The sequence below is a fragment of the Ahaetulla prasina genome, chromosome 6, assembly GCF_028640845.1.
Source record: "Ahaetulla prasina isolate Xishuangbanna chromosome 6, ASM2864084v1, whole genome shotgun sequence".
NCBI classification, from domain to species: Eukaryota; Metazoa; Chordata; class Lepidosauria; order Squamata; family Colubridae; genus Ahaetulla; species Ahaetulla prasina.
Genome location: NC_080544.1, coordinates 13,609,038 through 13,744,567, shown reverse-complemented (window position 1 = coordinate 13,744,567; position 135,530 = coordinate 13,609,038). Strand labels below are relative to the sequence as shown.

Below are 135,530 nucleotides of genomic sequence, written 5' to 3'. Positions count from 1 at the left end.
TTTTTAGGAATGCAGGGCTCCAAATCAAACTTGAAAAATGCCAGATTGGGGTCCCCTCAGTCGAATTCCTGGGTTACCAGATAGACCAAGCGGGCATCCACTCCACTGAATCCAAGATCAAGCTATTAGGGAGGCACCCATCCCACGGGATAAAACCGAACTCCAAGCTTTCCTGGGTCTCCTGAACTTTTACGTGATTTTTCTAAAGCAAAAAGCCACGATAGCGGAACCACTACACAGACTGTTAGCAAAGAAGGCTCCCTGGGTTTGGGGGAAAGCTGAAGCTACAGTGTTCGCAGGGGTCAAGAAACTACTAACAGAAGGCAGTCTCTTGATCCAATATAATCACACCCTCCCACTAGTCCTCATATGTGATGCGTCCCCCTTCAGAGTGGGCGCAGTCCTGAGCCACCGGCTGCCCAATGGATCTGAAGTACCCATTGCCTACTTCTTCGAACCCTGTCCAGTGAAAAAAGGAACTACAGCCAGCTGGACAGGAAAGCCCTAGCTGCCGTGGCTGGGATCAAAAAGTTCCATGAATACCTGTTCGGGAGGCTATTTGAGCGTGTCACCGACCACCGCCCCCTATAAGGACTGTTGGCAGGGGACCAACCCACTCCCATCGCCATGTCACCGAGATTGACACGATGGGCAATTTTCCTGGCAGCCTACAACTATACACTAATCCACCTCACCGGCAAAGACTTGAACCATGCCGATGCTCTTAGCAAGTGCCCATTTCCGAAGTTGGTGGAAGAACCAACCCCGGGGAGACTGGCCCTGCTCATAGACTCATTGAACTCAGGTTGTTTATTGTGGGGGGATCGAATTGTTGTACCGGCATGTTTGCATGAGAAGGTATTGGAAATGCTACATGAGGGCCACCCAGGGATTGTTAAGGATGAAGGGTCTGGCCAGAAACTACATGTGGACAACGATATCGCCAACTGGGTAGAAAAATGCCCCCCTTGTCAGGAATCCAGACCCAACCCCTCCCCCACAACCCCGGTAAGGGACTGGGAATGACCCTGAAGGCCCTAGTCCCACATACATATAGACTTTGTGGGGCCATTCCACGGCCAAATATTCCTGATCATAGTTGACGCCTTCTCAAAATGGTTGGAAATAGAAATCATGAAGTCAACCACCGCAAAAGCAATAATCAAGGTGCTCCGGAGGCTATTTTCAACCCACGGGTTGCCGGACACCCTGGTTTCAGATAATAGGACCCAATTCACAGCAACCCAATTCAAGGGCTATTTGGCGGACTTAGGGATCTGCCATGCCCTCTTGGCCCCGTATCACCCGGCCACGAATGGTTTGGCAGAGATATTTGTGAGGTCAATAAAGAGGCATTGGCACGCCTCGGGCCCGGGGACTGGCAGGATAGAATTGACATTTTCCTGACAGCTCAACATGGGACACGATGCCCAACCACGGGCCTAAGCCCGGCTGAGCTGCTGATGGGGTGGAAACTACGGTGCACACTTGATAGGCTGAACCCCAATTATTCCCCCGACAGGTACCAGTGGGGAGGGGAAGGCACAAGAAGTTTCCCAATAGGGGCACCGGTGTTTGCTAAAAATTACGCCGAAGGCCCCACATGGGTGGCCAGCAGGGTGACAGGAATCACAGGTCCAAAATCTTACACTGTGGACATGGGCAACGGCAAAATAGAATGAAAGCACATCGACCCTAACTACAAACCAATCCTTCCAACAGCTTACTCAAGCCCGAGGGAACCGGAGGACTTACCTGAAGACTTCGGTGTCCAGCGCTGCCCAGGTCCACCAACTATCCCCGCCAATGACCAAACAGCAATTAATCCAAGGGGGAATGAAGAAACAACTGCCAATAGTTCACACAAAAAGGCCCGAACAGAAGAGCTGGGAGGAACAGAAAGCACCTCCAACCAGCATGTCTCCCCCGCCAAAACTGAATTGCGCAGGTCCAGTAGACGCCGGGAACGCCCTGTCTATCTGTGTGATTACGAATGTAAATAAATGCAAATGTGGGGGGCAAAGTGCCTTCTGGGAGGGGAGGAGTGCTGTGTATGAACCTATTGGTGGGAATTTTGGAGGGAAAAATACTCGATGCTGATTGGCTGGTGCCTCAGCCAGATGTGTACATAAAGGGCACCTTGCCCCGAGTCCCGTTTCTGGATTCTCAGCAAATGGGAGAATTTGCAATTATCATTGCTTGGAAGAATATCAACGATTAAGATGAATATACTACCTAGAATTTTGTATCTGTTCCAGACAATTCCAATTAGACTGGGGAAAGGATATTTTGAGGAATTGAATAAAATAATGTTGAAATATATTTGGCAAGGTACAAAAGCGAGGATAAAACTAAAATTATTGCAAGATGTGAGAACAGGAGGGGGTTTTGGGCTAGCCAATTGGGAATTATACTACCAAGCAGCAAATTTAATGTGGATCAAGGACTGGATAACCTTAAGAAATAATAGAATATTGACCTTGGAAGGCCATGACTTGTTATTGGGATGGCATGCTTTCTTATGGTATGGGCAAGCTAAAACACAGGGGTATTTTAGAAGACACTTTGTAAGAGAGGCTCTGTTATTAAACTGGGAGAGGATTAAGAAAAGCCATTTTTAAAAAATTCCAATCTGGGTATCATCTATTGAGGCATTCTCATCATGCTCAATAACATTTAGAAAGAAACAAATTGTTAGATACAATGAATTGTTGAATGAAAAGGGTGAGTTAAAAACTATGCAAGAACTAGAAACAGAAGGCATAAAAATGAACTGGTTTTCTTACTTGCAAATACACTCCATATATGATAAAGATTCCAAAACAGAAGGCTTCTATAATAATTTAACTAGTTTTGATAAGATTTTAACAGATATTGATGACAACTTAATTAGGAAAGTATATGGATATTTATTAGAGGTTAAATTAGAAGAAGAACAAGTAAAAGAGACAATGATTGCCTGATGGAAGAATTTTGGACACAGGATAGATCTAGAGGCATGGAAGAAATTATGGACGTATAATTATAAAATGACAATGTCTACAGCATACAAGGGGAATTAGTATAAGATGTTGTACAGGTGGCATCTACCCCCGACAAGAATTGCCAGAAGGCTCAAGGATAAATCTGAAAAATGTTGTAAGTGCCACCTGGATCATACTACCATATGTGGTGGACATGTGTTGAAGCTAAAAGATATTGGACTAAAATACACACATGGTTGGAAAAAATGATCAAAAAACATATAGACTTTAAGCCAGAAGTTTTTCTGTTGGGGATTATACCTGAAACATATAGTAGAGAATTAAAATATTTGATGGTGAATATTATAACAGCAGCTAGGATTGTGTTTGCTAAAAATTGGAAAAAATGAGAAACTATCTTTGCAAGATGAAATGATTAGGAAGATAATGGAATGTGCAGAAATGAGTAAATTGCCATTTGAAATCAGAGAACAAGAAGATAAGCAATATTATAAAATATGGGATTTATTTTATCAATGGTTAGAAGGAAGGATTTGAAGGAAAAGATTTAAGAAAGGTTTTTTATCAAGAGAGCTAACTGAATGAAATGGACCTTGGAGAGTGTAATGAATTACTATCAGGTAAAATACTAATTTGGGGAAATTAACATGAAATGAGAGCATGACATTTTATAGCCATTGTTTAATTAAAAATTGATTAAGAGATTTAGATAATGTAAGACTAGATGAATGAAAGAGATGTTTATCTTGAAATTGTACAAGAGATATATAACCACCCCACCGACACACTGTAACTGGATTGAAGAGGCTTTTATGTTTGTTTGATGTAAAAAATAAAAAAAAATGCACACACACATAAAAAAAGAACTATGAGATTGATGGGGAGGGGTAGTTTTCTACTCTCCTTCCCTACGCCTCATTTTGTTCTGTTTTAGTGGCCAAAGCATCATCATATGAGGAGTCAGTGAGAAGATCATAATCAGGAAAGGGACACCCCCTGGACGTGTTTGCATAAAACGGTGACCTGATCCTGGGGCAGTGTGAAAGAAGCTTTGGGGCAAAAGGTATCGGTACACATTTTGCAAAAAGAGGGAATACATTGAATAAAGCGCGGCTATTAGCAATCAAGCACAAACCAATGATGGCTAAGGAATTCGCAGCTAAAATCGCAAAAATGGCAGCACACAAATTCTCGGGGGTCTGCTCCACCTGCTGCCGCTGCAGCATTGTCTGCGCTTTGGTGGTCAGGTTCTTCACATCTTCCCATGTCACCGGTCGACTGGCTCGACGGAGCTGGAATGGTCGCTGCGCCATCTGCAGAGTCAGTTTTGCCATCTCTGGGATCGGATTCAGGGGCTGGTGCCACATCCTTGGCTGGGCAAATACAACACGCTGGAATCTACAAAGGTCCTGTAGAGGCAAGCACAGCAGCATATCCCCATCCCCAAGTAATCGAGGGACCGGCCCTAACCATGTTTACTAGAAAGCCCTCCTTTTATTATTATTATTATTTGTGAAGGCAGTCCTTAAAGGACTGATTAGCCAGGGAACCAAAGAGGGAACATGGATAACATCCATTTGCCATGGTTGATTAGAAGTGAAACCACGGGGATTAATCCCCGTGTCTCCTGAGGGAGATGCCCCAGAACATTGGGGATGGGATGAAACAATTTGCTTGGCTTGATCGAGTTGAATATGGCAAGCTTGTGCCAGCCCCTTGCATTTTGATGGGGGAAAAAAGTGGCTAAAACAAAAATGGATCTGTGAACAAAGTAGGTAAAACATAAACAACTTCAAAAATAAAACAAACAATCTAAATGAGGTATTTTGAGCCAATACTCTGAAATATAATTAAGCATTTGAAACCTCAAAAATTTCCAGAAAGAAAATCAAAAATGTATTCAGAGCCAAAAACAGTGCAACTGCAAAGGCAGTTCTGGCAATAAAGCCAAAATACCCGAGGTAAAAATTAAATGGACCAAGAAAAATGCAAAGGAAGTTACTAAATGGATGTTAGTTCCAGAAACCATAAAATTACATACATCTCTACTAAGATATAAGTTTGAAGGACGATACTTAGAGGAGTTTGAAACTTTAATTTCAAATTTCAAATCCATTCTCACTAACAGAATACTAGCTCACGCCAAAAAGCCGGTTTTAAAGAACAAAAAAAAATGGTTTGATAGAGATTGCATGCAATTAAAAAGGATATATAAATAAGGAGTACAGAAAAAGTAAAAATGACCCTTCTGAGGATCACACTCACTTCTTAAAACAGTTGAAGGCACATATAAGATCCTCCTAAAAGAAAAGAAAAGTGCGGCTTTGAAGGAGTCTTGGCAGAGATTAATTATATCAGTTGGGACAAAAAATACATCCCTTTTTTGGTACATCACCAGAAGATTGGGGAAATCCCCCCTACCCCCAACTAATCAGGTACCGATTCAGGCCTGGGAAGAATATTTTAGAGAGAGATATAGAGACTATATATAGAGAGAGATATAGAGACTATGTAATTAAGGAGAGCCAAATTAGTTTGAACCAACCCGCTTACTGGCCCCCTGAGAAGAGATATCACCCCGTTACACCAGAAGAGATATTAAGGCTAATAAGGCACCTGGTGCTGATAATGTCCTCCCAGAAATAATCAAAAAGACCACCACTTGGTGGTCCTCACTTTTAGCATCTCTGTTTACATTTATAGATAAAACGGGCTGTATGCCAAGAGATTGGGAATTAGCAATTATTATTACAATCTATAAAAAGGGTAATAGAAATGATTCAGGCAATTACAGACCCATTAGATTTCCGAGTGTTATTAGTAAATTGCATGCCAAACACCTAAACTATAAACTTCAGGACTGGCTAATTTCAGGGGAGATAATCAAGACCCCAGGGGCTCGGGTCATGCCTCTTTTTGTTCTGTTCAGAAGTGTCACAAACTTAATACTACACATATTAACAGCAGCACGTATAGCTTATGCACAAAATTGAAAGAAGGAGAACCCACCAACAGAAGAAGATTTAATTAAGAAAATCCTAGAATGTGCAGAGATGGATAAACTCACAAAAGAAATCAAAGAAAAAGAGGATACAGAATATTATAAGGTCTAATGTAGATGGTATGAATATGTTGTGGCTCCAGCCCCCGGGCCTGGCCTCCTGGAGCCAGATGACTCGGAGAGTGGAGGAGGAGGAGCTGACAAGGCCTCCTTCCCCTCCTGGACCTTCCTCCTCCCTGGCACCGTCCCAGGTTCCAGTTGCAGGCCAGGAGGAGGAGGAGGAGGAGCTGACAAGGCCTCTTTCCCCCGACCCCTCCTCCTACCTGGCAACACCCCAAGAACCAGCTGCTGAGGATCAATCTTGGCTAGATGCAAAACAGCGACGCCTAGATAAGCGTGCGGAGCAGAGGAAAAGGTGGGGCAGGCCCAGGGAATGCTGAGTCATGGAGCCACACCCCACAGGGGATAAAAGCAGGGAGAGTGCTCCGTAGGCCCTTGTGTCGGACAAAGTTATGCACCACTGGCTCTTTGACTGCTTTGGACTGAAGGCTGGGATTTCTTGTGAGTACTTTAGATCATCTTGCAGACTCCTGGTTGCCCTGGCAACGGTCTGTCGGCACGCTGCTCCTTGATAAGGGTTGGCACGTGAAGGAACGTTGCCAGACTTTTCGTTGCCAGAAGGAATCTGGCCAAGTGTAAATAAATTGCTGGCAGATGGCCTCGGCTGGCGTATTATTTTGGGGAGGAAGGAGGGGACAGAACAGAATACTTGGAAAATAGGAAAGATAATAAAAATTGAATAACAGGGTAAAATCTGTATGTAGATGAAATAAAGAAAATGTAGATGAATGTAGACGAAATGTAGATGAAATAAAAGAAGATAGATAATATAAAAGTAGAATAAGATAGAATTAAGATATGTATGAATAGTAAGAAAGGACCACTTTGAATAGCTCATAAGAAACAGTGATATGTATATGAATGTTGTATGTTTGTCTTGTGTTTTAATGTGTTCAAAATAAAAAACTTTTTATAAAAAAAGGGTAAAAACTGTATTTGTTCAAGACCTCTGTTTATGTGTGCCGTGTCGTCTTTATGTTCACATCTTTATATTAGACTTCATGTCTGATGCTGTACGGACATTAAAAACATTTTCATCACACAGAAAAATAGAATAGATCAGCAGGAAATGAAAATAGAATTGATGAAACTTTTAGAATACATACAAACTATGCAAGAAGACATACGCTTCCATGAGAAGGACACGTAAGGTTTATGAAAAAATCGATAAGAGATGAGATACCCAACAAGGCAACAGATGAACCATTGCAATACAAGGGGAAACAATTGGTAGTCTTGAAACAGATTCCTAGGAGAGTAAGGGACCTTTGAAAACAATATCATTTCTTGACTACAGTGTTGATCAAATACAGTGTAAATTTCAGATGGTTGATACCTGGAGGAATATTAGTTACCTGGCAGGAAAAAAGAAACAGACTAGACTCATTCGATAAAGCAATGGAATTTTATGACAACCACCTTAATACGGAAGAGGAACGGGAAGTAAGAGGAGAAATAGTGCATGAAGAGGTGCGCATGCTTCATGCGGGAACCAAAGTCCTCTCCAGAGTTTTTTTTTTCTTCTGAAAACTGGCAGCAGTAGAATAGAAGCCCCAGCTTAACCAAAGTGAGCCCCACATTGGAAAGAGGAACATGGGAAATTTTAGCTCGATGGCAGTAATTGATAGGAAACTTGCTTAGGAAACTTGCTTAAGGCATGGGACAAGAGGCAGATGCCTGTCCTGGCCAGTATGAATAAGAGGAAAGCAAAAAGAATGTGTAGAATAAGGGATGATACTGGGAGACAAATTTGGCCTGACAGCAGTACTTTTGATTTTAAAACCCAGAAAACACTTAGATCCCAAATTGAGCCCAGCCAAATACCTTACTGGTACTGCTGGGACGAGTTAGCCAGAACCAAGGACCTAACTATAGGGAAAGATCAGACTAAAGTAGGAACCCATTCTCCAGAAGCTAAAACTGAGGCAAAGGTTATTGCTCCCCTATTGAGCAAACCTGTACTGGGTAGAAATAGGGGACAACTGGAATATTTTCTAACACATATGCCCTTCTCTGCCTCGGATCTCATTATTTCGAAAAAAGACACTCCAACCTTCAGGGCAAGCCCTCAAATGGTAATGCAAACCCTAAAATCAATAACTGACAGCCACAATCCATCATGGGGAGATATGACTTAGTTGCTGTAGGTTTTCCTGACCAAGGACGAACTGCTAAAACTCTTTGAAAAAAACAGACCAAATAGCCAAGCAACCAATCATCCCAGGCCACTGGCCTTAAATTTGTACCTGAAAGAATATTAGTTACCCGGCAGGAAAAAAGACATAGACTAGACTCATTCGATAAAGCAATGGAATTTTATGAGAGCCACCTTAATACAGAAGAGGAATGGGAAATAAGAGGGTGAACCAATTTGCACCTACATCGCCACCCTGCAAAAGGCAGCCACCCATTGCGAGTACTGGGATCTGGATGGGCACTCCTCAACCAACTCATCTGTGGAGTGCGAGACCTGCGATTACAGAGGTGACTCCTATCCAGGTCTAACCTCACGATCGACAAGGCCAAGGGACACGAACTGTCCAGCAAGTCTGCCGAGACCCTACAGCGACCGGGCATGACTGGCGCCTCGACAAACACAGTGTCCATACACCAAGCGGACGCAAGGGTCGAGAGCGAGGATTAGGAGGTCGAGGAACAAGCGGTGTTCAGAACTGACCGAGTCACTCGCGACGACGAGGACAAGTGTGCCGGTTGCAGCAGCAACCACCACCAGAACAACTGCCATTTCAAGGACGCAGTATGCCCGCAGTGCGAGAAAAAGGACATCTGGCTCGAGTCTGCAAAGCAAGCCAGCCTTCCCGCCAAAAGAACTGTCCGGAATGGAAGCCAACCAGCCAGCAGCCACCTTCACGCAGGTGCAACCAAAATGGCTACCAAAGAAAAGGCACAAAATCGAACCATTTTCGAATCGGCCAAGCCAATGCCAACCTGGAAGACAAGGTATTCATGATGGTTGGCATTGATGGCCAGCAGATAGAGATGGAGTTTGATACAAGATCGTCCATCACGATCATGTCTTGGGACAACGTCAAGGCATCCCTACTGCACGTCCGAAAAGAACAACTGGAACACCAACAACTCCGAGTGCATGACTAGCAGGGGAACCGAATCCCCATGGAAGGCATCACAACGGTCAATGTCACCTATGGCCTGTACAAGAAGCAGCTGCCAGTCACCATCGTCCGCCGAGACCTGCCGAGCCTCCTAGGCTGGGACTGGATCAGAGCCCTGGGTATGGAACTTTACGGGGTCATCGGGATCCACACCACCTGCCAGAGCCTAAAGGACGACCTCCTACACGAGTTCCAGGATGTCTTCTCAGGAACCCTCGGCAAGTACGTGGGGACCCCTATTTCTTTTAACCTTGACCCCGGGATCACCCCCATACAACTGAAAGCCAGGCGGGTGCCATTTGCCTTAAAACCCAAAATAGACCAGGAACTAGATAAGCTAATCCAACAAGGAATCCTCGTTCCCACCGACCACGCCAGATAGGAGACCCCCATAGTGACTCCTATCAAGTCCGACGGGTCAATCCGCATCTGCATGGACTATAAGGTGACTTTAAACAAGGCCCTACAGAAGAGTGCCTACCCAGTGCCGATTGTGCAGCATCTACTGCACTCCCTAGGGCCTGGCAAGACATTCACAAAGCTAGACTTGGCACAGTCATACCAGCAATTGCCTGTAGATGGCACCATGGCAGAGGTGCAGACCATTGTAACCCCCCGGGGTGCTTTCAAGTGCACCTGGTTACAATTCAGGGTCAGTGTTGCCCCTGGTCAATTTCAAAATCTGATGGAGAGACTGTTGCAAGGAATACCAGGGGTGGTGCCATACTTTGATGATGTCCTGGTATCAGCGGACAATCATCAGCAACTGTGGGTCAGGCTTCAGAGCATCCTGACCATTTTTAGGAATGCAGGGCTCCAAATCAAACTTGAAAAATGCCAGATTGGGGTCCCCTCAGTCGAATTCCTGGGTTACCAGATAGACCAAGCGGGCATCCACTCCACCGAATCCAAGATCAAGCTATTAGGGAGGCACCCATCCCACGGGATAAAACCGAACTCCAAGCTTTCCTGGGTCTCCTGAACTTTTACGTGATTTTTCTAAAGCAAAAAGCCACGATAGCGGAACCACTACACAGACTGTTAGCAAAGAAGGCTCCCTGGGTCTGGGGGAAAGCTGAAGCTACAGTGTTCGCAGGGGTCAAGAAACTACTAACAGAAGGCAGTCTCTTGATCCAATATAATCACACCCTCCCACTAGTCCTCATATGTGATGCGTCCCCCTTCAGAGTGGGCGCAATCCTGAGCCACCGGCTGCCCAATGGATCTGAAGTACCCATTGCCTACTTCTTCGAACCCTGTCCAGTGACAAAAGGAATTACAGTCAGCTGGACAGGGAAGCCCTCGCCACCGTGGCTGGGATCAAAAAGTTCCATGAATACCTGTTCGGGAGGCTATTTGAGCGTGTCACCGACCACCGCCCCCTATAAGGACTGTTGGCAGGGGACCAACCCACTCCCATCGCCATGTCACCGAGATTGACACGATGGGCAATTTTCCTGGCAGCCTACAACTATACACTAATCCACCTCACCGGCAAAGACTTGAACCATGCCGATGCTCTTAGCAAGTGCCCATTTCCGAAGTTGGTGGAAGAACCAACCCCGGGGAGACTGGCCCTGCTCATAGACTCATTGAACTCAGGTTGTTTATTGTGGGGGGATCGAATTGTTGTACCGGCATGTTTGCATGAGAAGGTATTGGAAATGCTACATGAGGGGCACCCAGGGATTGTTAAGGATGAAGGGTCTGGCCAGAAACTACATGTGGACAACGATATCGCCAATTGGGTAGAAAAATGCCCCCCTTGTCAGGAATCCAGACCCAACCCCTCCCCCACAACCCCGGTAAGGGACTGGGAATGACCCTGAAGGCCCTAGTCCCACATACATATAGACTTTGTGGGGCCATTCCACGGCCAAATATTCCTGATCATAGTTGACGCCTTCTCAAAATGGTTGGAAATAGAAATCATGAAGTCAACCACCGCAAAAGCAGTAATCAAGGTGCTCCGGAGGCTATTTTCAACCCACGGGTTGCCGGACACCCTGGTTTCAGATAATAGGACCCAATTCACAGCAACCCAATTCAAGGGCTATTTGGCGGACTTAGGGATCTGCCATGCCCTCTTGGCCCCGTACCACCCGGCCACGAATGGTTTGGCAGAGATATTTGTGAGGTTAATAAAGAGGCATTGGCACGCCTCGGGCCCGGGGACTGGCAGGAGAGAATTGACATTTTCCTGACAGCTCAACATGGGACACCATGCCCAACCACGGGCCTAAGCCCGGCTGAGCTGCTGATGGGGTGGAAACTACAGTGCACACTTGATAGGCTGAACCCCAATTATTCCCCCGACAGGTACCAGTGGGGAGGGGAAGGCACAAGAGGTTTCCCAATAGGGGCACCGGTGTTTGCTAAAAATTACGCCGAAGGCCCCATATGGGCGGCCAGCAGGGTGACAGGAATCACAGGCCCAAAATCTTACACTGTGGACTAGGGCAACGGCAAAATAGAATGAAAGCACATCGACCCTAACTACAAACCAATCCTTCCAACAGCTTACTCAAGCCCAAGGGAACCGGAGGACTTACCTGAAGACTTCGGTGTCCAGCGCTGCCCAGGTCCACCAACTATCCCCGCCAATGACCAAACAGCAATTAATCCAAGGGGGAATGAAGAAACAACTGCCAATAGTTCACACAAAAAGGCCCGAACAGAAGAGCTGGGAGGAACAGAAAGCACCTCCAACCAGCATGTCTCCCCGGCCAAAACTGAATTGCGCAGGTCCAGTAGACGCCAGGAATGCCCTGTCTATCTGTGTGATTACGAATGTAAATAAATGCAAATGTGGGGGGCAAAGTGCCTTCTGGGAGGGGAGGAGTGCTGTGTATGAACCTATTGGTGGGAATTTTGGAGGGAAAAATACTCGATGCTGATTGGCTGGTGCCTCAGCCAGATGTGTACATAAAGGGCACCTTGCCCCGGTGCCAGTTTCTGGATTCTCAGCAAATGGGAGAATTTGCAGTTATCATTGCTTGGAAGAATATCAACGATTAAGATGAATATACTACCTAGAATTTTGTATCTGTTCCAGACAATTCCAATTAGACTGGGGAAAGGATATTTTGAGGAATTGAATAAAATAATGTTGAAATATATTTGGCAAGGTACAAAAGCGAGGATAAAACTAAAATTATTGCAATATGTGAGAACAGGAGGGGGTTTTGGGCTAGCCAATTGGGAATTATACTACCAAGCAGCAAATTTAATGTGGATCAAGGACTGGATAACCTTAAGAAATAATAGAATATTGACCTTGGAAGGCCATGAGAACAAGAAGATAAGCAATATTATAAAATATGGCATTTATTTTATCAATGGTTAGAAGAAAGGATTTGCTAGAAAAGATTTAAGAAAGGTTTTTTATCAAGAGAGCTAACTGAATGAAATGGACCTTGGAGAGTGTAATGAACTACTATCAGGTAAAATACTAATTTGGGGAAATTAACATGAAATGAGAGCATGACATTTTATAGCCATTGTTTAATTAAAAATTGATTAAGAGATTTAGATAATGTAAGACTAGATGAATGAAAGAGATGTTTATCTTGAAATTGTACAAGAGATATATAACCACCCCACCGACACACTGTAACTGGATTGAAGAGGCTTTTATGTTTGTTTGATGTAAAAAATAAAAAAAAATGCACACACACATAAAAAAGAACTATGAGATTGATGGGGAGGGGTAGTTTTCTACTCTCCTTCCCTACACCTCCTTTTGTTCTGTTTTAGTAGCCAAAGCATCATCATATAAGGAGTCAGTGAGAGGATCATAATCAGGAGAGGGACACTCCGGGATGTGTTTGTATAAAACGGTGACCTGATCCTGGGGCAATGTGAAAGAAGCTTTTGGGCAAAAGGTATTGGTATACATTTTGCAGAAAGAGGGAATACATTGAAAAAAGTGCAGCTATTAGCAATCAAGCACAAACAAATTATGGCTAAGGAATTCACAGCTAAAACCGCAAAAATGGCAGCATACAAATTCTCGGGGGTCTGCTCCTCTTGCTGCCACTGCAGCATTGTCTGCACTTTATGGTCAGGTTCTTCACATCTCCCCATGTCACTGGTTGACTGGCTCGATGGAGCTGGAATGGTCACTGCACTGTCTGCAGAGTCAGTTTGTCATCTCTGGGACCGGATTCAAGGGCTGGTGCCACATCCTTGGCTGAGAGAATACAACACGCTGGAATCTACAAAGGTCCTGTAGAGGCAAGCACAGCAGCATATCCCCATCCCCAAGTAATCGAGGGACCGGCCCTAACCATGTTTACTAGAAAGCCCTCCTTTTATTATTATTATTATTTGTGAAGGCAGTCCTTAAAGGACTGATTAGCCAGGGAACCAAAGAGGGAACATGGATAACATCCATTTGCCATGGTTGATTAGAAGTGAAACCACGGGGATTAATCCTGAGGGAGATGCCCCAGAACATTGGGGACGGGATGAAACAATTTGCTTGGCTTGATCGAGTTGAATATGGCAAGCTTGTGCCAGCCCCTGGCATTTTGATGGGGAAAAAAAGTGGCTAAAACAAAAATGGATCTGTGAACAAAGTAGGTAAAACATAAACAACTTCAAAAATAAAACAAACAATCTGAATTTTGAGCCAATACTCTGAAATATAATTAAGCATTTGAAACCTCAAAAATTTCCAGAAAGAAAATCAAAATTGTATTCAGAGCCAAAAACAGTGCAACTGCAAAGGCAGTTTTGGCAATAAAGCCAAAATACCCGAGGTAAAAATTAAATGGACCAAGAAAAATGCAAAGGAAGTTACTAAATAAGATGTTAGTTCCAGAAACCATAAAATTACATACATTTCTACTAAGATATAAGTTTGAAGGACGATACTTAGAGGAGTTTGAAACTTTAATTTCAAATTTCAAATCCGTTCTCACTAACAGAATACTAGCTCACGCCAAAAAGCCGGTTTTAAAGAACAACAAAAAAAATGGTTTGATAGAGATTGCATGCAATTAAAAAGGATATATAAATAAGGAGTACAGAAAAAGTAAAAATGACCCTTCTGAGGATCACACTCACTTCTTAAAACAGTTGAAGGCACATATAAGATCCTCCTAAAAGAAAAGAAAAGAAAAGTGCGGCTTTGAAGGAGTCTTGGCAGAGATTAATTATATCAGTTGGGACAAAAAATACATCCCTTTTTTGGTACATCACCAGAAGATTGAGGAAATCCCCCCTACCCCCAACTAATCAGGTACCGATTCAGGCCTGGGAAGAATATTTTAGAGAGAGATATAGAGACTATATATAGAGAGAGATATAGAGACTATGTAATTAAGGAGAGCCAAATTAGTTTGGACCAACCTGCTTACTGGCCCTCTGAGAAGAGATATCACCCCATTACACCAGAAGAGATATTAAGGCTAATAAGGCACCTGGTGCTGATAATGTTCTCCCAGAAATAATCAAAAGGACCACCACTTGGTGGTTCTCACTTTTAGCATCTCTGTTTACATTTATAGATAAAATGGACCGTATGCCAAGAGATTGGGGATTAGCAATTATTATACCAATTATAAAAAGGGTAATAGAAATGATTCAGGCAATTACAGACCCATTAGTTTTCAGAGTGTTATTAGTAAATTGCATGCCAAACACCTAAACTATAAACTTCAGGATTGGCTAATTTCAGGGGAGATAATCAAAGATGAACAAGCCGGTTTTAGAGAAGGAAGATCTACGGTGGATCATATCCTGATACTTCACCATCTGGTGCAAAAATATACGTACAAAAAAATTCCTCTCTCTATGTGGCTTTCCTTGATTTTAAGCAGGCCTTTGATTCAATATCCAGGAACATCCTATGGGAGAAATTAAAATGCACTACATTCAATAAATACCTCCTTTTCCTCATACAGAAATTGTATGCCAATTCCACCTTGAAAGTGAGATGTAATCCTCAAGGGGCTTTAACCGGCCCAGTAAGAGTTCAAAAAGGGGTACGGCAGGGCTGCATCCTGTCCCCCTCCTTTTTTAACTTCTATATTACCCCCCTGATCGATCTCTTATAGAACCCTGATCTACAACCTCCTAACATAGCACAATGCAAAATCCTGATTCTCCTATATGCCGACAATGCTGCTATTATAGGATTGAAGAGAGCAATTAGGGCAACACTTGGCTTTTGTAGACAGAACAAGTTGGTCCTTAACTTTGACAATTAAAAAAAATAGTTTTTTGCTAAAAGACAATACTCCTGGAAAGTTGAAGGACACAGATTGGAACAGGTTAGGACATTTAGATACCTTGGGTTGGTCTTCCACTCACAAGGGACATGGAAGGCACACCTGGAGCAGACATTGCAAGCAGCCAATAGGTCCTCAAATGCAATTAAACATTTTTTTATACAGGCAGAGGACAATTAGTACCTGCTGCCTTAAAACTTTTTGAGGCCAAAACATTGGCGCAAATTCTTTATGGCGCACAAACAGGAATCCATGCCAAGAAAAACTTGCTAGAAACCAAACTGGACTACAGAACACAAAAAGCAACGATGCAAACAGAAGGATCCTTCTGAGATCCTTTTTTAAAATGGTAGAGAAAATAAACTTAAAAGATGCATGGAAAGAAAGAAATAAAAAAAACAGACAATATACTTTTTATTCAAATAGACATTTGAATAATTCAAATAGCAAGGCTCTGCGCATGCGCAAGATGGCGGCTCGCTAGGTGATCGGAGCCGCCGACGGGATGTTCGGCGTGGGATGGCATCGTCCAGGCGGCTAGCCGAGCTGCGTATACCCCCCAGCCCGCTTTGTCATCTTCTCGGCAGCCGTGGGAGAGGTCTGCAGGCCTTCTCGGTGTCACGGTTGCCGAGAACGAGGCCGGGTGAGGGCGAGTGGCGAACGGCGGCCATTTCCTGGGCGCGCGGTGCGAGGTGAGGCCGCAGCCGCGGCTCATAGGCCTGTCGGCTCATCATGGCCTGTTTATCGCGACTGCTGAGCATTGGACTACCTTTGGTATGTTTACCTCCCCCCAGCCTGGTTTTCTCGGGATGAAGGGGGTTGAGAATTCCTACCGGCTTTTCCACTACCTTCCCTGTTTGGAGGCTCCCTGAGGACGTTTTACCCCGCTTCTGCCGCGTTTGGGACCTGCGGCCTATTACATCTTACCGGCCTTCCTCAGAGGTGCCTGGCCCGGTTTTTGGGAAAGGCCCTGGATCTGAGGAGTGGTCAGGCCTCTGGCCTACGGCCAGCTTTTAGACTAACTTGAATGTGGGGCTTGCCTGGAGCGATCTTCACCTTTGGACCATCTTAGTGGAGGGAATTGGCATGGTGGTTATTGGAGGTGTCCCGGCCTTTGTGGGCCCGCTTCTTCCATTATTACCCATGTGCACTGTCATCGGCACTTATATGGCCTTTTGGGACCTTTTGGCCAGGACTGTTCCTAGGAACTGTGATGGAAGAGGCTTGGAGACCGATTTGAGATCTGCCGGAGGACGTACCCAAAAACAGCTGTAGACATTGCTGATGGTGGTAGAAGACCCACCCACCTCGTTTCCCCATGGACTTTAGGACTGGGCTATTTTTTTTCCCACCTTCTCCATCTTTAGCCTATTCGTCATCATGTGTCAGCCACCATCAGACGATGGGTATCCATGTGAAGAACTATTGACTAATATCCTGCCACCCCGGACAATTATCATCTCTCGTCGACTTCTATCCCCTAGCGAAGTGTTATTTCTACGATTCGTTTACGCTATTCGGTACAGGAACTCTTGTGCCTGCGAGGTGCCCCCGCCTCGCAGGAATGGCCCGTTTTATTACCAAGGGCCGGCCTCAATGACGGGTCTTGGGACCCACAGAGGTGGCATGCGAAGAGGAAGAGCCTTTGGGGTTTTTTAGATAGGGCATTTTTAAGGGGTGGGAGGGGAAGGGCGGGTGTTGGGGGAAATCCGCCGGGTGGGGTATCAGTTCCTGCGCATGCTCGTGGCGGTGAGTTAATAGGTCCGAGGGTTACGGGGGGAGTTCGTGTTCCACTGGTTGAGGGTGATGCTATTTGCACGGTATGGGGGAGGGGCAGATTTGGCGGAAGTGGGGGCTCGGATCGTGTTAAGGGGGTGCGCGCTCGATGCTTGCAGGCGATCGCGCGCCCCGAGCCCTCAGACTTTTCCCGTTCCACGGATGGTCAAGACCCTCAGAGCCCGGGCCTTCGGCTGATGTTGTGTAATGCACGGTCCGTGGCCAATAAGGCCCCCCTAATCTACGATCTTATTCAGGGGGGTGCCGCGGATTTTATAGGCATTACGGAGACCTGGTTGGGCGCAGAAGGGGGCGTGCCCCTGGTACAGATGTGCCCGCCAGGTTTCCATGCATTCCATCAGCCGAGAGCCCAGGGTAGGGGTGGGGGGGTGGCGGTTGTGATTAGAGAGAGTCTGGAGCCGAGGGAGACCACTGTGCCTCAGATTGCCGGGTGTGAATCCCTCTGTGTGAAGTGGGGCCATAGATGTCAGATGGCTTGCTGGTCGCGTACCTGGCTCCTTGCTGCGTGACAGCTGCCCTGCCCGAGCTCCTGGAGGTGCTTGCTGGGGTGGCAGTTGAGACCCCCAGACTTTTAGTCATGGGGGATTTTAACTTGCCATCTTCCGGCTCGTCATCGACAGCAGCTCGGGAGTTCACGGCTTCCATGACGGCCTTGGACCTGACTCAAGTAGTTGATGGCCCCACTCACACGGGGGGGTGGTACACTGGATCTGATTTTTGTCTCTGGTCAGTGGTTGAGAGATCTGGACTTAAAGGAAATAGTCATTGAACCTTTGTCATGGTCAGATCACTCTCTCCTTCGCCTGGACTTTCTGACCGCCATCCAACACCGCAGGGAGACGGAGCCGATGCGTTGGTTCCGTCCCAGGCGCCTGATGGACCCGGAGAGGTTCCGGACGGAGCTTGGGCCACTTCCTGAGGGTCTGGCTCACTGCACATCTGAGGAACTTGTTGTGGCCTGGGAACGGGCCGTGGCGGGGGCCTTAGACCGTGTCGTGCCTCTGCGGCCTCTGACCCGGCGCAGGTCCCAACTGGCTCCTTGGTTCTCCGAGGAGCTGAGGGGGATGAAGCGCCGGAGAAGACGCCTAGAGAGCTCTTGGAGGTCTAGTCGTTCAGAGGCTGATCGGACACTAGTGAAGTCCTATACTAGGGCTTACCTAGTGGCATTGAGGGAAGCGAGGCGTTCCTACGCCTCCTCCCTCATTGCGTCGGCAGATAACCGCCCAGCCGCCCTGTTTCGGGTGACCCGTTCCCTCCTTCACCAGGGGGAGCGGGATGACCCGCTGCAGGGACGTGCTGAGGAGTTTAACGGTTATCTATACGATAAAATCGTTCAGCTTCGGGACGGGTTGGACCAAAATTGCGATGACTCAGGTGAGATGTCCGAGGGTGGTCTTGGTGACGTTGTTTGGGATGAGTTTGACCCTGTGGCTCCCGAGGACATGGACAGGTTGTTGGGTAGGTTGAATGCCACCACGTGTTTACTGGACCCGTGCCCCTCCTGGCTGGTGCTGGCCACTCAGGAGGTGACACGAGGCTGGCTCCAGGCGATTACGACTGCTTCTCTGGTGGAGGGTGTCTTTCCGGCCGCCTTGAAAGAGGCGGTGGTGAGGCCCCTCCTCAAGAAGCCTTCCCTGGACCCGGCTGTTTTAGCTAATTATCATCCGGTCTCCAACCTTCGCTTTGCGGCGAAGGTTGTAGAGAGTATGGTGGCATATCAGTTTCCCTTACCCTTGATGAAACTGTCTATCTAGACCCGTTCCAGTCCGGTTTCCGGCCCGGTTACAGCACGGAGACGGCTTTGGTCGTGTTGGTGGATGATCTCTGGAGGGCCAGGGATAGGGGTTGTTCCTCTGCCCTGGTCCTATTAGACCTCTCAGCGGCTTTCGATACCATCGACCATGGTATCCTGCTGCGCCGGTTAGAGGGATTGGGAGTGGGAGGCACCGTTTATCGGTGGTTCTCCTCCTATCTCTCTGACCGGTCGCAGACGGTGTTGACAGGAGGGCAGAGGTCGGCCCCGAGGCGCCTCACTTGTGGGGTGCCGCAGGGGTCGATCCTCTCGCCCCTTCTGTTCAACATCTACATGAAGCCGCTGGGTGAGATCATCAGTGGTTTCGGTGTGAGGTACCAGCTGTACGCTGATGACACCCAGCTGTACTTTTCCACATCGGACCACCCCAACGAAGCTATCGAAGTGCTGTCCCGGTGTCTGGAAGCCGTACGGGTTTGGATGGGGAGAAACAGGCTCAAGCTCAATCCCTCCAAGACAGAGTGGCTGTGGATGCCAGCATCCCGGTACAGTCAGCTGAGTCCGCGGCTGGCTGTCGGTGGCGAGTCATTGGCCCCGATGGAGAGGGTGCGCAACTTAGGCGTCCTCCTGGATGAACGGCTGTCTCTAGAAGATCATTTGACGGCCGTCTCCAGGAGAGCGTTCTACCAGGTTCGCCTGGTGCGCCAGTTGCGCCTCTTTCTAGACCGGGATGCCCTATGCACGGTCACTCACGCACTCGTGACGTCTCGCCCGGATTACTGCAATGCTCTCTACATGGGGCTCCCCTTGAAGGGCATCCGGAGGCTGCAGTTAGTCCAGAATGCGGCTGCGCGGGTGATAGAGGGAGCCCCCCGTGGCTCCCGCATGACACCTATCCTACGCAGACTGCACTGGCTACCTGTGGCCTTCCGGGTGCGCTTCAAGGTTTTGGTTACCATCTTTAAAGCGCTCCATGGCATAGGGCCGGGCTACTTACGGGACCGCCTGCTGCTACCGAATACCTCTCTCCGACCCGTGCGCTCTCATAGAGAGGGACTCCTCAGGGTGCCGTCAGCGAGGCAATGTCGTCTGGCGGCGCCCAGGGGAAGGGCCTTCTCTGTGGGGGCTCCCACCCTTTGGAACGAACTACCCCCAGGACTTCGTCAGCTTCCGGACCTTCGGACCTTCCGCCGCGAGCTTAAACACCCTTATTTATTTGCGCAGGATTTAGTTAGATTTTAAATTTACGGGTTTTAAACTGGGTTTTATTTTTTATATTTTTAAATATTTGGCGTTTAGAATAAGTTTTTTTAATTGTTTTTTACTCTGTATTTATGTGTTTTTAAGTGCCTGTTAACCGCCCTGAGTCCCTCGGGAGATAGGGCGGTATATAAATATGATTAAATAAATAAAATAAATAAATAAATAAATCTTGGTCCAGAATAGATATGATATGGAAATGACCTCTAATATAGAAAAAATTGACATAGAAGCCAATACCTGGGCGGATCATTACTGTATGACAATGACATGGAGAGGACAAAGGAGAAGATCTAGGAAAAAGGATTAGGTCAGGCTTCGAGCGGATGGAAAGGTCCAAGAAATCCCCTTAGAAAAAATGGGCAAGAATAAGGTACCCTGTTCAGAACGAATAACCCTGTAAGAAGTGTAGAGCCGTGTTCCCCTCTGGACTGCCTGCTAGCCCACTGGGACACATTAAAACCTAGCGTAGCAATAAAAGTTGTTTTTAAAAAGGAAAAGCTGAAAACCCTCTGTACATCCATCTGGCCAACCTACTTCATTGGTCCTAACGTAGGAACATGGCCACTAGAAGGCAACCTTGATTTAGATTTTGTCAACAAATTTACTGATTTTCTGGCTACCATCGGGCGAACTGAAGAGGAACTTTATGTTGGTTTCTTCTCCAATCTCCTTTGTTGGCCAGACATTCAGAAAGCATGTGGGCTCACTCCCATTTCAAAATTGTGCTCCCTCATCATTTTCAAAAAACCCCCCAAAAAAGCTAGCCAAAGTGACAAGAGGAGTTTTCCCCACCATACCATACGATTCCCCACCGGGTTACTTACGGGACCACCTACTGCTACCGATTGCCTCCCACCGACCCGTGCGCTCTCACAGAGAGGGACTCCTCAGGGTGCCGTCCGCCAAGCAATGTCGGCTGGCAGCCCCCAGGGGAAGGGCCTTCTCTGTGGGGGCTCCCACCCTCTGGAATGAACTTCCCCCAGGACTCCGTCAACTGCCTGACCTTCGGACCTTCTGCCGCGAGTTGAAGACATACCTATCTATTCGCGCAGGACTGGCATAGAAATTTTTAGTAGTTTTTAATATTTGGATTTAAATTTTATTGGGTTTTATGGTTTTAAATGGATTTTAATTTGGCCTTACATTTAATAAGTTTTTTAATTACTGTTTTATTGTGCACTTTTTACTGTTTTATCTGGCTGTGAACCGCCCTGAGTCCTTCGGGAGAAGGGCGGTATAAAAATTTAATAATTAAATAAAATAAATAAATAAATATAAATACTATGTCGTTCTCCCTTCCCCTAATGCAAACGATGTGCCTTTACCAGCTCAAGTGCCTCCAGCAGCATGCTTTTCAGGATCAAGTGCTTCCAACAGCACCTCAGACCATTTTGCAGGATCAAGTGCTTCCAACTAAAATGGATATATAAGAAGTAAACTTACTAAGTTTGGAGAAACTGCTCCTACACCCCACTACCAACAATATGACATGATAGATCACTTTATTGCTTCACTAGGCAAGGGAACAGAACGACAAAAGTTAACAAGGTGACATGAGATAAATGATTCTCTGCCTCCTCAGGCATAAATAAAGGAACAAGAAAATTGTTATGTTACATCCTTAAATGGTGATTGTGCATAGAAAGATGTATCCTGCTCTATAGGCTATATAAGCTGAGATGTAACAGCTTTTCGGGGTTCACGCTTTGCGAGAGTTAACTCTCCTGAACCTTGCACAATAAATCTTTCCCTTCGACAAAACAGCTGGTGTGGCCTTTTTTCTATAACACAACAACATCTCAGCTGCCCCAGCCTGCTCCGAAAGATTCAGCACCCCAAGCAGCTCAACCTCTGTATCCTGATCTGTCTGCTTTAAGTCCTCCTCACACCAAAACCAGACAAACTTACATGACTGCTGACCAACCGGGTCCCTTAGTCCTAGCCCCCATTCAACAGGTTCCTATGAAAGAAAAACCAGCGTATATTCATACACCCTTTACTACCAATGATCTTTTTAATTGGAAAACAGGACTTCCCCCTGACAGGGAATCCCCCCGAAGTTATGTGGAACTTGTTCAACGTGTAATGGTTACCCATAAAACTAATGTGGCATGGGACCGGGATACTTACGGGACCGCCTGCTGCCGCCAGTTACCTCCCATCATCCGGTGCATCCAGTCCGCTCTCACAGGGAGGGCCTCCTTAGGGTGCTGTCGGCCAACCAATGTCGGCTGGGGGCCCCCAGGGGAAGAGCGTTCTCTGTGGGGGCTCCGGCCTTGTGGAACGATCTGCCGGTGGGACTCCGTCTTCTCCCTGATCTTCGGACCTTTAAGCGCGAGCTCAAGACTTTCTTTTTTCACCAAGTGGGGCTGGCCTGATTGATTTTAATACTGTGGGTTTTTAGTGGGCTTTTAAATAGGGGTTTTATTCTATTTTTGTAATTTTCTTACTTAATATTTTTAACATACAGCGATTGAATTAGATTTTTAAACCAGATATTGTATTTTAAAATTTTTGGATTATTGTGTTTTATTTGCTGTACACTGCCCTGAGTCTTCGGAGAAGGGCGGTACAAAAATTTGAAAAATAAATAAATAAATAAATAATGTGCCTGACATTTTTACTCTCTGTTGGCACTTTAGTCTATAGAGGAAAAAGAACAAGTTCTTAAAGCCACCACGGCATACTATAAAGTAACCCAGCATTCTATCTAATCAGCATGCCCTGGCCTTATGGCCTGGCTCTTTTTAACCCCAACATTGGGGTCGATCCCAACTCAGATCAAGGTGCCGTCATCCTCCAGAAAGCCCGGGATTCCATCCTTCAAGGATTGAAACTGAGATCCCACTATATAGAAAAGGAGAAGGGAGAGGACCTATCAGAGATAACGGAAGAGTTGCTGGCGAAGAGGCCGAGAGCAATATGAACGACCTGGTCTCAGAATACCAGCAGAGAAAGAAACCACATAACCAGCGGCTGGGGTCATGCCTCTTTTTGTTCTGTTCAGAAGTGTCACAAACTTAATACTACACATATTAACAGCAGCACGTATAGCTTATGCGCAAAATTGAAAGAAGGAGAACCCACCAACAGAAGAAGATTTTATTAAGAAAATCCTAGAATGTGCAGAGATGGATAAACTCACAAAAGAAATCAAAGAAAAAGAGGATACAAAATATTATAAGGTCTAATGTAGATGGTATGAATATGTTGTGGCTCCAGCCCCCGGGCCTGGCCTCCTGGAGCCAGATGACTTGGAGAGTGAGGAGGAGGAGCTGACAAGGCCTCCTTCCCCTCCTGGACCTTCCTCCTCCCTGGCACCGTCCCAGGTTCCAGTTGCAGGCCAGGAGGAGGAGGAGGAGGAGCTGACAAGGCCTCTTTCCCCCGACCCCTCCTCCACCCTGGCAACACTCCAAGAACCAGCTGCTGAGGATCAATCTTGGCTAGATGCGAAACAGCGATGCCTAGATAAGCGTGCGCAGCAGAGGAAAAGGTGGGGCAGGCCCAGGGAGTGCTGAGTCATGGAGACACTCCCCACAGGGGATAAAAGCAGGGAGAGTGCTCCGTAGGCCCTTGTGTCGGACAAAGTTATGCACCACTGGCTCTTTGACTGCTTTGGACTGAAGGCTGGGATTTCTTGTGAGTACTTTAGATCATCTTGCAGACTCCTGGTTGCCCTGGCAATGGTCTGTTGGCACGCTGCTACTTGATAAGGACTTGGCTGGCACGTGAAGGAACGTTGCCAGAACTTTTCATTGCCAGAAGGAATCTGGCCAAGTGTAAATAAATTGCTGGCAGACAGCCTCGGCTGGCATATTGTTTTGGGGAGGAAGGAGGGGACAGAACAGAATACTTGGAAAATAGGAAAGATAATAAAAATTGAATAACAGGGTAAAATCTGTATGTAGATGAAATAAAGAAAATGTAGATGAATATAGATGAAATGTAGATGAAATAAAAGAAGATAGATAATATAAAAGTAGAATAAGATAGAATTAAAATATGTATGAATAGTAAGAAAGGACCGCTTTGAATAGCTGATAAGAAACAGTGATATGTATATGAATGTTGTATGTTTGTCTTGTGTTTTAATGTGTTCAAAATAAAAAACTTTTTATAAAAAAAGTGTAAAAACTGTATTTGTTCAAGACCTCTGTTTATGTGTGCCGTGTCGTCTTTATGTCACATCTTTATATTAGACTTCATGTCTGATGCTGTACGGACATTAAAAACATTTTCATCACACAGAAAAATGGAATAGATCAGCAGGAAATGAAAATAGAATTGATGAAACTTTTAGAATACATACAAACTATGCAAGAAGACATACGCTTCCATGAGAAGGGCACGTAAGGTTTATGAAAAAATCGATAAGAGATGAGATACCCAACAAGGCAACAGATGAACCATTGCGATACAAGGGGAAACAATTGGTAGTTTTGAAACAGATTCCTAGGAGAGTAAGGGACCTTTGAAAACAATATCATTTCTTGACTACAGTGTTGATCAAATACAGTGTAAATTTCAGATGGTTGATACCTGGAGGAATATTAGTTACCTGGCAGGAAAAAAGACACAGACTAGACTCATTCGATAAAGCAATGGAATTTTATGACAACCACCTTAATACGGAAGAGGAACGGGAAGTAAGAGGAGAAATAGTGCATGAAGAGGTGCGCATGCTTCATGCGGGAACCAAAGTCCTCTCCAGAGTTTTTTTTTTCTTCTGAAAACTGGCAGCAATAGAATAGAAGCCCCAGCTTAACCAAAGTGAGCCCCACATTGGAAAGAGGAACATGGGAAATTTTAGCTCGAGGGCAGTAATTGATAGGAAACTTGCTTAGGAAACTTGCTTAAGGCATGGGACGAGAGGCAGATGCCTGTCCTGGCCAGTATGAATAAGAGGAAAGCAAAAAGAATATGTAGAATAAGGGATGATACTGGGAGACAAATTTGGCCTGACAGCAGTACTTTTGATTTTAAAACCCAGAAAGCACTTAGATCCCAAATTAAGCCCAGCCAAATACCTTACTGGTACTGCTGGGACGAGTTAGCCAGAACCAAGGACCTAACTATAGGGAAAGATCAGACTAAAGTAGGAACCCATTCTCCAGAAGCTAAAACTGAGGCAAAGGTTATTGCTCCCCTATTGAGCAAACCAGTACTGGGTAGAAATAGGGGACAACTGGAATTTTTTCTAACACACATGCCCTTCTCTGCCTCGGATCTCATTATTTCGAAAAAAGACACTCCAACCTTCAGGGCAAGCCCTCAAATGGTAACGCGAACCCTAAAATCAATAACTGACAGCCACAATCCATCATGGGGAGATATGACTTAGTTGCTGTAGGTTTTCCTGACCAAGGACGAACTGCTAAAACTCTTTGAAAAAAACAGACCAAATAGCCAAGCAACCAATCATCCCGGGCCACCGGCCTTAAATTTGTACCTGAAAGAATATTAGTTACCCGGCAGGAAAAAAGACACAGACTAGACTCATTCGATAAAGCAATGGAATTTTATGAGAACCACCTTAATACAGAAGAGGAACGGGAAATAAGAAGGTGAACCAATTTGCACCTACATCGCCAACCTGCAAAAGGCAGCCACCCATTGCGAGTACTGGGATCTGGATGAGCACTCCTCAACCAACTCATCTGTGGAGTGCGAGACCTGTGATTACAGAGGTGACTCCTATCCAGGTCTAACCTCACAATCGACAAGGCCAAGGGACACGAACTGTCCAGCAAGTCTGCCGAGACCCTACAGCGACCGGGCATGACTGGCGCCTCGACAAACACAGTGCCCATACACCAAGGGGACGCAAGGGTCGAGAGTGAGGATGAGGAGGTCAAGGAACAAGCGGTGTTCAGAACTGACCAAGTCACTCACGACGACGAGGACAAGTGTGCCGGTTGCGGCAGCAACCACCACCGGAACAACTGCCATTTCAAGGACGCAGTATGCCGGCGGTGCGAGAAAAAGGACATCTGGCTCGAGTGTGCAAAGCAAGCCAGCCTTCCCGCCAAAAGAACTGTGCAGAATGGAAGCCAACCAGCCAGCAGCCACCTTCGCGCAGGTGCAACCAAAATGGCTACCAAAGAAAAGGCGCAAAATCCAACCAATTTCGAATTGGCCAAGCCAACGCCAACCCGGAAGACAAGGTATTCACGATGGTTGGCATTGATGGCCAGCAGATAGAGATGGAGTTTGATACAAGATCGTCCATCATGATCATGTCTTGGGACAAAGTCAAGGCATCCCTACTGCACGTCCGAAAAGAACAACTGGAACACCAACAACTCCGAGTGGATGACTAGCAGGGGAACCGAATCCCCATGGAAGGCATCACAACGGTCAATGTCACCTATGGCCCCTACAAGAAGCAGCTGCCGGTCACCATCATCTGCAGAGACCTGCCGAGCCTCCTAGGCTGGGACTGGATCAGAGCCCTGGGAATAGGACTTTACGGAGTCATCGGGATCCACACCACCTGCCAGAGCCTAAAGGACGACCTCCTACACGAGTTCTAGGATGTCTTCTCAGGAACCCTCGGCAAGTACGTGGGGACCCCTATCTCCTTTAACCTTGACCCTGGGATCACTCCCATACAACTGAAAGCCAGGCGGGTGCCATTTGCCTTAAAACCCAAAATAGACCAGGAACTAGATAAGCTAGTCCAACCAGGAATCCTCGTTCCCACCGACCACGCCAGATAGGAGACCCCCATAGTGACTCCTATCAAGTCCGACGGGTCAATCCGCATCTGCATGGACTATAAGGTGACTTTAAACAAGGCCCTACAGAAGAGTGCCTACCCAGTGCCGATTGTGCAGCATCTACTGCACTCCCTAGGGCCTGGCAAGACATTCACAAAGCTAGACTTGGCACAGTCATACCAGCAATTGCCTTTAGATGGCACCATGGCAAAGGTGCAGACCATTGTAACCCCCCGGGGTGCTTTCAAGTGCACCTGGTTACAATTCAGGGTCAGTGTTGCCCCTGTTCAATTTCAAAATCTGATGGAGAGACTGTTGCAAGGAATACCAGGGGTGGTGCCATACTTTGATGATGTTCTGGTATCAGCGGACAATCATCAGCAACTGTGGGTCAGGCTTCGGAGCGTCCTGACCATTTTTAGGAATGCAGGGCTCCAAATCAAACTTGAAAAATGCCAGATTGGGGTCCCCTCAGTCGAATTCCTGGGTTACCAGATAGACCAAGCGGGCATCCACTCCACCGAATCCAAGATCAAGCTATTAGGGAGGCACCCATCCCACGGGATAAAACCGAACTCCAAGCTTTCCTGGGTCTCCTGAACTTTTACGTGATTTTCCTAAAGCAAAAAGCCACGATAGTGGAACCACTACGCAGACTGTTAGCAAAGAAGGCTCCCTGGGTCTGGGGGAAAGCTGAAGCTACAGTGTTCGCAGGGGTCAAGAAACTACTAACAGAAGACAGTCTCTTGTTCCAATACAATCACACCCTCCCACTAGTCCTCATATGCAATGCGTCCCCCTTCAGAGTGGGCGCAGTCCTGAGCCACCGGCTGCCCAATGGATCCAAAGCACCCATCGCCTACTTCTCCCAAACCCTGTCCAGCACCAAAAGGAACTACAGCCAGCTGGACAGGGAAGCCCTAGCTGCTGTGGCTGGGGTCAAAAAGTTCCATGAATACCTGTTCGGGAGGGTATTTGAATGTGTCACTGACCACCGCCCCCTATAAGGACTGTTGGCAGGGGACCAACCCACTCCCATCGCTATGTCACCGAGATTGACACGATGGGCACTCTTCCTGGCAGCATACAACTACACACTAGTCCACTGCCCCAGCAAAGACTTGAGCCATGCTGATGCTCTAAGCAGGTGCCCACTTCTGAAGTTGGTGGAGGACCCAACCTCGGGGAGACTGGCCCTGCTCATAGACTTGGCAGAGGTGGTTAGGGCATCGAGAAAGGACTTTGTTGTGAAAACTGTTATTGGCTGGGTGCAGAGAGGTTGGCCTAATGAGCAGGTGGTGGGAGAATTCAAAAAGTTTGAAGTGAGAGAAGACAAACTGTCCACTCAAGGAGGCTGTTTATTGTAGGGTGATCAAATTGTTGTACCGGCATGATTGTATGAGAGGATATTGGAAATGCTACATGAGGGTCACCCAGGGATTGTAAGGATGAAGGGTCTGGCCAAAAGCTACATGTGGTGCCTACAGATGGACAACGATATCGCCAACTGGGCAGCAAAATTCCCCCATGTCAGGAATCCAGACCCAACCCCCCCGACAGCCCCTGTAAGGGATTGGGAAGGACCCTGAGGCCCCTGGTCCCACATACATATGGACTTTGTGGGGCCCTTCCATGGCCAAATATTCCTGATCATAGTCGACACCTTCTCGAAGTGGTTGGAAGTAGTAATAATGCAGTCCACCACCGCAGAGGCGGTAATCAAGGTGCTCCAGAGACTATTCTCAACCCACGGGTTGCCTGACAACCTGGTCTCAGATAATGGGCCCAATTCACCGGAACCCAATTCGAGGGCTACCTGGCAGAGTTAGGGATCCACCATGCCCTCTTGGCCCCGTATCACCCAGCTACGAATGGCTTGGCAGAGGGATTTGTGCGGTCAACCAAAGAGGCATTGGCACGCCTCGGGCCCGGGGACTGGCAGGGGAGGATTGATGCAATAGGGGCACCGGTGTTTGCTAAAAATTACGCCGAAGGCCCCACTTGGGTAGCCGGCAGGGTGACAGGAATCACAGGCCCAAAGTCCTACACCGTGGACATGGGCAACGGCAAAATAGAACAAAAGCACATCAACCATCTCAGAAAGCGTTTAGAGCAAACACCACCACAAACAGTCCCTAACTACAAACCAATCCTTCCGACGGCTAACTCAAGCCCGAGGGAACCGGAGGACTTACCTGAAGACTTCGGTGTCCAGCGCTGCCCGGGTCCACCAACTATCCCCACCGATGACCAAACAGCAATTAATCCAAGGGGGAATGAAGAAACAACTGCCAATAGTCCACACAAAAAGGCCCAAACAGAAGAGCTGGGAGGAACAGAAAGCACCTCCAACCAGCATATCTCCCCCACCAAAACTGAATTACGCAGGTCCAGTAGACGCCGGGAATGCCCTGTCTATCTGTGTGATTACGAATGTAAATAAATGCAAATGTGGGGGGCAAAGTGCCTTCTGGGAGGGGAGGAGTGCTGTGTATGAACCTATTGATGGGAATTTTGGAGGGAAAAATACTCGATGCCTATTGGCTGGTGCCTCCCCCAGCTGTGTATATAAATATACATGCTTGTCACAAACAGCACAGTACTTCATGCTGATTTAAAAATCCTGCCACCTTCCCTATGGGGCTGGGATGCAACAGAGGTGGGATTATTAAAAGGAGCGACTCCAGTCACAATTTAAGTTAAAAAACAGGTCGCCATTTTGTATTCCCCATTATAAGATTCCCGCCAAAGCAGTTCAATCCATAAGGAAACCGATAAAGGCTTACTTAGAACAGGCAGTCCTCAGGAAATGTACATCTCCCTGCAACATTCCCATTTTTCCGGTAAAGAAAGCAAAAGTAGATGATAAAAGGTACCCCATCTTCAGATTCATGCACAATTTAAGACTTGTGAATAACTCGCGCCCCTGTAGTGCCAACTCCTGCAACTATAATAACCGAAGTTCCAGCGTCGGTTATGTATTTTTCAGTCATAGACCTATGCTCAGCTTTTTTCAGCATACCAGTAGATCAGGTATCCCAATACCTTTTTGCTTTTATTTTGGAAGACCAACAGTATACATGACCTCGTTCGCCACAAGGCTATACGGAGTCCCCTACTTTATTCTCTCAAATCTAAAAAGCAGATTTCTCTTCTATTTCCCTACCATACCGGTCAACTATAATCCAATATGTTGATGATTTATTGCTGGCATCCGGCACTGAGCTAGCATGTAAATTAGCAGATAGGGACCATAAAGCCTCTCCATCAAACTACAATATCTAAGACAGGAAGTAACCTCTTTATCATTGCACCAGGAATTAGGAAATTGGCTCCCTGCCAGGTACAGACTATCTGTACCTCTATCTTAGGCATGAAGCCACCAAAAACGAAATAACAAGTGAGAACCTATTAGGTTTCTGCCACCCATGTATTCCCTCATTTGGAGAACAATCCAGATTACTAATACAACTGACAGGAAAGGACATGTCTGACCCCAGTGAGTAGTCAAAATCACTAATTAAAACCCTTCAAGGAATTAAACAAGCCCTAGCATCCCCCCCTGGCACTTGGCCTCCCTGACTATTGGAAGCCTTTTATCTTGTTTATTCACGAAAAATCAGGTGTTGCTTCAGGCATCTTAACACAACCATTTGGACATACATACCGACCAGTAGCATATTACTCAATAACATTAGTTCCAGTGGCTAAGGAAGCAGTCCCCTGCTTAAGAGCCATAGCAGCCACTTAAAGAAAGTTAAATATTTAGGCATCTATTTAACAGCAAGATGTGCAACAATTATAGATGATAACTATATAAAACTGATGCAACAAATTAAGTTGGACCTGGAGAAATGGAAGAACTCACAATTATCTTTGATAGGGAAAATAGCCACTAAAAAAATGAATATACTACCAAAATTACTTTTTATTCCAAACGATACCAATAAAAATAGAGGAAAAAATACTTTGAAGAGCTAAATAGAACACTCTTGAAGTATACTTGGCAAGGGAAAAAAGTAAGAACAAAAGTGAAAATGCTACAGGAATCTAAAAGCAACGGGGGCTTTGGACTACCAGATTGGGAGCTATAGTATCAGGCATCGGTAGTTACATGGGTAAAAGAATGGATAAACATGAAACAGAAGATTACTACTATTAGAGGGACATGATCTTCAACTATTTGGTCTCAACTCTGGACCGATGGCTCCTCTTTTGTAAAACATGGAAAGAGATACACAGAACTAGCCATAGTTTCCAAGGATGAGCCACTCCTCCTATGACAACTTCCCTCTCATTGGTCCACTCAAGCAGCTGAGCTTCTAGCTCTGATTGAAGCATGCCACCTGTTGGCTGGACTGGACATTTATACCAATAGTCATTATGCATTTTTGGCTGCACAATCCATGTGGCTTTGTGGAAGGCCCATGGCTTTACAGGGAAAAGCTTAAAGATGAAGCCTTTGCTAGAAGTAGTTGTCAAGGCTGTCAGAAAGCCCTCTGAGCTGTGGCAAGTCCAACAACTGGAAAGACTCAAGCTAAAACTTTGCGGCTCCCCAGTATCACCTGCAACTATTCTTTCCTAATTGAACTGGATAGACTGGACACCCGCTGTAAACGTTTGTTTTGCTGTTTTTGTTGCATTTGCTATGTTTCTGCTCTGCTATTGTTGGTTTCCCCACATATTCTTTGGAAAAGGGAGAGACGGCTCTGACCTCTGTTTTGGCTCTACTACTTGTCTCAATGTTTTTGATCCTTGGGACTTCTACACCCACAGCCAGACTCTCCCGGCCCCAGTGTCAGCAGTGTTTGGTTACCGCCCGCCACGGCAACAAAGTTACCAAAACCCTTGTCTATTACATCCATTATGATTGTCAGGACAACAATACCACATCCTGTGTCGGCAACATCGCTACTATGAGATCTGTCCTAATAACGGAAGACCCATAAGTTTCAACCCTCAGGGATCCCGGTTCATCCTGGACATTGAGATCACCAGATATCAAGGTAGTGCAAAACTATCTTGGTAGATACCAAAACTGGTATCTATCTTGGGAAAAACCAGAGTACTTCTCAGACACCTCAGGTTCAAATCTGTTTTGATGCTTGCTATGCCATCACACAAGGACAGGGTGGGAGTGGGGTTTTGTGTGGGTCTATAGACAGGCAACAGTCATATCGCACCTTGGAAAAATACCTCTTTGACTTCTGTTACAACTTCCCTACTCTCTTCTATGGTACTTCTTCTCAGGCTTATATGTACTGGTACATTAGAAATTCTAAACCATGACCAGGATCACCCCTAAGATGTTATGGTTCCAGCTTCTTTAATATTTCCCGGGGGGAGGCCACATCGGATTGTCAGCCTTACAGATGTAACCCTGTGTGCTTCCTTTTTAATGCTCCCCCTCCAGGCACACTGAACGTGGGTCTTGGAATAAATATACGGGCTACCAAAATCTATGACCAGACTGAAATTAAAGTCACCAGAACAGTGTACCAGCTTCAGCACTTCACGATTTTCTCTTCATTTTATGAGGAAATGGACAAGAAGGTAGAAATTCCTTCAATAACAAAAAAACCTCTTCATAGATTTAGCTGAGCGGATTGCATCGTCCCTCAATGTAACAAATTGCTATGGCTGTGGAGGAACAAATATGGAGGAATGATGGCCATGGGACTCTAGGGAAATAAACCTGACTGCTCTTCCCCAAATGAACCTCACATGAAACAGAAGATTACTACTATTAGAGGGACATGATCTTCAACTATTTGGTCTCAACTCTGGACCGATGGCTCCTCTTTTGTAAAACATGGAAAGAGATACATAGGACTGGTCATAGTTTCCAAGGATGGGCCACTCCTCCTATGACAACTTCCCTCTCATTGGTCCACTCAAGCGGCTGAGCTTCTAGCTCTGATTGAAGCATGCCACCTGTCGGCTGGACTGTGCACTAACATTTATACCAATAGTCGTTATGCATTTTTGGCTGTCCACATCAAAATGCATAATGACTATTGTGGCTCTGTGGAAGGCCCGTGGCTTTACAGGGGCTGATGGGAAAAGCTTAAAGATGAAGCCTTTGCTAGAAGTAGTTGTCAAGGCTGTCAGAAAGCCATCTCAGTTAGCTATCACTCACTGCTGAGGACCACAGAGAGATCTCCTGCAGAAACCTAGTGTCAGTTTTGGAAGGCAATTTTCTTTTACCTTGAAAAAATACCTCTTTGACTTCTGTTACAACTCCCCTGTTCTCTCCTGTGGTACTTCTCAGGCTTATATGTACTGGTACACTAGAAATTCCAAACCATGACCCAAGATGTTATGGTTCCAACTTCCCGGGGGAAGATGTAACCCTGTGTGCCTCCTTTTTAATGCTCCCCCTCCAGGCACACTGAACGTGGGTCTTGGAATAAATGTACGGGCTACTGATCTTGTGACCAGATTGAAATTAAAGTCACCAGAACAGTGTACCAGCCTCAGCACTTCACGATTTTCTCTTCATTTTATGAGGAAATGGACAGATCTCCTTGGATTGGATCATTGTATCTCGTGCTTTATGAAGAGCAGGAATCAGATTAAAGTGTAATTAAAGGAAGTAGCATCGTTTTGGCCCACAGAAGGTTTTCAATGATACTGAAGCCATTTTATTGTCATTCGTTAGGACACAAATCCTCATGAAGGATTTACTTGACATCTTGTTTTCGTTTTCCACTTTTCTGAGTGGAATGATGGTGGATTTATTTTTCTGATAAGGCTTAACTCTGATTGAAAGCAGAAGAGCAAGAAAGCCTAAATCTGTTATTTGTGGGGAAGGAAGCAAGTGGCAGTCAGGAGAGGACGCATGCTGGCTTCCTGAGGTAAAATCAGGCAACAGGGAGTGTTAATTTTCCACACCATCCAGCACAACCATTTTTGGATGATCTGAGCCATCAGGGTGAGGACAGAGTCTCCATGAAGTGGTTTCCAATTACTTCAGCCTTTGAGGAAGAACCAAGAAACCCTCCTCAAAACAAATGTATGGTGATTGGACCATGGATCTTCCAAGTTGCTTAGATTGAGGCTCTATATCTACTATTTATGAAGACCATGAATCAGACTAAAATGTAATTAAAGGAAGTAGCATTGTTTTGGCCCACAGAAGGTTTTCAATGATACTGAAGACATTTTATTGTCATTCGTTAGGACACAAATGCTCATGAAGGATTTACTTGACATCTTGTTTTAGTTTTCCACTTTTCTGACTGGGATAATGATGGATTTTATTGTCTAATAAGGCTTAACTCTGGTTTGAAAGCAGAAGAGCAAGACAACCTAAATGTGTTATTTTTGGGGAGGAGGGCAGGACAGGAATCATGCTGACTTCCTGTGGTAAAAAATTGGGTTTTTTAAAACTGTCTGACTTGTGTGCGATGACAAAAGTAAGACCTGGAAAACCTCTTGGTCTATTGCAGACCATGGCTGATCCTGTCCGTCCATGGGAGGAGATCGCCATGGTGGTGGCAATATCCTGAGAGTAATGGACACACAGTCATATGAACTGTAATAGTTCTATTCTCGATGTGGGGGTCTCCCTTCAGCATGGAGATTAGCTAAATTAGTCATAGAGCATATATACCACCTCCACGGGGTACCTCAATGTATCATCTCAGAGAGGGGGTTCAATTCACAGCCATGTTTTGGTGTGATTTTATCCGATTAATCAGCTCCACCCAGGGTTTAAGCTCCGCATTTCATCCTAGCACCAATGGAGCCAATGAATGAGCTAATGCCATGATCAAACGCAATCTGAGATGCTACGTCGACTACCAGCAGAAAACCTGGGCTAGCCTCCTCCCCTTTCCAGACGTGGCATATAATAATGTGGTACAAGGAAAGATTGGATTCACCCCCCTTTAGAGTGGTTAATGGGATTGAGTTTGTAGCCATACCGGAGTGGAATCACAACCCCCAGGAACCCAAAACCCCAAAAGAATGGGCAGATATGATACCAGATGTCTGGACCTCAGTCAAAAAAGCATTACAGAGAGCAGCTGAAAAGTACAAAAAGCAAGCTGACAAGAAACGGGCAATGCCAAAACCCTTTAAAGTCGGGGATCTGGTATACCTATCAACGAAATATATAAAATTAAGGTTTGCCCTGCAAAAAGCTGGGACTGAAATACCTGGGGCCATTCCCAATCATCTGGGTAATTAAACCCATAACCATAGAGTTGAAGCTTCCATCCCTTCTGGGTCGAATACATCCTGTAGTTCACAGCAGCTTGCTGAAACCCGTGGACTCCCATAAAATGAGACCAATGCCAGAAACTCCCAGGCCAGTGAGGAGGATCATTATGAAATAGATGGCATCCTCAGCTAACAGATGCGTAGAGGCCAGCTCCAATATCTAGTCCGATGGAAAGATTACCCAGCAACGGACACCTCCTAGGTACCAGACAAGGATGTGAATGAATGCCTACAGGCTCCTGCCGCGATTCCACCATCATCATCCAGACAAACTGAGGGGAGGGGGACAGGGAAACTGGACGTATGTCGGGGTGTGTGGGCTAATGCATCTTTGTTATGTTTTTCAGGTGGACCCCTGATAGAGGGGAGCTGCCTGTCGAGCCCAGCTCCTGGGCTCGCCACAGCTGGGGGGGGCAATGTGGTGAGGGTGCTGGCAGTGGCAGAGACAGCAATAGCTGACAGGGGTGACACTTACGGACACATCTCCAAGAATGTGGGCAGTGCCACCTGGTCCCAGGTGATCTGTGACAGGCTTGGGTGGCAACGGGAAGCCCTTGCCCAGCTACGCTGTTCCACGCCATTATCTGGGACACCGGGCCACTGCAGCACAGCTAACAGATAAGACTGGTGGGGACCTGGACATTCAGGTGGGGTCAGAGTCACCTCAGTTAGCAATAACACTGGCCAAAACAAACCATGGCCCGGCACAAACCATGGCCAGCTATGCTGGCTGCTGGCTGTTGGAGGGGAGATTAGCATTGGGGGAAATGGGATAATTGGGGGATAATTGCAAGCTAAGTGGGGGTGGGTCCTTAGGAATAAACACAGCACTGGAAGGTGGACACTCCCAGCACTGTCTTCACATGGCTTATTGTATTTCACCACATTCTGTGGCTTGCCTATGTACGGAAGAAAATAAAGACACTTTTGGTTCGTGGGTGCTTTGTGTCAGCTTTCTTATCGTTCCAGCCAGGCTGAATCTGATAAGATGAAAAAGACAGCAAGGAACCATCTTACTCAGCAGCTTTTGATACCATCGACCATGGTATCCTGCTGCGATGGTAGGGGAGTTTAGGAGTGGGGGGTACTGTTTTTCGGTGGTTCTCCTCCTATCTCTCTGGCCAATCGCAGATGGTGTTGGCAGGGGGGCAGAGATCAACCGCAAGGCGCCTCATGTGTGGGGTGCCACAGGGTTCGGTTCTCTCGCCTTTCCTGTTCAACATCTATATGAAGCTGCTGGGTGAGATCATCCGTGGTTTTGGGGTGAGGTACCAGATGTACGCTGATGATACTCAGATGTACATTTCCACCCCTAACCACCCCAATGAAGCTGTCGAAGTGTTGTCCCGGTGTCTGGAGGCTGTGCAGGTCTGGATGGGGAAGAACAGGCTTAAACTCAACCCCTCCAAGACTGAGTGGCTGTGGATGCCGGCATCCCGGTACAGTCAGCTGCAGCCGCTGCTGACTGTTGGGGGCAAGTCATTGGCCCCAATGGAGAGGGTCCGCAACTTAGGCGTTCTCCTGGATGGACGGTTGTCCTTTGAAGAACATCTGACGACCGTCTCCAGGAGAGCTTTTTATCAGGTACGCCTGATCTGCCAGTTGCGCCCCTTTCTAGACCGGGATTCCTTATGCACGGTCACTCATGCCCTCGTCACTTCTCGCCTGGACTACTGCAACGCTCTCTACATGGGGCTCCCCTTGAAGAGCACCCAAAGGCAACAGCTGGTCCAGAATGCGGCTGCGCGGGTGATAGAGGGAGCTACTCGTGGCTCCCATATAACACCCCTCCTGCGCAAGCTGCACTGGCTGCCTGTGGACTTCCGGGTGCAATTCAAGGTGTTGGTCACCACCTTTAAAGCGCTCCATGGCTCAGGACCGGGTTATTTACGGGACCGCCTGCTGCCACTGTTTGCCTGCCATCAACCTGTGCGCTCCCATAGGAAGGGCCTCCTCAGGGTGCCGTCAGCCAAACAATGTCGGCTTGCAACCCCCAGGGGGAGAGCCTTCTCTGTGGGGGCACCTACCCTCTGGAATGAGCTTCCCCCAGGACTCCGACAGCTCCCTGACCTCCGGACCTTTCGCCGCGAGCTGAAGACATACTTATTCTTCCGTGCAGGACTGGCATAAAACTATTAGTAATTTTAAATTGGGTTTTTATGGTTTTAATGTGTATTTGAAGTAATGGGCCAAATTGAATAGGTTTTTTAAATGGGTTTTTAGCTGTACTCTATGTTTTTATTGTGTTTTTACCTGGCTGTCAACCGCCCTGAGTCCTTTGAGAGAAGGGCGGTATAGAAATTAAATTATTCATTCAAGAAAAGAAGTCCAATTGCCATGACTCAACTTCCAGATCAGGAGTCACATATTATTCTGAACTGACAAGAAAAATTTAATCAAGTCCACATTTGAGTGGACTCCTGGATTTCCAGATCCATCCCAAAGTGGCCTCCTTTAAAAAAAAGAAGTCTTATATGAACTTGCCCCCTACCGAGCTCAAGGGTCTCCCCTGGAAAGAATTAAATATTTCACTTAATAGGGAGAGGAAGGGAGTATATATAGAAATATCTCACACAGTCTGTAATCACTCATCCAATTATCTTTAGGGAGATAAATGTGGAGAAACCATAAGGACGTTACCTGATGGAATATCGTTCGCCTTTGCCACAGAAAGGGATTGGTAAGTTTGGAGCGGATTCACTGCAGTTTGTATGCTGGGGAAGAAGAACAGGGGGCCTGTGAACAACTGATGCACTGGGGGATAGATCATCTCTGAGCAGACAACAATCAGTTAGTTGAGCAGGTGGCCCTCCTGACTGCAAGGTTGCGCAGAGGCAAACAGCCAGGCCACACCGCAAATGCCCAGTAGCTGTGCTGGATAAGTTTAACGGCTTGCTGGCCCAATTTCCAGTTGGTTTTTTTGGGGGCAGTGACAGCTTTATATGAGTCTTCGGCTGAGGACTTCCCCACTGACCAGGATAAGGTGGGGGTTTTGATAAGCCTTTTGTTGGGGTCAGTGGTGCGTTGGAGGCCGCCCCTGCTGACCCAGCCCAACCAGCTGTTGGATAATTATGCCGAGCTTTGCCATCAGGTAAAGGGCCATGTTTGAGGACCCTGTTAGGGCTCAAACGGCTAACAAGTAGTAGGACTGAGGATGAGGATAGTGAGTGGAGTTATTCCACTGGACCAGGCAGCAATAATATGGACATTTTGAGGGAGCGCTTTGGGGAGGCCAGTTTCCGGGATGCCCCCTCCTGGCAGCCATGGGCAATTGGGCTGTAGCCGGCAACCATGTGGCAACCCAGGAGAGGTGGGTCCTGGCCCGGATACCCGCTTTCATCTTGCCAGCCAGAAGCTGCACCTGGATCCAAACTTGGTTTAAGAAGAAGGAAGCAATGACTTTGCAGCAGTGTATTCAATCTGGTGAGACTTTTCTAATTTCTACAGTGGAATAAAACTTCCCAAGAAAGTACTTTTGGAAAGTGGGATTCTATAAAATAGGAGGAAGGGAATGCTCTCCCGCCTCTGAAAGACTAGTGGCAAGTAAGATTTGGAACTGATGACAGATCCAGACAAAAGAGAAGGAGAAGGAAAATCTAAAAAGAAAGAGAAAGACTAGACTGGTTATTTTTGAAAAAAAGTTAAAATTTGTTTAAGACTTTTTCCTTCTTGGGTTTTTCTTTTTATTTATTTATATATATATATAATTTTGAGTAAGGAACTGTGATGGCCCAAAGAATAAATTTTTGGATTTTTTTAAAAGTGTGCTGAAAAAATGGAGAGAAAGACACCTAGGCGTTGGGCTTGGTCTCTGGGTGTTATGTGAATTTTGTTGTATGGTTATACTGTGTATATACGTACAATGCCAACTTTATATATATATAGAAGATTACTAGTTTTGGAGGGACATGATCTCCGATTGGGGTAGCATGTTTTTCTGTGGTATAATAAGAATAAAATATTTCCAAAGACACTATATAAGAAATCAGGTACTACAAAATAAATGTGGCGAACCCATACGGACATACTTAAGGGAATATCGTTTGCCTTTGCCACAGAAAGGAATTGGTAAGTTTGCAGCAGTTTCACTGCCATTTGTATGCTGGGAAAGCAGAACGGTGCCTGTGAAAAACTGATGAATTGAGGGAGGGGGCAGCTGGTCACAGGCAGATAATAAGCATCTGCCCATTTTCCCTTGCTTCACTTTTGTCATGGCTGCACAGCATTGGCTCATGACATTCCCTTTTCTGTGCCTTTCTCTCTCAGAATATTGATTAAATCACCCTTCCCCAAGCTGATATTCTCCCAATTTGTTGAATTACAGTTCAGATAATCCTCACCAATGACATTGGCTGCGTTGGCAGGAGGTGATGGAAAGTGTAGGCGAGCACAACTGGAGGGACCAGATAGTGGAAGTGTAATGGCCCACCAGCAGCCAGCGGAGCCAACTTGGACAGTGAGGAGGTTGGAGAGGAATATGGACCAGTCCTGGAGTCTGGGGAATCTCTGATGAGTGCTCTGTGCCGGAGGCAGAGATGCAGTCAGGACTATTCAACAGTTATCAGCTACCTTTGGAGTTGGAGATAAGTGGGCTCAAGAACAGAAATCAGACAAATACTCATGAGGTAATAATTTGACTTCTTGATATAACTCAAAAAAAATTTTTTCACAGGGGAATGATGGTAGACTGTTTTCTGATAAGGCTTAAGTCTGATTTGAAAACCGAAGAGCAAGAAAGCCTAAATCTGTTATCTCTGGAGAGGAGGCCAAGTGGTGGTCAGAAGAGGACTCCCAATGACTTCCTGAGCTGAATCAGGCAACAGGGATTGTGAACTGTTTCACCATAAACTGCCCTGTCTGGGACAGAAGAAGGGACAGTCTGAGCCAAGTACCTGTGGATTACAAGCCAAAAAAAATCCAATTAGCTTTGAACAGGAAATTCAAAACAAGAAAGTGGGGAGGGGAAAGCTATTGGTACATGGCCTGTATGTAGCAGGAATAGACAAGGTTAGGGATGCTTTGAAATGAAACCTCCTTGGAGGGCATATAAGGGAATCCCCTGGCTCCTACTGAAAAAGCTACCTGGATAAGCAGCAAAACATTTAAAGCTACAAGAAAAGAAGTCCAATTGCCATGACTCAACTTCCAGACCAGGAGTCACATATTATTCTGAACTGCCAAGAAAAATTTAATCAAGTCCACATTTGAGTGGACTCCTGGATTTCCCAGATCCATCCCAAAGTGGCCTCCTTTTAAAAAAAAAAGAAGTCTTATATGAACTTGCCCCCTACCGAGCTCAAGGGTCTCCCCTGGAAAGAATTAAATATTTCACTTAATAGGGAGAGGAAGGGAGTATATATAGAAATATCTCACACAGTCTGTAACCACTCTTACAATTATCTTTAGGGAGATAAATGTGGAGAAACCGTAAGGACGTTACCTGACGGAATATCGTTCGCCTTTGCCACAGAAAGGGATTGGTAAGTTTGGAGCGTATTCGCTGCAGTTTGTATGCTGGGGAAGAAGAACAGGGGGCCTGTGAACAACTGATGTACTGAGAGATAGATCTCTCTGAGCAGACAACAATCAGTTAGTTGAGCAGGTGACCTTCCTGACTGCAAGGTTGCGCACAGGCAAACAGCCAGGCCACACCGCAAATGCCCAGTAGCTGTGCTGGATAAGTTTAACGGCTTGCTGGCCCAATTTCCAGTTGGTTTTTTTTGGGGCAGTGACAGCTTTATATGAATCTTCGGCTGAGGACTTCCCCACTGACCAGGATAAGGTGGGGTTTTTGATAAGCCTTTTGTTGGGGTCAGTGGTGCATTGGGCGACGCCCATGCTGACCCAGCCCAACCAGCTGTTGGATAATTATGCCGAGCTTTGCCATCAGGTAAAGGGCCATGTTTGAGGACCCTGTTAGGGCTCAAACGGCTAACAAGTAGTAGGACTGAGGATGAGGATAGTGAGTGGAGTTATTCCACTGGACCAGGCAGCAATAATATGGACATTTTGAGGGAGCGCTTTGGGGAGGCCAGTTTCCGGGATGCCCCCTCCTGGCAGCCATGGGCAATTGGGCTGTAGCCGGCAACCATGTGGCAACCCAGGAGAGGTGGGTCCTGGCCCGGATACCCGCTTTCATCTTGCCAGCCAGAAGCTGCACCTGGATCCAAACTTGGTTTAAGAAGAAGGAAGCAATGACTTTGCAGCAGTGTATTCAATCTGGTGAGACTTTTCTAATTTCTACAGTGGAATAAAACTTCCCAAGAAAGTACTTTTGGAAAGTGGGATTCTATAAAATAGGAGGAAGGGAATGCTCTCCCGCCTCTGAAAGACTAGTGGCAAGTAAGATTTGGAACTGATGACAGATCCAGACAAAAGAGAAGGAGAAGGAAAATCTAAAAAGAAAGAGAAAGACTAGACTGGTTATTTTTGAAAAAAAGTTAAAATTTGTTTAAGACTTTTTCCTTCTTGGGTTTTTCTTTTTATTTATTTATATATATATATAATTTTGAGTAAGGAACTGTGATGGCCCAAAGAATAAATTTTTGGATTTTTTTAAAAGTGCTGAAAAAATGGAGAGAAAGACACCTAGGTGTTGGGCTTGGTCTCTGGGTGTTATGTGAATTTTGTTGTATGGTTATACTGTGTATATACGTACAATGCCAACTTTATATATATATAGAAGATTACTAGTTTTGGAGGGACATGATCTCCGATTGGGGTAGCATGTTTTTCTGTGGTATAATAAGAATAAAATATTTCCAAAGACACTATATAAGAAATCAGGTACTACAAAATAAATGTGGCGAACCCATACGGACATACTTAAGGGAATATCGTTTGCCTTTGCCACAGAAAGGAATTGGTAAGTTTGCAGCAGTTTCACTGCCATTTGTATGCTGGGAAAGCAGAACGGTGCCTGTGAAAAACTGATGAATTGAGGGAGGGGGCAGCTGGTCACAGGCAGAAAATAAGCATCTGCCCATTTTCCCTTGCTTCACTTTTGTCATGGCTGCACAGCATTGGCTCATGACATTCCCTTTTCTGTGCCTTTCTCTCTCAGAATATTGATTAAATCACCCTTCCCCAAGCTGATATTCTCCCAATTTGTTGAATTACAGTTCAGATAATCCTCACCAATGACATTGGCTGCGTTGGCAGGAGGTGATGGAAAATGTAGGCGAGCACAACTGGAGGGACCAGATAGTGGAAGTGTTATGGCCCACCAGCAGCCAGCGGAGCCAACTTGGACAGTGAGGAGGTTGGGGAGGAATATGGACCAGTCCTGGAATCTGGGGAATCTCTGATGAGTGCTCTGTGTCGAAGGTAGAGATGCGATCAGGACTATTCAACAGTTATCAGCTACCTTTGGAGTTGGAGATAAGTGGGCTCAAGAACAGAAATCAGACAAATACTCATGAGGTAATAATTTGACTTCTTGATATAACTCAAAAAAAATTTTTTCACAGGGGAATGATGGTAGACTGTTTTCTGATAAGGCTTAAGTCTGATTTGAAAACCGAAGAGCAAGAAAGCCTAAATCTGTTATCTCTGGAGAGGAGGCCAAGTGGTGGTCAGAAGAGGACTCCCAATGACTTCCTGAGCTGAATCAGGCAACAGGGATTGTGAACTGTTTCACCATAAACTGCCCTGTCTGGGACAGAAGAAGGGACAGTCTGAGCCAAGTACCTGTGGATTACAAGCCAAAAAAAATCCAATTAGCTTTGAACAGGAAATTCAAAACAAGAAAGTGGGGAGGGGAAAGCTATTGGTACATGGCCTGTATGTAGCAGGAAAAGACAAGGTTAGGGATGCTTTGAAATGAAACCTCCCTGGAGGGCATATAAGGGAATCCCCTGGCTCCTACTGAAAAAGCTACCTGGATAAGCAGCAAAACATTTAAAGCTACAAGAAAAGAAGTCCAATTGCCATGACTCAACTTCCAGACCAGGAGTCACATATTATTCTGAACTGCCAATAAAAATTTAATCAAGTCCACATTTGAGTGGACTCCTGGATTTCCCAGATCCATCCCAAAGTGGCCTCCTTTAAAAAAAAAAAGAAGTCTTATATGAACTTGCCCCCTACCGAGCTCAAGGGGCTCCCCTGGAAAGAATTAAATATTTCACTTAATAGGGAGAGGAAGGGAGTATATATAGAAATATCTCACACAGTCTGTAATCACTCTTACAATTATCTTTAGGGAGATAAATGTGGAGAAACCGTAAGGACGTTACCTGACGGAATATCGTTCGCCTTTGCCACAGAAAGGGATTGGTAAGTTTGGAGCGTATTCACTGCAGTTTGTATGCTGGGGAAGAAGAACAGGGGGCCTGTGAACAACTGATGTACTGAGGGATAGATCTCTCTGAGCAGACAACAATCAGTTAGTTGAGCAGGTGACCTTCCTGACTGCAAGGTTGCGCACAGGCAAACAGCCAGGCCACACCGCAAATGCCCAGTAGCTGTGCTGGATAAGTTTAACGGCTTGCTGGCCCAATTTCCAGTTGGTTTTTTTTGGGGCAGTGACAGCTTTATATGAATCTTCGGCTGAGGATTCCCCACTGACCAGGATAAGGTGGGGTTTTTGATAAGCCTTTTGTTGGGGTCAGTGGTGCATTGGGCGACGCCCATGCTGACCCAGCCCAACCAGCTGTTGAATAATTATGCCGAGCTTTGCCATCAGGTAAAGGGCCATGTTTGAGGACCCTGTTAGGGCTCAAACGGCTAACAAGTAGTAGGACTGAGGATGAGGATAGTGAGTGGAGTTATTCCACTGGACCAGGCAGCAATAATATGGACATTTTGAGGGAGCGCTTTGGGGAGGCCAGTTTCCGGGATGCCCCCTCCTGGCAGCCATGGGCAATTGGGCTGTAGCTGGCCACCATGTGGCAACCCAGGAGAGGTGGGTCCTGGCCCGGATACCCGCTTTCATCTTGCCAGCCAGAAGCTGCACCTGGATCCAAACTTGGTTTAAGAAGAAGGAAGCAATGACTTTGCAGCAGTGTATTCAATCTGGTGAGACTTTTCTAATTTCTACAGTGGAATAAAACTTCCCAAGAAAGTACTTTTGGAAAGTGGGATTCTATAAAATAGGAGGAAGGGAATGCTCTCCCGCCTCTGAAAGACTAGTGGCAAGTAAGATTTGGAACTGATGACAGATCCAGACAAAAGAGAAGGAGAAGGAAAATCTAAAAAGAAAGAGAAAGACTAGACTGGTTATTTTTGAAAAAAAGTTAAAATTTGTTTAAGACTTTTTCCTTCTTGGGTTTTTCTTTTTATTTATTTATATATATATATATGATTTTGAGTAAGGAACTGTGATGGCCCAAAGAATAAATTTTTGGATTTTTTTAAAAGTGTGCTGAAAAAATGGAGAGAAAGACACCTAGGTGTTGGGCTTGGTCTCTGGGTGTTATGTGAATTTTGTTGTATGGTTATACTGTGTATATACGTACAATGCCAACTTTATATATATATAGAAGATTACTAGTTTTGGAGGGACATGATCTCCGATTGGGGTAGCATGTTTTTCTGTGGTATAATAAGAATAAAATATTTCCAAAGACACTATATAAGAAATCAGGTACTACAAAATAAATGTGAACCCATACGGACATACTTAAGGGAATATCGTTTGCCTTTGCCACAGAAAGGAATTGGTAAGTTTGCAGCAGTTTCACTGCCATTTGTATGCTGGGAAAGCAGAACGGTGCCTGTGAAAAACTGATGAATTGAGGGAGGGGGCAGCTGGTCACAGGCAGATAATAAGCATCTGCCCATTTTCCCTTGCTTCACTTTTGTCATGGCTGCACAGCATTGGCTCATGACATTCCCTTTTCTGTGCCTTTCTCTCTCAGAATATTGATTAAATCACCCTTCCCCAAGCTGATATTCTCCCAATTTGTTGAATTACAGTTCAGATAATCCTCACCAATGACATTGGCTGCGTTGGCAGGAGGTGATGGAAAGTGTAGGCGAGCACAACTGGAGGGACCAGATAGTGGAAGTGTAATGGCCCACCAGCAGCCAGCGGAGCCAACTTGGACAGTGAGGAGGTTGGAGAGGAATATGGACCAGTCCTGGAGTCTGGGGAATCTCTGATGAGTGCTCTGTGCCGGAGGCAGAGATGCAGTCAGGACTATTCAACAGTTATCAGCTACCTTTGGAGTTGGAGATAAGTGGGCTCAAGAACAGAAAACAGACAAATACTCATGAGGTAATAATTTGACTTCTTGATATAACTCAAAAAAATTTTTTTCACAGGGGAATGATGGTAGACTGTTTTCTGATAAGGCTTAAGTCTGATTTGAAAACCGAAGAGCAAGAAAGCCTAAATCTGTTATCTCTGGAGAGGAGGCCAAGTGGTGGTCAGAAGAGGACTCCCAATGACTTCCTGAGCTGAATCAGGCAACAGGGATTGTGAACTGTTTCACAATAAAATGCCCTGTCTGGGACAGAAGAAGGGACAGTCTGAGCCTATGTACCTGTGGATTACAAGCCAAAAAAAAATAAATCCAATTAGCTTTAAACAGGAAATTCAAAACAAGAAAGGGGGGAGGGCAAAGCTATTGGTACATGGCCTGTATGTTGCAGGAAAAGACAAGGTTAGGGATGCTTTGAAATGAACCCTCCCTGGAGGGCATATAAGGGAATCCCCTGGCTCCTACTGAAAAAGCTACCTGGATTAGCAGTAAAACATTTAAAGCAGTAAAACATTTAAAGGCTCCCCTTGAAGAGCACCCGGAGGCTCCAGCTGGTCCAGAATGCGACTGCGCGGGTGATAGTGGGAGCTACTCGTGGCTCCCATATAACACCTCTCCTGCGCAAGCTGCACTGGCTGCCTGTGGTCTTCCGGGTGCAATTCAAGGTGTTGGTCACCACCTTTAAAGCGCTCCATGGCTCAGGACCGGGGTATTTACGGGACCGCCTGCTGCCACCGTTTGCCTCCCATCGACCTGTGCACTCCCATAGGGAGGGCCTCCTCAGGGTGCTGTCAGCCAAACAATGTTGGCTGGCGACCCCCAGGGGGAGAGCCTTCTCTGTGGGGGCACCTACCCTCTGGAATGAGCTTCCCCCAGGACTTCGACAGCTTCCTGACCTCCGGACCTTCCGCCGCGAGCTGAAGACGTATTTATTCTTTCGTGCAGGATTGGCATAAAACTATTAGTAATTTTAATTTGGGTTTTTTATGTTTTTAATCTGTATTTTAAACAATGGGCCAAATTGAATAGGTTTTTTTAATAGGTTTTTAGCTGTATTGTATGTTTTTCTTGTGTTTTTACCTGGCTGTCAACCGCCCTGAGTCCTTCGGGAGAAGGGCGGTATAGAAATTAAATTATTCATTCAAGAAAAGAAGTCCAATTTCCATGACTCAACTTCCAGACCAGGAGTCACATATTATTCTGAACTGCCAAGAAAAATTTAATCCACATTTGAGTGGACTCCTGGATTTCCCAGATCCATCCCAAAGTGGCCTCCTTTAAAAAAAAAAAGAAGTCTTATATGAACTTGCCCCCTACCGAGCTCAAGGGGCTCCCCTGGAAAGAATTAAATATTTCACTTAATAGGGAGAGGAAGGGAGTATATATAGAAATATCTCACACAGTCTGTAATCACTCATCCAATTATCTTTAGGGAGATAAATGTGGAGAAACCGTAAGGACGTTACCTGACGGAATATCATTCGCCTTTGCCACAGAAAGGGATTGGTAAGTTTGGAGCGTATTCACTGCAGTTTGTATGCTGGGGAAGAAGAACAGGGGGCCTGTGAACAACTGATGTACTGAGGGATAGATCTCTCTGAGCAGACAACAATCAGTTAGTTGAGCAGGTGACCTTCCTGACTGCAAGGTTGCGCACAGGCAAACAGCCAGGCCACACCGCAAATGCCCAATAGCTGTGCTGGATAAGTTTAACGGCTTGCTGGCCCAATTTTCAGTTGTTTTTTTTGGGCAGTGTCAGCTTTATATGAGTCTTCGGCTGAGGACTTCCCCACTGACCAGGATAAGGTGGGGGTATTGATAAGCCTTTTGTTGGGGTCAGTGGTGCGTTGGAGGCCGCCCCTGCTGACCTAGCCCAACCAGCTGTTGGATAATTATGCCGAGCTTTGCCATCAGGTAAAGGGCCATGTTTGGGGACCCTGTTAGGAGTCAAATGGCTAACAAGTAGTAGGACTGAGGATGAGGATAGTGAGTGGAGTTATTCCACTGGACCAGGCAGCAATACTATGGACATTTTGAGGGAGCGCTTTGGGGAGGCCAGTTTCCGGGATGCCCCCTCCTGGCAGCCATGGGCAATTGGGCTGTAGCCGGCAACCATGTGGCAACCCAGGAGAGGTGGGCCCTGGCCCGGATACCCGCTTTCATCTTGCCAGCCAGAAGCTGCACCTGGATCCAAACTTGGTTTAAGAAGAAGGAAGCAATGACTTTGCAGCAGTGTATTTAATTTGGTGAGACTTTTCTAATTTCTACAGTGGAATAAAACTCCCCAAGAAAACCTTTTTTGATGCAACAATGGTTGCTTGGGGGAAAAAATTTGGACATGGAATTGACAGATCCAGACAAAAGAGGAAGAGCAGGAAAATCTTAAAGGAAGGGGAAAGACTGGTCTGGTTATTTTTGAAAAAAGTTAAAATCAGCACCTTAAAACTACAGGACATGAAATTGATTTTGAAGGAACCAAATTAATCCTCAACACTGAACCCTACAACAAGAGAATGATCATCATGAAAGCCATCGAAATAGAGAAATACCCCTACAACATGAACAAATGTGACGACACCTCCTGCCTACCAGACATTTGGAAAGTAGCCCAAGTCAACAAACGAGTCCCAGCCACAAAAATTGACACCGGACCCAGGATGACACTTGACGCCACCTCCGATCCTCCTCACCAGATTCAAGCCCAGGCACATTCCACAGACAAAGTGCAACCACTATCCAGAAGCCAGACTGCATTGGCACCACCAGCTGCTGCGCCCTCCTCCGCTCCCCATACAAAGCAGGCTGATGCACACCATGAACACACGACAAGACCTCAAACTCGAAGCCAAACCAAAACTCGGGAGGTTACATCACAGCCATCTGCTCAGGACATTACATCACAGAACTCAAGAGGTCACAACACTAAAGCTCAGGATGTTACAATACAACCAACCACCCAGGGTGTTACAGCACAAGACTCAGGATGCCACAATACTAGAGCTCAGGATGTTACCACACAGCCCATTACCCAGGTCAATACAACTAGGGCACACAACTAGGACCATACCCAACAGGATGCTACGAAACAGCTGACTAATCTGCAAACATCAACTCCACCAACCAATCAAGATGTAACAACACAGCCAACCAACCCGCTTAAAGCAACAAAGCCAGCACTCCACACCTCCCCACCAGTATTTATAGAGAGACGACAGCTCTGACATGCTTTGCTTGCACAAGCACAAAGCCGTAAGCACCAGCCTGAAGATGACGAGTGAGACCTCATCGAAACGTCGCCAAGATACTCTCAACCTTACATGGGAAAAGATATATATATATTTGGATTTTTTTAAAAGTGTGCTGAAAAAATGGAGAGAAAAAGGCAGGGTGCCACCTTACTGGCTGGAAAGCACATTACACGTGTTGATTGAAAGCAACTGTTGCAGAGAAGAAGAGGACAGAGACAAAATAAAATCTGTTATAAAAGTTTTGGTTTGGTGCTTGGAGATAAAGAACACTTTGAAATTTGTGGATTATAATGCTGGCAGAACTTTATAAATACCTTACAAGATGTATTAAGTTTACCAATGTTAGAGATTTACAATGAAACACTGTCAGAAGCTAAGATACCAAATACTTGGATGGAAGCAAGTATTACTCTTAATTCCGAAAGAAGACTCTGATTTAACACAAATTATAGGCCAATATCATTATTAAATGTAGATGACAAAATATTTGCTTCAATAATAGCAGAAAGACTTAAAAGATATCCGAATGAATTTACACATTCAGATCAAAATGGATTTTTATCTAAAAGACAAATCAAAAACAATGTGAGAATCATTTTAGATACATTGGAGTATTATGAAGTACAAAACGCATTTGATAACTTGAATTGGCAATCATATGCTACAACAACTAAAGTGTATGAATTTTGGTGAAAATTTTTAAAATATGATTCAGACAATATATTCCAAACCAGGGGTGAAATGCTCCCGGTTTGGACCGGATCAGCTGATCCGGTAGCAATGGTGGCGGGTGGTTTGGAGAACCAGTAGCAAAAATCCCTGTCCCCACACCCATGCCCACCTGAGCCATGTGATCGTCAGAGCCTTTTATTTTTTTTTTACTTTTGAAAACATTTTTTAACCACCTCTTCAGCCGAAGAGGTTGTTAAAAAAATGCGTTTAAAAGGGTTAAAACAAGGCTCTGACGATCCCAGCTGATGTGCCTGATCGTCAGAGGCTTTTTTTATTATTATTAAAAGCATTTTTTAAAAGGTAAAAAAACTGAAGCCTGCTAGGCAAAAAATGGGGAGTGTAGGCAAAAAATGGGGTGGGTGGGGGGTTTGTTTGTTTGTTTGTTTGTTTGAGAGAGAAAGAAAGAGAGAGAGAGAGAGAGAGAGAGGGAGGGAGGGAGGTGATGTGTTCCATGAGCAGTCTGTGGAGCTAGCAACAGAGTCGGACAGCGATAAGGCTGAGGTAAGGCCAGGGCCATCGGGAAGTGAGGTGCGGACTCCAGAACCTCCAGAGACTGACAGTAGTGAGGCAGAGGAACAGGAGGAGCCTGTTCCTAATGCACGCATGAGAAGAGCTGCCAGAAGGCAAGAGCAGCTCAAGCAAAAAGGACAACTCGGGAGTAGGGCCAAGAGATGATTGGGCCCTCCCATAAGGCTTAAAACAGACCAGCAATGGCGTTTGGGCTTTGCCGGAAAACAACATTGGTAGCTTCGTCTTCTTCTTCGTCTATGTCTTGCATTTATTTTTGTGACTTCTGAATGTTTGCCAAGAAAGGCCTTTGGCAGTTTGCCTAATTGGACCAAGGTTTGCGATAGGACTGAGGAATTTGTGTTGGGAGGAATTTGTTTTAGTTTAGTGGAACTACGCTAGGAATGAAGTAATTCTCAGCTGTTCAAATAAAGTTTGTTCATTTATTTCACAGACTGAATTTCCTACTTCCTAGGTGGGCCTGGGTCACAACAGGATGGAGGAAAAAGGAGAGGAAGGAAGGACTACAAACCTGGCACTAGATGCAACATCAGAGGATAATCCAGGGCTGGAAGGGACCTGGAGGTCAACTAGTCCAACCCTGCTCCAGCAGACATTATTACTGAGTTTCTGCCTTTTGATCCCCCACTCACATAGCCATTCTCACTCAGTCACATGACCCCCCCCACCAAGCCACGCCCACCAAGCCACGCCCACAGAACCTGTAGGACAGTAATTTAGAAATCAACATTGATGACAAACAAACAGCAAAAGTGATTGTGAATGGGGATTTGATAGAAATTTTCAGTATAAGAAAGGGTACAAGACAAGGATGTCCATTATCCCCATTACTATCTATACTAACTCTGGAAGTGCTAAACAGAAATATTAGACAAGATTTAGAAATAAAAGGGATGGAAATTAAAAAACGAAAAATACAAACTGCAGGCATTTGCAGATGACCTGGTATTCATTTTAGAAGAACCACTTAGAAAGTGGCCCCAAACTAATAAAGAAAATAGAAGAATATGGATAAGTTGCAGGATTGAAAGTAAATTAAAGAAAAAACCCAAAATATTAGTTTGAAACCTCACAGATAAACAGAAAAATGAATTGGCTAAGACGACAAACCTTCAGGTGGTGAAAAAAGTAAAATACCTAGGAATCTAATAGCGAGATGTGCAACAGTTAAAGAAGGTAATTATACAAAATCAATACAACAAATTAAGCAGGATTTGGAGAAATGGAAGAACCTGAAAATATCAATGGTAGGAAGAATAGCTACTTCTGTCCTACTATTGCAGCACCATTGAGAGTGTCCTGACATATGGCAATCTTGCATGGTATGGGATCAGCTTTGCAGCAGACATAAAAGCTCTACAGAGAATTATTAAAACTGCCCAGAATATCATGGGCGACATCTTCGTATCTTGCTGTTTGAGGAAGTTGCACAACATTATCAGAGATTCTTCCCATCCTGCTTACAGTCTTTTTGGACCATTGCCTTCTGGCAGAAGATACAGAACAATTAAAACTCAGACCACACGTCTTCTGAATAGTTTTGATCCCAAAGCTAGAATCGCACTCAACAATGAACTAAAAGGACCATCATCAGTGAGCTGTTGGACAGCATTACTTGGCCTGCTGTGTGGATGTTTGGGTGGTTTAGGGGAATTTTTGGTGGGTGGCAGCATTTCTGGGGATTGTCATGTATGTTGGGCTTAGTCTCTGGGTGTTATGTGAATTTCGTTGTATGGGTATACTGTGTATATACATACAATGCCAATGAACTTTATATATATACAGAAGATTACTACTTTTGGAGGGACATGATCTCCAATTGGGGTAGCATAAATTTCTGTGGTATAATAAGAATAAAATATTTCCAAAGACACTATATAAGAAATCAGGTGCTACAAAATAAATGTGGTGAACCCATACAGACATACCTAAGGGAATATCGTTTGCCTTTGCCACAGAAAGCAATTGGTAAGTTTGCAGCAGTTTCACTGCCATTTGTATGCTGGGAAACCAGAATGGTGCCTGTGAAAAATTGATGCATTGAGGGAGGGGGCAGCTGGTCACAGGCAGATAGTAAGCATCTGCCCGTTTTCCCTTGCTTCACTTTTGTCATGGCTGCACAGCATTGGCTCATGACATTCCCTTTTCTGTGCCTTTCTCTCTCAGAATATTGATTAAATCACCCTTCCCCAAGCTGATATTCTCCCAATTTGTTGAATTACAGTTCAGATTATCGTCACCAATGACATTAGCTGTGTTGGCAGGAAGTGATGGAAAGTGTAGGCGAGCACAACTGGAGGGACCAGATAGTGGAAGTGTTATGGCCCACTAGTGGTCAGTGGAGCCGACTCGGACAGTGAGGAAGTTGGGGAGGAACATGGACCAGTCCTGGAGTCTGGGGAAGGCTCTGATGAGTGCTCTGTGTCGGAGGCAGAGATGGGGCCAAGCCCATTTGACAGTTATCAGCTACCTTTGGAGTCGGAGATAAGTGGGGCTGAAAAACAGCTGGAGCCTGTTCCCGATATGTGCATGCGCAGAGCTGTCAGGAAAAGGGAACAGTTAAGGAACAAGGGTCAACTCAGGAGTGAAGGCACTGGTGGATGGTGAATGGTCCCTCCCATAGGGAATAAAGAGGAGGAAAAGGGAAGTGGAGTTTTCAGGAGACAAGCATCTAAACGTTTTCCACTACTTGTTTTTCACTCTTGGGAATTGTATGCCAATTACTGGCTAATCTGTAATATGGTGAGCAGAGTACAGTACTTTGATCCCTGATCTCAAGTAACTAAATCTAGGTTGTTTTGAACCTAAAATGAGTTCCAGATATCTTGAAAGAAGAGCTAGATAACCATCTTTTTTTTTTTTTACATCTTTTTGGTGGGCAAAGCAAGCTGAAGACACACAAGTTTGACAAAAGTTATGAAATGAAGCCTCCTTGAAGACATTGAAAAGTTGACTTTGGTCCATCCCATTCAATCTTGACCAGTATTGCAGTCTTGAGATTCAACTCAATGGCTTTGTTACCAACACCATGTTCCTTTTTTAGACCTGCGAGATATTTAAACCAAACACCCATCTTGCAATATAGGAGAGTGCTAACCCTGACATCGTTTAACATATTTTTTAAAAAAATCTATTTGGATACCTCCCAAATCTAGGTGATCCCTTTGAAGAAAAGCTCAAGAAAATCTCTTCTTGTGGTAAAAGGACAGTGAAGCTTCAGTCCATATATTATTGCATTGCCCATTTTATAAAAATGCACAATGAGGTTTCGTGTTCCATTTCTTAACTAAATTTCAGATCTGTCAAGTTTATTTTACATACAGATGTTGTTAGTCAATGAGTATATATAGTTTATTTAGCATGAGTTTAAATGGACTCCAGAGGATGGTAGAGGACAGGAAGGCCTGGAGGAATGTTGTCCATGGGGTCGCGATCGGTCAGACACGACTTCGCATCTAACAACAACATATTTAGTTTCTTTGAAGGTAGCGGAGTCTTGTTTCATTGCTTGTAAAAACCCGCTGTAACCAATCGTTTCTTGAATGAATCATTTTCCAATTTTTTGATGCCAGCTGGCCAGAGTCGTTCTGCAATCAAGCAGCCTCTAAATCTCATAAAGAAATAAAACGTAGCAAGCGCTAAACAAATTCAGATTTGTTTCATTTTATTTGGTCAAACATTTAATTTCTATCTTCTTTAAGTGGAATTGGGGTCATTGACCCTAATAAACGGACTCACCAGAGCTGTCTAAGCTACAGTGCGTCTGACAAGATAGCCCTTCTGACAGAATTATTGCTATGAAGAAAAATTACCTATGCTGCCTTGCAACCCCATTCAAAAGGCAGAATATGAATCTAACAAGTACATTATAGTTCCCGTTCATCTCCAAAACATCGTTTTTACAGGTCTTTTTAAGAAACCAAAAACAACAAAAAAGTTAAAATCTTGAGAACATTTTCAATGGACACAGTTTGCATCTTCTTAGAACCCCCAAATGCAGTAACCAACATCGTTTTTTTTTAAAGGGAGGGGGGGAAATTCTTCAGCTCATGCAAATAAGTGTGATCTTCAGACCATTTCAAGAGCTGTCAAGAGAGGCTTGCTAAATTGCCTCAGGCAAGACGCAATTTTTCAGGCTCTCTACAAATTGGAAATGGTGACAAGTTCAACAATGCAGACGAGGAAGGAGCAAGCGATCGACTTTACTGTTCAGAAAGAGGTGACTGTGTGCAATTGACTTGGTGACTTTGCAATCAGCATACATAGATAAATATAAAACAGCAAGTCTTGCAATTGACTCCGCGCGTTGGGAACGTCAACTGTCTGCTACCACCGACTAAGTAACAAAAGAGGGATCAGCCTTCACTCAGATATCTGCAGATTTGGGAAATTTATACCCAAACGTGACTTTTCTGTGTTGAGAAACAAAACGTGAGTTGATTAACAAGTGACTGAACTTTTTGCCAAGAATACATACATGCGGGATTCCTCATGCGAATGCCACTTTTATGGGTTTACTTATTAATTTTCCTTCTTGGACATTCTCTCTTCCAACCAGGTTGAAACACAAGGCAAATTCTGCGTGATTTGACTCCCTATGAATAAATTCAACTTGCTTTGTGGTCTGAATATATTTTACTTAAAAAAACAAAAACAAAAACCAGGAAGGAGACTTCCTAAGGAAACCTCCAACCCAAAATGTAGCCCTTTGGTCTTTAAAAACCTAAAATTTTAAATGGAGCCATGGCAAGATTGGGTCCTAATACGAAGTACTTGCCAGGTCCCAAAATGATCTAGATGAAGAAAAGATTAAAACAGTTCAGACTTGAGAAAAAAATATATATTTGCAAGATCATCAATTCTCCTAAAAGATGAAGACGACAGATTGGTCCTTTTTTTTTTTTCCAGACTGTGTGCCAGAAATAACTAACAGTGAATGGACTGATTAGTAAACGTTTAACTTGTAATTTTTATGGGCTACTGATGTAGCAATATTGGATTGATCCAGAAATTATGAATTGTCATCAAGTAGAACATCTATAGTAATATTGTACTGTATCTCTATTGGTTCTCCTTACACTGAGGGAGATAGAATTATGAACTGGAGCTTAATGTACGCCTTTTCTGGATCTGTGCAAAAACTCTCCTGAATGAAATAAATCAAACTTAAAAGCTATTTACTCCATACTGATTGTTCTTTTTAGATCGCAACCTCTTGGGGAGACATACGTCAACTCTGTCACTGATGGATCGCCAAGTATAAAGCTGTTCTAGGAAGAAATGCTACTTGCAATATATTTAGCTTTCCATATTATTATTTTTTTAAAAAACGGAGCTTCCTCAGCTGTCATCATCTTCACCGTTCCACCCATGTTATCATTGGATAACGTTCTGTGAGGATCTTTCTTAACTGAGTAGTATGGCTTCTGTCTCTGGTTTCTATCACACAGGACACCTGGGAAGGAAAAATGTATTAAATTTCAGTAAACTAAATCAGGGCTTTAGAAAACAATTAATCTCAATTTTCTTTTTCTTTTAAAGACCCTATAATCCCTCACATCAAGGTGGCGTTGAGGCGAAGTGAATGGAACAGAGAGTTTACTTGCCGGCTGTCCTTCCTGATGCCCACACAAAGCTCACAGCAGATATTTTCTCTTTGTGCCCAGAGAGAGAAATACCTGCCGCTACCTGGGATCAAATTCACAGCCTCCTGATTGGGAGGTGAGAGCTCCACCTCTAGGGCCACCACGCCACCCTATTGATCTCAATCAATTACACCACATAAAATAAAGGTAGGCAGGAATTTGTGGAATTCCATAACCATATTTTAATGGGTTGTAATCATTGCCAACCTGTATTCTTCCCCCTTTTTCAGTTATCTGGCACCTTAATTGTTCTCCAATAAAATGGATGGAGCCTAACTAATTTTACCACTTTGAGATTTTCACTTGTTAAGTGCTTAAGAGCATTTTAAGCCTTCTCATTGATGGATAGGATTAGAAAAGAACATCTTGGGAACAAGAGAAATTAAATACTTCTAGGGTACAATTGTGGCAAAGTGGGGAGTAAGTAGAAACCTTCTGTGCTATTAGTACTATCTAATCCATACTCCACCTTCCTGTTTTTGCAAGCATTCAAGAAAGCTTAAGAAACCAAAAGAAAATGCCATTATGGATAGCCAACTAGAAAAAAAATTCATGGGTAATTAATTTTGTATGCATGGTAATGCATACCATGGTATGGTAATTATTTGAATAATCATCATCTACACTGTTGTTGCTGTTTTAACCATTCAGTTGTATCCAATTCTTGGCAACTTTATAGGCAAGTGATGTTCATCTCTGTACTAGATGATTTGTTTTATTTGCAGCAGGGCTACTATATGCGCATAAAAATGTGGGACAGGGTGGAATACAGAAATTGTCAGAGTATATTCATGAATTGGAATACAGCATAGGAAGAGGTCAGCCAATGAGGGCTGTTTGGTAACTGAAACATAGTATTTGTTGTATGGGACAATAAGACAGTTTTGGAGCTTGGGTGTAGGTTAATTGTTCTGTATATAAGCTTGAGAGGACTAGCTTCTTTCTTCTCTATTTTGCCTTTCTCCATTTTCTGCTTCCATTGTGTGCCGTGTTTGTACTTGCTATTTCTCTTCCGTACAACGTGGAAAAACCTACAAGGGTATTGTATGCCTTATCTGTTGTTATGTATATTAAAGATATTTGAATCCTGCTTAATAATCAGCTTGTGTTGCTGCAACAAACTCTTGACAGAAATACCCACAATGGAATAGACTGTAAAGATGTTAGAACTTGATGAAATGGCTGAATTGTCTTATCCGATTAGTAAAAGGACAATAACTATTTTTATAGAAGACTAGAGAGCCAAATGGACTCTTTTGCTAAAGCTAGATAAAACCAAATGGATGGTTTCAAGGTTGACCAATGAAAAAGGATTATTTATGGGAAGAAGGAGACCAAGATATGTAATTTGGATGTGTGAAGATGGTCCCCTTGTTCTTTGGTTTGTTAACTGCTACAAAAAAAAATAATATTAGAAATTGCTTTAGGTATTGTTCCTTTTGCTTCCTTTTCCCCTTTTTCCTTGACTTAAACTTTCTCACTTTTCTTTCTGTTTTCCTTTCTCACCTTTGACGCTTCCATAGTTTTAATCTTATGTAAAACTTTCTCAGCAAAAAAAACCACAAAACATATTAAAAAGGCACCTCCAATCAATTTACAAGCCAAATACCATCCATCACTGGCCGTGGATGGCTTGTAAAATATATTAAGGCGGCTTCATGGAGCTTTCAGGTTTCCCATCTTGAATGCAAAGCTCTTTAACTGAATTGCTAGAAATTGGACTCCCTGCACAGGTCAGAAAGTATTATATGCAGAACTTGGCACAGCTCAGTTAAAAGGGAATTTCATGGAGCTTTCTCCTCCCTTGCTTACCTCATTGGTGAACAAATCAGATCTCATATATGGCTGTTCTTGTCTGATGTTCAAGATTCTGGAACAAAGAGATTTGTTCTTTAATACAAGGTTGTAGCTAGCTCAGTCTCACAGGCCTGAAGCAGTAATGGAGTTTTTGGCCGAATTTCTACAAACCAGTCAAGGCCAGTTTGAATAAAGAATCATGGAAATGAAGACATTTAAAAAAGTCTACTCCCAGAGCAGGGGTGAAATCCAGCAGGTTCTGACAGGTTCTGGAGAACCGTAGTGGAAATTTTGGGTAGTTCAGAGAACTGTCAAATACCACCTCTGGCTGGCCCCAGAGTGGGGTGGGAATTTGCAATAGATTTTGCACTATCCTTCCTCTGCCACATCTACCAAGCCATGCCCACCAAGCCACGCCTGCAGAACCGGTAGTAAAAAAAAATTAAATTCCACCACTGCGGGCCCAGAGCCTTATGTGGCTCTGTTTCCATTGCTTTTAGACAGTAAGATTATTTTCTCGAAGCATTTCTTGGTTTCTGTGTATTTTTCTTAAATGGAGAGGTGTTTTTTTTAAAAGAAAGAAAAATACGAAGTTGCTATGTTGAACGGACATCTTAAACTTTTTTAGATTAGTGACCGGGAATGAAAGAAGTGACTTTTTCTTCTTCGGATGCAAATTGTCCTTTTTGGTGACCTACTTATGCTAGCTGAGAAGGCCTACTTTGTATCCGTTGGTCAAAGAGGTCTGGCTATTGAGGTCCAGAAGAAGAGCCTTCTCTGCTGTAGCACTTGTCTTGTGGAACATCTTACTCACTAAGGTAAGATCCACCCCCATTCTCCTGTCTTTTCACAAGAACCTGAAGACCTGGCTCTCCTGGTTGGTTTTGGGTTCAAATGGGGGAGTTCCACACTGGAGGTGGTCTGCTGGACTGACGGCAGATTCCACCTCCTTCCTTCCTCTCTGCTCTCCACCCATCCATCTCGTTGGTTATCATACCGAGGTATTCTCGTTGTCTACCTTTGTCAATGGTTTGTTTCATTGTTCTATTATTTTACTTCTGTTTATACCCTTTTCATTTTTTCTCCCTTTTTGTAAGCCAAACAATAGAATAGCCTCATGGCAAGACAGGAGGCAAATAAATCTAACAAATAAATAAGTTTTCTATCTATACATCAGAGGTGGGTTTCAGCAGGTTCTGACCAGTTCTGGAGAACCTGCAGCGTATGCAGCCACGCCTCTTTTTGGCAACAGAGAATCGTTGCCTATTGGCTGTGACGTTTCCCCTTAGCCAGCGGGAGAAATGAGCAGCCGTTATTGGCCAATAGTTGACTGCTGCTATATAAATAGCAGCTGTGAGAGATAGTTGTGTTCTCTCGGTAATACTGCCTTTTACTTGCCGTTTGTTTGTTCCTTTTGCCTGTTAGTCGTTAATAAAGAGTTATTGCTTTACCGTCAAGCCTCCATTCCTTCCTTCAGTCCTTGAATGAAGCAGAACCGGTAGCGGAAATGTTGAGTATTTCAGAGAACCACTAGTAAAATTCTGACTAGCCCTGCCCCTGTCTATTCTCTGCCTCCCAACTCCCAGCTGATTGGGAGAACATGGAGATTGTGCAGTATCCTTCCCCTGGAGTGGGGTGAGAATGGAGATTTGACAGGATCCTTCTCCTGCCATGCCCAAGCCATGCCATACCCATCAAGCCATGCCCACAGAATCGGTAGTAAAAAAAATTTGAAACCTAACACTGTTATACGTATATTCTAGATATGGCAGATTTTTCATGGGCAAAACTTGGCTTCCTACTACATCAACATCTCCACTCAAGATGACAAGGAATCAAGGCAACTTCAGGCCCTGGTGACTATATGGTCACATCTAAGTAGGTATTCACTGGTGATAACAGTGAATATTCCTTTATGTTATTCAATCTTTTCAATCTGCGATACGTAATCGGTAGATTATGGTCTCCGTTCAAGTCAAGCCACGTTTAGACTACCTTGCCTCCTCGCGAGCTAAGGTCTCCAGTAGCTTTGAAATCTCTCCTGGGCAGTCAACGGTTGTGACAGTAAATTTGCACACTCTGTTATCTAGAGTAAGGGCTTGATCCATGCACTGCCTCATCAGAGGGAGTTCCATGTTTCCACTGCTCACAGCTACAGCCACTCTGAAAGAAGGGGAGAAAAATGAATCAAACCATTTTTCCCTTTAGGAGAACATCTTTCATAGCTGGTTTGATAGATTTAATAGGCTCAAGGATTAAAATACGCCATAAGGTTTCCCCTTAGCCATCTCTAACAATAGCCTTTTAGTAGATGCCGGTTTTACAAGCCTTCAAGATTTGTAGACCTTAGTATACGGAACATATTACCATTTATGGTGGACATGTCCATCTGCAAAAAAATATTGGGCCAAAATCAGAAAATGGCTGGAAGAAATAACTGACCAACCCATAAACTGGAAGCCAGAGACATTTTTGCTGGGAATCCTCAAAAGGTAATATAGCAAAGAAATAAGGTATCCAATTTTACACATAATAACAACCGCAAGAATATCTTATGCACAGAACTGGAAAAATGAGAACATACCATCGGAGGAGGAAGTGATAAGGAAAATTCTGGGCTGTGCCAAGATGGATAAATTAACAAATGAGATAAAAGAAAAGGAAGATACAGGTTATTATATAGTATGGAATAAACTGTATAATTGGATAGAAATTAGAAATGGTAAATGACGAAAAAGGGGAAAAGATCACCCCCCCCAAAAAAAAGGTAGTGCAGGAAAGAAAATGTATTGTTATAATGATAGGTATGATGGAATATATATAGAAATAAGGGATAATGGGACAAAAAGATAAGTATAATTAAAGAAAACGAGAGGGGAAAATGTAAATAATAGAGGATTATCAATACGAAGCTGATGTAAAGAAGGAGTATGTTTTATGTTAGTGTTTGTTATGTCTTGTTTTTTTTAAAAATAAAAAGTATTTAGCAAAAAAAAAAAGATTTGTAGACTTTTGTCTCCATATCTGCCCAGCTCCTTCCATCCTTCTACATTCTAAATATATAATAATCCATTTCTTGGATTATAATTTCCATCATCCTGTTATGTGGGTGCAACTACCAGAAGAATACAAGAATACTGGGAAAAACTAGTCTCCCAGTAAAAATTAGTTCCTGATTTTCATTCCTTTAAATGAATCTTGGACAAGCTGAAACCAATAAAGCAGGAGATTTTGGAGAACAAAGTTCTCTAGAGTGGAATGGACTAAAATCTCTCTTTTTCTTGTCTCATTCCAAGCTCAGGGTAGTAGGATAGTCCTTCACCCATTTTTTGGGAGGAGGAATATTTATAAAGAAAACCAATGCATGTTTGGTTCAATTTTATTATTTTTCACACCAGCTGGGAGGGTGAAGATGTCAAGGAGGTGAAGGATAACATCTGCTGAACTTTCATACTCAAGGAAGTCTGTAGTAATGGACAGGAGTTCTTTTTCAGGGTAAAATTTCTACTTAGGAATTATACTAGGTTTTTAAAAAAATTTCATACACCTGCCTTTCTGCTTCTTCGATACATGGTCAAATGGAGCAAAACAGAAGCTACTTCATTGTCACATCCACATACTCCCCTCTTAACAGTTGCTGGCAGATACGGCCAAGTAGTACTTGGTAATTTTACAGCCACCTGGCCCACCTGCCACTAACTCAGGGATAGGACAATGTAGGAAGCATTTGCAGCATTCCCCCTCCCTCACATTTGTTCACTTCACCATAGCATTAAGAGAGGCTAAGGATTTAATTCATCCTTCATCTCCAGAATTACAAAGTAAGGTAGGATAAATTTCAAAGTTCCATGTGAACTTGGACGGGATAATAATGACAATGTCATTTTTACTATTTTATTCTAAACCATTTAACTAGGTATATTTTCAGAACGATCCATGGGTTTCATCAGATTCTTCAAAGGAGACAAAAAAGTTAAGAACTCCTGTATGGGATTTTTAAAGGATTTCTAACAAACAGCATCCGAAATAATGCTAAAACTAAACCATCGTGTCTAGAACATAAAGCACAGAACAATAGGGTTGGAAGGGATCTTGGAGTCTTCTAGTCCAGCCCCCTCTGCATTTCTTTTGACTTGGAGATAAATGTGTCCCCCCCCCCTTTGTTTTCTGGTTGTTGAGTTTGACAGCTGCTTGGATGTGTCCAAGCAGTTTCTCTGATGAGGCTAAGAAAGTGTTTTCCCCCTTGCCTTGGTAATCTCTCAACCAAGCCCTGCCCCAAAACTCTGCAAGGCTTCCAAGACTAGCCAAGGTCAACTAGGAGTTGCCAACCAAATTGGAGGAAGATCATTCTCTCAATGGAGTCAAAGTCAACTCTCTTTGGTTGAACAAGACAGAAGTGGAATACTTGGCTGGGAAATGGACAGAGCAGAATTTTATCTTAGATTTCAAAATATAGAGGAGGAAAAAGGAGAAAATCTGGCTGAGAAAATGGTAGGGATCTTAGCTGAGGCCCTGGAAATTAATAACGAAAAGATGATGGATGGTATTGACGAGATTTTTAAAGTACATACGAGATACGCTACAAGCAATAATCTTCCAAGGGAAGTTCATATAAGGTTCACCAAAAAATCGATTAAAACGCAAATATGAAAGCTGATTTGAACAGAGAATTGATCTTTAATCAATTAAAAGATTAATTGATTAAAATGTTGAGAGATATATTGATAAAATATAAGATTAGATAAATTAATTGGAACAAATATGCTCAAAAAACTGGTGATCAACCCAGCAATGCAATGTATTTGGATTGAGGATGTTTTTATGTATGTCTGGTTTTTTTTTTTAAAAAAAAGACAACTCTTTTCGGGGTGGTTTTGCAATTCTGCAATCTAGAGAGTAGAACCTTGAAATCCTTTGGGTGGTCTTATTTTTTTTCCAGTCCAAGAAATATACAAAACTGAGCTTCTGGGTAAGTTTGATACCTTTTGCCCTTTAATTCTGGCAGTTTCCCAGCCACGAGGGCAGCCAGCGCAAGGGCTCCTTCTGCGTCAACAGCCACATGTTCGTATTCCAGCAACCTCAGCATAGAAATCAAGACGTCTTCTTCCCTGAAGATGAGGGGAAAAACAGCAGGGTCAAACAGAGGGGCTTCTGACCTCTGACCCCGACACACACACACCCATGCAAACATGAACCGTTGATTTCTTAATGATTCAAATGTATTTCACTGAACGGAGCAAGTGAATCGGAAAAGCCAATCTTTGTCATGCCCAATATGGGCAGACCCTCGACTTTTGGAGCCCAACATTTCTGTTGCTAAGCGAGACCATTTTTCAGTGAATGTTGCGGCCTTCCTTGCCATGGTTATTAGGCGAATCCCTGTGGCTGTTAAGTCAGTAACACAGCAATTAAGTAAAGTGGTTAGTATGCTGAATTAACCACTATGCTACTCTTGTTTCAGGATACGCTTTTCTGACAGGAGGGTGGGTGGAGGGGTGGCGGTCTGTCAAGGGCTGGAAGCCATCTTTTGTACTAGGCCTTCAGGCCTGCCACATTTACTACTGTGGGAAACTAGGAGGGGGGATTGTATGGAGCCGGGGTAATATATAGTTATAACAACATTCCTTTTTCAGAGAGTCAAGGACATCTTGCCCTGCACCTAGATGGCTGGAACTTGGAGGCATCTCCAATTGGGACATCACTTTGATTGGACCATGTGATGGACATGTGGGTGCTGAGCAGGGACTTGGACTTTCCTTTGGGTGGGGAAAACCTAGAATCTTTCAGATTCTGGTTTTCTCCCAGATGTGCCAATATGACATCTCTTAAGAAAATGGAACTTTGAGGAACTTCAAGCCTCAGAGTTTTCTTTCGTTGAGGGTGTTACTTGGAACCCTGACATTACCCTGAATCCTTGACACTTGTCCACTGACTTGTTGGAAGATCACAAAAGGGGATCACTGTACCCTTGGGGCACCATAACCATCATAAATATGAGTCAGTTGCTAAGTGAATTTTGATCACATGCTTCAAGAGGTGTAAGTCTGAAAAATGGTCATAAGTCACTTTTTCTGGTGATGATGTGACTTTGAACAGTCACTAAATGAACTGTTGTAAGTCTCAACTCTTTTCTGTATCTATTGTACTACTAAAACTCCCATTCCTGTAAACTTTAACTGGGTGAAATAGTTCTTCCTATGGCAACTATTTTTGAACCAGCCTATATGAAATGAACCAATCTACAGAATGTGTCCAAAATCTGGGACTCACTATTGAACTTGAAAAAGCAAAGAGCGATTCCATTTTAAAATTCAAAGCAATGGGGCAAAAGTAGACTTTGGACACTGAAAAACCCCTCAAAAGAGACAAGCTTAAGATGAGCATTTTTAAAGAAATAATAATAATGGTTCCATTAAATTCCATGTTTTAAATTGCCAGCCAGCCACTAAACTAATAATCAACTATCCGAAAGACTGCCAGCAGGGGGGAAATGTACTTTTAAATCCATTTATCTAGATGGCATATGCAGAAAGGATGACAAACTGGTTTTATCCGAAAGGATTTTTCCAGAGTTTGAGTAAACTAGTAAAAGTAGTTTTTAAAGGATTACAAAAGACTTGGACAAACACTTCTCTCTCTCTATGCCACCACATGACCATTAAACTTGACAAAACCCGCACTGTTAGGTTTATCTTGCATTGTTCGATAATCCAATCTTTGTTATGTTGCAATGTAATGCGTACCCCAATGGCCTTTGCTGGCGTTTGCTTACAAAAGAGGGAGGGGATTCCTTTGTGAGGGCCTTCCAACCCCCCAGGTAATTTCCGTATACTGTGTAAAATCTTCTCCTGAGTAAATTCCTTTTTCATGTTCTGCTGGGCTGGGTGGGGAATTGATTTCATTTTCCAATAGTCTCTTTGGTGCAATATGTCTGTTTTCCACAACTCAGCTATCCTTGGTTTAAGACCTGGTGGCTGGCTGACTTCCTAAATGTTTTGTTTTTTCAAAATTTGAAGGAGGTGGGATGCCATTCAGGATTGTCAACTTTCAAGGTCCACGGCATTTAGTTTTACTCCGAGGAGTAGAGCTTACGTACTGGTAACACTGCAAATACCATGCCTTTCTGAATGGGGCCCCCTTGCTGCACCTTAGTCGCCCCGAAATATAAATCCCAATCAATATTTTAGACTGCCCAAATACTTGGAGCAGATGCCAGAAATTCAAAATGGGTTGCAGGGGGATGCCTGGAAGCCCATCGTGCACCTTGACCTGACGTCTTGCAAGCTGCATTGGATTTTAATTCTAGTTGAAATAAGATTAAGCCATTTGAATCACTTCATTTCCTCCTTTTTTTTAAAGCTCTGAGGTCTGAGCTTACAGAGATGATCTTCGTGTATAGCACAGACAGCTTGCAACCAAATTACAAAGGGATTGCACTCACATCTGTGAAAGCAGTTCAGAACTGGAACTCTGACGTGAGATAAAGCTAAAGCTAAAGGTTCCTCTTGCACATATGTGCTAGTCGTTCCCGACTCTAGAGGGCGGTGCTCATCTCCATTTCAAAACCAAAGAGCCAGCGCTGTCCAAAGACGTCTCCGTGGTCATGTGGCCAGCATGACTAAATGCCAAAGGCACATGGAACGCTGTTACCTTCCCACCAAAGGTGGTCCCTATTTTTTCTACTTCCATTTTTTATGTGCTTTCGAACTGCTAGGTTGGCAGAAGCTGGAACAAGTAGCGGGAGCTCACCCCGTTATGCAGCACTAGGGATTCGAACCGCTGAACTGCTGACCTTCTGATCAACAAGCTCAGTGTCTTAGCCACTGCGCCACTGCATCCCCTTCCAATGTGGAATATTCAAGTTTAAAGGGGCAATTTCATAAAAAGGGTGCAACCAACCCTAAATGGCAAATCCATCTTTAAAATACAAGGTTTTCCTGCATAACTAGAAGGGACTAGTAAACTTGTGTTTAGTAGGGACACAATGCACCCTTCAGTGGCAACAGGGAAAACTGCCAGTGTTCTGTTCTCTGGAACCTGCAAATCTGTTGCTTCTTCTCACTCCAGTATTTCTGGATATGAATCTAGCTTAGCTTCTAAGGTGAGATATGGGAGGTTTCATGGAGTTCCATCCGAAGAAAGATTGTGGGTTTGTGGAGAACCAACTGTTGGAGACATTGGACACATTCGTTTTGACCGCAAACTGTACTCTACAGAAAGGGCTGCTTACTTAGATTATTTCAGAAATAAATAATACTGGGGCATCTGGGGAAAACTCTTTTTTTTACTTTTGGCAAGGAACAAGCCTGCCTATCATGAATCATAGATTCATAGGCTGGGAGGTTACCTTGGAGGCCTTCTAGTCAGTGGTGGTATTCAGCCAGTTCTATCTTGTTCGGGCGAATTGGTAGCGGCAGCTGCAGGAGGCTACCGCCTACCCACCCAGACATCACATCCAGTTTTTGACAGTCTGCGCATATGCAGAAGGCCCTCTGCATGAGCAAAGGTGGTGCGTGCGCTCACTTTTGGCAAACCGGTAGCAAAAGTAAGTGAATACCACCCCTGCTTCTAGTCCAATCCCCAACCCAAGGCAGGAGTCCTTATAGCATTTCCTGGACAAATGGTTGTCCAATCTTTTCATGAAAACGTCCAGTGATGGAACACCAGAAGGCAGCCCATTCCATTGATTGTTCTATCAAGGAAATTCCCCTTTAGTTCCAGGTTGGATTTCTCTCTGAGCAACTTCCATTCATTCATTCTTATCCTAGCCTTAGGTGCTATGGAGAGTAAATCGACCCCTTCTTACCTGCGATAGCCCTTCAAGTATTAGAAGTTGGCTATCCAGTTAAAGGCCAATTCAAAGAGGATGGAATATATAGATCAGATCGGGGTTACCTGCAGGGATGGTGGCTTACTGTGAACCTGTCCTATTTTCTTTGCATGCACTTGTGTACTTGTATTAGTTTTATATTTTAAATGACTATATCTATGACGCTTCTGTTCCACGCTCTACTGGATGTGAATCTATCATCTTGCAATTAGAATCTCCCCTGCTGCCATTTTCCTCCTTTAAACTCAAAATCTATTTTACACCCAAGTCAGAAAATCCAATCTATATGGTTTGGCTCTTAAGATCACCTGGAAATGGCCAAGAAAGCAACCACCACAAATGCTAATTTTTAGTCAGAATAAGCGTTGCCTTTACATACCTCACGGTTACAACTTTATCAACCCAGTTCCCTGTTAGTTGAAAAGAGTTGGTGCCAAAACCATTCAATTCTGAAAAATGAAGTGACAAACAAACAAGGAACACATGAATGGCTTTACCCATCGGTTATAAATAAATGAAAAAAAAAACACCAATGCACAAGGTTTGACTATTTTGTAGTCTAATTCGGGCAAAGCTTCTTGTAAGGTCAAGTAAAGTGGTCACCAGTTATCCTGAGATCGAGGATAAGGATCAGTCAAAAGAGCAACACAAAACAGGACATAGGATAGACCATCAAGGCAGAAAGATAGCCAGAGGAGTAAAAAGGTGGAAAGACATTGGAAATATGAAAGAAATGAATAAGGCTATCTAGATTTAATAGTCAGAAATGCGTTGCAGTCATCAAAAGCACTACTTTTAAGTCATAGTGTTAATCAAGTCCATCGGTGTTAATGAAAAATATTCTGGCTATGTTCTTTGGAGTGATAATTTTACAATGGAATATAGGGTTTTATATAAACGGTTATTTGCTTTTTAACCACGTGCACAAAGGGAGATGAGGGGGAAAAAAACCACTTGGGATTAACAGAGTTGGAAGGGACCTTGTAGGTCATCTAGTCCAACCCCCTGCCCAAGCAGGAGACCCTACACCATTTCTGACAAATGGCAGTCCAATCTCTTCCTGAAGGTCTCTAGTGATGAAGCTGCCACAACTTCCTAAGGCAACCTCTGTTCCATTGGTTGATTGTTCTCACTGACAGAAAAATTTCTTATTTCCAGGTTAAATCTCCTTGTTCAGTTTCTATCCATTATTCTTTGTCTGGCCTTCATGTGTGTTGGAAAATAGCTCCCTCTCTGTGGCAGCCTCTCAAATATTGGAAGACTGCTCTCATGTCTCCCCTGGTCCTTGTCTTCACTAGACTAGACATGCCCAGTTCCTGCAACCATTCATCATATGTTTTAGTCTCCACTCCACTAACCATCTTTGCTGCTCTTCTCTGCACTTTTTCTAGAGTCTCAACATAACATAACGTAATAACAGAGTTGGAAGGGACCTTGGAGGTCTTCTAGTCCAACCCCCTGCCCAGGCAGGAAACCCTACACCATTTCAGACAAATGGCTTTCCAACATTTTCTTAAAAATTTCCAGTGTTGGTGCATTACAACTTCTGCAGGCAAGTCGTTCCACTTATTGTTCTGTCAGTAAATTTCTCCTTAGTTCTAAGTTGCTTCTTTCCTTGGTCAGTTTCCACCCATTGCTTCTTGTTCTACCCTCAGGTGCTTTGGAGGATAGGTTGTCCCCCTCTTCTTTGTGGCAACCCCTGAGATATTGGAACACTGCTATCATGTCTCCCCTAGTCCTTCTTTTCATTAAACTAGGCATACCGAGTTCCTGCAACTGTTCTTAATATGTTCTAGCCTCCAGTCCCCTAATCATCTTTGTTGCTCTTCTCTGCACTCTTTCTAGAGTCTCCACATCTTTTCTACATCCTGGCGACCAAAATTGAATGCAAAATTCCAAGTGTGGCCTTACCAAGGCATTATAAAGTGGTATTAACACTTCACCTGATCTTGATTCTATCCCTCTGTTTATGCAGCATCTTTTTTTATAGTCTGGTGACCAAAACTGGGAGCAGTATTCTAGGTGTGATCTTACTAAGGCTTTATAGAGCGGTATTAGTTCCTCACTTGATCTTGATTGAATCCCTCTGTTAATACAGTTTAGGACTGCATTGGCTTTTTTTGTCTGCCGCCACACTTTGCTGGCTCATATTTAATTGGTTGTTTACTAAGACTCCAAGTTTGCTATTAAACCTGGTTTCACCCAGTCTATGTGTGTACTTTCGGTTTTTCTTGCCTAAGTGTAAGACTTTTACTTGTGGTGGACTAAAACTGGATGTAGTACTCTAGGCCTCAAGACAACAGGCTGAAGGGGGAAAAATATTTTTCTGCAGTGGCCCCTGACCTGTGGAATATCCTCTCTTCAGAAGCTAGTATGGAACCAACATTGTTAGCCTTTCGTAAGCTCCTAAAAACCTGGTTATTTCCCCCCAGTCTTGGGCACTAAATGTGCCAGGGGCTGAGTTTCCTGGCTATATTGCCAATAAGCCAAATGTCTTGCTCTCGTATATCTTGAATTGGCTGTTTCTAATGTTTTTACTCTTTTTGTTTTAAATGTTTTTTTTAAAAATAATCATATTTTCTGAATTGCAAGTTGCCCAGAATCATTGACTTGAGATGGGTGGCCATAGAAAAGGAACAAACAAATGGATATGTTTAAACCTTGTTTGAAGGAGAAAAAAACCCTTTTGAACTCTGATAGGTACAATCTTTTTTCATAGAAATCACTTGGATTTTTTTTTAAAATATCACTGGTGGTTTTAATTATAGCTCTGGAGTTTAAGATGTGGGAAAATAGATTTCAATGGAATACTGGTAGAAAACTCCCTAACAGGAAGACCAATCGGTCATGGAATAATTTGCTGGAAAGCTATCAATACTATTAACTTAGTAATAGAGGGGTGAATGCAATACTATGCAGTTCATTTTGCTAGTTGTTAGTGTATTGTTGTATTTATTTTGTTCACTGTTTTTCTTCTTTTTCATTTTGCTGGGCATCAACTGAATAAACATTATTGACACCTAGGTATCATTTCAGGATAGTTTAATTCAATCCCTATCCTGAGCAGAGATAGAACTCCATGGAGATAAACAGCCTTTATAAGCCATCTTTTGGGGTTTGTCATGCAGCTGCAGCCCCAGATAAGCTGATGAGAATTGCAGTTGCTAAAAATGCTACCGCATCACAACGTTTAGAATTTCAGCTGCCTGCTGTGCAGGATTCAATTCCCCTATTTTTCATCTTTGGCACGTTTCCCGGTTTGAAAGCAGTCTCAAACAGGTAACATTAAAATAGGGTAACAAACGGACAGTCTGCTTCTATTTTCCCCCCCTCTAGTTTTTAATAGTTTTTACTCAGGATAGAGTAAGACAGCAACCTACTACAATCAAGAATTGCCCCGTTTTAAATAGCGCTATGAAACAAGTTATTTTTGCCATTTTGTTGCAGCGAAAGCCCTCAGTAAATAGGTATTTAGTCGCTGGTGACTGAGTTAGCCGAAAGCGGGGCTTAAAATCAAACGAAACCAAAGCTTTCTTTATGAAATGGCCAGTTTCTGCAAGCTAAACCGCCACGGGCTGAAGGAAATGAATCCATGATCCCTGCATCCTACCCTCTTCCTGGTAGGACGTTTAAATCTTTTAAAACGGAGGCGTTTCTGCCTTTGAAGGAAGAGTTTGCAATAGGAAGTTCTCCACCCTCTTCCAACTCAGCCTCAAATTTGCTACAGAGCCTCGCTGAGCTTTCTGCCTTTAAACTATGGCTGGTTTCCGCAGCTAAAGCAAGTGGGTTTTGTAGGGGGGGGGGAAATCGCCCCTCTGGCCACTTTAAACAAAACTTCTCGGTTTCTGTAATTTAAGGAAGCAGTTGGGTCTGAAAATTCCATTTTTCTGGCTCTCCCCCACTCCAAAAAAAACCCCCAACATCTTAAGCACGCAGGATCAGCTTTTTCCAAACCACAATTAACATTTTGCAATGTGCCTTATCGCGCAGGCTCGAAATTTATACTCTGCTGAGAACGCCTCTCATCTCGTCTGGACCAACCAAGGCAGAGCTGGGGTGGTGCTTCATCCTAAGGATTTACAGCTGTAAAGATTTGATCGTTCTCTCCTAAAGGCTGCGGGCCCTTTAAGCTGATTCGTTTGGAAGGCTGAGTAAAGGGAGAGTCTGTTCGGAGTAAGCTACTTTCTCCTTTTTTGAGAGCAAAGGACTGGAAGATAAAATCATGACACCCACTCTCGGTAACTTTTTTTTTTCTCCCATCAGTATAAATGCCCCAAAATTGATTTTTTTTTTAAATTAACAAAACTTTATGAAACTTGGCTAGTGGTGACTTTTCTAATTGCAGCAGAAAATTAGGACTGGCCCTTAAAACTCTCCAAAAGACTGATTTGAAAGTTTAACTGTGTTTCTGTGGTGATAACTTATTTATACATCTTTCTGTTAGTTATCCTAAATATTTTTTTCTTTTTAAATGCTGGCAAACAAGCAGAGTTTGTTTTCAGGCAGACAGCTGCCTGCCCTTCCTATTGAAAAACATTGCGCAACTTATAAAAAAGTTTTTCTTGAATTGCTATGAGAAGAAAGAAAGAAAGAAAGAAGAGGTAGAGAAGAAAGGAGATAGAGGAAAACAGAAAGAAGATGGAAGGAAAGAAAAGAAAGAAGGAAGAAGGAAGGAAAGAAAGAAAGAAAAAAAACAAGTAAAGAGATAGAGAAAAAAGAAAAATGAAAGGAAGGAATGAAAAGAAAGAAAGAAGGAGAAAGGAAGGAGGGCGGGAGCGAGGGAGGGAGGGGAGTAAAGAACAAAGAGAGGAAAAAAGAAAGGAGATGAAGGAAGGGAAAGAAAGAAGGAGGGAGGGAGGGAGGAAGTAGAGAACGAGTAAGGATATAGAGAAAAAAGAAAGGAGATGAGAAAAAGGAGATGGAAGGAAGGAAAAGGAAGGAAGGAAAAGGAAGAGAAAGAAAGGGAGGGAGGGAGGAAGGAAGGAAAAGACTTTCTCTCTAATAAAAGGACAAGTGATGTGGGTAATCCAGGAAGACTAATTACCTAATATAAAGATAAAGATAAATATAAATGTATCTATGATCTAATGTCAGTTTTTTGTCTGTCTACAGATACCGTCAAAGGCATCTTTTAAAGAAAGAAAAAGTATAGCTCAACTTAGCAGTAATTGATCTTGTCGTCAGATTGCAACTCTAGGAAAATAAAGTCAGAATTACTCCATGTAGTAGCTACACATAGAATTCTTAGACCTGTTCTTTTTATAACATGGGGTGAGCAAAAGAATTGCCAGTGACAAGCTGCAATAAAGCAACTCCAATTAATTGCCTTGCCTACCATCTTATCATGAAATGGTTCTTCTTTCACAACTTGGAATTACATTATGCAAGTTAAGCTGTCTTTGGGTTTTTCTCCATGGTTGAAGGTTCTTCACTCATCCATCCTTCAGTTGGCAGATCTCTTATTATCTTGAAATCTGCTTTCCTAGTTCAGTTGCCAATTGCTCTCCAGTGTCAAATGCCTCTCTTCTCTGTCACTCCAGTCTCCTTATTTTCCTCTGAAGTAGGAGTCTCCAACCTTGGCAACTTTAAGACTTGTGGGCTTCAACTTCCAGAATTCTGGGAATTGAAGTCCACAAGTCTTAAAGTTGCCAAGGTTGGAGACCCCTGCTCTGAAGTCTTAAGGGACGAAAGCCTAACTAAGTTTACAGACCTTTGGACTGTCCTTGGAGAGGGCCTGGAAGGATAGGGAGATACCTCCAGAAATGCTGCTGAGCCTCATGGACTAGGAGGAAGACAAAGTTGTATGGACATAAAAGAGGTCCTCAGGAACTCCACAACAGTTACAGTCAAGAGAGCAAAGGCCCAAATCTCTTACCTCTGTAAAATTGAGGATGGCTGTAAGTGTGATCTTCAACAGGTTGTCCCATCTTTAACGACTGCTGATCCACAGGGATGTTCTCCAATTCTACACCCTGAGCAAGAGGAAACAAATAAGAATAGTGGTCCAGTTGAACTCATGCATATCACATCTCCAAATGTCAGTATCTTCTGCATGGTGCATGGACGGAAGGCTGTTTGCACCCACATTGTCGATGCTGGGCAAACAGGTAGGTAAATTACGTGAATCCCACCTCTGGAATATAGGTGTCCCAGGATAATGTTGCAGGATGCAATCTGGGTCGGTCAGAAAGAAATACTTTTTAATTTTCCAATCTCCTGCAGAAACTCCTACACTGGGCAGAAAGCAGTGGGAGCTATTGGGAGGATATGGCCTGCACAGGGATAGACTCTGAATCATTAGGGTGAAATTAAAATGTATCCCGAAACATAAACAAACACTTCCGTGCTGCTACACATTACCGTAGAAGGAACAACCCTTATCTGTTGTCGCTCTGTATTTCTGGAAAGAAGAATCCTATACATTTATGGTATGAAGTGGAATTTGAACCACCATCTGTGTTGGTTCCAGTGGTAGGATTCAGCCAGTTCGCACCACTTCGGGAGAACCGGTTGCTAACTTTCTGAGCAGTTTGGTGAACTGGTTGTTGGAAGAAATCATTAGGGCAGAAAAGCGGTTGTTAAATTATTTGAATCCCACCATTGGTTGGTTCCCCAGAATTCTAAACCACTGAGAGAGAGAGAGAGAGAGAGAGAGAGAGAGAGAGAGAGAGAGAGAGAAACCATTCAACGTCATAACTAACCAAACTTGGCATGTTTCCAAATGCATTTACTAGAACTTAGAGAATCAACGTGGTGTTAAGGGTTAGGGTGCTAGACCAACAGTGGAGAGGTCCACATTCACCTCCATCCTCTGACACGCAACTCATGGGTTCTATGGAATCAAGACTTCTTTCTCAACTCAATGTATCTCTCGGGACTTTTGCTGTAAGGATTAAAGCATAATTACTATAGCTGGACTACAAAAGACGGATGACCATAGAGCCGTGATGGTGAACCTATGGCACATATGCCATGTGGGCATGCGTGGCCTTGCTAGCTGCTTTTCTGGTTTCCAGTGTGCGCGTGTGTGCCAGCCAGCTGGTCTTCGCATGTGCCGGAGTGCCGGAAACCTGAAGACCAGCTGGCCAGTGCATGCGCCGGCCACCTGGTCTTTGAGTTTCCAGCGCTCCGGTGCAGACAAAGACCAGCTGGCTGACACACATGCGCTCACCGGAAACCCAAAGACCAGGTGGGCGGTGGGTGCATTATTCTGAATTGGGTTTGGCCCAAGGCTGAAAGCTGAAGCAGAGGTTTCAAAATGCATACACACTTACACATACACACACACACACACACACACACACACAAGCGAATTTGTATGGGTGCTTACCACCACGAAGACCTGCGGATTCAGATGTTTCAAGACCGCAGAGTTGCTGGCCAGCAATCCACTGGGAATCCCCGCTGGCAATATCACTGCGTCCAATTTGGGCACCTGTTCATAGATTTCCAAACCCATGGTCCCCAGCCCTGATAGATAGATAGCACTATCATCTCTGCAGGCACAAGCAGAAAAATAAAGAGCGATACTGTATGATTTACCTTCACAGTGTAGTCACCTCTTCCCTTAACCCACCTCTTTCTACCTTTCTTCTTTCTTCTTTTGACTCTGTCTGTACAGGTGAGGGTACTGATGTGGTATGTCTCACCCCCAAACCTGTCGGGCCCAGGTGCAGAAGGTTCTCCAGTTAGAAAGGTGAATATAAAAACGTGGGCAAATCCTACTCTCTACTAGCACTGATGAGGTTACCTAGTTTGGTCATGAAAGGTCTGCAAGAAAAAGAACACCCAGGACCTCCATAGTTCAACCCACAAAGCTACAAATATTCTCTCCTATCAGAAAGGCTATTGACTGAACGTTTTTTTCTCTCGTATATGTTGAAAAAAACTTGGCCAGTTTTTGATGTACAGTCGTGGCCAAAATTGTGGAAACCTTTTGGGAAAAGTGTATTTTTGAGGTTTGATGGCTAATAACACCACTTTAAGGGACCCGGTGGCTTAGTTGGTAAGACACTGAATTTGTCGATCGAAAGGTTGGCAGTTCAGCGGTTCAAATCCCTAGTGCCGCATAACGGGGTGAGCTCCCGTCACTTGTCCCAGCTTCTGCCAACCTAGCAGTTCGAAAGCCCGTAAAAAATGCAAGTAGAAAAATAGGGACCACCTTTGGTGGGAAGGTAACAGCCTTCCGTGCACCTTTGGTGTTGAGTCATGCCAGCCACATGACTACGGAGACGTCTTTGGACAGCGCTGGCTCTTCAGCTTTGAAACGGAGATGAGCACCACCCCCTAGAGTCGGGAACAACTAGCACGTATGTGTGAGGGGAACCTTTACCTTTACATTTAACACCACTTTGTTGTTTTAGAGTTTCAAGATAATCCTATTCCACTGCTGGAATGGCCTGGGAATAGCCCAGACCTTAACCCAATTGAAAATCTATGGAGCCGACTAAAGAAACTTGTTAGTCAGAAGCGACCCAGCAATAAAACCCAGTTAATAGAAGCAATCCTTCAATCTTGGTTTCACATTAGAACGGCTGCAGAACTAAAAGATTTGGTTCCCTCCATGGGAAGATGTCGTAAGGCCGTGATTCATGCTAAAGGTTACCCGACTAAGTATTAACTGATACGGTGATAATTTTTGTATGTATCTTTTTTCTATGGTGATCATTTTTGTATATCTCATTTTTTTTCTATGTGTTTCACTTTTCTTCTTTATACTGTAACTGCTATTCTAATAGAAATAAAAGTTACTGCATTCCATTCTTGATTCAATTATCTTTCCATTGATATGTAATTTTATGGTACTACTTAGTAGTGGGTTCCTCTTACCTTTGCTACTGGTTCAGAACTGGGCACGCAGCACTTCTGTGCATGCACAGAATGATGACAGCCAGGTGGGTGGGTAGAGCCTCCTGCCACTGCCACTACCAGTTCGCCTAAACCGGGGTGAATGAGTAGAAACCCACCGCTGGTACTACTCCCCAAAAAAAGTGGTGTTATTAGCTAGTTTTAGAAAATATACTTAACATAACATAACATCAGAGTTGGAAGGGACCTTGGAGGCCTTCTAGTCCAACCCCCTGCCCAGGCAGGAAACCCTACACCATCTCAGTCAGATGGTTATCCAACATTTTCTTAAAAATTTCCAGTGTTGGAGCATTCACAACTTCTGAAGGCAAGTCGTTCCACTTATTAATTGTTCTAACTGTCAGGAAATTTCTCCTTAGTTCTAAGTTGCTTCTTTCTTTGATCAGTTTCCACCCATTGCTTCTTGTTCTACCCTCAGGTGCTTTGGTGAACAGTCTGACTCCCTCTTCTTTGTGGCAGCCCCTGAGATATTGGAACACAGCTATCATGTCTCCCCTAGTCCTTCTTTTTGTTAAACTAGACATACCCAGTTCCTGCAACCGTTCTTCATATGTTTTATCCTCCAGTCCCCTAATCATCTTTGTTGCTCTTCTCTGCACTCTTTCTAGAGTCTCAACATCTTTTTTACATCGTGGCGACCAAAACTGGATGCAATATTCCAAGTGTGGCCTTACCAAGGCATTATAAAGTGGTACTAACACTTCACGTGATCTTGATTCTATCCCTCTGTTTATGCAGCCCAGAACTGTGTTGGCTTTTTTAACAGCTGCTGCACACTGCTGGCTCATATCTAAATGGTTATCCACTAGGACTCCAAGATCCCTCTCACAGGTACTACTATTGAGCAAGGTACCACATATACGGTACTGGTGCATTTTGAGTTTTTTTGCCTAAATGTAGAACCTTACATTTTTCACTATTGAATATCATTTTGTTAGATAGCGCCCAATGTTCAAGTCTGTCAAGATCTTTCTGTAACTTGAGCCTATCTTCTGGAGTGTTGGCTATTCCTGCCAGCTTAGTGTAATCTGCAAATTTGGTGAGTTCCCCATCTATCCCCTCGTCCAAGTCATTGGTGAAGATGTTGAAGAGTACTGGGCCTAAAACAGAGCCTTGGGGTACTCCACTGCATACTTCCCTCCATGTGGATGTAGTTCCGTTGAGGACTACACGTTGAGTGCGGTTGGTCAGCCAGTTACGAATCCATCTGGTGGTGGTGCTGTCTAACCCACATTTTTCTACTTATCTAGTAGTAGGTTATGGTCTACTTTATCAAATGCTTTACTGAAGTCCAAGTAAATTATATCGACAGCATTCCTCTGGTCTACTAATTTTGTCATTTTGTCAAAGAATGCGATAAGATTAGTCTGGCATGATCTGTTTTGACAAACCCATGTTGGCTTTTGGTTATTACTTTGTTTGCTTCTAGGTGTTCGGTGATTCGTTGCTTGATTATCTTTTCCAGAATCTTCCCGGTATTGAGGTCAGACTGATAGGTCTGTAGTTTCCTGGATCTGTTTTTTCCTTTTTGAAGATGGGAACTACATCAGCTCTTTTCCAGTCCTCTGGCAGCTCCCTGTGCTCCAGGATCTTTGAAAGATATAGTTCAGTGGTTCTGAGATCACGTCTGCCAGTTCCTTCAGAACCTTGGGGTGTAATCCATCCGGTCCTGGTGATTTGAACTCGTCTAGGGTAGACAGGTGTTCACTTACCATTTTCTTCCCTATTTTAACTTGTGTTTCTAATCTGTTTTTGTAGTGCTGTTTTGATAGGTTGGATTGTTTTTCCTTTTGTGTAAAGACAGATGCAAAATATGAGTTAAGTAGATCTGCTTTCTCCCTGTTGCTTGTCATCTTCTTGCCACTTTCTCCCAGCAATGGGCCAATTGTTTCCTTGACTTTTTTCTTGTTTTTAACATGTTGGAAGAAGCTTTTTTTGTTATTTTTTACTTTTGTCGCTAGCCTTTGTTCATTGTGAGCCTTAGCTTTCCTCACTTCATCTTTACAGGCTCGGGCTGTTGCTGATATTCTGCCTTAGTTATTTGCCCCTCTTTCCACTTTTTATATTTGTCCTTTTTGTCTTTCAATTTGTCAGATAGTTCTTTATGCATCCATGCTGGTTTCTTTTGAGATCTACTATTTTTCTTCTTCATTGGTATTGTGTTAGACTGTGCTTTTATAATCTCACTTTTCAAAATTTCCCAAGCTTCTTGAGTTGTTTTCCCCCTGAGGATTCTCATCCATTGAATCCTTCTCAAGCTCTCTCTAAGTTTATTGAAATTAGCTCTCTTAAAGTCCAAGACTCTAGTTTGACTTTGTTCTACTACTTGTATTTGCTTAATGTCGAATTCCAATATTGCATGGTCACTTGCCCCCAAGCACTTCTGTGCATGCACAGAATGTTGACAGCCAGGTGGGTGGGTAGAGCCTCCTGCCACTGCCACTACCAGTTCGCCTAAACCGGGGTGAATGAGTAGAAACCCACCGCTGGTACTACTCCCCCAAAAAAGTGGTGTTATTAGCTAGTTTTAGAAAAGATACTTAACATAACATAACATCAGAGTTGGAAGGGACCTTGGAGGCCTTCTAGTCCAACCCCCTGCCTAGGCAGGAAACCCTACACCAACTCAGTCAGATGGTTATCCAACATTTTCTTAAAAATTTCCAGTGTTGGAGCATTCACAACTTCTGAAGGCAAGTCGTTCCACTTATTAATTGTTCTAACTGTCAGGAAATTTCTCCTTAGTTCTAAGTTGCTTCTTTCTTTGATCAGTTTCCACCCATTGCTTCTTGTTCTACCCTCAGGTGCTTTGGTGAACAGTCTGACTCCCTCTTCTTTGTGGCAGCCCCTGAGATATTGGAACACAGCTATCATGTCTCCCCTAGTCCTTCTTTTTGTTAAACTAGACATACCCAGTTCCTGCAACCGTTCTTCATATGTTTTATCCTCCAGTCCCCTAATCATCTTTGTTGCTCTTCTCTGCACTCTTTCTAGAGTCTCAACATCTTTTTTACATCGTGGCGACCAAAACTGGATGCAATATTCCAAGTGTGGCCTTACCAAGGCATTATAAAGTGGTACTAACACTTCACGTGATCTTGATTCTATCCCTCTGTTTATGCAGCCCAGAACTGTGTTGGCTTTTTTAACAGCTGCTGCACACTGCTGGCTCATATCTAAATGGTTATCCACTAGGACTCCAAGATCCCTCTCACAGGTACTACTATTGAGCAAGGTACCACATATACGGTACTGGTGCATTTTGTTTTTGGCCTAAATGTAGAACCTTACTTTTTCACTGTTGAATTTCATTTTGTTAGATAGCGCCCAATGTTCAAGTCTGTCAAGATCTTTCTGTAACTTGAGCCTATCTTCTGGAGTGTTGGCTATTCCTGCCAGCTTGGTGTCATCTGCAAATTTGATGAGTTCCCATCTATCCCTCGTCCAAGTCATTGATGAAGATGTTGAAGAGTACTGGGCCTAAAACAGAGCCTTGGGGTACTCCACTGCATACTTCCCTCCATGTGGATGTAGTTCCGTTGAGGACTACACGTTGAGTGCGGTTGGTCAGCCAGTTACGAATCCATCTGGTGGTGGTGCTGTCTAACCCACATTTTCTACTTTATCTAGTAGTAGGTTATGGTCTACTTTATCAAATGCTTTACTGAAGTCCAAGTAAATTATATCAACAGCATTCCTCTGGTCTACTAATTTTGTCATTTTGTCAAAGAATGCGATAAGATTAGTCTGGCATGATCTGTTTTGACAAACCCATGTTGGCTTTTGGTTATTACTTTGTTTGCTTCTAGGTGTTCGGTGATTCGTTGCTTGATTATCTTTTCCAGAATCTTCCCGGTATTGAGGTCAGACTGATAGGTCTGTAGTTTCCTGGATCTGTTTTTCCTTTTTGAAGATGGGAACTACATCAGCTCTTTTCCAGTCCTCTGGCAGCTCCCTGTGCTCCAGGATCTTTGAAAGATATAGTTCAGTGGTTCTGAGATCCGTCTGCCAGTTCCTTCAGAACCTTGGGGTGTAATCCATCCGGTCCTGGTGATTTGAACTCGTCTAGGGTAGACAGGTGTTCACTTACCATTTTCTTCCCTATTTTAACTTGTGTTTCTAATCTGTTTTTGTAGTGCTGTTTTGATAGGTTGGATTGTTTTTCCTTTTGTGTAAAGACAGATGCAAAATATGAGTTAAGTAGATCTGCTTTCTCCCTGTTGCTTGTCATCTTCTTGCCACTTTCTCCCAGCAATGGGCCAATTGTTTCCTTGACTTTTTCTTGTTTTTAACATGTTGGAAGAAGCTTTTTGTTATTTTTACTTTTGTCGCTAGCCTTTGTTCATTGTGAGCCTTAGCTTTCCTCACTTCATCTTTACAGGCTCGGGCTATTTGCTGATATTCTGCCTTAGTTATTTGCCCCTCTTTCCACTTTTTATATTTGTCCTTTTTGTCTTTCAATTTGTCAGATAGTTCTTTATGCATCCATGCTGGTTTCTTTTGAGATCTACTATTTTTCTTCTTCATTGGTATTGTGTTAGACTGTGCTTTTATAATCTCACTTTTCAAAATTTCCCAAGCTTCTTGAGTTGTTTTCCCCCTGAGGATTCTCATCCATTGAATCCTTCTCAAGCTCTCTCTAAGTTTATTGAAATTAGCTCTCTTAAAGTCCAAGACTCTAGTTTGACTTTGTTCTACTACTTGTATTTGCTTAATGTCGAATTCCAATATTGCATGGTCACTTGCCCCCAAGGTTCCTGTAGCTTCAACACCTTCTATCATTTCATCTCTGTTAGTGAGAATTAAGTCCAATATGGCTGATCCCCTTGTCGCCTTCTCTATTTTTTGGGAAACAAAGTTGTCTGCTAGGTTTGTTAGGAACCTGTTGGATCTTCCACTTGGTGCAGAGTTTGTTTCCCAGTTGATGTCAGGGTAGTTAAAATCCCCCATTACTACTGTGATGTGCTTCCTACATACCTTAGTTAGCTGACTAGCAAAAAGTTCATCTACATCCTCTGTTTTTCCCAAAAGGTTTCCACAATTTTGGCCACTAAAGGTTTTACTCTTATGACTCCTCTGAGCTTCACACTCTGAAGAACTGTTCCATTTGATTTGTTGTTGCTATTTTGACCCTTCAGTCATGTCCTTTCTTGGCGGCTTTATAGGCAAGGGGTCTCCATGCTACCCTGTCCATCACAGCTTCTTTCAATTGTCGGATATTCAACTTGACATCAGATTTGATGTTATCAACCCAGCTTGCCCAGTGGTGGGATTCAAATAATTTAACAACTGTTTCTCTGCCCTAATGACCAGCTGGGTAGGCATGGGCTCGGTGATCATGTGACTGTGTTGGCGTGGCCAACTCAACGTCACTCAGGTCGATAGGCGCTTCGCCTTAGCTGTTACTATGTAATAAGGATTAACCAGAGAGGCAGTTTCTGTAAGCAGGGCAATAAAGATTAGGCTAGAAACACCACCAGAATGTTTCCTTCCTGCCTTCCTTACAGGATTAGCCCTGTAAAGTGGAAAAAACACAAAATAAGATTTCTTCCAACAACCGGTTCTCCGAACTACTTAGAAAGTTAATAACCGGTTCTCCCGAATAGGTGCGAACTGGCTGAATCCCACCATTGAGCTTGCCCCATTCTTCTTGTTCCATTAATCATTCCTAGCATCATGGCCTTCTCCAATGAATTTGCACCCACGACATGGCCAAACCAACTCAGGCATTGTCTTGTGCTCTTGCTTTCTAGTTATGTGTCTGGTTTTAGATGATTTAACCCCTCTCTGTTAGTTACTCTGGCTGTCCATCGTATATGCAATGCAGAGATGAGATGCAGCTGGTTCGCACAAACCAGTAGCGGCGATCGCAGGTGGACCCACCCCAGCTCCATATTGTGCTACTTAGGCACGTTTTTGTGGCTGGGTGCGTGAGCGGAAGGCGCGTGAGCGAGCAAAGCACATCCGCGGAAGGCCAGGCACATGTGGACAGCACGCGTGCAGTGAACCAGTAGTAAGGTAAGGGAAACCCACCCCGATGCAATGATTTATGTCATCACCACAGTTCAAAGTGTCAATTCTTCTTCGATCAGCCCTTTTTAGTGTCCAACTCTCATACCCATACATTGTTATAGGGAAAACTCTCGCTCTAACTAGCCTGCTTTCTGTATTTATATCAATATCTTTGCTTTTCTAGATCTAATTCATGCTAACTATTGCAGTGTGGCATAAGGTTATCCTGTGTTTAATTTCAGGGCTGGAACTGCCATGGTGAACAATTTTGGATCTGATTGTTCCATTTGATTATTAAAGGTAAAGGTTTCCCTCGCACATATGTGCTAGTCGTTGCCGACTCTAGGGGGCGGTGCTCATCTCCGTTTCAAAGCCGAAGAGCCAGTGCTGTCCGAAGACATCTCCGTGGTCATGTGGACAGCATGACTCAACACCAAAGGCGCACGGAACGCTGTTACCTTCCCACCAAAGGTAGTCCCCTATTTTTTCTACTTGCATTTTTACGTGCTTTCGAAACTGCTAGGTTGGCAGAAGCTGGGACAAGTAATGGGAGCTCACCCTGTTACACGGCAGCGCTAGGGATTCGAACCGCCAAGCTGCCAACCTTTCGATCGACAAGCTCAATGTCCTAGCCCCTGAGCCACTGCGTCCCTTTTATTTGATTATTAGGCTAAGACAATTCTGCATCAGAGGTTCATAGCCTCCCAATTGCAGGAGCATCACTGAAAAACATAGCGACGAAGTGAAAAGTTAAAACGTTAAGTGAAGTTGCAAGTTTCATGCAGATGTGTCCAAAGTTTAACATTTTTCCCTCTTCCAAAAGGAGTTTGTTTGCTTTTTCTAATTTTGGCCAATTGCTTCTATGGGCATAAGACCAACACAAACCTTAAGCATGGCATTGGCATAGGAAAAAGTATTGTCTTCTTTTGCAACTTCTTGCAAAACAACTCTTCCATCTCCTTTCTTGTTCTCTACCTCTTTTCTCCCTCTCTTTCTCTCTCTTCCTCCCTCTCTCCCTCTCTTCCTCCCTCCCATTTGCTGCTATCCAAACTTCAAGCAAGACAAAACTCTGCTATTTTCTAACATTTTCTATCATTCCAGAAAGAGGCATAAGAGATGGCCAGCAATTCATAGGAAACAAGTTTAGTTCATTTTGCACGTCAAGCTCAGCTGTGTAATTCTTTCCACTCTGCGGAGCCAAAATCTCTGAAGACTTTAATCTTAAACTAGTAAAAAAAAAAAAAGTCCATTTAAGAGATTATGAATAAATAACAGGAAGAAAGTTAAAAGTCAGGATAAGGGGATCAGAGCCGGAACATGTTAGCAGGCTATTTCTAAAACAAAATTTCTCCTGCTTTAGTGTATTGAACTGGGGGTGAGGTAGGGAACCTTTTGAAGGCCCCTTTATGACTTCTGGACTTCATCTCCCAGAATTCCCAAGCTGTCTGGCTCAAGAATTCTGGGAGTTGAAGTCCAAAAGTCATAAAAGGGCCGTTGTTCCACACCCCTGAACTGAAAGATGACAAAGATTGAGGAGAATCCTGTATAAAACAACCTTTGTTTCATTTGTTCCATCAAAATGATCTAACCAAGCCAAGAACCAGGCAATTATCAGCGTACATACATCACAAATGAATGAACATCACAAAAAACATCTCTAGTTCCAAGTTTTCTCAACAGTTTAAGAGTTGCTGATGGGTTGTGTTGCTTTTTCCATTCACAGAGTCACAAAAACAAACGATTTCCTCTTTTTATATTTTCGAACAAAGGGACTTTTGTACAGCAGCTCCAGAATCCCGACTGGAGCTTTAAAACCGTGTGATGTTGGGCGGGTGAAACATTAAACCTGTAGCTAAATGTTGGTTTTCATCTTTGCGGGTTAAGGGTAAAGTGTAAAAATGTAACATACATCTTTTATGTGGGGAAGAAAGCACGCACTTCTTTCCCCCTGCCCAAAGGTGAGCCATGGTTTCTGCATTTGAAAGAATTTCCATTCACATTTGGTTTAGTCTAGGATAAGGGTCTCCAACCTTGGCAACTTTAAGCCTGGCGGACTTCAACTCCCAGAATCCCCCAGCCAGCAAACCTTTGGTCTAGGAGCCAAACATTAAGATGACACATATAGAATCTATATTTTAGTCTCTCTCTCTCCCCCTCTGTGTGTGTGTGTTTGTATGATTTAGTCTAGGATCTAAATTTTAAGATGACATATATTAAATCTATATTTTAGGGTGTCTGTCTGCCTGCCTCTCTCTCCCTTTGTGTGTGTGTGTGTGTGCGTTGTTTAGTCTAGGATCTAAATTTTAAGATGACACATATAGAATCTATATTTTAGGGTGTCTATCTGTCTGCCTGTCTGCGTCTCTCTCTCTCCCTCTCTCTCTCTCTCTCTCTCTCCCTCCTTCTCTCTCTCTCTCCCCCTCTCTCTCTCTGGTTTAGTCTAGGATCTAAATTTTAAGATGACATACTGTATATAGAATCTATATTTTAGGATGTTTGCCTGGCTCTCTCTGTCTGTCTGTCTGTCTGTCTCTGTCTCTCCCTCCCCCTCTCCCCTCCCTCTCTCCCCCTCTCTCTCTGTTCTTTTTTTCCTTAGAAAGGAAAAAAAACCCCATTAACCTGAACGTCGCATAACTGACATTCTGATCACAAAAGGATTTTTTTGTTGTTATGATGCCAACACATCAGATGTAGTGAATATTCTTTACACGTGTGACAGCTACCCCAATACCTGGATGAAGCTGTCTATCTAGACCCGTTCCAGTCCGGCTTCCGACCCGGATACAGCACGGAGACAGCTTTGGTCGCGTTGGTGGATGATCTCTGGAGGGACAGGGACAGGGGTTATTCCTCTGCCCTGGTCCTATTAGACCTCTCAGCGGCTTTTGATACCATTGACCATGGTATCTTGCTGCGCCGGTTGGGGGGATTGGGAGTGGGAGGCACTGTGTATCGGTGGTTCTCCTCCTATCTCTCTGACCGGTCGCAGACGGTGTTGACAGAGGGGCAGAGGTCGACCGCGAGGTGCCTCACTTGTGGGGTGCCGCAGGGGTCGATCCTCTCGCCCCTTCTGTTCAACATCTATATGAAGCCATTGGGTGAGATCATCAGTGGCTTTGGGGTGAGATACCAGCTGTATGCTGATGATACTCAGCTGTACTTTTCCAACCCGGGCCACCCCAACAAAACTGTTGAAGTGCTGTCCCGGTGTTTGGGAGCCATACGGCTCTGGATGGGGAGAAACAGGCTCAAGCTTAATCCCTCCAAGACGGAGTGGCTATGGATGCCGGCACCCCGATTCAGTCAGCTGCAGCCCCAGCTGACTGTTGGAGGCGAGTTATTGGCCCCAAAGGATAGGGTGCGCAACTTAGGTGTTCTCCTGGATGAACGGCTGTCGTTTGAAGATCATTTGACGGCCATCTCCAGGAGGGCCTTCCACCAGGTTCGCCTGGTTCGGCAGTTGCGCCCCTTCCTTGATCGGGATGCCTTGTGCACAGTCACTCATGCGCTCGTTACCTCTCGCTTGGATTATTGTAATGCTCTCTACATGGGGCTCCCCTTGAGGTCCACCCGGAGGCTTCAGTTAGTCCAGAATGCAGCTGCGCGGGTGATGGAGCTTCGCGTAGCTCCCGTGTAACACCGCTCCTGCGCAGACTGCACTGGCTACCTGTGGCCTTTCGGGTGCACTTTAAGGTTTTGGTTACTACCTTTAAAGCGCTCCATGGCTTAGGGCCTGGGTACTTACGGGACCGCCTGCTGTTACCTCATGCCTCCCACCGACCCGTACGCTCTCACAGAGAGGGATTTCTCAGGGTGCCGTCCGCCAAGCAATGTCGGCTGGCGGCCCCCAGGGGAAGATCCTTCTCTGTGGGGGCTCCCACCCTCTGGAACAAACTTCCCCCGGGTTTACGCCAAATACCTGACCTTTGGACCTTCCGCCGCGAATTGAAAACACATCTATTTATTCACGCGGGGCTGGCTTAAATTTTATTGGTTTTAAATTTTCTATTATTAATTTTAAGGGTTTTTTTAGTTTATATATTTTAAAGTTTTTAGGCCAATTATCTAATAAGTTTTTTAATATGTATTTTAATTGTATATTGTACCGTTTGTTTTACCTTGGCTGTACACCGCCCTGAGTCCTTCAGGAGAAGGGCGGTATAAAAATTCGAATAAATAAAATAAATAAATAAATAAATAAATACACTATAGTCAAGTAACTGATAAGAAAAGTGAAAAAGAGAGAAAAAGAATATGATGGATAGGCAACCTGAATAAAAGAAACCCACAACTAATTGAAGGCCAAAGGTCAGATTTCTGTTTAATTTGGAGCAATTCAGGGGTGAAATGTAAAATTTGTTACCACCGGTTCTGTGGGCGTAGCTTGGTGGTGGGGGTAACGTGACTGGGGGGGGGGGCGGTGGCCAACTTTTTTTGCTTTTTTTTTTTTTTTACTTTTAAAAGCATTTTTTCTACAACCTCTTCGGCTGAAGAGGTTGTAAAAAAATGCTTTTAAAAGCTTGTGATGATCAGGCAACTCAGCTGGGATCGCCAGAGGGAAAAAAAGCTTTTAAAGGGTTCTGATGATCCCAGCTGAGTTGCCTGATAGCCAGAACCTTTTAAAAGCATTTTTTACAACCTCTTCAGCCAAAGAGCTTGTAGAAAATATGCTTTTAAAAGGTTCTGATATCCCAGCTGAGTTGCCTGATTGCCAGAACCTTTTAAAAGCATTTTTTTACAACCTCTTCGGCCGAAGAGGTTGTAAAAAAATGCTTTTAAAAAGTTCTGGCGATCAGGCAACTCAGCTGGGATTGCCAGAGGAGCCTTTTAAAAGCTTTTTTTTTTTACATCACAACTGCTGTCACGCCGCTCCCCTCGCTTCCCCGAGCGCAAAGCCAAGGCCGTGCACTTCCTCACTGGGCAGGCCACCAGCAAAGAGCCCCAGGCTAACAGCCACTCAATGCCCCATGTGCAGCCTTGCCCAGCCATTGGTGGGGATGGAGCAGCCAGCCCAGGGGCAGGAATTATTCCCGTGGACCCCAAACAAGCATCACCGCCGCTACTTGAGCAGGGAGGGTGATGCTTGTTCGTTCTCCAAGCACCCCATGCACAGCCTATTTGAGGAAAGGGTGCACACGGCTGGGCGCATTTGGCTGCAGCAGGAGGCGCGGCACAATGGGGTTGTTTTATTCACCGCTCTGGTGCTTCGGGAGGGGCAGCTGACAACTATAATGAATATGTCTGCCTGCCCTCCTGAAGCACCACCACGGTTTTCTTTCGTTTCATGGCAGGAGAAGGAAGAAAGCAAACGGAGGTGGCGCAACAGTGCTCCTGGAGGGCAGGCGGACATCTGCAGCCAGGCGGGGAGGGAGGGCGGTGAGAGCAGCGGTGGCGACAGTGGTGGCGGCGGCCTCTTCCAAGCACAGTGCACAAAATTGGCAGGCAACGCAGCCCCGGTGTGCCTGTTGAGCGAGCGACTGGGCAGGTGGGGCTGGAGCCAACAGGGATGATTGCTACCAGTTCAGCGAACTGATGGCAATCATCGCTACCAGTTCATCTGAACCGGTCCGAACCGGTAGCATTTCACCCCTGGTTCAATTGTGATCATAAGTCAAGGACTATCGTAGCTTGTCTGGGATGTCTCTCAGGATGGTATTTTTGATTTTCCAATCTAGCCAATGAACAGCCTGCTATTCGTGATGGTCTCCTATACAAGTCCTGATCTGTTCTGAGCCATGTTTAGCTTCTGAGCCCAAAGTCAGCTATATGCTACCATCTGCAGGTAAGAATGCTACTCGGGCTCTTGTGTTGTGCTCATTTTGAGTGTGGGCTTTGCAAACACCATCTACAACAGGGATGTCAAACTCAAGGCCCATGGGCCAGATCTGGCTCATGAGGTACTTAGATCTGGTCCACAGGGCCGCCATGGAAACTTGCAGTGCCTCTGCCAGCAAAAATGGAGCTCAGGGAGGCTTCATACAGCCTGAGCTCCATATTCGCTAGGAGAGGGCTCTAGGAGGCTGTTGTGGCTGAAAATGAAGCCTCGATGACTGATGTTGATCTGGACATACCCACCCTGGTCACATCCACTTTGCCCCCCTTCCCGAGGTCAAACACAACCCTTGTGTGGCCCTCAATGAAATCGCGTTTCATGGATTTACACAATCTACAAGATAACCACTTACTCTTCGAGGTACAAGTAGTTGTTTTCTTGGGCCAGTCTCCTGGCATGCAGGTGAGAGTCTTTGACAGTAGAACCATAGGAAATGACCATGGCACCATACTCGCGGCACATCTTCACTCGGGTCGGCAGGGTGCAAGCGGACATGATGACAAAGACAGGAATGTGCAGCTCCGAGGCGTGGTATGCGACAGCCATGGAGAAGTTGCAATCTGAGGCCACAATCACGCCGTTTCTTTGCTGGTCCTGGAGAATGTGAACCCACAAATTTAAGACACCGTTTTACTTCCTTGGGAAATGTTGTTAAAAAGATAATTAGGGAAGTTGGAAGCTTATTTGTCTTTCAGATTAGTGTTGTAACCCAGACCCAAATAGGTAGTAATAAACTTAGTCCGTGGAAAAACAAACTTTATTCGAACAGCTGGGAATTACTTCATTCCCAGCGTAGTTCAACTCAAAGTAAAACAAATGCCTCCCAACACAAATTCCTCAGTTATCTCACAAACCTTAGTCCAATTAGGCAAACTGCCAAAGGCCGTTCTTGGCAAATGTCCAGAAGCCACAAAAACAAAGAGGTACACGAAGCTGAAGACGCAGCTACAATGTTGTTTTCCGGCAAAGCTGAAACACCGGTGTTTTAAGCCTTATGTGAGGGGCCAATCATCTCTTGGCCCTACTCCCAAGTTGTCCTCTCTGCTTGTGCTGCTCTTGCCTTCCAGCAGCTCTTCTCATGCGTGCATTAGGAACAGGCTCCTCCTGTTCCTCTGCCTCACTACTATCAGTCTTTGGAGGCTCTGGAGTCTGTACCTCACTTCCTGATGGCCCTGGCCTCACCTCAGCCTCATCGCTGTCCGACTCCGTTGCCAGCTTCGTAGGCTGCAGACGGACCACAACAACTAGCTTAGCTCACTTCTCACAGTTCTGTCAAAGTGAACAAGCCACTCATTCACTCTGGGGCTCGTGTTTCACTTTTCTGATTTTCCTACCTCTCTTAAAGACATCAAAAGGTAAAGTACGCCTCGCTCCTTCGCAGTTCCGGTATACTGAAGAAGTTCTTTCTTTAGATATATTTCCATTCCGTATTGCTTTGAAAGCCTAGAATACTGAAAACAATGGGACATTATTGAGTCATTTTATTTACTCTTGCAAACATACAGATGATACAGAGAGTCCTCGAGTTACAACCATTCATTTACTGACTGTTCAAAGTTACAACGGCACTGACAAAAGGGACGTTTCACCTTTACGACCTTTGCAGCGTCATCGTGGACAGGTGAACAAAATTCAGATGCTTGGCAATTGATTCACATTTATGACGGTTGTAGTGTCCTGGGGTCATGTGATCCCCTTTTGCGACCTTTCCTTGGCAAGCAGAGTCAGTGGGGGATCCAGATTCACTTAACAACCGTTTTCCTAAATTAACATCTGCAGTTAACAACTGTGACAAGAAAGGTCATAAACTGGAGCAAAACTCACTTAACATAACATAATTACAGAGTTGGAAGGGACCTTGAAGGTCTTCTAGTCCAACCCCCTGCCCTACTTAACAACTCTCTTGCTTAGGAACAGAAATTTTGGACTCAGTTGTGGTCGTAAGTCAAGGACTACCTGTATAGAACATAAATGACACAGTAAAGCAAATTGCATTAAGGTATGGATTAATTAAGGGGGCACAGTAGCTCAGGGGCTAGGATGTTGAGCTTGTCGATCGAAAGGTCGGCAGCTCGGCGGTTCGAATCCCTAGTGCTGCCATGTAACGGGGTGAGCTCCCATTACTTGTCCCAGCTTCTGCCAACCTAGCAGTTTTGAAAGTATGTAAAAATGCAGGTAGAAAAAATAGGGACCACCTTTGGTGGGAAGGTAACAGCATTCTGCGCGCCTTCGGCGTTGAGTCATGCCGGCCACATGACCACGGAGACATCTGACAGTGCTGGCTTTTTGGCTTTGAAACGGAGATGACCCCCTAGAGTCGGCAATGACTAGCACGTATGTGGGAGGGGAACCTTTACCTTTATGGATTAATTTATTTCTGGTCTACACGACTTTTGCTACATTCATGGTTTTCTGGCATTCGCATGGAATTGTCTTGCTTTTAATGAAATATTGTGTGCATTATACCTGAACTGAAAAAGCTTCTTGGATGAGAAGCAAAATGTCTTCAAAAGAAAAACCAGAAAGTCCAGTTGCCTCTTGAAAAAAGCACCTTTCGGACAACCATGACCTGGATGACTGAGAATCTCCACAGACATTATTTCTGAAAGTATTATTTTGGAGTTTATTTTCCATTAAGCTTCTTTCTAATTTTATTTACCTTAACTAGTTGTCGGAACTGCACCACAACTTTCAGAGAAATATGAAAATGAAAGAATAGCCACTTCAAAGTCCGCAAAAATAAAATTGAAGTCATTCCACGTAACGCTGAAAAATGCAAAATCTTTGAGGGCCATCATCCCATTCAGATGTGGTTTGTCATTGGAACATTCCCTCAATTGATCGCCAGCTGGCAATTTTTATTTGCTCCAAGCAGTCGCATCCATGCTAACCAGTCTGAGCCTCTGTGGCTGAGACTGGTAAGACAGTCTGTTATTAACACAGCTGCCTGCAATTACTGGTTCTAGTCCCACCAGGCCCAAGGTTAACTCAGCCTTCCATCCTTTATAAGGTAGGTAAAATGAGAACCCAGATTGTTGGGGGGCAATAAGTTGACTTTGTATATAAATATACAAATAGGATGAAGACTATTGCTAACATAGTGTAAGCCACCCTGAGTCTTCAGAGAAGGGCGGGATATAAATGCAAATTAAAAAAAAACAAAACCAAGCACAATTCAAAAGAGGCCATAGATTAGCAAACAAACAAACAAATAAAAAAAAATCTGTCTATTTGCTTTGGACAGATGTTTTTTTGTAAGTGATTGATGTCATGTTGTTAGTAGAATTATTTATTTGGATGATATGGGGATGAGTCAGTCTTATCTCGGTTTGGTTGCTTCCTATGACGTTAGAATTGTTGATAGCTGTCTGATGGGAAAGGTCATTTGGGAAAGCTCAGCTCTTCAGTTGTGATTGTTGAAATGAGATTGGGTTTGGGTCAGTGGTGAGATTCAAAAATTTTTACTACCGGTTCTGTGGGCATGGCTTAGCGGGCGTGGCAGGGGAAGGATACTATAAAATCTCCATTCCCTGCCCATTCCAGGGGAAGTATACTGCAAAATCTCCATTTCTTCCCAATCAGCTGGGACTCAGGAGGTAGAGCAGTGGTAGTCAAACTGGTCCCTACCGCCCACTAGTGGGCGTTCCAGCTTTCATGGTGGGCGGTAGGGGTTTTGTCCGATACTGAAGCACTTTCCTTTTTTTTAAATTTAATTAAACCCGTGCACTCTCACAGGGAGGGACTCCTCAGGGTGCCATCAGCCAGGCAGTGCCGGCTGGCAACACCCAGGGGAAGGGCCTTTTCTGTGGGGGCTCCCGCCCTCTGGAACGAACTTCCCCCAGGACTTCGCCAACCTCCTGACCTTCGAACCTTTCGCCGCGAGCTTAAGACACATCTATTTATCTGCGCAGGACTGGACTAGAATTTTAAATTTTAAATTTGGTTTTAACGGGGTTTTATTATCTTATTGTAGTTTTAATATTCGGCCTTATTTAATAAGTTTTTTAAATTGGTGTTTTATTTTGTATTTATATGTATGTTTTATTAGGCTGTAAACCGCCCTGAGTCCCTTGGGAGATAGGGCGGTATAAAAATGCGATTAAATAAATAAATAAATAAATTAAATAAATAAATTGACTTTTTTAAAAAAAATTTCATAGCATTATTTAAAAACATTTTCATTAGGTTTTCATAAAATTCCCAGTGACAATTTAAATTTCTGAAAATATACTATTTGTATCGCCCACGCATAAGTTTAGTTCACATTACGTAAGTGAAACTAAATGGCACTCTAGTGCGACCGCAAACAAAAGAGCCTTGTCTCAGAATAGCTTGCGCCCCCCCACACCACCTAGCTGTAACAGACAAGCAGAGCTGGTAGTCGGAGTCCCGCCCAAACCCAATCCACAATGCGCGAGAGGCATGTGCAGACAACGATACATGGCGCATTACTGTGGAACCGGTGGGCGGTTAGAAAATTTTACTACTAACAGAGATACAAAAGTGGGCGGTAGGTATAAAAAGGTTGACTACCCCTGAGGTAGAGAATAGATGGGGGCGAGGCCAATCAGAGGTGGTATTTACCACTTCTACAAACCACTCAAAATTTCCACTATCGGTTCTCCAGAACTGGTCAGAACCTGCTGAAACCCACCTCTGGTTTGGGTTATTAAGTTGATAAGGCAATGGCTCGTGTTTATCAAGGTGCTGGTTGATTTAACTGTGCAGTGTGCAGTTAACTGTGCAGTGTGCATTGAACTGATACAAACGTGTTGGGTCTAACTTTTGATAGCTCCCCAGGTAACATGTAAGACTAGACATCACGACTTAGTTGAGTGCCATGCTTCTAGGAATTGTTTCACATTTCTCCATTTGGCCTGTTGTAAGATTTTTTTTTCGTTATTTCTCAGACGAGTTTGAGATTACCTGCACGGCAGGAGATTAACGGACTGAATGCTGTGTCTTTTGACCACTGGTGGTTCTAAAAATGTTCTGCCAATCCTCTGCCTGACTGTCTACGTCAAGTGTGTCAAACTCGATTTCATTGTGTTAAGTGTGTTTGACACAGTGGTAAAATCCAATTTTTTTTACTACCGGTTCTGTGGGCGTGGCTTGTTGGGTGTGGCAGGAGAAGGATACTGCAAAATCTCCATTCCCACCCCACTCTGGGATCAGTCAGAGGTGGTATTTGCCAGTTCTCCAAACTACACAAAATTTCCGCTACTGGTTCTCCGAACTGCTCAAAATTTCCGCTACCGGTTCTCCAGAATCTGTCAGAACCTGCTGGATTTCACCCCTGGTTTGACCTCGGGGGGTGGGGGGGATGTACAATGGTCTTACTTATTCTATAGGCGAGAAACTGCACAGCAACTAAAGACTTATTTTTAGCTTGTTTCTTTCCATTCCTTGAATGGTCTTCTGTTAATTCATGAGAACTACTTTCAGGGGAAGGTTTGAAGGACCATGGGGGTTGTGGGTGGGGGGTGGGAAGGCTCATGTTCAGGCTTTGCAAACAAAGCCAAAGCAAAGAAGTCCATCTTAGACATCAGAATTACAGAATAACAGAGTTGGAAGGGACCTTGGAGGTCTTCTAGTCCAACCCTCTGCTCAAGCAGAAATATACCATTTCAGACAAATGGTTGTCCAGTCTCTTCTTAAAAACTTCCAGTGTTGGAGCATTCACAACTTCTGGAGGCAAGTTGTTCCACTGATTAATTGTTCTTACTGCCAGGAAATTTCTCCTTAATTCTAGGTTGCTTCTTTCCTTGTTTAGTTCCAACCCATTGCTTCTTGTCCTGCCTTGAGGTGCTTTGGAGAATAGCTTGACTCCCTCTATTTTGTGGCAGCCCCTGAGATATTAGAACATTGCTATCATGTCTCCCCAGGTCCTTCTTTTAATTAAACTAGACCTACCCAGTTCCTGCAACCGTTCTTCATATGTTTTAGCCTCCAGTCCCCTAATCATAAAGTTTAATTTGTGTGTATTGTTTAATGGACTGCTAAATTGGCCACGTCCATCCAGTCCAATCTGAATTGGCCCACTGTTTAAAAAGTTTGAGGACTCCTGTTCTAGAGTCTCAGCATCTTTTTTTATATTGTAGTGATCAGCATCTCTTTCAAAGGACCTTGTCTGGTGGCATCTGCAAGATGGAAAAAGTATCACATGCGCCATGAGGTCCTCCCCCAAGGGCTGTGTTGCTCAGATATCTTATGATCTTGGCTACTCAGGAGCTTGGGGAGGGCGAAAAATGGGCCTACCGGAAGTTCGGGAAGGCCAGAAACAGGCACGTTTCTGGCCTTCCCGAACTTCTGGTATTTATTTATTTATTAAATTTCTATACCGCCCTTCTCCTGAAGGACTCAGGGCGGTGTACAGCCTTATTTAAAACACATAGATACACAATATAAATCCCAAATTTAAAATACATTTAAAACGAAATATTTAACAGGCCAAATTAACTAAAACGGTCATACCCGATATAAACCCTTAAAATTTAAAATTATAAATAAATTAATACATTAAAATTAAGTTAAAATTAAGTTAAAATTAAATTAAAACACTTAGGCTAGTCCCGCCCGATTGAATAATAGAGTCTTCAGTTCCCGCTTGAAGGTTCGGAGGTCGGGAAGTTGACGTAACCCCGGAGGTAACTCATTCCATAGGGTCGGTGCTGCCACAGAGAAGGCTCTCCCCCTGGGGGCCACCAGCCGGCACTGTTTGGCTGATGGCACCCGGAGCAGGTCCAGTCTATGGGACTGTTTGGCTGATGGCACCCGGAGCAGGTCCACTCTATGGGAGTGCACAGGTCGTTGGGAGGCTGTCGGTGGCAGAAGGCGGTCTTGTAAATAGCCCGGTCCTGAGCCATGGAGCGCTTTGAAGATGAGTACTAACACCTTGAATTGCACCCGGAAGGCAATTGGTAGGCCCATTTCTGGCCTTCAGAGGGCCTCTGGAGCCTGGGAAGACTGTTTTTGCCCTCCCGGAGGCTTGAGAAAAGCCTCCAGAACTCGGGGAGGGCAAAAACACCACCCCTGCTGTGATGCAGGAGGCTGATTAGGCCTCGCCCACCATGGCCATGCCCACCCAGCAACCGGTCAGAAAACCCCTTGCTAAAATTTTTGAAGCCCACCCCTGGGTATAGGGTGTCCTGTTTGAGCAAAGGGCTGGATTAGAAGACCTCCAAGGTCCCTTTCAAATATATTTATTTTGTAATTCGCATTTCTAAAATGGTTCGGAACCTCACTGGCGTTGAACAAACAAGCAAGAACAATACCGTGCAAGGGGTCTTCAGGACTCCATGCTGGATCTTGAGTGCCGCAGCGCTGATCTCTTGGATTTTTTTGCAGGTCGTGTAAATCGGTTTGCTAATGGCCACCTCTGGGCAGGTGGCAGAATCATTCAGTTTTTCCTCCTCTTGGCTAATTATCTTCATTTCCCATGTCTTCACTCCCCCGTTTAATTCCTCTTCCTCCCCAAAACCTTTCAGTCTCTCCGGGTGGATGGACGATCGCCTTTGCTCAGCCCTGCTGTTTCTTTTTTGTCGATCCTTATGCAAATGTAATTCAGAGCTGGCAGATGCCGCTAGCTTCTTGGGTTTACTTTCGCCACTCCTAAGGAAAGAGGGAATGAAATGGGTTACAAACGATGCACCGACTTGAAAATCCAACCGTGGGACATAGGAGAACATCAGCTACTCAGGGCCTAGATTCTCACTCACGTTCTTCACCCGTTCATTCATCCCAATGCACACACATACAGTATACATGCGGGAAGTGGATCAGTTAGTTGGTTGGAAGTTGTGAGTATTCTATGAGAAAATCAGATGCCACGGCCGTAAGTCAATGGATGCATTACATGCAGACAAGGTAAAAATGTTTTATGAGACCTCCACCAAGAAGGTCATTTTAGAGTAACAGATTTAACAGATCAAAATTAACAGATTAACAGCGTTGGAAAGGACCTTGTAGCAGTGGTGAAATCTAAATTTCTTTCCTACCGGTTCTGTGGGCGTGGCTTGGTGGGCGTGGCTTGGTGGGGGTGATGTGACTGGGTGGGGGTGACTATGTAACCCTGTGACTGGGGGATCAAAAGACAGAAACTCACTAACACTGGTCATGTGACTAGGTGGGTGTGGCTAGGTGGTCATGTGACTGCATGGGTGTGGCCAATTTAGCAGTCCATTAAACAATACACACACATTAAACTTTAATTTGTTATGCACTGGGGGTGGAAAGGAGGTTAATGAAGAGATGTGGCTGCCTTGGGGTTTGTATGAGGGACTTCTGCTTGTGTGTGTGTGTGTATCTTTCTCCTTCCCTCCCTCCCTCCCTCTCTCTTTCTCTCTCTCTCTGGGGACTGGGGAGGCCAAAAGTAGACCCATTTTTGGACTCCTCAGCCTCCAGAAGGCGGGTGGGGGCTGGCGGGTAGGTTGGGCGATGTAGGCGGAGCAGCCTTGTAGTCCCACACGGGCCAGATTAATGGCTTTGGCGAGCCTTATCCACTGACCGTAGTTTGAGGACCACCGAACTAACGTTTCACTAGATAAACTGGAACTAGATGAGTGTCAACAGAATTCAAGAGAGGTTGGATTTAGACCGCTAGTAGGAACGAAATGACTCTAGGCTGATTCCTCTTTAGACTCCAATCCCAGGCTCTCCTGGGGTTGGAGTCTAAATATCCTCCAATGATCTTGGACAACTCCTTTCTTGGTGGCTGCATGGCCGTAGAAGGTTCCTAAGCAAGAATACTGAAAGGTCTAACCTCTTCCTGGCCTCTTATCTAAGTACAACCAGGTTCAGACTTGATCATCTAAGTAGGATACAGACTGCTGTATACACTGCTCATCTTTGTGTATTTATAGTCTCCATTCCCTTGAACTGAATTAATATTTAATATGGATTCAGAATCTCAATAAAGGCTAATAGTGGAACCCTATTGTATTTAAAAAAAACCTGTGTATTAAAAAAAAACCCATGTTCAACAGAGCTTATTAGCGAGCAATTGCAAAATCACAATCTGTTGTGGTCCGCCAGCAGCCTTAGGAGCTGGAAACGGAGTCGGACAGTGATGAGACTGAGGAAGAACATGGGCCACTTCTGGAGGCTGGGGAAGGCCCAGATGAGGGCTCTGCATCGGAGGCTGAGGTTGGGCCCGGGCCATCGAGGAGTGAAGTGTGGACTCCAGAGCCTCCAGAGACTGACAATAGTGAGGCAGAGGAACAGGAGGAGCCTGTTCCTAATGCACGCATGAGAAGAGCTGCCAGAAGGCAAGAGCAGCTCAAGCAGAGAGGACAACTCAGGATCAGGGCCAAGAGATGATTGGCCCCTCCCATAAAGCTTAAAACAGACAAGCGCCGGCGTTTCAGGCAAGAGCAGCTCAAGCAAAGAGGAGGACTCGGGAGTAGGGCCAAGAGATGATTGACCCCTCCTATAAGGCTTAAAAGACCAGCAACAGTGTTTGGGCTCTTGGCTGGAAAACAATGTTGATAGCTTTGTCTTGTTGCATTTGTTTTGTATCGGTGTCTTCTGAACTTTTGCCAAGAAAGGCCTTTGGCAGTTTGTCTAATTGGACCAAGGTTGGTGATTGGACTGAGGAATTGTGTTGGGAGGAATTTGTTTTAATTTAGTTGAACTATGCTGAGAATGAAGTAATTCTCAGCTGTTTGAATAAAGTCTGTTTGTTTTTACACTGACTGAGTTTTCTACTACCTACTTGGGCCTGGGTCACAACACAATCCTAGTTATTTTCTACAGGCATAGTTTTTAAATGTTATATGGAACACTTTAAAAAAAAAAATTGACCCCCAAACACACACACCCAGACACACACACACACCAATGCACACCAATGCGTATTTGCGTTCTAATTTTAGTGGGTTTAATAAGACAAGCAATGGGATTTTAAAAACCTACTTTTTTGCAAATAACATCTTTCCAGAGCTAGGGATAAAAAATGGAGAAAAGCCGTTATATAAAAAGTTTTTATAAACCACCACAGCAAAAGAATAATAAAACAAAACAAATAGAGGAAACCAAACAGTTTCATTTTACAAAACTGAATTAGCAGTCGTTCATCTTCTCCTGGTATAAATCTAACAAAAGCTAAACTGTTTTCACACGAGAGTATTCCTGACGCACGACCACCATTGAGCTCAAAATGTCCATGGTTAAGTGAGACATGAAGTGAATTCTGTTCCATTTTACAACCTTTCTTGTCTCCGTTGTTAAGTGAATCACTGCAGCTGGGAAGTTAGTGACAGGGTTGTTAAGTGAACCCGGCTTCCCTGTGGACTTTGCTTGTCAGAAGGTCGCAAAAGGGGATCACGTGACCCTGGGACACTGCAACTGTCATAAGTACATGCCAGTTGCCAATCCTCTGAATTTTGATCACATGACAATGGGGATTTTGGAAAGGCTTTAACTGTGAAAAATGGTCCAAAGTCAGGGCTGGTGTAACTTTGAACAGTCACTAAATGAACTGCTGTTCATTTACCTGTAGGTAATCAAGGATTGGGGGGACACGGTGGCTCAGGGGCTAAGACGCTGAGTTTGTCAATCAAAAGGGCAGCTCAGCGGTTCAAATCCCTAGTGCTGCCGTATAATAGGGTGAGCTCCTGTGACTTGTCCCAGCTTCTGCCAACCTAGTAGTTTGAAAGCACATAAAAAATGCAAGTAGAAAAATAGGGACCACCTTTGTTGGAAAGGTAACAGCATTCTGTGCACCTTTGGCGTTTAGTCATGCTGGCCACATGACCATGGAGACGTCTTCGGACAGTGCTGGCTCTTCGGCTTTGAAACAGAGATGAGCACCACCCCCTAGAGTCGGGAACGACTAGCACGCATGTGTGAGGGAACCTTTTTAGCTTTACCTTTAATCAAGGATTACCTGTATTTGTTTATTCCTTATAATAAACAGGAAACGTTTTAAAAAGCCAAGTACAATCCTTACACCAGTGTTGGTGAATTTCTTCGGCACCGAGGGCTGAAACGGGCATGCGCATGCATGCTTGTGCACCGGCCGCCTGGTCTTCTGGTTTCTGGTGCTCATACATATGTGAAGAGCAGCTGGCTGGTGCACATGCACATGCTGGAAACCGGAAGAGCATCCGCCAAGTGTGCATGTGCATGCCAGGAAGTTGATCTTCTGGTTTCCAGTGCGAGCATGCATGTGCGTGCCGGAAACCGGAAGGTCATCTTCCCAGCGTGCATATGCACAGGGTGGCTGCTTTTCTAGTTTCTAGCACTCCAGCAGCCATGAAAACCAGCTGGCTGGCGTGCCAGAACCTGGAAAAGCAACAAGCAATGGCTCGCGTGCCCAGAGAAATGGGTCTGCGTGCCACTTCTGGCACGTGTGCCATAGGTTTTTTATCACAGCCCTACACAGTAACTAATATTAAATATTTAAATAAGGCAAGTGATTCCTCAGAAGTGTTTGATATCAGGTTTCTCCCCAAATTCTGATAATTTTCTGGATTGGAGAACAGCTCCTCTCTGTTGTGTTGCTGAGTGGAATTTGGCAGTTCTACACATAATCAAATTGTGTGCACCTAGCAACAGCGATCGCAATAGCACTTAGACTTGTATACCACTTCATAGTGCTTTTACAGCCCTCTCTAAGCAGTTTACAGAGTCAGCTTATTGTCCCCAACAATCTGGGTCCTCATTTTACCCACCTCGGAAGGATGGAAGGCTGAGTCAACCTTGAGCCTGGTGAGATGATAGATAGATAGATAGAGGGAGAGAGAGAGAGAGAGAGAGAGAGACAGACAGACAGACAGATAGATAATATCGACAGACAGACAGAAGACAGACAGATAGAAGACAGAAAGCTAGAGATAGCAATAGATATATGATAGACAGATAGATGATAGATAGAGATAGATAGATAGATAGATAGATAGATAGATAGATAGATAGATAGATAGATAGATGATAGATAATATCAACAGACAGACAGACGATAGAGACAGACAGAAGACAGAAAGATAGAATAGTGATAGAGAGATGATAGATAGATAGATAGATAGATAGATAGATAGATAGATAGATAGATAGATAGATAGATAGATAGATAGATAGATGATAGATAGATAATATCAACAGACAGGCAGAAGACAGAGACAGATAGAAGACAAAAAGCTAGAGATAGTGATAGATATATGATAGATAGATAGATGATAGATAGCAATAGCACTTAGACATATATTGCTTTACAGTGCTTTACAGCCCTCTCTAAGTGGTTTACAGAGTCAGCCTATTGCCCACAACAATCTGGGTTCTCATTTTACGCACCTCGGAAGGATGGAAGGCTGAGTCAACCTTGAGCCAGGTGAGATTTGAACTGCTGAGCTGCAGCTAGCAGTCAGCTGAAGTAGCCTGCAGTACTGCACTCTAACCACTGCGCCACCTTGGCTCTATAGCTACCATAAACACACACCATTTAGAGAGGATCCAGTATGTAATTGGACAGGCAATGTTGCATCTGTCATTATAATAGATGGATGAATGATTAATGGCCTTTGAGAACAACCTTTTTCTATTATCTACCTTTTCTTTCTATAATCAAATAATGGAAAAAGCTATTTTTTAAAATTTGTATTATAAATATTTTTAATTTGTATTATAAATAAAAAAAACTTTTAAAAAAATTGATAGTGAAGAAATCCTAGGGCTGTTAATACATTATTTCTTCATCTTATTTTACTAATTTTGCTAATGCTTTCCAGAGCTTCTCCTCCTTTAAGCAAAATGTACTTCTCTGCTGGTTCAGCTCATTTTTTTTTGCTGTCAGTCTTGACGTTTGAAAAATATTTCTCTCTCTTAACAGATGAAAATTCTTATTTTGTATGAGCTGTTATGGGATGTAATGTTTGCTGGTATTTAAAAACCATTTTCTTAATTACTGATTCTGATTGTAGTTACTGTATGTTTTAAAAAGCGGTGTTGTTTTATAATGTTATCAGAAGTATTGCTTTGCTAGATGCTAAAGGCATAAAGAAGGTATAAATGCATTTTACAATGTGAGAAAGGATTAGAATTACCATAGTCAGTCAGTAAGTTGTCAGCAAGCTCCCTTTGCTGAGTATAACTTATTTATGATTTCTATTATAGAATCATAAACATCAAATTAGAACTTTGGTGCTATCATACAATTCACTTTGAAATCAGTCCACAATCAGCTGTCCAAATCAGCTACATTTTATGACGTTCATACAGAACACAAAGGAATTCAGATCAAACACAGAGTCCATAAAATGGTTTCTTGGTTTCACTTCATTGGGAGCAAGAAGTTAGAAGATTAAAAGAAAAAACACCATAGAAAATAAGAGAAAAATGACACAAAAAAATTCTACAGCATTAAAGAAACAACAAATCTAATCACTGGGAAAGTGTCACATATCTAAAAATGTCTTTGGGAAGAAAGAATGAGAGAGGGTGGGGGAGGGAGGGAGGGAGAGGAGAAAAAGTAAGAAAAGAGATAGAAAAAAAGGAAAAAAGAGTAGAAAGAAAGGAAGAAAGAAAGAGGGGGGAGAGAGAGAGAGAGAGAGGAAGGAAGGAGAGAAAAGGAAGGATGGAAAAAAGAAGAAAAAGAGAGAGAGAGAGAGAAAGGGGAGAAAAAGAATGTAAGAAAAGAGAGAAACTGAAAGTAAGAAAAAGAAAGGAGATAGAGAAAAAGAAAGAAGAGGAAAGGAAGAAAGGAAGGAAGGAAGGAAGGAAAGAAAGAAAGGAAGGAAGGAAAGAAGGAAAGAAAGAAAGAGAAAGAAAGAGGAGATGGAAGGAAGGAAGGAAGGAAGGAAGGAGATTTTATTCATTCTTTGCAATATTCATGCTTTCTACAATTTTGCAGAAATGAGAGGAAAAAGAGAGAGACCATCAGATTGTCATGATTACCTATAAAGCAGAACAACAAAAAAAACGAAGAAGCGAACAAGCGTTCGAACTACTGCACTATAAGAAGGCAGGTGGGGTCCACGGGAGGCAAGAGCCACTGATCTGGCTGCGGGCGCAAACGTGGGACTGTCCATAATTTTTTAGAGGAGGAAAAGCAACACTCTAAAGTTCTACATCAACAGGGCAATTTAGTCCAACCTTTGCCAGAATGGGTCATATTCGTTTTCTTCTTCGTTCTCTTCCCGCGATAATCCATTTTTTAAACCTGTGGAGTAGAAGAACTGCGCGGCAAAATTCATCGCCACCTCTGGGTTTTATCTCCCAAAAACGACAAGATTTCCCCAGCGACGGATAAAAAAACAACGACGACGACAACAACAGCTCTCCTGATCTTCAGACGGGCTGCGAAGGCCCGCAGGTTGTCTGGTTTACAGTCCAGCTGTCCTCTATTTGACAGGCGGACACAGAAGCGACTTTCCGTCAAGGTTGACGGCTGCTATATAAACAGATTATTTCAACCTGTCACTGTCAATTTCAGTCAGGGCCTGAAAATGATGCTTAGTTCAGCCCAGGGTTAACGGTTTGCAGCTTTAGATGTTCTCAACTTCTCTGCTGGGGGTAAAACGACTCAGAAACCGTCCATCCCCCCTGCTCACGTGAAATTCAAATGGTTTTACTACCGATTCTGTGGGCGTGGCTTGGTGGGGTGTGGCAGGGGAAGGATACTGCAAAATCCCTATTCCCACCCCACTCCTGGGGGAAGGATATTGCAAAATCCCCATTCCCTCCCCACTCCTGGGGGAAGGATACTGCAAAATCCCCATTCCCTCCCCATTCCTGGGGGAAGGATATTGCAAAATCCCCATTCTCTCCCAACTCCTGGGGGAAGGATACTGCAAAATCCCCATTCTCTCCCAACTCCTGGGGAAAGGATACTGCAAAATCCCCATTCCCTCTCCACTCTTGGGGGAAGGATACTGCAAAATCCCCATTCCCACCCCACTCCTGGGGGAAGGATATTGCAAAATCCCCATTCTCTCCCAACTCCTGGGGGAAGGATACTGCGAAATCCCATTCCTCTCCACTCTTGGGGAAGGATACTGCAAAATCCCATTCCACCCCACTCCTGGGGAAGGATATTACAAAATCCCATTCTCCCAACTCCTGGGGAAGGATACTGTGAAATCCCCATTCCTCCCACTCTTGGGGAAGGATACTGCAAAATCCCATTCCACCCCACTCCTGGGGAAGGATATTGCAAAATCCCATTCTCTCCCAACTCCTGGGGAAGGATACTGTGAAATCCCCATTCCTCCCACTCCTGGGGAAGGATACTGCAATCCCATTCCCTCCCACTCCTGGGGAAGGATATTACAAAATCCCATTCTCTCCCAACTCCTGGGGAAGGATACTGCAAAATCCCATTCTCTCCCAACTCCTGGGGAAGGATACTGCAAAATCCCATTCCTCTCCACTCTTGGGGAAGGATACTGCAAAATCCCATTCCACCCCACTCCTGGGGGAAGGATACTGCAAAATCCCCATTCTCTCCCAACTCCTGGGGAAAGGATACTGCAAAATCCCCATTCCCTCTCCACTCTTGGGGGAAGGATACTGCAAAATCCCCATTCCCACCCCACTCCTGGGGGAAGGATATTGCAAAATCCCCATTCTCTCCCAACTCCTGGGGGAAGGATACTGCGAAATCCCCATTTCCTCCCCACTCTTGGGGGAAGGATACTGCAAAATCCCCATTCCCACCCCACTCCTGGGGGAAGGATATTGCAAAATCCCCATTCTCTCCCAACTCCTGGGGGAAGGATACTGTGAAATCCCCATTTCCTCCCCACTCCTGGGGGAAGGATACTGCGAAATCCCCATTCCCTCCCCACTCCTGGGGGAAGGATATTGCAAAATCCCCATTCTCTCCCAACTCCTGGGGGAAGGATACTGCAAAATCCCCATTCTCTCCCAACTCCTGGGGAAAGGATACTGCAAAATCCCCATTCCCTCTCCACTCTTGGGGGAAGGATACTGCAAAATCCCCATTCCCACCCCACTCCTGGGGGAAGGATACTGCAAAATCCCCATTCTCTCCCAACTCCTGGGGAAAGGATACTGCAAAATCCCCATTCCCTCTCCACTCTTGGGGGAAGGATACTGCAAAATCCCCATTCCCACCCCACTCCTGGGGGAAGGATACTGCAAAATCCCCATTCCCTCCCCACTCCTGGGGGAAGGATATTGCGAAATCCCCATTCCCTCCCAACTCCTGGGGGAAGGATACTGCGAAATCCCCATTCCCTCCCCAGTCCTGGGGCCAGCCAGAGGTGGCATTTGCCGGTTCTCCGAACTACTCAAAATTTCCGCTACCGGTTCTCCTGAACCTGTCAGAACCTGCTGAATTTCACCCCTGCCCTAGGCCATTTCAAACCAATGGCTCTCCAATCTCTTTTTAAAAACTTCCAGCGATGGAGGAGCAATCAAAACTTCCGGAGGCCAGGAGTTCCACTGGTGAACTGTTTGAACTAAAACCGTTCTAAAGTCGCCAGTCATCTGGAATCGAATCTTTTTAGAGATCGCCAAGAGCCCTTCGGCCAAATGGAAAATACCAGACTTGAATAGAGGAGATACGGTAAACTCTGAAGAAGGCCAAGAAGAAGACAACCTCAACTGACACGCAACGCAAACTCGAGAGCCAAAGAGCAGGCCATCCTTTGGCGCCGGGCTAGAGTGTTTCTTTGCCCACATCCTGCGAAGAATGGAGGATTCGACCATATGCCAAGTGCAAATAGGGCTTGGGGGTGAGCAGCCCTACGTCTAGAAAAAGTGTGCAGGGCAGGGTTGGGGGGGAAAAAAAGAAGAAAAGAAAAGAAGGAAGGAAGGAATTTTGAAAGGGAGGAAAACCGTGTTCACAGTCATATTGCCCAAAAGCCTTTCTGTCTGAAAGCAGCTTCAATTTTGGAAAGGAATCAATGCAGGCAGAGGTTTTGAAGACTTGAATTTGTACCAGGGCTTAGGATAAGTAGTCTGTAATTAGGACTGCCATATCGAGGGTGTAAATAATCAGATTACTACTACATGACAGCAAAGGTGATTTTCTCTCTCTCTCTCTCCCTCCTTTCTCTCGTTCTCTCCCTCCCTCCCTTTCTCTCTCTTTCTCCCCCTCTCTCTCTATCCCTCTTTCTCTCCCTCTCTCCCTCTTGTTCTCTCTCTCTCCCCCCTCTCTGTTTCTCTTTCTCTCTCCCCCTCCCCTCTCTTTATCTCTCCCTCTCTCTTCTCCCCTTTCCTTCCTTCCTTCCTTCCTTCCTTCCTTCCTTCCTTCCTTCCTTCCTTCCTTCCTTCCCTATTTCTCTCTCTTTCTTTCCTTCCTTCTTTCTTTCTCCCTCTCTCCCTCCCACTCTCTCTCTACCTCCCTTCCTCCCCCTCTCCCCCTCTCTCTTCTAGTCAACCAGAAACTGGAGTTGTAATGAGCTCTTCTTTCATGTCTAAATACAATTAACTGGGATTTCTAAGAGTAAACTAAACTGCCTATTCAAGGCACTTGCAAATAGCACAGAATTTTCAATTATTCCATAATAATAATAGTTACAAATAACAACAGCACACTCTAGTTGAGCTCCACTTCTGCATTCAGGGAGTCTTCATGCAATCTTCATGAGATATTGGAACACTAGGGGAGACATGATAGCAGTGTTCCAATATCTCAGGGGCTGCCACAAAGAAGAGGGAGTCAAGCTATTCTCCAAAGCACCTGAGGGTAGAACAAGAAGCAATGGGTGGAAACTAATCAAGGAGAGAAGCAGCTTAGAACTAAGGAGAAATTTCCTGACAGTTTGAACAATTAATCAGTGGAACAACTTGCCTGCAGAAGTTGTAAATGCTCCAACACTGGAAATTTTTAAGAAAATGTTGGATAGCCATTTGTCTGAAATAGTGTAGAGTTTCCTGCCTGGGCAGGGGGTTGGATTAGAAATCCTCCAAGGTCCCTTCCAACTCTGATATTATTATTATTATTATTATTATTATTAGTAGTAGTAGTAGTAGTAGTAGTAGTAGTAAATTATTTGTTTTTGTTGTCTTTTGTGGGTTTGTTTTTTCAACTGCTCAGTGTAGCTGATGGTCTCCCATTCAAGTGCTAACCGGAGCCAATCCTGCTTAGCTTTTTTGAGACCAGGTCAGGCCAACTAAATACTGCCCTCTGCTGGACATTCCACGGAGCAATAATCCTTTCTTTCTCAACTTTGGTGACTTTAAGACCTGTGGACATCAACTCCCAGAATTCCCCAGTCAGCAAGGAATTTCACTATGTAACTTCTGAATTCTTCTTTGAAGAGGCATACAAGTTTAACCAAGGTCCATCAAGTACAGATAGTCCTCGACTTATGACAGTTCATATAGTGACCGTTCAAAGTTACAACATCACTGAAAAAAGTGACATGACTGTTTTTCACACTTATGACCATTGCAGAACAGAATAGAATTTTATTGGCCAAGTGTGATTGGACACACAAGGAATTTGTTTTGGTGCATATGCTCTCAGTGTACATAAAAGAAAAAGGAAAGAAAAAAAAATACATCAAAGGTACAACATTTTAACCCTTAATGATAGCAACAAAAAGTTACAGTCATACAGTCATAAGTGGAAAGAGATTGTTGATGAAAACGATGAGAAGATTAATAGCAGTGTAGATTTAGTAAATAGTTTGACAGTGTTGAGGGAATTATTTGTTTAGCAGAGTGATGGCCTTCGGGAAAAAACTGTTCTTGTGTCTAGTTGTTCTGGTGTGCAATGCTCTGTGTAGTTAGATCTCCAATTGCTCAAAATTCAAACGAAGTATCAGTACCCCTTTATAAATCCTTAGTAAGGACACACTTGGAATACTGCATCCAGTTTTGGTCACCACATTACAAAAAAGACGTTGAGACTTTAGAACAGTGGTAGTCAACCTGGTCCCTACCACCCACTAGTGGGCATTCCAGCTTTCATGGTGGGCAGTAGGGGTTTTGTCCGATACTGCACTTTCCTTTTTTTTTAAATTTAATTGACTTTTTTAAAAAAATTCATAGCATTATTTAAAAACATTTTCATTAGGTTTTCATAAAATTCCCTGTGATAATTTACATTTCTGAAAATATACTATTTGTATTGCCTGCGCATAAGTGTAGTTCATGTTACCTAAGTGAAACTAAATGGCGCTATAGTGCGACTGCAAACAAAAGAACCTCATCCCAGAATAGCTCGCGCATCTCCCCCCACACCACTCAGCTGTAACAGACAAGCAGAGCTGGTAGCCGGTGCTCCCCCCCAATCCAATCCACGATGCACGAGAGGCATGCACAGACAACGATACATGGCGCATTACTATGGAACCGGTGGGCGGTTAGAAAATTTTACTACTAACAGAGATACAAAAATGGGGGGTTGGTATAAAAGGGTTGACTACCCCTACTTTAGAACAAGGGCAGAGAAAAGCAACTAAGATAATTAAAGGCCTGGACACCAAAACATATGATGAACGGTTGCAGGAATTGCGTATGGCTAGTCTAGAGAAAAGAAGGACTAGGGTGACATGATAGCAATCTTCCAGTATTTGAAGGGCTGCCCCAAAGAAAAGAGGGGGTCAACTTATTCTCCAAAGTACTGGAAGGCAAGACATGGAACAATGGATGGAAGCCAATCAAGGAGAGAAGCAACCTGGAATTAAAGAGAAATTTCCTAACAGTGAGGACAATTAAACAGTGGAGCATCTTGCCTTCAGAGTTGTAGGTGCTTCATCACTGGAGGTTTTTAAGAAAAGACTGGACAACAAGCTATCTGAAATTGTAGAGGATCTCCTGCTTGAGGGGGTGGACTAGAAGACCTCCAAGGTCTCTTCCAGCTTTATTCTGATTAATTGATTGATTGATTGCTCCAAGTCAAGGAAGGAAGGAACGAAGCATTTTTGACCTCCCCAAAAATGGAGACCAAAGAAAGTGACCAAACATTGATCAGCAGTGTGGGAAGCAATTTAGTAGATACCATTCGGCAAATCTCTCTGCCTCAGCTCAAGGCGACTTCAGATCTCACTTTTTCTAGAGATAAGGCAACTCCAAGCCTTTCCCAGGACACGCGGTCTCCGAGACAGAGCGATTTTAGATAAGACCTTGGACAAAGTTTAACTATGGTGATAGCGATTACCTTGTGAAGAGTAGCCACCCTCGGTTTAAAATTAACTGTGCCTGGGGTCAGAACTGTTGAGCTTCTTAAGATGGGATAAACGGGAAAAGGAGCTATAATTATATTGGCTCTTCGTTCCTTCCATGAGGCTCCTAAGAAATCCTCTTATTTTGTACCAGACACAGCTTTTGCAAGGTCTTGAAAAGGGAGCATTTGCCCAGAATTACTAGCGTAGTATTTAAATATCCATCTTAGATTTGGAGCAAACTGGGACAAAAAAAGCCTTATTATTCAACTTAACAGTGTTCAATACAAGTCATGGTTTTATTTTATTTATTTATTTTGTCACAACAGTATATATAAGTATAAGCATGAAATAACTATACAATATATAAGCATATATATAAGCATGTATGTAATAACTATATTAATTGGATATAATGGAGGGAAACAATAGGACAGGAACGGTAGGCACGCTTGTGCTCTTATGCACACCCCTTACAGACCTCTTAGGAATGGGGTGAGGTCAATAGTAGATAGTTTTTGGTTAAAGCCTTGGGGATTTTGGGAAGAGACCACAGAGTCAGGTAGTGTGTTCCAAGTATTAACAACTCTGTTACTGAAGTCATATTTTCTGCAATCAAGATTGGAGCCGTTAACATTAAGTTAACCTTCTTCCTTGGCGTACCTTTGGCTTTCTTTCCCCTTACTCTGACCTTCTAATCCTTTTCAATCCTCTCCAATCCTCTTCAATATTAAAGAATTAATACTGAATGTTCCTGTTGCCCTTTTTCTCTTCTCCTGATTGCAGGAACTGGGTATGTCTAATTGAGTTTGAAAAGAAAGATTAGGGGTGACATGATAGCAGTTTCCCAGTACATGTGGGGCGGTCACTGAGAAGAGGGGGAGGGGGTCCACCCTATTCTCCAAAACACCAAAAGGCAGGAAAAGAAGCGATGGATGGAAACTAATCAAGGAGAGAAGCAACCTAGAACTAAGGAGAAATTTCTTGATAGTGAGAACAATTAACCAGTGGAACGACTTGCCTCCAGAAGTTGTGGATGCTCCATCATTGGAGGTTTCCAAGAAGAGAATGTGCAGCCATTTGTTCGAAATGGTCTCCTGCTTGGGCAGGGAGTTGGACTACAACAGGGGTCTCCAACCTTGGCAACTTTAAGACTTGTGGACTTCAACTCTCAGAATTCCTCAGCCAACAAACCTGGCTGAGGAATTCTGGGAGTTAAAGTCCACAAGTCTTAAATTTGCCAAGGTTGGAGACTCCTGGACTAGAAGACCTCCAAGGTCCCTTCCAACTCTGTCAGTCTGACACTGATTGCCGTTTGATTGATTGGCAAGGAAACAGATATTTCATTGATTGAAATATCGGTCTCCTTCTTCTCTCCTCTGCAGTCTGACCCAACTTCTTCTGGGTACTGCAAAAGTGGAAGGTTGTGTTGATTCACACACTTCTAGGATGGATAGGAAATGCTGGTGGCTGATTTTATGTTGAGCTATGTTCCTAATATGGTGAAAATATGAGGAATTCATTGTGTTTTGGAATCAACCCTGAGTGGAAGGGAAGCCAGCATGCATTAAAATAATATTCATTCCTAGCCAACTCTTTAACTCCATCCAAAAAAGACCTTAGCAATGTTTTCAGCCCATTCCAACACAGTTAATTTTCTGTGTTTTGCTTTCATTTCTACAGGTAGTCCTCGACTTAACAACCACAGTTGGGGCTGGAACCTTCGTTGTTAAGCAATGGAGTCATTAAGTGAGTCGCCCCTGATTTTATAAGCTTGTGTGCCCTAATCAGGAACGTTCATTTGTTTATTGTGAAATGAATCTGGTTTCTCCCATTGACTGTGGTTGTCGGAAGGCTCCTGGGAAGATTACAAATGGTGATCACATGACCCCAGAAGAGTGGTGGGTTGCTACTCGTTCGCCTGCTTCGGGCAAACCGGTAGCAGCAGCAGTGGCAGGAGGCTCTGTCCATCCACCCGGACATCATCAAAAACACTCTGTGCATGCGCAGAAGTAGTGCGCGCACGAGCAAAGCAAGTGCGCGTACACGAACCAATAGCAAAGGTAAGTGAAACCCATCCCTGCCCCAGAATGCTTCAACTGTCATGAATATATCCCAGTTGCCAAGCAAACAAATTTTGATCAATGATCACGGAGACACTGCACCAGTTGTTAAGTGCGAGAACTGGATGTAGCACACTTTCTTCAATGTTCTCGTAACGTTGCAACTATGAATAGTTCGTTAAACAAAGCACAAGTTGTGTCTTTCACCCAGTTGTACATGGAACCCACGTTCCAATGGCTTAAGTTAAGGATTAACTAACTTTGTTAATCAGGCTTACACAAAGAGCTAAAATAAAGGAGAAAATAGCTTTGTTATTCTCTTGCAAGATGTCTCATTACCCAACTGGGTAACATCATCAGTGCTAAAGGCTAAAAGAAAAGTTCTCTTTCTCAGTAGCAAGAGCTTTCTTAGGATAATATCAGCTTTTAAATGGATTTGCCTTTTGTATTTGTTTGTAATATATTGTATTTATTTATTTGTCTCACCAGGTGGCAGCACAAAGCTGATTTTCTTTGGATTTGGGAACTAAGCAGGGTTGGGAGAGGTTAGCATTTGGATCAGGAACCAAAAGGAAATCCCAGATTTAGGAAGTGGAAAAAAATTAATTCTGAACATTCATTGCCAAGAAAAAAATAAATCGGAGGACATTTCAATGAAGTCTCCCTGAGTGAAGCGCGACTTGAGGAAGACTCTAACTTTTTATTCCTTTCCACCAAATGGGAGTATTGGAACTCCTGAGTGTGTCTTTCAATCAGCAAGATAACTGTCCAAAAGTTGAACAGAATGATGGGACTAAACTTCTGGGAGAAAAGAAATTCAGATTAGAAATCATTCAGTGCATCTCTATGGGAGGTAATTTGCAAGCCACTGCATTCCAAATACCCTTCTTTTTCCCCATTTGATCTAGAGTGCAGATACATTCCACAGGCCTTCCTTCCCTCCCTCCCTCCCTCTCTTCCTCCTTTCCTCCCTTCATCTTTCCTCCCTTCCTTCCTTCCTTCCTTCCTTCCTTCCTTCCTTCCTTCCTTCCTTCCTTCCTTCCTTCCTTCCATACTTCCTTCCTTCCTTCCTCCTCCCTCCCTCTCTTCCTCCTTTCCTCCCTCCCTCTCTTCCTCCTTTCCTCCTTCATCTTTCCTTCCTTCCATACTTCCTTCCTTCTTTCTCTCCATTTCCTTCCTTTCCTTCCTTTCCTCCCTCCCTCCTTCCCACCACCCTCCATTCTCTCCATCAGCCTCCAAATAAGCAAGGAATAATGCCAGACAAACAATCAAGCAGAAAACAATTCTGCTTCTATTCTATTCTTCCCATCTATTCTATTCTATAATACATTCTACTCCACTCCACTCCACTCCACTCCATTCCATTCCATTCTAAATACATTCCATTCCATTCCGTTCTATTCTCCTTCTGGCTTTATTGTTTTAGTTCCCAGTCATTTGACTTCCCTGCAAAGTGATGGGTGACAAAGTTTAGGAGATCTTACACACTTCAAAGTTTGTCCTTGGACAACGATGGAAAAGGACTGCTTTACATCTAAGGACAACCTCAACTTGTCTTACTCAAGCATCTAACACAATAACGGAGTTGGAAGGGACCTTTGAGGTCTTCTAGTAGTCCAGCCCCCTGCTCGAGCAGGAAACCCTACACCATTTCAGACAAATGGCTGTCCAGCCTCTTCTTTAAAAAATAAAATAAAAATCTCTAGTGATGGAGCACCTATAACCTCTGGAGGCAAGCAGTTCCAATGATTAATTGTTCTCACTGTTGGGAAGTTTCCCTGATGGTTGCTGTTACCAAGGAAAGTTGTCATGGCAACCTGCATCCTTGTAGAGGAAAGGGAGGAGCTTGGGCACTAGGAAGCAGGACGAGTCCCAGCCAATGGGAAACCAGCCAGTCTCATTCTCTAGGAATCCAAACTTAGCATCTCTGTGCCTCTTCTTTTTTCTGTAGATTTGATGGCAGGGAACCAACTCTGTGATTATCCAGTGTAAGGAAGGACAACATACAAGGGCAGAAATTTCAAGCCAATTTGATAACGGTCCGAGACGGGAGATACAGTCCTTGAATTATGACCCCAACTGAGCCTAAAATCTCCGTTGCTAAGCAAGACAGTGGCCCAATGAGTTTTCTCCGTTTTACAACCTTTCTTGTTTTGAAAAAGTTTTTAATTTTTAAAACATACAAACATAAAAACATCTTCCATTCAAATACAATGTGTCAGTGGGTGGGTTACAATTTGTTTGTGCAGATGACATTTACTTATCATTAATTTGTTTAATCATACATTTTATCATCCCATTTATAATCAAGTATTTTAACCTTTAAGCCAACTTTAATATTTTATTCTCTAATTTAATATTCTTTCTAAAACAATATTTTATCTTATTACCCTGTTTATTCCATCACTTTAAAACAATCATATCATTCAATAATTCTTGCCTTATTAAAAAACTCCAATCTTCTTTATCATATTTTCCCCTCTAACCATTGATAAAATAAATCCCATATCTTATAATATTGCTTATCTTCCTGTTCTCTAATTTCAAATGTCAGTTTCCTCATTTCTGCACATTCCATTATTTTCTTAATAATTTCATCTTGCAATGGCAATTTCTCATTTTTCCAATTCTTTACAAATACAATTCTAGGATTTTACGACCTTTCTTGCTGCAGCTGTTCCATGAACCGCCGCAGCGGTTACGTTAGGTTGTTAAGTGAATCTGGGATTGTCAGAAGGTCGCAAAAGGCTAATCACGTGACCCCCAGAGTCACTGCAACCGTCATAAGTACATGCCTGTTGCCAAGCCTCTGAATTTTGATCGCTTGACTGTCGGGATGCTGCAACAGTCGCACATGCGAACAACGGTCGTAAGTCACTTTTATCAGTGCAGTTGTAACTTCAGATGGTCACTATGCGAGGATGGCTGTAAGATGAGGACTCTCTGTATCTAGTTTTTTGACTACTAAAAGAGTAGTAGGGCTTAGACTTATATACCGCTTCATTGTGCTGCACAAAGTTTTATGGATTGATTTAGCCATTTTGTTACCCGGCTAAAAACGGAGGCACGGAATGGAATACCATAGGAAAAGCTAATTACATCCATATGTAGGAACAGAAGGTTGCCCTTCAAGTTGAACTGAATTCCTGTTAATGTTTTAACAGATTAACAGAGTTGGAAGGGACCTTATAGGTCATCTAGTCCAGCCCCCTGCCCAAGCAGGAGACCCTACACCATTTTTGACAAATGGCAGTCCAATCTCTTCTTGAAATTCTGAAGTGATGGAGCACCCACAACTTCCGAAGGCAACTTCTGTTCCACGGGTTGATTGTTCTCACTGTCAGAAAAGCTCTCCTTATTTCCAGGTTGAATTTCTCCTTGATCAATTTCCACCCATTATTCCTTGCCTGGCCTTCAGGTGCTTTGAAAAAATAGCTTGACCCCCCTCGTCTCTGTTGCAGCCCCTCAAATATTGGAAGACTGCTCTCCTGTCTCCTCTGGTCCTTCTCTTCACTAGACTAGCCATGCCCAGTTCCTGTAAACCATTCATTGTATGTTTTAACCTCCAGTCCCCTAATCATCTTGGTTGCTTTTCTCTGCACTGTTTTTAAAGTCTCTATTTCTTTCTTTGCATGCTAAAAACTCCCCATGTAGACCACCAATGTAGCTGCTTCACTCCCCTCGATGCCACCAGCAGAAGGTTTTCAGCGCCCTCCACTCGTGAGCAAGCATAAATTAATAAATTAATACTCTTTCCCGTGACAGACCTGGCTCAGAATAAGCCCGATGGATAACTAGACCCTATGTCGTTTGAAGGTGGGGAGGAGAAGGGAGGGGAGGAAGGCAAGAGGGCGACGTAAGAAATTTGGCCGAGCTCATACTCTTTCTTACCAATCCCAGCTATTCTGCCAAAAGTTGATCCTGGGAAGAAAAGCTATTTATTTTTCGTCCTCTGCTAAAAGCAGGCGAGAGGGACAGAGGCTGAGAAACCATGCATTATGCTGTCTTTCTTCTTTTGCTTTTGATATCGAACCACCGAGACCTGGGTAAGTGGTTTTAAAAGGGGAAATGATTTAGAGGGTAAAAGATGTTTGTTTGAATGGGGTGAGGGGGGGGTGTTGGGGAGGGGATGGAGGATACTTTTAAAGTGGATGAATTTCCTGACGAGAAAGAGGCATGCAAGCCTGCTCTTTAGTTAAAGGGAGACTATGTTTTACCAGGGAAAACAAATACATTTACGGAAGATTGGCAGGCACTTGAAGCCTGTCCCAAATCTTAAGTGTGATGTTAACAACACAGAAGCTTGATTAGAGAATTATCCCCTTGTTAGGTGCAAATATTGTTGCTGGAAACACCTTTGGCTGCCGAAGGTTTTCCAAAGCAGTTCTATGGGTAGGAAAGTCGCAGTGGCCCAATTACTTGAGAATAGAATAGAATAGAATAGAATAGAATAGAATAGAATAGAATAGAATAGAATAGAATAGAATTCTTTATTGGTCAAGTGTGATTGGACACATAAGGAATTTGTCTTTGGTGCATATGCTCTCAATGTACATAAAGAAAAATAAAATACATTCCTCAAGAATCGTACGATACAACACTTAGTGATAGTCATAGGTTACTAATAAGCAATCAAATCGTACTAGGAAACAAATAAAACAATATAAATCCTAAATATATAAGCACCATGGTTATAGTCATACGTGGGAAGAGATAGGCAATAGGAAGGATGAGAAGAATAATAGTAATTATTTGACAGTGTTGAGGGAATTAGTTGTCGGGAAAAAAACTGTTCTTGTATCTAGTTGTTCTGGTATGCAGTGCTCTAAAGTGTCGTTTTGAGGGTAGGAGTTGAAACAGTTTATGTCCTGGATGTGAGGGATCTGTAAATATTTTCACGGCCCTCTTCTTGATTCGTGCAGTATACAGATCCTCAACGGAAGGCAGGTTGGTAGCAATTATTTTTTCTGCAGTTCTAATTATCCTCTGAAGTCTGTGTCTTTCTTGTTGGGTTGCAGAACTGAACCAGACAGTTATAGAGGTGCAAATGACAGACTCAATAATTCCTCTGTAGCACTGAATCAGCAGCTCCTTGGGCAGTTTGAGCTTTCTGAGTTGGCGCACAAAGAACATTCTTTGTTGTGGTTTTTTGATGATGTTTTTGATGTTAGATGTCTATCGGACAGTTCTGATCAATCAATATCTAATCTTTTCCTTGGCTAACTCATCAATAAGAACTCACTTGCACAATGTCTCCTGAAATCAATAGCACTGCAGATATGGGGAATGGTTTGAAAAATACCGAATCAATTGCTCAATGGGCAGGGATGATTTTGAGGGATATTTGCGTCAGATAAATTTGAAAAGTTGTTGCATAACCAAAGCCAAATTTTAGGAAAGTTTTTAAGCCTGTAATTATTTACCTGGAAGTAAAGGTTGCTGTATCCAGGATACACGGAGCTCGAAGGAATGTTTCCACGTTTTTCAGGGAGTTATTTTCACCAGATCATAAAACTCTCGTTGACATGATTCATTGTGTATACACAGATACAAATGCACAAGCGACATTCCAACATCTCGGTTTTCTTCCCCAAGGAGAATATTTCTAATCTGGCATAGAAAATTCTGCAGATGTTGTGTCCTAACTCTTTAAAAAGGGACGCGGTGGCTCAGTGATTAAGATGCTGAGCTTGTCGATTAAAAGATCAGCAGTTCAGCGGTTTGAATCTCTAGTGCCACGTAACGGGGTGAGTTCCCGTTACTTGTCCCAGCTTCTGCCAACCTAGCAGTTCAAAAGTACGTAAAAAATGCAAGTAGAAAAATAGGAACTACCTTTGGTGGGAAGGTAACAGTGTTCCGTGCGCCTTTGGCGTTGAGTCATGCCGGCCACATGACCACAGAGAAGTCTTCAGACAGCACTGGCTCTTCGGCTTTGAAACGGAGATAAGCACTGCCCCCTAGAGTCCGGAACAACTAGCACATACAGTATGTGCAAGGGGAACCTTTACCTTTAACTCTTTAAAAAATACGAGTTGGTCACTACCTATCTCTGAATAGTGCCGAGACCGTTTTACCAGATACTTATAGGCGATAAAATGCAATGTTCAATTTAAGTCAAGTGTCAGCCCTGAAAGCCATCTTTTCTTTTGGATCTTCAGGCTGCCACACTTAGTGTTGTGGGAAACTGGGAGGGGGGAATTGCATGGAATTGTAGAGATCTCTAGCTGTAACAACATTCTTTTCCCTGGGAGTCAAGGACGTTCAGCCTGCAGCTGGAGTGGTGAGACTAGGAGGCATCTCCAGTTGGGACAGTGGATTGATTGGACTATATGATGGACATGTGGGTGCAGCGGAAAGGAATTGGACTTTCTTTTGGGTGGGGAAAACCCGGGAGCTTTCAGATTCGGGTTTTGCCAGATGTGCCAATATGAACATCTCTAATAAAATGGATCTTTGAGGAATTGCTTGCCTCGGAGACTTACTTGGTTGGGGGTATAACTTGGAAGTCTGATTCTTCACAGATCCATTTATGTGGTTTCCTTGCTTGATGTGGAACTGCCATTGTTTTCTTCTAAAATATGTTTTTGGGGATTCCTCATGGTCCCTCATCCAAATCCTGACCCAGGTCAACCCTGCTTGGTTTTTCTCAATCACTCAAGATCAACCAGAATGCTTAGTTGGCTTGACAAAAGCACAAGAATCCTACAAAAACCTTTGCAGCCCTTTCATGGTGCCCAAGGACATTTTGAAGTTAACATTTGTCTCTGGCAAATCGGTTTTTGATGGTCTACATCGATCACCTGTCCTTACAAAGCTCAAAGCTATACCCCGAAGGCCAAAGGTCATCAAAATGATATAGGGATTGTATGCCCCAATCCAAGTTTAGAGGCAAAAAGCTGAAATGTTGCTGAAAAACAAGCAGATGTTTTGACCAGTGTGATTTTTTCCCGTGCTATTGTTCCCTGGGACAAAAATGAAAAACAGGGAAAGCTTTGATTCCCACCTTTGCAGCTGCCTTTTTGATTTGACTACACTTTGACCATTCTCCTGATGTGTTAACTACACATGAAGCCACCAAGATCTTAGTTTGACTTGGAGCTAGCCCTTCCTTCTTCCCTCCCTCCCTCCCTCCCTCCCTCCCTCTTTCTTATTTCATTTTTTTTTTAATTTGCATTTATATCCCGCCCTTCTCCGAAGACTCAGAGCGGCTTACACTATGTTAGCAATAGTCTTCATTCTATTTGTATATTTATATACAAAGTCAACTTATTGCCCCCAACAATCTGGGTCCTCATTTTACCTACCTTATAAAGGATGGAAGGCTGAGTCAACCTTGGGCCTGGTGGGACTAGAACCTGCAGTAATTGCAGGCAGCTGCTGTTAATAACAGCCTGCATTAGCAGTCTGAGCCACAGAGGCCCAGTATTTAATTTAATTCCTTCCTTCTTCCCTCCCTGCCTGCCTCCTCCCTCCCTCCCCTCCCTCCCTGCCTCCACCTTCCTTCCCTCCCTCCTTCCCTCCCTTCCTCCCTCCCTCCTTTCTTCCTCCCTCCCTCCCTCTCCCTCTCCCTCCCTCCCTTCTCCCTCCCTTCTCCCATCTCCTCCCACTCTCCCTTTCTCCTCCCTTCCTTCTTCCTCCTGCCTCCTCCCTCCCTCCTTCTCTTTATTTCATTTTATTTCCTTCCTTCCTCCTGCCTGCCTCCTCCTCCTCCTCCTCCCTCCTCCTTTCTTCCTCCCTCCTTCCTTCTTCCTCCTGCCTGCCTCCTCCCTCCCTCCCTCCTCCTGCCTCCACCTTCCTTCCTCCCTATCTGTCTCCCTCCCTTCCTCCCTCCCTCCTTCCTCCTCCTCTCTTCCTCTCCTCCCTCCCTTCCTTCTCCTCCCTCCTCCCTCCTCCTTCCTCCTCCTTCCTTCTCCTTCCTCTGTCCCTCCCTTCTCCTTATTTCATTTAATTTCCTTCTTCCTTGTTTCCTCCCTTCCTGCCTCCTCCCTCCTTCCCTCCCTCCCTCCCTCTCTTCCTTCCTTCCTTCTCCCTCCCTCTTTCCCTGCCTCCTTCCCTCCTCCGTCCTTGCCTCCTCCCTCCCTGCCTCCTTCCTCCTCCCTCCTCCTGCCTCCTCCTCCTCCTCCCTCCCTCCTCCTCCTCCTCCTCCTCTCTCCCTTCCTTCCTTCTCCTTCCTTCCCTCCCTCCATCCCTCCCTCCCTTTCTCCTCCCTCCCTCCCTCCCCCCCCTTCTTTCCTTCCTTGAAATGTATTTATTCATCAGAAATTCCTATAACAAATTCATTTAATCATTTTAGGAGATCATAGCATCATAAAGTTTGAGAACCGAAGCGGAAATCCATTTTATTTCCAGAACCTTTTCAAAGGTTTCTGATCTTGGTACAACCACAAAATTCTTTACACTGTTTTTATTCTAGGCTTAGACTGAGAAGCAATCAGAAATGTATCTTAAAATAACCACATGAGAATATTTACTCTGCTGCCCTGAGACAGGGAACATATTTTCAAGAAGCCAACACAAATGAAATGAGGAATTAGCACTGGGAACCTGTTTCCACTGCACTGTGGACTTTACTAGACTCTGTTTAAATATTCAATTACTTAAAAAAATATTTATATGTAGTATTTAGGGAGCCGCAAACCTTTTTAAAAAATGGATTCTGAGGGAAAGTTATAAGCAGGTTTTATTAAGAGACCCCAGTTCTCACAGAATTATTAGAAGAATTAGAGTAAAATATAAAGAGGTTGAAAACCCACAATATATTAAGGGCAAAGTGTTATAATAATCCCAATAAAACCCATGAATTCAATGCTCTTAAAAATATGTGAGTGTCTGAAAAGAGATTTATTGGCTTTCTGGGCACACAAGCAAGCATAACCACAGCAGACACTTGTTTAAGCCAAGATCATTTTTACCCCACTGATGTCATCTGTTGGAAGGAGGAAACCTTCGCCAGTAAACAAGCCAGAATGAAATGAATCAGACCATCTTACGGTAACAATAGACGTTTAGTCTCTTTGCAGAGGAACTCCATCCCGTTCCAACTTGGGGACACGGGAATGCTTTTGGCAAGTCTCTGAGTCCTCATGGTTCCCTGCCTTCTTTTCCCAACAAAACAGAAGAGAAGGGAACAAAACAGAACCCATTCTAAATTGAGAAAAGAATAAATTGCACCTGACCCCATTTGCATAGGTAACCTGGATTAAATATATATATATGCCATGATGGTCTTTTCCCCTAAACCCCAAACTTTTCTGTAAAATAATACATTAATACTGGCTGGCGTCTTCTGTCCTGTGCCGGAATGGGACAGAACAGAATAAAAAAGGTTGAAAGATGACCTTGGAGATCTTGTAGTCCAACCCCTTTTCAAGCAGGAAAACCAGGAGCAAAAATTTTTAGCAAGGGGTTGGTGATTGGACGTGGCCATGGTGGGCGTGGCCTAGTCAGCCTCCTGCACCATGGCAAGGGGGGCATTTTTGCCCTCCCCCCCGACTCCGGAGGCTTTTCTCTAGCCTCCGGGCGGGCAAAAATGGCCTCCCTAGGCTTCAGAGACCCTCTGGAGGCCCAGCATTTCCAACTTCCAGTGGGCCTGTTTTTCGCCCTCCCCAAGCCTCTGCACTCACCATGCACTCACCTGCATCCAAAATGGGCCTCCTGGGAGGGGAGGGGTGGGGTGGGTGGGGCCGGCCAGGAGTGGGATTTGAGGGTTCTCCAAACTGCACAGAAACTTAGCTTGAGGTTCTCCCGAACCCCTGTGAACCCCCAGCAGCCCACCCCTGAGGAGAACCTTACCATTTTGGACCAAGGGTTGTCCAATCTCTTCTTGAAAGCCTTCAGTGATGGAGCATCAGGGGTGAAATGCTCTTGGTTTGGACCGGATCACGCGATCCTGTAGCAATTATGGTCACTGGTTCATTGAGCTGGTAATGATGGCGGAGCAAAGCTCCGCCCACCCATCTGGGTGTCATTAGTTCTTGGTTTTAACTAGGTGTGTTTTACCTTCTGCGCATGCGCAGAAGGTTTTGCACATGCGCAGAAGGTCTGCGTGTGCATGCACTTCCGAACCAATAAGGAAGGTAAGCAGATTTCACCCCTGTGGAGCGCCCACTACTTCTGAGAGGCAAGCAGTTCCACTGATTAATTGTTCTCACTGTTAGGAAAGTTATTCTTAGTTCCAGGTTGCTTCTCTCCTTGCTTTCTATGTATTTTGTTTTAAAATGGTTTTATTTAGGAAAAATTGTCGGGTCAGGAAGCGAGGAGTTTCTAGCTGGGGAATTGTGGGAGCTGAAGCCCGCTCCTCTTAATGTGGCCACGTTTTGAGAAACCCTGTCCTGTGTCATTATTCACGTTGTCACTCAAGAAGCCCCATGAGATTGCTAGGAAATGCCACAGTTCCCTTGGCAGGGAATTCCAGCTTCTAAATCGTCCTGAACATTTCAAGAAAGCAATCACCTTGCCTGGAAGAGAACCGGCTGTCTTCTCAAGAAATAATCTCTGTAGGAGACAGTGATCTCAGCAGTTCAATTGTCTCATCTGCAGTCACAGTTTTGGACAAGCATCTATTTCTCATTCTTGGCTACTTTCCACCAAAAACATCGTTTTATTCGCTCCCGAGCAAAGCCTGAACTTTATCCTGTAGCTTTGAAAAACTAGCTTGCTTTGTCCTTGACCTAACCCAAAGCGACCCTCCCTGGTTCTCAGAAGATAAAGAGAGGGAACAACATTCAGACTTGGAATATTCTGTTACTAGAAACATTAAACAAAAATAGCATTATCACATATTATACGTCTATATGTGGTAGATGTGTAGAAGCAAAAAAATACTGGACAAAAACACACACATGGCTGGAAAAGATGATAAAACAGCACATTGATTTAAAACCAGAAATATTTTTGTTGGGGATTTTACCTGGAACTTATAGTAAAGAGAACACAGATATTTACCTAGCAATGCATTAACCGCAGCTAGAATTTGTATTTGCACAAAATTGGAAAAGTGAAGAGATCCCTGCTGATGAGAAGGTGATTAGGAAAATATTAGAATGTGCAGAAATGAACAGATTAATGCTTGCAATTAAGGTGAAGGAACAAACTGAATATTATATGATATGGGAATTATTTTATCAATGGTTAGAGAATAAAAATGGAAGTTGGAAATAAAAGGAGTTTAAGAAGAGTAGAACATATGTTAAGATAGAGATGTAAACAATATGATAATTCGTTATTATTAGGATTATTATGCTTAATATTGTTATTATATTCTTATTAGAAGATACGTTAAGAGGGAAAATGATTAAGTTTACTATGCTCAGTTGTTCAATATACTACAATTGTAAGATTAGAGAATTAATATCAATGTAATGAATGTTGTAAATTTGGATGGTTATTGCACAGAGATACTTGTACCCAGACGACACATTGTTTAAAGAAAGATGGAATGTTTATATTTAAAAAATAAAAATAAAAACTTTTTTTTAAAAAAAGCATTATCTCAAAGGTGCTTTTTCTCCTTGAGGAAGAAGAAGACATTGTGCTTCTCATCCAAGAAGCTTCATCGGTTCTTCATGAACCAATGAAGTTTCTCGGATGAGAAGCGAGCCTTCTTCTTCCCAGTTGCCTTTTGAAGAAGCATCTTTGAGACAAATACGACCTGGATGACTGAGAATCTCCACAGACAACAAATAGCATCATCGTTCATAATTTTAGCTTCCTAGTCTGGTCTACCTTGTGAAGGGCCAACCCCAGCATTTTTCGCAATTGCTGATGAAGTAAAGAATGGTTGCTGGGTTCTTTCCTCTAATTATTAGTTTTGGAGGACCGATCCTGGTTTGTTTGTGAGTGGAAGAGAGGCAGGGCTGAAGTATTCATCATGGGCATCCATGGTGGGCTTGTTAGGATGCCTTGATGATCATTTAATTCAGCGGTTCTCAACCTGTGGATTGCGACCCCATTGGGGGTCGAATGACAATTTGCCAGGAATCGCCTAACACCATCGGAAATATGGGAAGTATACTTGCGAGTCGAAGAATCGTGAATTCGGCTTCAGGCGCGATGAATTAAAAAAGAGAGAAATCTTTGCTCTGATGTCTCCCTCTCAAGCCAGCTGCAATCACTCCCAATCGCTAGCCTAATCTGGCTTCAGGCGCGATAAACTTAATAGGGGAGGAGTCTCCGCTTTAATACCTCCGTCCTCAAGGCAATCACAAGCAGTTCAGATCGCTAGCCAATACGGCTTCAGGCACGATAAATTCAAAAAAGAAAAACACAGTTTGCCACCTTTTTCCCCCTTCTGCAGCTGCTGAGGTGCGCTGAGATCGCCGCCTAAAAAAAAAATTAAATTACGGTTGGGGTCGCCACATCGTGGGGAATTGTATTAAAGGGGTCGCAGCACTATAAAGGTTGAGAACCACTGATTTAATTGATGATGTCCTCCAGACTTAAAATTGTCATTGTGGCTTCTTAGACCTCCTGGCTACATAAAACATGGTAAATCAAGCCAATGATGTCTATGGAGATTCTCAGTCATCCAGGTCATGGTTGTCCAAAGGTGCTTTTTCAAGAGGCAACTGGGCTTTGTTATTCTTGGAAGACAGTTCACTTCTCATCCAACATCTCAGATGAGAAATGAAACATCTTCAAAGAGTAACAAGGAAATCCACTTGCCTCTTGAAAAAGCACCTGTGGGTCAAGCCAATGATGTTACAATCATTGGTAGGTTTCACAGTGGAAAGTTTCTTCATTTCATTGCATTCATGAGTTTATTATTTCATTGCACAAGTGCAGGCAGTGTCGTGTCCCACTCCTCCGCTGACGGCCGGGTCAGGGAAATCCGAATCAGGTGTGCCTCTGCAGCTCTGCCAAAGTCCTAGCAAAGTCCTCAGGGCAGGCAGGAGACCAGAAAGTGACTTCAGCAAGATATGTTTAGACTTTGCCTGACTCAGAGAATGCCAGAAAGCAGATCCTTTATATAGGCCATGGGGTGTGGCTCCATGACTCAGCACTTATCCAGGCCTGCCCTCCCTTCCTTCTGTTGCCTCCGCCTATCAAGTCTTCTGACGCAGGGGTCACTCCAGTCGGCAGCTGTTGGTAATTGACCTCCCTCAGGCTCACATGCTGTGGAGGAGGGGGAGGGGTCTAGTTGCTCCGTTTGCCTGGGCATGGAGCCAGAGCTGGGGGCTGGGGGTATTTCTTCTTCTTCAGCCTGTCTGGGCATGGAGCCAGGGCTGGGGCCGGGAGGTATACTAGAACATTCCTCCATGTTCGGAAGCAGATAAGAAGACCCCGGCTGAGGTGAGATTGGACGAGACAAAACAGGCAGATGTAATAGTAACAGAGTTGGAAGTGACCTTGGAGCTCTTCTAGTCCAACTCCCTGCTCGAACTGGAGATCCTATACCATGTCAGACAGATGGCTGTCCAGTCTCTTCTTAATAGCCCCCAGTGATGAAGCACCCATAACACCACAACAACAATAGTAGTACCTGTGAGAGGGATCTTGGAGTCCTAGTGGACAACCATTTAGATATGAGCCAGCAGTGTGCAGCAGCTGCCAAAAAAGCCAACACAGTTCAGGGCTGCATAAACAGAGGGATAGAATCAAGAACATGTGAAGTGTTAATACCACTTTATAATGCCTTGGTAAGGCCACATTTGGAATATTGCGTTCAGTTTTGGTCGCCACAATGTAAAAAAGATGTTGAGACTCTAGAAAGAGTGCAGAGAAGAGCAACAAAGATGATTAGGGGACTGGAAGCTAAAACATATGAAGAACGGTTACAGGAACTCAGTATGCCTAGTTTAATGAAAAGAAGGACTAGGGAAGACATGATAGCAGTGTTCCAATATCTCAGGGGTTGCTACAAAGAAGAGGGAGTTAAACTATTCTCCAAAGCACCTGAGGGTAGAACAAGAAGCAATGGATGGAAACTAATCAAGGAGAGAAGCAACTTAGAACTAAGGAGAAATTTCCTGACAGTTAGAACAATTAATCAGTGGAACAACTTGCCTGCAGAAGTTGTAAATGCTCCAACACTGGAAATTTTTAAGAAAATGTTGGCTAACCATTTGTCTGAAATGGTGTAGGGTTTCCTGCCTGGGCAGGGGGTTGGACTAGAAGACCTCCAAGGTCCCTTCCAACTCTGTTATTATTATTATTATATTATTATGTGAAGACAAGCTGTTCCACTGGTTGATTGTCCTCACTGTTAGGAAGGTGCTGGTTACCACCTTTAAAGCGCTCCATGACTTAGGACCGGGGTATCTACAGGATCGCCTTCTGCCACCGTTTGCCTCCCACCGACCCGTGTGCTCCCATAGGGAGGGCCTCCTCAGAGTGCCGTCAGCCAGACAATGTCGGCTGGCGACCCCCAGGGGGAGGGCCTTCTCTGTGGGAGCCCCTACCCTCTGGAACGAACTTCCCCCAGGACTTCGTCAACTTCCTGATCTCCAGACCTTTCGTCGCGAGCTGAAGACATATTTATTCTTCTGCGCAGGACTGGCATAGAATTAGTATTTGTATTTGTAATTTTAAATGGGGTTTTATGGTTTATGTATTTTAATTTAGGGGCCAAATTCAATAAGTTTTTTAACATTGTTTTTATTTGTACTATATTTATGGATTGTTGTTTTTATCTGGCTGTGGAGCGCCCTGAGTCCTTCGGGAGAAGGGCGGTATAAAAATTTAATAATAATAATAATAATAATAATAATAATAATAATAATAATAATAACAACAACAACAACAACAACAACAACAACAACAACAACAACAACAATAACAATAATAATAATGATGATGATGATGATGATGATGATGATGATGATGATGATGATGATGATGATGATGATGTTTCTTCTCAATGCCAGGTTGCTTCTCTCCTCGGTTAGTTCCCATCCATTGTTTCCATCCATTGTTTCTTGTTCCTGGTGCTTTGGAGAAAAGCTTGACACCCTCTTTTTTTTTTTGTGGCAACCTCTGAAATATTGGAAGACTGCGTATCCCCTTGAAATACATCTCCTTTTACCTCCTGTGTTGGATGGGTGAGATGCCCAGATTTTGAATTTTCAGCCGTGTTCTTAGCAGAACCGAGAGGCATTTTAATAATAAGAAGAAATCACGGTGAAGTTAGGAGGGTGTGCCGAGTAAGGATCGAAATTGGCTCGGTGTGTTCTCAGTGGCCCATGAAATTCCAAGCAGATGTTGGGACGGGACCTCATGTGGAAAAAATTATTTCGCTTGTACTGAATTCTCCCTTCTTTTGTATTCCCCTAACAGGAAAGTTTTCTCTTGTTGGCCGTAACTCAGGTTAATTATTACGTAGTTTGAAGGTTAATTCCGGAAAGCAAGGAAAGCAAAATGCAATTTACCTTTTCCTCCATTTCTATTGCCAAAGAATTTGTCTTTCCTCTTTCAGCCTAGGCTGACCTATCTTAGAGCACATCGGTGTCTGAATAGAGCATCTCTTTGCAATTAGGTCTCGTTTCACAGTTGGATAACTAGCCTCTGCAACCCAACTTGATGTTGGATTTGTACCAGAGGAGATGACAGCACCTAATCAGTTTGGTAGATTCTAAAAAGTTGTTGTTGTTGTTGTTAGTTGTGAAGTTGTGTATGACCCATCACGACCCCATGGACAACATTGATCTAGGCCTTCCTGTCTTCTACCATCCCCTCGAGTCCATTTAAGTTTATACCAACTGCTTCAATGACTCCATCCAGCCACCTCATTCTCTGCCGTCCCCTTTCTTTTGCCCTCAATCGTTCCCAGCATTAGGCTCTTCTCCAGTGAGTCTTTCCTTCTCATTAGGCGGCCAAAGTATTTCAGTTTCATCTTCAGGATCTGCCCTTCTAAAGAGCAGTCAGGGTTGATCTCCTCTAGGACTGATTGGTTTGATCGCCTTGCAGTCCAAGGGACTCGCAGGAGTCTTCTCCAGCACCAGAGTTCAAAGGCCTCAATTCTTTGGCGCTCAGCCTTTCTTATGATCCAAATTTCACAACCATACATTGCAACTGGGAAAACCATAGCCTTGACTATTCACACTTTTGTTGGCAGGTTGATGTCTCTGATTTTTAGTATGCTGTCTAGCTTTGCCGTAGCTTTCCTCTCCAGGAGCAAGCATCTTTTAATTTCTTGGCTGCAGTCCCCATCGGCGGTGATCTTGGAGCCCAGGAAAATAAAATCTGTCACTACCTCCATTTCTTCCCCATCTATTTGCCAGGAATTGAGAGGGCTGGGAACCATGATCTTAGTTTTCTTAACTAAAAAAGCTAAGCTAGGTCTAACCAGGCAGTCTCAAAACCCTACTGTGGGAAGCTGGAGGAACAACACAGATGAAAGTCATGGCAAGTCAAGCGGATGTTGTTGCCAAGAAGAAGAAAAAAACATAGACATGCCCATGGACTGTAGTCACCCCGAGGGCTGAATATGAGAAGCTATAAACCCAGTGCCAAGTTATAAGCTTGGCGGTCTATGCTTTTTGCAGTCATCAAACTTGCTTTTATTTTGTAACAACATCACAGGGGGAAAAATCCTTCATAAAGCGGCTTCTTTCATTTTCAGGAAAGACTTTGTTGAAAGTCTCTTTTCTTCCATTTCATGCCTTCGGAATGTGGAGAATAGTTTTCAACCCCCTTTGAACCCAATTCCCTGATGTTGAAACCAGCAAAAAGGACATAGTTTTGGTTTGTCCTTCTTAAATGGGCGGGGACTCAATGGCAAACCAGATTTAGGGCTTTGATGGACATCCAAAGTTTTAGAAGAGAGCGCTTTCCTTGCTTGTTAATCACCAGCTCATTAGTCTTCCTCAGTGGGGAACTCATTCGGCCTTTAAGAGGCAAGGGCAAAACTTCATAGAGAAAAAGAAAAAAGGAGAGAAAGCAACCATTCAGAAGAAAACAAAGGAAGTAGTATTTCCAACTTTTTTTAAAAAATGGACTGATGGAATTTGGGACGTTTCCAAGCGAGGGTTCATTAACTTGAGCCACACTTGGAATACGGCATCCAGTTTTGGTCGCCACAATGTAAAAAAGATGTGGAGACTCTAGAAAGAGTGCAGAGAAGAGCAATAAACAGGATCAGGGGACTGGAGGCTAAAACACATGAAGAACGTTTGCTGGAATTGGGAATGTCTAGTTTAATGAAAAGAAGTACTAGGGGTGACATAATAGCAGTGTTCCAATATCTTAGGGCAGTGATGGCTAAAGCACTCGTGCATGCGAATCCACCCACCCATACCCAAACCCCCAAAATGCAATGCACATGTGGCCTTGCCCCCCATAGGCACCCTGCCCCTGTGCATGTGCAGCAGAGACCCAAAGACCAGCTGGCTGGTGGGAGGCGCGGACACATACACAGCGGAACTGAATTCGGGTGACAGCTTGCGTACCATCAAAGAAGGCACTGCATGCCACCTCTGGCACACATGCCATAGGTTCGTCATCATGGTCTTAGCGGGTTCCACAAAGAAGAGGCAGTCAAACTATTCTCCAAAGCCCCTGAGGGCAGGAGAAGAAGCAACGGATGGAAACTAATCAAGGAGAGAAGCAACCTAGAACTAAGGAGACATTTCCTAACAGTGAGGACAATTAATCAGTGGAACAACTTGCCTCCAGAAGTTGTGAATATTTCAACACAGGATGTTTTTAAGAAGAGATTGGACAACCATTTGTCTGAAATGGTATAGGGTTTCTTGCCTGAAAAGGGGGTTGGACTAGAAGACCTCCAGGGTCCCTTCCAACTCTGTGATTCTAATTTTAAATGGGTTGGGGCTTCATCATTAGGGGAGACATCATCATTGGAGAGGGACCTTGGCAAATGTGCTGTAGTTAACACATCAGAAGACATCAGGTTAAGGAAGACTGATGGAGCCACTCAATTCTCATCTAATCTGGAGCTGCTGACCAGGACTGGAGTACCTTTCCAGGGTTCAAAGCATGGATTTCTACCACCTTTCTTTATAAATGCTGAAGCCCGAAATTAGATTGATCTGTATTTAAAGCAAATCACGATTCCCCAAAGTTATGCTGTCTCCTGGTGACCTCTCAGAAGTGCCCATGTAATCTTCTGCTACAAAATTCAGAATGATATAGCTATTTTTGATATTCAGTTGCTAAGTCGTGTCTGGTTCTTCACAACCACATGGACCATAGCAATGCCAGATTCCTCTGTCTTCCACTATCTCCCGGAGTTTGCTCGAACTCATGGCCACCACATTATCTAACCATCTCATCCTCTGTTGTCCCCTTCTCCTTTTGCCTTCTATCTTTCCCAACATCAGATCTTTTCCAATGAGCTATAATTTTTTAAAAGAAGCCCAGTCTTTTAAAAAATACTCAAAAGCCCAGTCTTTTAAAGAATATTCAATCTGTACAGCAATAGCAATAGCACTTAGACTTATATACCCCTTTATAGTGCTTTTATAGCCTTCTCCAAGCAGATTACAGAGTCAGCATATTGCACCCCAACAATCTGGGTCCTCATTTTACCCACCTTGGAAGGATGGGAGGCTGAGTCAACCTTGAGCCGGTGAGATTTGAACTGCTGAACTGCAGCTAGCAGTCAGCTGAAGTAGCCTGCAGTGCTGCACTTTAACCACCGTGCCACCTCGGCTCTTCGTACAGCCATGAGATTTCCTAGTAAGCCTAAAAAATCTAAGTCCTAAGCAAGCATAAACCTTCTCAGTTTCTTCATCATTGTACATATGTTGCCAGCTGCTGAGTCCTATCTAAAACGCGGTCAAATTACATGTTATTTGAAAATGAAGTATGTATCTAACCTGTTTATTTTTATTTATTTGCAAAAATGCAGAACTGCTGTACAAATCAAGATTAGCTTCATCAAAGACCTAGGCCACTTCCTAGGTGATTACTAGAAGGGAGGAAGCGAGCTAAAAGAGAGGCAGAACGTCAATCAATCGATCAATCAGAATAGAGCTGGAAGGGACCCTATAACATTTCAGAAAAGTGACTATCCAACGTCCAGTGATGGAGTATCTACAACTTCTGGAAGCAAGTTGTTTCACTGGCTGTTCTCACTGTTAGGAAGTTTCTCTTTAATTCCAAGTTGCTTCTCACCTTGATTAGTGTTCATCCATTATTTCTTGTCCTGCCTTCTGGTGGCTTTGAAGAATAGGTTAACACCCTTCTTCTTTGTGGCAGCCGAACAAATACTGAAATAGTGCTATTATAGCAACAGCAATAGCAATAGCAATAGCACTTAGACTTATATACCACTTCAACAGTGCTGTACAGTCCTCTCTAAGAGGTTTACAGAGTCAGCCCCCAACAATCTGGGTCCTCATTTTACTCACCTTGGAAGGAAGGAAGGCTGAGTCAACCTTGAGCCTGGTGAGATGATAGATAGATAGATAGATAGATAGATAGATAGATAGATAGATAGATAGATAGATAGATAGATAGATGATAGATAGACAGACAGACAGACAGACAGACAGACAGACAGACAGACAGATAATATCAACAGACAGACAGACAGAAGACAGAGAACAGACAGATAGAAGACAGAAAGAGATAGTGATAGATATATGATAGATAGACAGACAGACAGACAGACAGACAGACAGACAGACAGACAGATAGATAGATAGATAAATGATAGATAGCAATAGCACTTAGACATATATTTACAGTGCTTTACAGCCCTTCTAAGAGGTTTACAGAGTCAGCCTCTTGCCCCCAACAATCTGGGTCCTCATTTTACTCACCTTGGAAGGATAGAAGGCTGAGTCAACCTTGAACCAGTGAGATTTGAACTGCTGAACTGCAGCTAGCAGTCAGCGGAAGTAGCCTGCAGTACTGCACTCTAACCACTGCACCCCCTCGGCTCTTATCATGTCTCCCCTAGTCCTTCTTTTCTGTAGACTGGCCAAACCCATATCCTGCAACCGTTCCTCAGAGATCTTTTTAATCTCCAGAGAAATAGTTGGGGGAAGGAGATTTAAACTTCTGCTTAGAAACTGTGATCCTGATCTGGGTCTGACTGGTTAATCTCGAATTAATAAAAACAAGAGAATGAGTCTGATGTAGTGGTTGAAGGAATTAGGCTAAAAATCAGAAGACCGTGAGTTCTAGTCGCTCAACAGGCACAAAGCCAATGGAGGAATCTCTCTCAATCCTAATGTCAGCCTCCATTCCAATCTTCACATACATATATTTGTATAAATATATTCAGTAGTTAGAATGTAATGGGTTCTTTGTGTAATGTAAAATAGTTTAAGGATGTAAGATGTATTACTGTCCTATTCAGGGTAAGGGAAGAGGGCCCTTTAAGAGTGTCATCTGACATAACAGAAAGGGAGGGGTGATTAACGGTTTGAAATCAGCAAAAATGTTAGAGCGCAGGCTTTTCAACAGACACTGCATTCCTGAGATGATTAACAGCTAGAGACCAGCGGAAGAAGATTACCATGGGGGCCGAGAAGAAGCTGGCATTGGACCAGACCAGCCTGACCTCCTGAAGAGAGGAGGGACTAATGGGGGGGATATGGAATGTTAGCCATATTTTGTCTCAGTTCCAACTTTAACCGGCTGGAGTCACGATGTATTTAGTAAAAGTACTTTTCTTCATTTCCAAATGAGGTCAAGGTGTTTTCTTTCCTAAATATAATCAGAGACAGCCTGACACTAGGAAGAAGAAGTCAATGTCACACCGCTTCTGAAATATTGCCAAGAAAGCCACAGGGACTTATCCAGGCAGTGACCCTGAGTCAACACTGACTTGAGGGCAAAGAAAAACCAAAGCAACCCAGGCCAAAACAACAACAAGGACAGGAAGGGGGAACTATGGATGAACCCAACTGTGAAAAGGTTCCCTTAGAGCAGGGGTGTCAAACTCAAGGCCCGAGAGCAAGATCTGGCCCACGGGCTGCTTAGATCTAGCCTGCAGGGCCACCCTGGAAACAGTGAAGGACTGGCTCGTGGTGCCTCTGCCAGTGAAAACAGAGCTTGGGAGGGGCGCGAGCTCCATTTTTGCTGACAGAGGGTTACAGGACGCCACCAGGAGGCCGTATTCTGTGGCAGAGCACTCAGGCCACCACAGGTTCCCCCCCCCCCGTGACAGAAGTGACATCAAGCTGGCCACACTCACCCTGGCCACACCCACTCTGCCCCCACCACCAGGTCAAACACAACTCTGATGCGGCCCTCAATGAAATTGAGTTTGACATCCCTGCCCTAGAGTTTGAAAGCTGTGAGATCATTTGGTTTTCTCTTTTTCTAGTCACTGCTGATCCTGCTGCTGACTATCAAGGAACCTCAGAGCAAGATGACTGGTGTGATAACCCCAGCGCCATCCACAAGCGCCTGGATACTATCCAAGAGGTAAGAAGAACTACCTGACTCTGTGGTTTCTTCCCCAAATCCCCCAAAACTTTAACCTTAGTCTACAGTCTGTCTACTGTTGACCTCACCCCATTCCTAAGAGGTCTGTAAGGGGCGTGCATAAGCGCACCAGCGTGCCTACTGTCTCTGTTCTAATGTTTTCTTTTATGCATATATGTGCATATATATGCATATATATGCATTTCATGTATTTATAATTATGCTTACACCTGTATCTGTCGTAAAATACATGCTTGACAAAATAAAATGAATAAATAAACAAATAAATAAATAAAATAAAACACAGGATACCTATCACCACTTCCCTGCAAAGGATGGTCCTAGCTCCAGGGGGGAACCTGAAGCTCAGAGTTCTGGAATTGGGTTGCAGGAAATGCAAAATAAAACCAGAAGGTCTTGAGCAGTATTTCTCAACCTCAGCAACTTTAAACTGTGTGGACTTCAACTTCCAGAGAGAGGAAGTGATCTGTTGAAAAGGGGAAGGAAGGAAGGAAGGAAGGAAGGAAGGAAGGAAGGAAGGAAGGAAGGAAGGAAGGAAGAAAAGAAAAAGATGGAGAGGGAAGGAGGGAGGAGGGAGAGAGGAAGGAAGGAAGGAAGGAAGAAAAGAAAAAGATGGAGAGGGAAGGAGGGAGGAGGGAGAGAGGAAGGAAGGAAGGAAGGAAAGAAGAAAGGAAGGAAAAGACAGATGGAGAGGAAGGGAGGAAGGGAGGGAGGGAGGGAGGTAGGGAGGAAGCACTTGAGTAGTAAATTTAGGAATATCACCTTTATTTTAAAGACCGGAGACCTGCTGATGAAATAGATAAAAATGAATTATATGATCGGTGGTAAAAATTTTTAGAAGAAAACTGCATGTGTTGCCCACCTCAGATGGTGACTCCTAGCTGACCCTGAGCAATTGCGAAATAAGTTGAGCAAGGTCATATGTGATTTACACTTCGATGGAAATCCACTAATGAGCTAATGGTTAAGAACGTTCCCTTTCCATTCAGATTTAAGCCAGAGTATGTTGATTCCAAGGCACACATCATCCAGTGTTGCAATGGATGCATTAGTCCTGGATTAAGGACCTTCTTGTACAAACCTCAAATAGAGTCTTGCACAAGAGCAATTCTTATTCTGGCAGCTCTGACTATTCCCCTTGATAAATTGCTTGCATAGAAAAAGAAACATTTGCTACAGGCCACAGTTGGAGAGTGTATGGTCTTGAGCAAGACTTGCTTCCGACATCAGTGATCTGTTGACAAAAGCAACCTCGGTCAAAATTTTTCAGAATCCTTTCCTTCTCATTTTCCTATTATTTGCAATTAACAGATTTTTTTGGAGGGGGGGGGCTCTATTTATACAACTTTCTTAACCTGATTCATGAATTAACCAACACAGTTTGCACAAGAAATTGAATTAGAGGCTAACCAAAAATGTTGGGTTTCCACAACACTTTAAGCCACGAAGAAACCAAATCAGGGTTACCCCTAACCTTACCGTGTTGGGTGGATGAGTTAGGAGGTCTTAAGCTTTCATTAACAAGACCAATAAGTTCACCCACTCAATTTCTTCTCTCCTTTCATCAGCACCTGGAAAAAACCGTGGATCATTTGGACTCCGAAGTCAAGTCGCTGCTCAATGATGTTAGTGAAACTGCGTGGACCAAGCCGCTTGCTCCTGGGACGCCATTGGTAGATCTCTTTGGAGGTAAGAAGAGGAGCCGAGCCTGTTGAATGTCACCACCCAATCAATGAGTAGAGAAATGAGGTGTTCTGTCCCCCCCCCACCTCACCGAAGAAAATACATGTGCCAAAGAATGTCTATCAGCAATTTATTTACAAGTTGGCCTGGTTTCTTTTCACGGAGGAAAGTTCTGGCAGCTATTCCCCAAGTGTCTGCCAAGTTCTTATCAAGAGTCAGCATGTTTATAGTCCGTTGCCAGAGCAACCAGGATTCTAAAGAATGGTCAAGAGTTACTCATGAAAATCCAAGCCTTAAATCCAAAAATTGTCTGAAGCTCACACGATGCAGTTCACCCTTAGTAGCTTTTGTCTGTCACAAGGGCCAGATGGCAACCCCACCCGCTTTTATCCCCTGTGGGGTGTGGCTCAGTGACTCAGCACTCTCTGGGCCTGCCACACCTCTTCATCTGCTGCGCACACCTCTCTTGCCAATGCTGCCTAGGGTCAATCCAGGATTGATCCTCCTCGTCCTCTATCTCTGGGGGCTCTGACACGTCTTCTTCTGGCCTTCCGCCGACATTTGAGGTGTTGCCAGGAAGGAGGAACCTGGAGAGGAAGGCCTTGTTGGCTCCTCTCCCTCACTCTCTGAGTCATCCTCCTCCATGAGAACAGGCTCGGGGGCCGGAGTCACAACATGGGGTGTTTGAGTTCTCAGAAGTTCTCCAACTGATTTGAAGGCATGACTCTTCCCCTTTTAGGAGCCTTGTTACTGGAAGGATTCCATCACTGTGTTGAGGGGGCATGTAGGAGGGACCTGAAATACAGGTTTTGTAGTACTGTTGCACTGGCAAACTAACATGGGTTCACCCAGAGGTGCTTTTCAAAAAGCAACTGGATTTTCTTTCTCCTTGAAAATATTTCGCTTCTAGAGGTTGGAACAAGTGGTGAAATTCAATTTTTTTTTTACTACCGGTTCTGTGGGTGTAGCTTGGTGGGCGTGGCACAGGAAGGATACTGCAAAATTCCCATTCCCTCCTCACTCCTGGGGGAAGGATATCGCAAAATCTCCATTCGCACCCCACTTTGGGGGCAGCCAGAGGTGGTATTTGCCGGTATTTATTTATTTATTTATTTATTTATTTATTTATTTATTTATTTATTTATTTATTTTATTTATTTATTTATGATCAGCTGTGCCATGTGATTTATATTCACTAGAAAGCAGGAAATCCTGTTTTCCAGCTAATCTAAATCATGCGGCATAGCCGTTCCCCGCCTCGCTGTTCTACTTACCTTCTTAAGCGGTGCTTTTCAGCGCTGCGTGGTAGCGCCTGCAGTGTGCATGCACAAGAAGTGTGTGTTTGATGTGTACCATGCATGCGTGCATGCAGTGAACAAGTAGAAGACCTCGGAGGATTTTACCACTGGTAACATCTTAAACATCAGAGAGCTGTGGTGGTGCAGTGATTAGAATGCACTATTGCAGGCTAACATTGCCAGGAGTTCGATTCCTTCAATCCTGAGTCAAGGTTGATTCAGCCTTCCATCCTTTTAAGGTCAGTAAAACGAGGACCCAGATTATTGGGGGCAATAGGCTGACTCTATAAACCACTTAGAGAGGTTTGTAAAAGCACTGTGAAGCAGTATATAAGTCTAGGTGCTATTGCTATTGCTATTGACTCAGCCTTCCAAAGTTGGTAAAATGAGGAGCCGGATTGTTGGGGAAAATATCCTGATTCTGTAAACCGCTTAGAGAAGGCTGTAAAAGTGGTGTGAAGCGGTATATAAGTCTAAGTGCTATTGCTATTGCTACCTATATTTGGACAGAAGATTAGAAGGATGTCCTAGCACAGTGATGGCTAACCTTTTTGCCATCGTGTGCCAGGAGCAGGGCGGGGGGGGGGGGAGGGTCACATGTATGCATGCCCACACCCATAATTTTATTTGCCCCATCCCCACGCATAACCCCCCCTTCTCTTCCCCGCTCCCACCGGAAGTTGGCAAACGGGCCATTTCCTGCCTCTGGAGGGCCTCCGGGGGGAGTGGGGAAGGCTGTTTTCACCTTCCCCAAGCTCCTAGAAAGGCTCTGGAGGCTGGGGAGAACAAAAAACGGGCCTTCCTCACCATCACCACCCGGAGGCCCTCCAGAGGCAAGAATCAGCTTGTTTCCCTACTTCCAGTGGGCCCAGAAGGCCTGAAAATCAGCTGGCGTGCGCCGGAGCTGAGCTTGCATGCCCACTGATATGGCTACGTGTGCCACCTATGGCATGCGTGCCATAAATTCGCCATCGCCGTCCTAGCATTGTAAGACAGAATGAAAAAGATAAAAGAACATTCTGGAGGAACACAATTTCAAACCACTTCTCCACTATCCTTAAGATGTGACCATGTGTCCATCAAGAGTTGACTTGACAATTTAAAAATAAATAAATAAAAATAAAGGCTTTAGCAAACAGAGAGGCTAAAGGCCTCTGAAAATCTGCTTCAAAAAGCAGTTGAACTTTGGAATAGCCTACAAAGTTGGTGGGGAAGGATGAACAATTTGTAGAACTCACTCCTATCTTTTTTTTTTCCTTGCTTTTTTTCTTTTGGTTATCAGAAGGACCAAACGGAATGTTATCTGTCTTTGGTCTCTTTGTCTATCCTTGAAAAAGTGATCAACCCAGCTTCTCTTTCTCTTTCTAGACCCTAGTTGAGCTTCCAGACGATGAACTGAAAATCCAGATTCTGAACTTTACATCATCGGAGCCAGTCTTTAAGTTGCCTTTTGCATCAACCTTGAAAACCAAAGCGGTCTATAAAATATTGAGATGGACGGAAGCATTGAGTAAACATTTGTCATGTCGGTACAAAATGTGTCCGTAGGTGTAGTAGCACAGGCTAATGTTTTTTAGTAGACAAAGCAAAGTAGAACTTGATTAGTCCTTGAACAGGAGACCAATAAAACTAGATTTGGAAGTTGAAAATTAAACAAACAAACAAAATCCCAAAGGCTGAGATTTTATTATGGTGAAATAATTCAGCCTTTCGTTTAAAATGCAAGAGGAAAAAAGGATACCAAGGAGCTACAGAAGAAAGTCTTGGATTCGGGTCAGAGGCTAACATGAAAATGTTGAGATTGACCTTGTTAAAGTTGTTTCAAGGGATTTTTCTAGAAAGGCAAACCTTCTGCCACAGAAACTAGAATGTTGCAAGACAAGTTCTGCAACGTTGAAGGTTTTTAAAGAAGAGATTGGACAGCCATTTGTCTGAAATGGTATATAGGGTCTCCGGCTTGAGCAAGGGGTTGGAGTAGAAGACCTCCAAGGTCCCTTCCAACTCTGTAATTCTGTTCCTTGAAACTTAGCCTCTCACAGTCATTCAAGAAAATGAGATGGCCGGCATATACCATATTTTTTGGAGTATATGATGCACCTTTTTCCCTCAAAAAAGAGGGTGAA

The 135,530-nt window shown here is 43.9% G+C and overlaps 2 protein-coding genes and 2 long non-coding RNA genes across 5 annotated transcripts; 3 read left to right on the top strand and 1 right to left on the bottom strand.

Moving 5' to 3' along the window:
- The first annotated feature begins 37,919 nt into the window (after window positions 1–37,919).
- On the top strand, window positions 37,920–53,858 carry LOC131201509 (uncharacterized). Its single transcript, XR_009155876.1, has 7 exons — window positions 37,920–39,858; window positions 40,640–40,713; window positions 42,355–42,655; window positions 43,437–43,510; window positions 45,152–45,452; window positions 46,871–46,944; window positions 50,380–53,858. It is a non-coding gene; the product is annotated as an uncharacterized LOC131201509 (long non-coding RNA).
- Window positions 53,324–101,292, bottom strand: LOC131201503 (L-threonine dehydratase catabolic TdcB-like). Of its 2 annotated transcripts, none has more exons than XM_058189518.1 (12): window positions 100,822–101,157; window positions 96,844–96,870; window positions 94,206–94,542; window positions 88,266–88,382; window positions 87,284–87,525; window positions 73,549–73,714; window positions 72,094–72,190; window positions 66,598–66,667; window positions 62,371–62,496; window positions 59,384–59,551; window positions 57,404–57,461; window positions 53,324–55,401 (listed from the first exon to the last, which is right to left on the bottom strand). In XM_058189518.1, the coding sequence occupies exons 1-12, from the start codon at window positions 100,953–100,955 to the stop codon at window positions 55,303–55,305; spliced, it is 1,641 nt and encodes a 546-aa protein (XP_058045501.1). In that variant the 5' UTR covers window positions 100,956–101,157; the 3' UTR covers window positions 53,324–55,302. The 2 variants fall into 2 exon arrangements, with proteins under 2 accessions (XP_058045501.1, XP_058045502.1); XM_058189519.1 differs by having other exon boundaries at window positions 53,329–55,401; window positions 101,020–101,292.
- On the top strand, window positions 70,218–110,020 carry LOC131201510 (uncharacterized). The gene is made up of 5 exons (XR_009155877.1): window positions 70,218–70,456; window positions 72,136–72,325; window positions 80,881–81,104; window positions 108,690–108,755; window positions 109,559–110,020. It is a non-coding gene; the product is annotated as an uncharacterized LOC131201510 (long non-coding RNA).
- A 2,899-nt stretch (window positions 110,021–112,919) lies between these two features.
- On the top strand, window positions 112,920–134,905 carry PLAC9 (placenta associated 9). The gene is made up of 4 exons (XM_058189527.1): window positions 112,920–113,115; window positions 130,305–130,405; window positions 131,995–132,115; window positions 134,776–134,905. The coding sequence occupies exons 1-4, from the start codon at window positions 113,061–113,063 to the stop codon at window positions 134,784–134,786; spliced, it is 288 nt and encodes a 95-aa protein (XP_058045510.1). The 5' UTR covers window positions 112,920–113,060; the 3' UTR covers window positions 134,787–134,905.
- Window positions 134,906–135,530: the final 625 nt, after the last annotated feature.

Bases quoted from the DNA above. Each gene is read 5' to 3' on its own strand.
- LOC131201503 (XM_058189518.1), bottom strand. From the start codon at position 100,955: ATGGACAGTCCCACGTTTGCGCCCGCAGCCAGATCAGTGGCTCTTGCC. The intron at 96,871-100,821 runs GTAATCATGACA...TTTTATCCCTAG, and splicing joins TTTGTTGTTCTGCTTTATAG to CTCTGGAAAGATGTTATTTG. The intron at 88,383-94,205 runs GTATTGTTCTTG...CATTGTTTTCAG, and splicing joins TCCTGAAGACCCCTTGCACG to TATTCTAGGCTTTCAAAGCA.
- PLAC9 (XM_058189527.1), top strand. From the start codon at position 113,061: ATGCATTATGCTGTCTTTCTTCTTTTGCTTTTGATATCGAACCACCGA. The intron at 113,116-130,304 runs GTAAGTGGTTTT...CTCTTTTTCTAG, and splicing joins ATCGAACCACCGAGACCTGG to TCACTGCTGATCCTGCTGCT. The intron at 130,406-131,994 runs GTAAGAAGAACT...TCCTTTCATCAG, and splicing joins GCCTGGATACTATCCAAGAG to CACCTGGAAAAAACCGTGGA.